This window comes from Esox lucius, chromosome 10, assembly GCF_011004845.1.
Source record: "Esox lucius isolate fEsoLuc1 chromosome 10, fEsoLuc1.pri, whole genome shotgun sequence".
Taxonomy (NCBI): domain Eukaryota; kingdom Metazoa; phylum Chordata; class Actinopteri; order Esociformes; family Esocidae; genus Esox; species Esox lucius.
The window spans coordinates 3677501-3817500 of NC_047578.1; the positions used below are offsets into that span (position 1 = coordinate 3677501).

At 43.9% G+C, this 140000-nt stretch overlaps 5 protein-coding genes across 12 annotated transcripts; 2 read left to right on the plus strand and 3 right to left on the minus strand.

Moving 5' to 3' along the window:
• Window positions 1–10513: 10513 nt before the first annotated feature.
• On the minus strand, window positions 10514–22801 carry LOC105030233 (transcription factor E2F3). Of its 4 annotated transcripts, none has more exons than XM_013131195.4 (8): window positions 22118–22799; window positions 20759–20836; window positions 19381–19489; window positions 18792–19011; window positions 17106–17261; window positions 16314–16428; window positions 16045–16222; window positions 10514–15904 (listed from the first exon to the last, which is right to left on the minus strand). In XM_013131195.4, the coding sequence occupies exons 1-8, from the start codon at window positions 22370–22372 to the stop codon at window positions 15621–15623; spliced, it is 1395 nt and encodes a 464-aa protein (XP_012986649.2). In that variant the 5' UTR covers window positions 22373–22799; the 3' UTR covers window positions 10514–15620. The 4 variants fall into 4 exon arrangements, with proteins under 4 accessions (XP_012986649.2, XP_012986650.2, XP_028978817.2 ...); XM_029122984.2 differs by having other exon boundaries at window positions 15740–15864; window positions 22118–22801; XM_013131197.3 differs by having other exon boundaries at window positions 15821–15904; window positions 16015–16222; window positions 22118–22801.
• A 253-nt stretch (window positions 22802–23054) lies between these two features.
• Window positions 23055–28780, minus strand: srfbp1 (serum response factor binding protein 1). The gene is made up of 3 exons (XM_029122905.2): window positions 28671–28780; window positions 27877–28296; window positions 23055–25222 (listed from the first exon to the last, which is right to left on the minus strand). Exons 2-3 carry the CDS (start codon window positions 28294–28296, stop codon window positions 23585–23587), a joined length of 2058 nt encoding a protein of 685 aa, XP_028978738.2. The 5' UTR covers window positions 28671–28780; the 3' UTR covers window positions 23055–23584.
• Window positions 28781–28800: 20 nt separating this feature from the next.
• maco1a (macoilin 1a) lies at window positions 28801–39130 on the plus strand. Its single transcript, XM_010903954.5, has 11 exons — window positions 28801–29037; window positions 30067–30208; window positions 30487–30613; window positions 31438–31561; window positions 31895–32073; window positions 32779–33349; window positions 34140–34298; window positions 34453–34635; window positions 34775–34895; window positions 35085–35259; window positions 35432–39130. The coding sequence occupies exons 1-11, from the start codon at window positions 28958–28960 to the stop codon at window positions 35632–35634; spliced, it is 2064 nt and encodes a 687-aa protein (XP_010902256.1). The 5' UTR covers window positions 28801–28957; the 3' UTR covers window positions 35635–39130.
• A 958-nt stretch (window positions 39131–40088) lies between these two features.
• Window positions 40089–51074, plus strand: ldlrap1a (low density lipoprotein receptor adaptor protein 1a). 2 transcript variants are annotated; one of them, XM_029122657.2, is made up of 9 exons: window positions 40089–40325; window positions 45016–45158; window positions 45727–45839; window positions 46170–46284; window positions 46955–47027; window positions 47402–47491; window positions 47957–48111; window positions 48290–48324; window positions 50028–51074. In XM_029122657.2, exons 1-9 carry the CDS (start codon window positions 40241–40243, stop codon window positions 50164–50166), a joined length of 948 nt encoding a protein of 315 aa, XP_028978490.2. In that variant the 5' UTR covers window positions 40089–40240; the 3' UTR covers window positions 50167–51074. The 2 variants fall into 2 exon arrangements, with proteins under 2 accessions (XP_028978490.2, XP_028978491.2); XM_029122658.2 differs by having other exon boundaries at window positions 47957–48060.
• A 7586-nt stretch (window positions 51075–58660) lies between these two features.
• fndc5b (fibronectin type III domain containing 5b) lies at window positions 58661–89288 on the minus strand. 4 transcript variants are annotated; one of them, XM_020050061.3, is made up of 7 exons: window positions 88615–89288; window positions 80212–80330; window positions 79083–79281; window positions 73934–74023; window positions 65596–65798; window positions 64470–65405; window positions 58661–64423 (listed from the first exon to the last, which is right to left on the minus strand). In XM_020050061.3, exons 1-5 carry the CDS (start codon window positions 88697–88699, stop codon window positions 65659–65661), a joined length of 633 nt encoding a protein of 210 aa, XP_019905620.1. In that variant the 5' UTR covers window positions 88700–89288; the 3' UTR covers window positions 58661–64423; window positions 64470–65405; window positions 65596–65658. The 4 variants fall into 4 exon arrangements, with proteins under 4 accessions (XP_019905620.1, XP_034150486.1, XP_010902267.1 ...); XM_034294595.1 differs by having other exon boundaries at window positions 58661–64239; window positions 64286–65405; XM_010903965.4 differs by having other exon boundaries at window positions 58661–65405.
• Window positions 89289–140000: the final 50712 nt, after the last annotated feature.

Genomic DNA, 140000 nt, shown 5'->3' on the forward strand with positions numbered 1-140000 from the left:
AACACACACATACAAAAGTACAGGCTAACACAATCACATGCACACACAGTCAGACACACATCAAGACAATACGACACACACACAGATTTATTTAATGAGTCAACAACCAGTTCAACAATAAGGGCTTGTTTAGCAGTGGTACAAGAAAATATAATCCACACTTGCACAAACAAACAACACACACACCAAAACCAACAGTTCACCCCTGATCCTAGTCTATAGTTGACGTTTGTCCATGTGTGTAAATGTCTATACAGTTGTTCGCAAATGTGTGCATACCCTTGGAGAATTGGCAATATATGTACTTTTGTAAAGAAAACATGAGTGAGCAGGCAAAACACGTCTTTTTATTTCTTATGGGATTCACATTCAACTGTAGGTCATAACAGAATGGCACAATCATAAAAGAAAACATGGCAACAAAGAAAAAATGAACTGAACCCTTTTCAAAAGTCTGCATAACCTTAGTTCTTAAAACTGTGTATTGCCCCTTTAGCATCAATGACAGTGTGCAGTCTGTTGTAATAGTTGTCTATGAGGCCCTGAATTTTTGCAGGTGATATGGCTGCCCATTCAACTTGGCAACTCGCCTCCAGGTCATGTTAAGTCCTTGGTTGTCTTGCATGAACTGTATGTTTGAGATCTCCCCAGAGTGACTTGATGATAAGGTCAGGAGACTGTGATGGCCACTCCAGAACCTTCACCTTTTACTGCTGTAACCACTGGAGGGTCAACTTGGCCTCGTGCTTAGGGTCATTGTCGTGCTGTAATGTCCAAGAGCGTCCCATGCTCAGCTTTTGTGCAGAAGAATGCAAGTATTTTCTGATAACATGCAGCATTCATCTTGCCATCAATTTTCACAAATGTCCCGTGCCTTTATAGCTCACACACCCCCAAAACATCAGTGAGCCACCACCATGCTTCACAGTGGGTATGGTATTCTGTTCACTATAGGCCTTGTTGACCCTCTCCAAATATAGTGCTTATGGTTGTGACCATAAGGCTCTATTTTGGTCTCGTCACTCCAAATTAGAGTGTGTCAGGCAAATATTGTAACCAGGCTTTTTTGTAGCATTGGCACAGTAAAGGCTTCCTTCTGGCAACTCGACCATGCAGCTCATTTTTGTTCAAATATCGTCGTATTGTGCTCCTTGAAACAACCACAACATATTTTTCCAGAACAGCCTATATTTCTCCTGATGTTACGTGTGGGTTTTTCTTTGTATCCCGAAAAATTATTCTGGCAGGTTTGGCTGAAATTTCTCCCGGTCTACCTGACCTTGGCTTGGTATCAAGAGATCCTCGAATGTTTCACATCTTAAATAGATGATTGAACAGTACTGACTGGCATTTGCAAGGGTTTGGATATCTTTTTATATCCTTTTCCATCTTTATAAAGTTACATTACCTTGTTGCGCAGGTCTTTTAACAGTTCTTTTTTGCGCCCCATGGCTCAGTATCTAGCCTGTTCAGTGCATCCATGTGAGAGCTACAAACTCATTGACACAGACACTAATCGCAATTTAAAAAGCCACAGGTGTGGGAAATTCACCTTTAATTGCCATTTACACCTATGTGTGTAGCCTTGTGTGTCTGTAACAAGGCCAAACATTCAAAGGTATGTAAACTTTTGATCAGTGCCAATTGGATGATTTCTGTTATCATTAGGATTTAAAAAGGAGCCAAACAACTATGTGATAATAAATATGTGGCTTCGCTATGCTAAAATAAAAGATGCATGATCAATCATATTTTCAAAATTAACTTCTGCCAGGGTATGCAAACTTACGAGCACAACTGTATATGACTGAACAAACACTGGCCACTATGGCCACTTAGGAGTTAGGCTGGTGGTTTGCTAAGACACATTGTTGTTGGGGATGGGTGGGTTCACAACAGATTGAACCAAACTGACATTTATTTGTTCCAATCCACTGAGAGATCAAACTGGTTTGTGGTTTAAATCTTATTCCAACTTGACCAGTTGGAATTCCTAACCCTAAACCCCTAACCCTAACCAGTTGCAGTTCATGCCTAACCGTAACCATCCTGGTCATGTGATCCTTGGGAGGGATCAGGCTCAGTTGAAACTGTCAACAATAGACATTTGTCTGCCAGTTTAAAATGCGCGCACACACACACACACACACCCTAGCCCCCCCACTAGCCCCCCGCCCCCCCTGAATGATCCATGAGGTAAACCGACAAGAGGGACAACATGCTAAATAATGAATTCCCTTATTTACCTATTTGCCTTAGGCCATGTCCTTGATATTGAAAACCTACTGTATATACTAGACTATTAACATAATGCCAGAGAACAATACAGGTTGTAGAAGGAGTGAGAGTGCACAGCAGCAAGCGTCGCGTAATGTCTAAATTGGGTATAGGATATTTTTACTGTTTCATGATCAAATTAAAATCCAATTATCTACAGTTGATCAATTCAACAGCGACAAGGAGGCTGCATTGTCAGAATGCTGCTTTCTTTCAATCCAACAATTGTTTTGCTGTTATGTTCAAACGATTACATGTAGCTTCTTGTATTGTAACAAATTTGTTAAATATTGAAATATAATAAGAAAATGGCTGCAACATGTTTTAAAAATTCAGGAAATGTATTCTCTAATTTAAAAAAGAATTGGGGGGGGGGGCGCCAGGACCCCTCGCCAAAGTCTGTCCCTTCTTAATGTTGAGGGCCTGTGACACACTGATGTATTTGTCCTCTGGCTTAGTTGTGCACTGGGGCCTCCCACTCCCTTTTCTATTCTGGTTAGACCCAGTTTGGGCTATTATGTGAAGGGTGCATTACATATCGTTGTGTGAGATCTTCGGTTTCTTGGCAATTTCTCACATGGAATAGCGTTAGTTTCTCAGAACAATAATATAGACTGATAAGTGTTCACAAGAAAGTTATTTGTTTCTGGTCATTTTGAGCCTGTAATTGCTGATGCTTCAGATACTCAATTAGTCTAAAGAAGGCCAGTTTTATTACATCTTTAATCAGCACAACAGTTTTCAGCTGAGTTGATTTAATTGCTAAATGCTTTTCTAATGATCACATAGCCTTTTAAAATGATATACTTGGATTAGCAAACACAACGTGCCATTGGAACACAGGACTGATGGTTGCTGATAATGGGCTTCTGTACGTCTATGTAGATATTGTTAATATTTACAACATTAACAATGTCTACACTGTTTTTCTGATCAATCTCATGTTATTTTAATGGACAAAAATTTGCTTTTGGAAAGCAAGGACATTTCTAAGTGCCCCCAAACTTGTGAACACACATAAACGAGAAATTAGACGGCACAGTGAAAAGGCTGCAGAGCCCCAGAATGAGCAAAAGATCAACGTTTATTCACACCACCAGGGAGAGGCAGAAACAGAGGCCCTGTTGTTGCGTAACACTTCTGCTCTCTGACATTCAAGCTTGGGTGATTGTTACAAACACAAACACACACTCACTCACTCCAGCCTGGATGAGAGGGAGGCACCGCAGAGCGGTCTGTGTGTCCCACCAGAGACAGAGCAGGGAGCTGACACAGCAGCAACAGCCTCCAGCCAGCCAACACGCAGATAAGGCTTACGGACATGAAAGAGAGAAGGGGGTCGAACTGAGGGAGACCAGAAGAGGAAGAAAGAGAGGGGATAGCAGGATGAAGAAGAAGATAAAGACAGAGTTCAAACTGACTTCCTACATACTGCACTATAGGGGGTATTAAGTAGTAACTCTATGTACAATGAAGTAGCACACTATAAAAGGAATCATGCAGTAAACCATATATTAGAATAAAGTAGTACACCACATAGGGAATACATTAGAACACTGTATAGGGAATAAACTAGTACACTATGAAGGGAATGAAGTAGTAAACCATGTATAGAATCAAGTAGGACACCACAAAGGGAATAAAGTACAACACTATATAGAGAATAAAATAGTACACCATATAGGTGAAAAAAGTAGTACAATGTAAAATGAATGAAGTAGTAAACCATATATAGAATACAGTAGTAAACCATATATAGAATACAGTAGTACAGCACAAAGGGAATAAAGTAGAACATTATATAGGGAATAAAGTAGTAAGCCATTTATAGAATCAAGTAGTACACCATATAGGGAATACATTAGAACACTGTATAGGGAATAAACTAGTACACTATGAAGGGTATGAAGTAGTAAACCATGTACATAATCAAGTAGTACACCACAAAGGGAATAAAGTACAACACTATATAGAGAATAAAATAGTACACCATATAGGGGAAAAAAGTAGTAGACTGTAGAATGAATGAAGTAGTAAACCATATATAGAATACAGTAGTACAGCACAAAGGGAATGAAGTAGAACATTATATAGAGAATAAAGTAGTAAGCCATATATAGAATCAAGTAGTACACCACATAGGGAATACATTAGAACACTATATAAGGAATAAACTAGTACACTATGAAGGGAATGAAGTAGTAAACCATGTATAGAATCAAGTAGTAAACTACAAAGGGAATAAAGTACAACACTATATAGAAAATAAAATAGTACACCATATAGGGAAAAAAGTAGTAGACTGTAGAATGAATGATGTAGTAAACCATATATAGATTACAGTAGTACAGCACAAAGAAAATATAATAGTACACCATATGAAATAAAGTAGTAAACTATATAGGGAATAAAGTAGTAAACAATATAGGGAATAAAGTAGTACACTATATATCAGAGACGGAAGCTCGGTCTTGTGGTCTCCACAAAGACCTGGTCTGGGTCTGCGTCTCGGTTTCCAGTGTTGCGGTCTTGGTCTGGATCTTGGTCTCCTCTGTATAACAAGACCGATTTTTCATATAGGCTAGCTAGCACCTGTAGTGCTGTATTCGCACGTTTTCTATCATACGTTTTTGAACTGCATGTGAACTGGCACCAAAGAGGTCTGCAGCCGCCTGCAACCCACGATGTCTGCAGGTAAATCATGGCTAGCTAGCTAATACGCACCTCATTATCTTAAATGGTCGTGATTTGTTCAGTTATACTGCTGACATAACTCATTATAGGCTGCTGTAATATTATATTCATATATATTATCAAGCTAAAGTCTTGGTTAGCTAGGCTAGGTAGCTACACTAGCTAATTTCGCCAATGTTAACATGGTGATGTGATGAACACAAAACTTTTCATTGAGGCCAGAAACTTTACATGAAAATACAGTTTCCAATTCTGACAAATACCCACAGTCATTGATGTCAATACTATGGGTATCCAGAACAAACCTGACAGAGCAGTTAATGTTAGCCATCTAGTTAACTACCTAGCCAGTTAGCTAACATCTAAGGTCTCGGTCTTGGTCTGGTTTTTTTTGTGTTCAAAATGGTCTTGGCCTTGTGATGGTCTTGACCCGCTGGGTCTTGGTCTGGGTCTTCAGTGTCTGGGTCTTGTTCTCCAGGGTTGTAGTCTTGACTCCATCTCTGCTATGTATAAAGTAGTACACTATATAGGGAATTAAGCAGTTCACTATATAGGGAAAAATTGTGCTGGTGTAAAGTATTAAACTACATTAAATTATTTTACTTTTCATTTTCTACTCAGTATAGTAGATTTCCTTTAGTCAACTTTTCACTGTCACTCTACACCTGTTGGTAACAAAGCGTGTGCTAAATAAAGTCTGATTTAATTAGATTTGAATAAGGTTTCATTTGGGAAGCGGGCGGGCCAACATCTGAACATTGTGTGCTAACTGTAGCACATGCATGTACACATATGCTCGCTCACTTGTGCATACACTCAAATAACACACACCAGCACTGCTCCATGCAGTGTATAAACCACCAGTCCTGTGGTGTGGTCGATTGCGACAGTACACACAGCTACGAAGTCATTCAGCTAATCCTCTCCACCCTCCAAGTACACACAGTCACACAACTCAGTCAAACTTGGGAAAAACTCAGTGGGAAAGAGGCATTTTTTTGCAGCAATTTAATCCTGACCAGACCTCTGACTTCTCCAATAAAACAAAGACGTGATGAGAGTTGGTGGAGTATGATATTGTGTAGTGTCCATGAAGTGGAGGTGTAGTGTCCATGAAAACAGATATAGATTTTTTACATTTAAATTTCCTAGACCAAAATACAAAATAAACAAGGGTTCCCCTGGTCCTTTTGAAGAGTGCAGGAGGAGAGTATTAATTGAGGGATCAACACTGTCATCAGACTAAATGTATCAGTCTATGTCAGGGCAATTGAAATCTGGTCATGGAGGGCCGAAACACTTCTGGTTTTTGGTTCTATCTGCTAGTTGATTGCCTTCACCTGGCATCTCAGGTCAGTATCAGTCTAGGTGTATCAGTCTATGTGTCGGTTATCAGTCTAGATGTATCAGTCTGTGTTTGTTATCAGGCTATTTGTCAGTTATCAGGCAAGGTGTCTGTTATCAGGCTAGCTGCCAGTTAGCAGTTATTTTGCCTTTTATCAGACTAGTTGTCAGTTATCAGTCTAGGTGTCAGTTATTAAGCAATTTGTCAGTTATAAGTCCAGATGTCAGTTATCAGGCTATTTGTCAGTTATCAGTTTAGGTGTCTGTTATCAGACTAGTTGTCAGTTATCAGGCTAGGTGTCGGTTATTGGGATAGGTGCCAGTAAGCAGACCTCTTTCTTGTTTAGTTAATGGTTGTAAATGATACTGCTTCCAAAACAATGTCTTTCATAAAGCTTTCACAGCAGCATACTGTAGCTAGGGGGCTTTGAGGTGGTTAGTGTCATACTATAACTAGGGGGCACTAAGGTGGTTAGTGTCATACTATAACTAGGGGGCTTTGAGGTGATTAGTGTCATACTATAACTAGGGACACTAAGGTGGTTAGTGTCATACTATAACTAGCAGGCTTTGAGGTGGTTAGTGTCATACTATAACTAGCAGGCTTTGAGGTGGTTAGTGTCATACTATAACTAGCAGGCTTTGAGGTGGTTAGTGTCATACTATAACTAGCAGGCTTTGAGGTGGTTAGTGTCATACTATAACTATGGGGCACTAAGGTGGTTAGTGTCATACTATAACTAGGGACACTAAGGTGGTTAGTGTCATACTATAACTAGGGGGCACTAAGGTGGTTAGTGTCATACTATAGCTAGGGGGCTTTGAGGTGGTTAGTGTCATACTATAACTAGGGGGCACTAAGGTGGTTAGTGTCATACTATAACTAGGGGGCACTAAGGTGGTTAGTGTCATACTATAACTAGGGGGCACTAAGGTGGTTAGGGTCATACTATAACTAGGGGGCACTAAGGTGGTTAGGGTCATACTATAACTAGGGGGCACTAAGGTGGTTAGGGTCATACTATAACTAGGGGGCACTAAGGTGGTTAGTGTCATACTATAACTAGGGGGCACTAAGGTGGTTAGTGTCATACTATAACTAGGGGGCACTAAGGTGGTTAGGGTCATACTATAACTAGGGGGCACTAAGGTGGTTAATGTCATACTATAACTAGGGGGCACTAAGGTGGTTAATGTCATACTATAACTAGGGGGCACTAAGGTGGTTAGTGTCATACTATAACTAGGGGTAGTTAAGGTGGTTTGGTCTATACATTTGACTCTGGTTTGGGACTATTAAAGACGTTTTCTTGAAACTAAATTACAACAAATGACTGTGAACGGGACCGGCGCCTTATGGCAACACTTTAACAAAGGCCCTGGCTTGGAGCCGCATGGGAAGGTTTAACCAGCCATGGCTGACAGTCTGAACTGGGCCTACCCGGCTCTGAAAAGACAGTCCAGTATTCTGCAGATTAAATGATTCATGTTGTGGTTGTTCAGCTCTGAGTGAGATTGATGCTTCTTGCAATCCCCAAATGATGCCAATCCTCGCCTAATCTTTCATTCTTATGCTAAGTATGACAAAACATTTGTATACACACACAGGGGATAAAACACATGTATGGACATATACACACACACACACAAGTATTTTGATTGCAAACAGCTTGCATCTCATCATCCCTTTTAATACTCTCATAAAAACCCTCCCTCTTTATTCAAACTGATGTTGTCTTAATTAAATTAGCCGCTTGTGTTATTTGCATTCTCTGCGGCAGAGTAAACCACTTCGATAGGGTCATCTGGCTAAGTAACCCTTGTTAAGACACTCATATGCAAATGAGATATGCAAATCTGGGTACAATGGAACACTACTTAATTTGGCCTTCTGACATTCCTTACAGTCACAGAGGACTCTATGCAAATTGCTGGCTGTGTTTCTATTGGCTAAAGGGTATAGGCCTATGGAATTGGGCTCTGCCTTAGTTATGTATAGGTAAATATTTGCTCGGCTGTTTCCAGGTGGAATTGACCGCATGTGGTTGGAACATGTGGTTTCAGGTGGGACAGAGTTCAGAAGAGGTCATAGAGCTGGCAACCAGACGGGGACATGAAATGGGGTCAGTTTGAATAGGGAAAAACTGAGAGGAGGAAAATATCGAAGTAAACCCCAAGAAAGAAAGACACACACACACACACAGGAAAGGAGAACGTGTGAGTGAAAGACGGGGAGTATACAGCGAAGCAGAATTCAGGGACAGGTGGGGAAGCGCGTCATGACAACAGAACAAATCCACGCAGAAGACCACACAACGTCATTGTACAGGCAAACCCGTTAAGTGAAGACAGCGGGGCGGGGAAACCACTTCTGCAAATCTGTAACGCTTAGCGTTGCCCTCTGGTTCTCCCAGAAAGTAAATGAAAAATGTTCATCACACTGAATGTTGACTGAGTATAATAATGATATTGAATGAGTGTCATAATTATATCGATATGACTGGATGGATGTTGGGAGATATAACACAATGACTAAATGACTTTCTAAGGCAGTGCCCTGTCACTTTAAGAGACAACTGAATTAATTGCCCTTTTCTCCCATAACATACAATATGTATTCAGTTCTGTATCAGGACTCTGGCCCCCAAGAAATATCGACCCAGTAAAGCCTGTTGTTCTGAGAGATAAATCTGTGATAAACGTATGTTTATTTTTCTCTCTCTCTCACACAACCCAGAGATTATTGCTGCAGAGTTGGGGAATGAGAGGGAGGGAGGGATCCCTACTGCTGTCTTCCAATAGGCCAGAGAAAGCATAGCGTCTTGTAGCGTAGCTCAACCTCACCCAATGAAATTGCTGCCGAATATTTTGGTGTTTTATGAATGAAAAGTGTACTCGCGCGAAGTGAGACTTTAGATGTATTCCAAGCCATATAAAATGCTTGCCTCTCACACAAAAACAGATATTCATCACAGTTGTTTGGGGAATAGTTTCTTGTAAATGCCCTCTCAAGTGAAATATCCTGGAAATTAAGATGAGAAAATATTGATGTAACTTGCTGTCTGGTCAACAGAAATAACATTAGAATAATTGATTAACCTTACACAGATCCTGAGATGAGAAATGCGGCATCATAACATCGTTCAATATACATCTATATGCCTGCATAGAACCCTGGCACATAAAAATGAGAAAAAAAATTATACATATATATGAAACAATAACAAAAGGTTTTTTTGTGTTTTTCTGTGAACTTAGCGTCTGTGTTTGAGCCAGGGAAAGTAGGGAACTGGGTTGAGGCGTGTGAGGTGGAATCAGTGGGACAACACTGCCACCTGTGGCCACATGGAAGTACCGCACTGAAGACAGGATTACATCATCGAGTTGGAAGTGTTGGTGGATGCGTCGGTCTGTTACCATTCAGACAAAGGGATCAGGAGGCATGGGGGGAGACAGGAGGCATGGGGGAGACAGGGGGTGGAGGGAGGAACACAAGGAGGTAGGGATGGATAGAGATGCAGGAATGGATAGACAAATGAAGGATTGACAAATCTCTGGATGACGGTGGCTGAATGACAACAATGTAAATGCAGAGATGCTGATGGTGGAGGAACAGACAGATGGAGAGACAGGGACAGACAGATGGAGAGACAGGGACAAACAAAGAGCGATGATGGAGGGAGGGTCGGATGGAGAGAAAGGTACAGACAAACAGGGTTACACACAATAACAGGCCAGGTGTAATATAACCTTTGTTCACCAATGGAATATTTTCTTCCCTTCTGTAGGTGAGCAGCACATATACTCACAATCCAGTGCTCACTGGCAGGGTCTCAGAACAGTTGCAGAGCTGATCTAGGATCAGCCTCTTAGATCCTAAATAACAAGACTGCATGGACAGATCCTGGACCAGTGTTGCTGCTCTGAGACACATTGCTCTGTGCATCTTGGACAATATGTGGTGGGCTGGGTGACATTAAGATCCTGTATTGTAGACTGAACCATCGAGGCCTGCAAAGTCAACCTGAGGAATGGCGGTCAGTAGTTAATTCAGCCCATTTAAAGAAAAAATCCTAGTTTTAACAAACTGCCTAGGCCACAGAAGGACAACTTCACACATTCACACTCGCAGGTTCCTGCTCAAACAATAAAAAATAAAAGACCACAACATTATTGGAAATGTTCATACTTTATTTGACCAGTGTAGACAGAGGAGTTTATTTTGCTGAAAGAGCAACGGGCTGGACTCAAACCAGCGCTGCTGTGGCGAATATAGTGTGCCAGAGGCATCTGCTCAGAGACCACCAGACCAACCGAAATCACCGGGAACAATATCCCGTCGGCATGACATTCTGTGTGAGCACACTGCCCCCTGGTGGATTGGTTGACATGGCCTAATAAGTAGATGCCGTAAGACCGCTTTCCGCGTGGTAAGGGGGGAATATCTCTGTTGGCACAGCCCGCGTCCTCCAAATGTCCTCCACAGCCTCCTCCTCCAACGGCTTTAAAGGACACTATGAAACGAGGTGTTCGCAATTAAGGTCTTCCCTAGGACAAGGAAGAGGATCCCCGTCTGTCATCTGACCTGTCGCGTTGGTTCTGTGTAGCTCAGCAGGCAGAAGGGTGGTGGAATTTGCGAAGACACTCTTTGTGGTAAAGGCCACGGTCAACATGTAAATGCATTCACTTGAAGTAGTGTAGAACAGGCCTGGGCCCCAAACTAATACTCCCCTGAGGAGGGAATCAAACCCACAACCTTCACACTACAAGGCATACCAAGCGACCAATACAAGACTACTATACAATGCAATACTACCGCCGCCTATCCAACCCTAAAGCATTTTAGTCATTTAGCAGATGCGGTTATCCAGAGCAATTTTATTACACACATTTCTTACCTGGGCCCCTGAGGTCCCCTAACCCAACTCCCAGGTCCCCTTCCTGCCCAAAACTCCAAAGCTAAATCCCAAAAGATCCCTAAGGCCAGTGTTTCTCAACCCTGCTCCTGGGCACCCACCTGCCCTGCATGTTTTAGATCTCTCCCTGCTCTGTCACAACTGATTCAAATTATTAGCTCATTATCAATTCCTTCATGAGCTACATCAGGTATGTTAGGGCAGGGAGAAACCTAAAACATGCAGGGCAGGGGGGTGTCCAGGAGCAGGGTTGAGAGGCACTGTGCCTAGGCCTTTGACCCGCTATTTGCAGGTATTGGCTGACTGGTATTCAAACCTGGTCCTGTACCGCTCCATTTTTTCACTGCAACCCCCTGACCAGGGGTTTGTTTAGACCTGGGACACCAGGCGGGTGCAGTTAATGAGGTAGAACAGAAGGCTGAAGTCCCTGATTATGTGGTTGCAATGTAAAAATGGAGTGGAACTGGCTTCAGGGATTTCAATACCGCTGCCTACAGTCGCATCCTTCATGAGCTAAGCGGAATCCCATAACACCATGTTCCTTTTAAGCATTTTAATTGTTTACAGAAAATAATGGCTTCCATATTATGTGAATATTTGCTTCTCTGATCTCAGACTTTGCAGACTTAAAATATGAAATTGTTAATTAGATATTAATGCAAATTGTATTCAATAGTGGAACAATAGTAGCGTCACTTAAGTCATGAGCACATCCCAAAACTAAACGGGTTTCCTGACACTCTGGCTTCTTCCTGGAAGGTGCTCAGCAGGAGACTGTGGAGGAACCTCCGTGTATGTTGGTAAGGAGAAACGGTCTGGGTCTGACATTTAGTTGGCCATTTCTTACATAGAACTACTACATGTAATCATCATGCTTACTCATTTCCAAGGGGGGTAAGCCCTTAATCTTCCCTGTGGCCAGGAAGGGCCAGACTTGAACACCATGCTGATCCTATATGCACCTCCACCAGCACGTGCATTTGGAACTGGGAAACAACGTGGCCCCAACACCAGCAGGTGTTGAGGGTTAAACCCCCCACCCCAACTTGCATTGCCAGCAGGCTGATAATTGGACCGCTCCAATACACAAATGGTAGAACTAAACACCACAGCACACCGGGTAGAGCAAAAAAATAAATATAAAGTTTAATAACTTTATTAAACACACCGTCATCAATCACTTTATTCCATACAAACAAGAAATGTCCCAAACGAACTGACGACTGAAACATCAGAGCGGGCGTTAGGTTTCCTACTGCAGAAACCGGGTCTCCACCCCCAGCTAGCGATTAAAGAATATAATTGGTGCACTACACAGCTAGATTGCCTCACAGGTGGCACCCTATTTCAAAGAGGCGTTAAGTGAGAAACCATTTGGGATGCACCCCCAGTCCAAGAAGCAACCTTGATGTACCCACCTGTATGTGGTTAAGATGGGCAAACACCAACACACCGTTCAGCTTTGCTGTGGTATCATTCTGGGGTGGCGGAAGAGCCAGATCAGTTAGACCTTTCAGACCGTAACCGACGACATACCACGGACACGTTGAGGGAACGCCAAGGTCACCGTGGAGACGAACGGGTAACGTAAAAGGCAGAAGCTGTGTGTGTCCAGGGTTTTATCCTTCGTTAACAAAAGAGTGTTTACAGTATGAATTGCATCCCTGGCGCTGCTACTCCACAGAACGGCCCAAACTGTCTCCGGGCTGATGTCCAAAACCCAAGAAAACAGTGCTTCGCTATTCATCTTCACCCACAAAATATTTAATTAACAGAAACATCCTGGATTTACTTAAATGATCAGGATTTCATGGAAGAAAAAAGGAAAACGACAATGAAATTGTCAAATGTTTTGTTTTAGAACTACTATATTGAATAACATTAAGCAAATTTAGATGAACATGAAGTGTTGAAAATAAATTCAAAGGTCAACATTTCACATAATTCCCACAACAAACCATTAAACCAGAGGACTTTAATCGGTTTGTACTTGCACCAATTCTATTAGTCAGCATGATAGCCTGAGTTCCGGTCTCATATGGGCTATTTCACTTGTTGAATAGGTGACCATATCTGGACAGTGGGCAGGAAACGGCATAAAACAATTAAAACATCTTAACTTGTCGTAAAAGACTATTTGTCAAGTCATAACGAAAGTATTGAAAGACCGTTCTAGGTCTATACAGCAAAACAGTAGAACAGCCTTGAAAAATAAACGTCACCACCATAACTTGCTTGGGGGGTTAGTTCCCCAAACACAGATCTGGGATCAACCCTAACCTGAACCATTCGTTGCGGGGAATGAACAACAGCTGATCCCAGATCTGCCTTGAGGGGTTACAACGCCCTGTACCGGAGACGGCAGGACAGCGGCTGTGTTTCTTCATCGGCTACTACAGTGAATTACAATCCCATCACTGGTGGTAACTAGCAGCACAGACCAACAAACGCCTCGTCACTCCAACACGGTGGCCCTAACGAGGAGCAGTAGTGACAGTAGGAAGCTAGCTAAAATGTTTTGGTGGGCTGACGAACGAGAGTGCGCCAATTCAAGGACAGAAGCGTGAAAAATAATTGAGACAGTGTGCAAAAAAGGTAAAACCCTCTGACCAATAGTCCAGTTAGACGCTTCACGGATTATTAATGGAAACGTACTACTGGAGGCATAAAAAAAACACATCTGCTCCATAGAGCAGAGGAATCAGATGCCCCAAAGGGCCAGCGTTAAATCCAGCACATCAGAATGGCTTCCATTTTAATTACTGTAAGCAGCAATACAGTACCTCCAACCAGGAAATGTCTGTACTGGAGACACACATTCAAAAATCACTCGACCGCCTGGAAACAGCTTGGGGTCTGTTATTGACAACACACGGGGTTCAGACGAGACACAGGACAGGAGTCAGGGTCACGAGATGTGCATGGGAAACTAAGACGCCACAGTGTTATCACAGTGCTCATCTTGAAACCGGTCAGCTCAGCCCACGTAGACAAGCAAAGCTTGAACGCTGAACGTATTTTAACATTAGTGGTTAGTTTCATAGCTTAGTAAAAAATTTTTTTTTTACATGTCTTTACCAATCACGGGGTAAAAAGAAAGGGTATTTAATTTCCATTTATAAGTTCAACAACTGATATATGGGGGTATTATCATACAAATCAAAACATTTATTTTACAAAACATTAATTAGAAACCACTTCTGAATAGAAGCAACAAAATTATATTCAAATTAAAAAAAAAAAAAAAAAGCTATCAGAGGAGCCCTGAGAAAATACTACGCTTCCAGTTCAGTAGAACGTTAGCTGTTCGCTGATACATTAGCACGACTAAAACAACCACAGGGGCCTGTCCACGTGAGTAACAGAGTCTCCATTCCGCCGAAAAGCCCCTGAGGTTTAAGTCTCACCCCTGGGCATTACTTCTAAGGCAGCAGGGCACAGGAAAAACAGGTGACCTCTGACCCAGGGAAAAACAAATGACCTCTGACCCAGGGAAAAACAGGTGACCTCTGACCCAGGGAGAAACTACATAGCCACCTGTCAAGCACAACATCCAGACGACTCCGCCCACACACAGCAACAAATTTCATACATTTAGAGATATATATCCCGCTACCTGCCCACTAGTTTCTCGTTAACCAGCAGTAACGGTTCACATTGCTCAAAAAGGCTGTAAGAGGGCCGAGGGAACTTGGGCAGCTTATTTAAAAAAAAAAAAAAAATCACGACGGTAGGATTGGGCCTGTTGGCTCACGTTAACACCTACACACCTGTTGGAACGTTCTGCCGTGACACGCAGGTCGTTCCACAGGTTGTAGCAGCCGGTCACACGTAGGGAGTGATTGACACGGCACATCGGTTAGCGGGGGCTTTCATCCGAGGTGGCTAAAAGGGAGGAATTAGGTTTACGCGACTCGCCACGGGGGCACAATGACACCCCCCCCGTACACCCGAACCATGAGGAAAACTGATCATGTACGATGTCGCTTTTCCCTAACGTGCAGGTCAAACCAAAAGACCGGTCAAGTAAGAGGGGTCCGTCCATTTGGCCACGGAACACGCTGTTCAGCCACAGACCGCCTGATTGGATCACATCCACACCAAGAGAAGGCATTTCCTCTCATTCACAGCCACACTCCGCGCCAAAATGTTACAGTTGCCGGCAGAAAGGGGTTCAACGGTCAGGTTCTTCGTGTGGTGGGGGTCCAGCCCAGGGGCTTAGGATAACAAAGCCCGGCTCCAAAATGGCTGCCGAGCTGCAGGCTACGAAGCACACACGCCCTGTCAACCAGTACACCGTGAAACTAAACATTGCAGCCGCCATTCTGTCTGGCTCCAGAAGGGCCACAGTAAAAATCCATAAAAACGGTCCGAGAGTTTCCGTTTGACTCAGTTACACAGCAGGACGTCCAGCCCGCCAAGCCGGTCAAGATCATAGGCAAACAGGTCGCTGATGCCTTCGTTCTCCGTTAGACTCAGGAGGTAGTCATCCTCTTCCAGGGTGAGCGGGAGGGAGGGGGAGAGGGCAACAAAGGGCTCCTGTTCCGCAACATCCTCGTGGGGGAGGAGGGAGGTGAGGGAGGAGGGCAGGGGGGAGACTGGGGTCACCGTCACCGCTGAGCACGCTGGGAGCCTGGACAGGGCGTTGGAGAAACCGTTACAGTCGTTACCATCTGGTGAAAGAAAGGGGGAGAGACAGGAGAGGGTAAGAGTGTGAGAGAAAGGGGGGAGAGAGTGCTTTAAAAGGAGCAGTTCACAAAAAAATAAAAAAATAAAAACCCACCAAAGAATTAGGTAGCAAGGTGAGGCTCACCTTGTGACACTTTAAGGAAGGAGGAAGAGTTTCCACTGACACATGACGAGGAAGAAATCCCGGTTCCACTCTGCGAAGGGGTGTTGTGGTCGGACAGCGAGGAGGAGGGAGCGTGGTCCTCGGAGCACAAGAAGACTTCTATCGGACCCTGGGTACTGCTCAAGTGAATCTGAAAACTCTGATAGACAAATGCAAATCAGCGGCTTTTTCAGCACCAGAACAAACCGCCACAAATTCTGTCCCCTGGGGATGTGGGGTGGAAACTTTACCTCAGCAGGGTCTGGTACCTCCAGCTTGGTTTCCACAGGGGCTTTGACCACAATGACAGTCTGGTCCCTCAGACTGGGGACCTTCTTCACGTCGTCATATGATATGTACGCAAATGTACCACAGGGTTAAGGGAAAAGAGGGCGCGTGCACACCATTTGATATCCACCACGGAATTAGTCCACCTAGACACGTGATCAAACTGCCACCTAGCAGGTGGGAAATAACGATATTGTGAACGCCGCTAAAATGAGACGCGCACTCTGAATTGAACGGCGCTACTTTTCAGAAACGGGGAGTTGTCGTCACTCCTTTGAGATGATCAGATGACGTCGTCATATTGGCTTCTTCAAGCTATTTACTGCAGTTTTCAAAACTGAAAAATGGTGTGGGACAAACGATCTAACGACGAACTTCAGATTAATACCCTCATTTTGGGGGGAATGTGTAGAACTGGGATGAATTAAAAACAAAATTATGTGGTGACTGACATTGTTGCATTGTTTCTTCATTCGCACATTAACTAACCACCAAAACTTACTGTATTGAAAAAGCACCCCCCCCCCCCCCCAAGAAAAAATAATCTGCTATTCCACACATCAACTCGCCAGAAGCACCCCAGCACATCAGCCCACGGCCTCATTCAAACAGTCAGAACGTGCCAACTTCTTGAACGGGAAACCACAGCGAGCCAGAACCAGGGGAGGAACCCCCAAAAGACACCATGTACAGAACCGACACCAGGAGAGGAACAGGCGTTCACTCCGACACACAGGATGGTTCGGTAAGGATATTTCCGTGACTGCGTGTCCAGTGTCATCTGCTGAACCGTGTGGGTGCATATGTGAATGAGTTCATCCAGTCTCTTCTCCTCCTGGGTCAACTCCAACAGTTCTTTAGAACTCTGGGACTGCACACTGGCCACACCCTCCGGCGACAGGCTGCAACCCCTACACACACACAGACACACACACACAGACACACACACAGACACAGACGTTATTTCTCGTATACCTCAGTTTGTAGCGGGTAAATAAAAATGGAGATGCAGAGGTGTTATGTGCCATGTCAAAGACAGAATATTAATACAAACATGTTAGCGCAGACACTGTGCGTCACTGCATAATATAGAGGAGGGGTGGGCAATCTTTTTTATCGGGCGGGGCCATGTTGAAAAAAACCAGAGAGTGTTGCTGGCCAGATTACTTTAACAAACATGCTCAAAAGACACACAGCATAGCTAACTGTTAAATTGCATATTATATTTTTGCATATTTCTTTTCCATGCAACACCATTTTCATAATCTAACTTAATTTACTTTAACAATCTTTTCTGTATTATTCTCTTAACTTATTATGGCAGGCAAAGGCCTAAGAAATCTCCTTTCAAGGTTATTGCTGCAACACATTTGCCTTAATATTTAACTTTCAACTTCACAGAGTAGGCTATATTACGTATTGGTATATCGTTAAGTTATTAGGGCAGCCATAAGTCTGAAATCACCTATGAAGATACAATGCAAATGTTGGTATAATTGCCATTATCTAATACTCAAGCAGTATATTTTTTTGTACTACATCCTTTTAATGAAAGCTATTCCGGCAGCCCAGACCAAAGAAATCAACTTTTAGGGCCACTCAAGGGCAAGCCTTGTTTGGGCTTTGACAAGTGAGGTGAAGTCAGGAGTCATTTCTGTTGCAGCAGTGGGCGGTACTGTTGCAGCAGTGGGCGGTACTGTTGCAGCAGTGGGCGGTACTGTTGCAGCAGTGGGCGGTACTGTTGCAGCAGTGGGCGGTACTGTTGCAGCAGTGGGCGGTACTGTTGCAGCAGTGGGCGGTACTGTTGCAGCAGTGGGCGGTACTGTTGCAGCAGTGGGCGGTACTGTTGCAGCAGTGGGCGGTACTGTTGCAGCAGTGGGAGTGCCACAGGACTTTTAATTTGAAATAAAATATGCAGCAGTAAATAAAATACCAATTTTACTTGACAAGCAGGGCTTGTCAAGTATTTTTATTTAGAATTATTATTATTAAAGTGTTGGATCTACCGCGGGCTGGATAGAATGACTCAACAGACCAGAACCGGCCAGGGGGCCTTATCTTGCCACGGTCTGATTTAGAGGGGTTACACAATTATGGACCACCGGCTTTAAAAATGGCCGCTGTCAAGAAGAAGCGGGTCTCTTAAACGGGTACTATGACAAGCAGACGCTGCCCCTAATCCCAAAAGCTCAGACAACACCCCCTTCACTGGAAATGTCACATCCACAATACTGCATTTATAACAGTTAGTTTGGTCACGCTCAGCAGTGAGTGGTGGAACCCATCTTCTCTAATGGCCCCGAGGTGGGATGGAACCAACAACCCCACAGTTAGCAGCGACGTCATCAAACAAACGGGCCGGACCGGCCCAACAGAACGCTGCACAGCCCAGTCGTGTTGCCGTGGACACCCTGCATAGAGGTACAGACACTCCTACTCACAGCCACTCGATGTTGTTCTTGGCCTTCTTCTTGATGAGATGCACACCCTCCAGGACATTGGTGATGTCATAAAGACGCCTCTTCTGGACCTTGAGGGTCTCTGCCGCCAGGTTGAGGTCCACCACCCCGTCACTGGACTGGGCCAGAAGCTGGAGAAACTTCCGGGTCAACAGGCCAAGCGACGTGTCGTAGCGGGTCTTCTCCACCGGGGACTTGGGAACTGGAGAGAAGTTCTCATTAATACCAACGAAGGGTGAGGCAAACTAGAACATCATAAGATAAGACGGGTGGGGGGGGGGGGGGGGGTTAGCGGGTGACAGCAGAGGGTGGGGGGGGGGGGGGGGGCAGGAATGAGGCAGTGGGGCTCCAAATCAACATCACAGGATTTATATGAAAAAACAACCAGAAACAAAAAAAATGCAATTTGCCCAACCTAAAACAAGTGTTTGGCAGGCAACAAACCCCACCCCACAACAATAACTATAAAATAAATAGACTAAGTAACAGAATCGAAACCAAAGCCCCAGCTACATCTATGTCAGGGTCTCTAAACTCATCGATACCCCAAGTGTGTCCCAGACGGTCTCACCTTTAGTTTCTCTGAGGGAGTGCGTGGTGGCTCTCTTGGCCCGGGGCGGCCTGACCGTGTCAATGGTGTACGGGTGGTCGCCCTCCTCAAGCTCCAACCGACGCTTGGCCTGACAGACAAACAGCATTAAAAGGAAGGAAAACCGCCGGAAGCACCTGAAACACACCACGGATCCAGCGGAGGACTTCCGGAGCCTTAATGCCAACAGATGAATGCACAAGCAGGGAAGGAACACGACGGATCGGCCAGGCTGACAGAAAGGTGCATGAAAGTCACTAATTGGAGCTCTTCCTATTCTGAAGCCCGGCAGTGTGTCGATGAAAACACTGTTCAAATGCACAACACATACACATGCAGTTTCATCAACAGGTGTGTACACACACACACACAGTTGAACAGACAGAATCTCAAGGGTTGCAAATAAACCAAGGACAATGGAATTTGTTTTTAGTTTTTATTGTCTAGCACATTGTGATGATTATAAAACAACTCCCTTGAGATTTCAGATTTTGGCTCTGCGGTAGGGAAACAAGGTAACCAAAGACAGGCCTTGAAGTAAAAAGAATAGATCCAGGTTATAAACTATAAAACAGGACAGATGTAGATTATGGTAATGACAGGCCAGATCATCAGCTGGTACATGCCAAGCAAGATGCCCAGGGACTGGCAGAAATTGTAAAAAAATTGCAAGAAACTACAAGGCTATTTGTTCTGCAAAAGTCATCAAATGTGCGCTACAGAAACACAGCCAGAACCGTCCCAGATTGGTGCAGTCGATTTGATCCAAGGGCACAGCAACCCAGGGTCCTGTGAAGCTCAGGAGCTAGACTGACTGCCCCACAATGCCAGGGGTGCAGTTTCAAAACTAAAGGGGTCCAGTACAAAACACGTATCCCACGAGGGTCCAGTACAAAACATCTCTAACCCTGACATGCATCTGAACGATTCCTTACCCTATTAAAAAGTGATGAGTGAAAACAATCTGAGCTGATCGATTTCAACAGCAGCACTAATTCCCCGCATGCAGATTCCCAGTGGGGTTGATGGAAAAATGTCAAAAGGCAGGTAAGACTCATGATTCAGTGGCCTTCAAAGAAGCCTACATGTCACGGTTTCCCAAAACGTTGATGGCACATTTCCTCGGCCCGCAAGGCTGTTAGCAAAATGTTAGCACACTCATTTCCCAGGCACAGCAAATCCGCTTACTGTAAAACAGGGTGAGTGCATATCTTTCACCAAAAGGAGACACCAGGTGACCATCAAATGTGTAGCAAGCTAGTGGGCGATGTCATCAATCAAAAACCAACACACACACCTCTCTGTGCAAACTTCCAGGCAACCCCCACCAGAGAGTGTTAAAATTTGTTGTTATATTCACCTCTGGAGGAGAAATGCTGTCAGATCTAGAGATGCTACAGGTCATTTCACCACTCCTAATGCCTGCAGGTGCCGTTTCCTTCACATGGTGGATACATTGCATGTCACAAACGTTGCATGTCACTTGTCAATGAATTGTGGTCATGTATGCATTTGTTCGGGAGTCAGGGAACTCCTTGCCTTAGAATGTCCCAAGAAATTCACTTTTGGGTAAAACGATGGACAACTGCAGATGTTAACTCAGAACACGGCACTTTAGGAAACCAGATTTGAAGGGCGCGCTTCCATCTTTCCAATTAAGACCAAATGTCACAACAAATCTGAAATGCCTAGTGCTTCCTCATGGTGACTCCATGTTGGCTAGCAACAATGTGTCCCTGCTAGCTAGCGCACAGGGTTGTAAAGCTACTGTTTATGACTGGACAGCCATTGGATGCATGGAATACAGGGAACACTGAATAACAAATGGGGCCGATAAAAACGAACACATTGACACACACAGGCGCTCTTTTGAGCCACCAGAGAGATTACAAATGGGGGGGCGACCAGCTAAGAAGATTGCACCCCCCAGTAAAGTACTGGGAATAGAATCACCCCCATCCCCCTACAAGCGTAGTTTAGGGCCTAGCTTCTCTTTTCTGAAGAACAAATCATCTATTTCGATAACCCATTTCATGCAGGTTTCCTAGGTAGCTACCAGAACAAGAGCCGTTTTCGGATGTATTTAACGATGTTGTTCTGCTGATATTTTCCATGCAGGTCAACTTTCGAAAGATTCCTGTCTGGATATTGATATCTAAAACGAGGTGAGGCCAAAATTATGCCCTTCATGTAGTTAAAAGTAGTTCGCTGATTACTTTCCCGTGTCAAACAAGACCACAACACACCAGCTTGTATTTTTGTGAACTTAGGCAGCTAATAACCAGTTAGCTAAGTAAGGCTCTTATGTAATCCTGCTTCTTTAGAAGTCCACTACGAAACTAATGAAGTTTCAAAGAGTGCATCACAAATGCATAATGTTACACATGTCACATGCATGATGTCAACGTGCACAGTAGTTATCTAACTATTAATTCCAATACTTTCTAACCGAGCAACGTTATTCAGACTTCTCGAACTAGTACGGAATACTGCTAACAACAGTAATAGTAGCTTTCGTGCTACTACTACCAGCAAGGGAAGTGATAACTACTGTACAATAACTCGCTGCTAGCTAGTTTTGTGCGGAGAGTTTAGCTAGGATAAGTGACCAGCTAGCTTCCACAATAACATTAGCCATATAGCAAGTCGACTGGCTACTTAACTACATGTGACTCTGCACTGAATTTGGTACAGCGAAAGAGAGATCTTTATCAATTACCGGAGGTCTTCCGAGCGCTGGTCGTAGTCTTGTCCTGTTTGTAGACACCCCGATGGGGGTTGTGCATAGCTGATTCCCGGTCGGGTCTGCAACACCGACATGGTTAGTCTGGTTCGGTAAGGATGGGGGGGTTAAAATCTGATAATATGTAGGGTTAGTGAACCGGGTCAGAACCGTGTGTTTTTTGTCCACGGAGGTGCACCCGACCCCTGAAATAGGGACTTTCTCCGGGACCGTAGCTCCCCCCTTCCTCATCTTCAGGCTCGAATGCCCTTTTGTCCCTCTGAAACTTCGTAGCTATTTTTCTCAAAATCCGCCTCGCTTCGACCCAAAATAATCAAGGATATTTTTAGACTAATGTGTTAGCTATCCATTCGTTGAAATTTGTTTACCGATAGGTTTCCAAAACGTGAAGATGCTACGGATTTGATTAGGTTGCGAGCTCCGTTCAAGCTGCTTGAAAAATGGCTCCAGGAAGCTGACAATGAATGAGGGGATGCAGTTTACGCGCGAAGGGCCCTCCCGCGAAACTCGGATTTCCCGGGACTTTTTCAAACAAGATTTGCATATGAAATGCTATTGGTCAGCGTCAGGGCATTCTCCACCTATACGTGATTACGACAGCTTGTGTGACCAATAGGTGAAGATTTTCGACACAAAGCTGTCTTATGTTTACTTTGCTGACTCGTTAGCCATGTGTTCCCACTGAATGTCAGATTGAAATAATGTTGACGAGAAGCAGTGGTTCCCAGATAACAATTTTCCCCAAATAGCTGAATAATAATATTAATAATATAACATAAACCTTCTTTTGGCAAGTTTCCTTCGGGCATTAATTACTTCCCAAATTAAAATGAATGGATATCACTTTGTAACATAAAAAAAAAAACATTTAATCTGGATTGAACATGTGCAATTCAGTCAGTGCATTGGTCACTCACAATGTTCAAAACGGTTTTAATGAATGTACCAACACAAAAACGTAAATGAATGTAATCCTGGAATTGTACAATAGGAGTCATCCATGGTTAATTACAGCCATGTTTAAATACATTTGTGCTAAAATTAACAAATACAGAAAATATAATTAACCAAAGGATGATAATAACACACACACAGCTGTCAATTTCTATGTCCTTTCATTAAGCAAAAACTACATGGGCATTTGATTTGTTACAGTCACATGGTCACTTCCGAACTACCCCTGGCCACATCCTCTACCTGGCCAGTTCAGCCAACCACTGTAAAAGCAGAATACTACAGATGGTTATAAGGCTGAACTGAGAAACCTCAATTTACCATGGAAATCAATCCTGATGAATCGGTTGGATCACTGGGAGGGATCGGCTAATGGAATGACAGTGAAACTGAATACTGAAACTTTCCCCATAACGGTCACATACACGATAATAGCAAATGTAGAGACAGAGCGTATGTGCGGGTCAGGCTGATTTAAATGTAGCCAGCTTAATCATCATCATCAAATTTAATCTTCTTCCCCTGGAAGGCTACTATCTGTGTCAGCTGTTCCTTCCTCTTCTTGCTGGCCTCCCATGACGGGTGCAATGCCTGCTCTGGAGCCTGATGTGAAGGAAAGGCACAGGGTTCCCTGCCTCTGCCTCTACCCGAACCCCTGCCTCCACCCCTACCCGAACCCCTGCCTCCGTCCCTACCCAAACCCCTGCCTCCGTCCCTACCCGAACCCCTGCCTCCGTCCCTACCCGAACCCCTGCCTCCGTCCCTACCCGAACCCCTGCCTCCGTCCCTACCCGAACCCCTGCCTCCGTCCCTACCCGAACCCCTGCCTCCATCTCCCCATCCTCTGGACCCAGACAGACTGGAGCAGAAAACAGATGTGAACGTGGCCTTGGAGTTCAGCCTGTCCTCCAGTTTGTCTTGTTCTGTCTGGTGTGGTTTTAAGCTGTCCAGTGGCTGTAGCAGTGGGTTTTCCCCCGTCACAGAGCTGGAACCCACCTCGTGTCCAGGTGGCGCTGCAGCCGTGTCCCTCCTCTTTTTATTCTTGAGCTTAGAGACTTTCCCGAGGAAGAAGTCGTCGTCGTCACTTTCCTCTGACTGTGAGGACTGCTTATGGAAGCGCTCCTCTGTGCTGTCATCAAAATACTCCTTTTCATCGCTGTCTTCGTCAGAAGACTCCAAGTCACTCTCTACATCCTCCTCCTCCTCATTTTCTTGTGCCTCTTCCTTGTTTCTGAAGTCTTCCCTTTGGGGTTTAGAGTCTTTCAGTGGGTTGAGATCTTGTGTCTTCTGAGGGGTTGGTGTTTCCTTAGCGAGCTGCTGTGTTAACGGTGCCGCCTTCTGTGCTGTGGGTTTTTCAGTTTCCATTTTCTTCATAGGTGCTATTTGTGGAGCCTCTATCATGAAAGGAGTTACACTGTCTGTCAAAGACTTCAGGGTCTCTGACATCTCCTTGGAGTGAGAAGATGCTAAATTCTCGGTGGGAGAGTCGGTATTCTCTTTGAGAGAGTCTGTAATCTCTTTGAGAGAGTCGGTATTCTCTTTGGGAGAGTCGGTATTCTCTTTGGGAGAGTCGGTATTCTCTTTGGGAGAGTCGGTATTCTCTGTGGGAGAGTCGGTATTCTCTGTGGGAGAGTCGGTATTCTCTGTGGGAGAGTCGGTATTTTCTGTGGGAGAGTCGGTATTCTCTGTGGGAGAGTCGGTATTCTCTGTGGGAGAGTCGGTATTCTCTGTGGGAGAGTCGGTATTCTCTGTGGGAGAGTCGGTATTAAGCATTAGACTCTGGCTCTCCGCGAGTATTCCATATTGCTCCTCATCACCCTCTCCTTTGTTTTCTTCCACCTTCTCATCACTTTCATCCACCCCTTCTTTTTCCTCACTGTCCTTTGGCAGTGCTTTCACCTTTACCTCCGTTTCAGGCTCCTTTTTCCCAGCCGTCTCATTTTCTCCTTTCAGCACTGTCATCCTGTCATCCTTAAAGGCTTTGATGGCTGCTTTAAGGGTGTCTATCTTCTTGCTAAACTGGGGATGAGTGGCGATACGGACTATGGCTCTATCAGTGATGGTGGCCTTTGGATTTTTACAGACAAACTCAAAGCTCAGGTTCTTCTGGAGGGCAGCCTTGGTAACCTGAAAACAACAGAATAATGATGATCTTGATTTAGTTCATTTGCCAGGATTTGAAACTGATGTGGGTGAACTGAATGTAGTATGCAGTTCAGTATTCCAATAACAAAATGTACATAAATAATATTTTCTATCGTAACTGAAACGACATACTCTGTCCCAGTCTGTAATTAGCATTATTAGCATCATCCAAATTAAATAATGGATACTGTTCGTACCTTCATCGCAAAGCTGCATTGCAAGTGGAAAACGACTCCAAAACACAAACTACATTAAAAAAGCTGTCGCATTAGCATAATTTTTTTTTTAACTGTACACTGACGAAACAGCCAGCGGAATTGGCTAAATTCAAATTGGCACTAGCAAACTATTTCCTATAGTCACCAAAGACAGCTTCTGTTCTTCATCTGTGATTGAGCGTGTACTTTAACCTCAACAAGCTTTGTGAATGTAGGTTGCTTCGCTTAGCCGGCGCATTTTCGTCAGTGGACTTCAGAATAATTTGTCATTATGGAAAATGCCATGGTCATAAGATATGTATATGTACAAGAGACATGGAAGGTCAAGGTGACAGAAACAGTGAGGGAAAAAAAACGATTTGATCCCCTGCTGATTTTGTACATTTGCCCACTGACAAAGAAATGATCGGTCTATAATTTTAATGGTAGGTTTATTTGAACAGTGAGAGACAGAATAACAACATAAAAATCCAGAAACACACGTCAAAAATATTATAAATTGATTTTCATTTTAATGAATGAAATACATATTTGATAAGATTTCTGGCTCCCAGGTGTCTTTTATAGAGGTAACAAGCTGAGAAGCAATCAATCAATCTCCCTCGGTCTGGGGCTCCATGCGAGATCTCACCTCGTGGAGTTGCAATGATCATGAGAACGGTGAGGAATAAGCCCAGAACTACACAGGAGGATCTTAATGATCTCAAGGCAGCTGGGACCATAGTCACCAAGAAAACAATTGGTAACACTACGCATTGAAGGACTGCCACCAAGTACTGTTGTTTTTGCAGATCAATTTATAACATTTTTGACGTGTTTTTCTGGATTTTGTTGTTGTTAGTCTGTCTCTCACTGTTCAAATTAACCTACCATTAAAATTATAGACTGATCATTTCTTTGTCAGTGGGCACGCGTTCAAAATCAGCAGGGGATCAAATTTTTTTTCCCCTCACTGTAGCCTCCAGATCCCAAGATCCTCCAGCTCCCAATCTCAATGAACGCAGCAATCCTCCCGGCTCCCAATCACAGAAATACTAAACCCATTCAAGAGTTTGTGATAGCTTTCTAATGTTCTTTGATCCTAGTATGCCTTTCCGTGTTTACAATTAACTTATCCTAGTCTGTATTATTGCTATATTTCTGGGTTTATTGGGTGTATTGTCACAAGAATTTCTTGTGCAGGATGACAGTGTTTTTCGGTGCACTCAATAAATAAACGTTGAACTTCTGGATTTCCTCTGGATCGATTTCTGCCTCATCACGTCTTGAACATGCCGTTTGCCTGCCCCCGGGGTTTTTGGTTTGAAATTAAATTCTACCCGCTTCTGCAATAGGGACAATACCTCTGCCACTCCTGAGTCGTATTGTGGGGAAATCAATGGAGCCACTTCGCCAACAAGACATACAATGTTTGTGAGAATTTTTTTTACAGAGCATCGTTACCCACGTTCACTTAAGAGGTCTAGAGGCGAATGCAATTCCATCGAGTTACCCAGTTCAACCCGTGGAGACAAGACAGATTGTAAGTAATACTTCCGATTTTATATGTTATAATACACACAGAACACATTGCCTCCGGATATTCTGGGCAAGGGTTGGGGATGAACGGGTTCACTATCACCCCCCTTTAGCTGCTGTCCAAACTTCTATGTGATCAGTTCATCATCTGTGTATTATGGTTAGAACAAGTAAGGTTCTATCGCTGAAAAATTTTCTTCCTGCTCATATTCCGAGTCAGACATAATATGTATTTTCCTTTCACTCTCAAGCAAATAAAGTTTGACTGTCCAAAGTGAATATTAAAGACAAAATAGGTAACTTGCTTTCTAGTTAGCGAATACCATCCTTTACTGTGATGTATACAATTATTCTTCTCGAAAGAACACGCATACAATTGTGAAAACTGACTGATAAACACAGGAAGTACCTGTTTATTAAAACATTATTTAGAGGAATACAAAATCACGTTCTTTGAGGTAAACAGCACCACTTGTCTTAGTTTGAAGTGTTTTAGGGTAGTTTTCCTCTTGCAATGCAGCTTTGCAATAAAGGTACAAACCGTTTCCATTCATGAATTTGGACGATGCTAATAACACTTATTACAGACTGGGACAAAGCTGAATAATGGATTGTTTGAAAGAATGACTGTGTGTTCAGGAATATCGTTTTGTTTAGTGGACTTTGAGAAAAATATGAATTTTGGACGAACTATCCCTTTACGAATTCTCACTAACTTTAAGGAACATTCTTTACTCAAATTTTTTTTTTTAAAAAGCTATAAAATACATTGTCTAAAAGAACCTCCCTCCGCTATCACTGTGTTTCAGCTCATATGCAACAACTTCAGCATGAAATGACTTCCACCAATAAGTATAACCATGCCACATTTCACGTAAAGGAAAAACGGGAATCACCCACCGGATCAGATTTTAGTCTCTTCATCACATGGATTTCCTCCAGCAGTCTGGCTCCCCTCCTACGATTCCTCTCCAGATCTTCCTCTTTACCCTTCTTCTTCTTCAGATGTGCTATCTGCTTAATCAACTTTCTGATGACCAGCGTCCTCACCCTTCTAACCTCCTTCCTCATCCTCACCACCTCATTATTGAGATTTAAAGGGACTGGCTTACTGGGATCCTCTGGTTTTTTCCTTCTCCTTGGAATCTGTGGTTTTTTCTTCTTCTTCTTCTTTAGAACCACTGGATTCGTGTGTTTCATCTGAAGCACAGGTTTTGTGTCTTCCTTGGGAATCTCCATCTGTTGGTTTGGATCATCAGGGATACTCTGTGCCTTCTGGAACACAGGCATTGTGTCTTGCTGTGTGTCAGTTGTTGACATCTGTGGATGATGCATTTAAATAATGAGCGCATTGAAAGGTATAGCCAAATACTGTACCGTACCGTACAGTTGGTTCTCTTCGAAAGTCGGTTGAATTCACAACATTCATTCAGTAGGAGGTAAAGACTTGACAGCAATAGGATAACAGATATGCCACTGGTACAATACTTATTAAGGTGGCTTATTTAGCTAAACTACACTACTTAGCTAAAGTTAGCATATTTACAAGCATGGCCGTGAAAGCAGCATGGTAGCGACATGTCAGTATTATGAAGTCAAGGAAGCATATGAATATTTATCATAGAATAAATGTTTCTCTTCTTTAAAATACACTATCGTTATCACAGCATTAATACTATTAAAATCTGTCCTACCTTCAATTTGCAAAAATAGACATTTGAGAAAAAATTCTTCCAATCTAGGGAGCAGCCATTTTTCTCCTGCGTGAACGTATGAATGACGTAGAGACGAATGTGCGTCGTGGCGTTTGATGAAAAGGGGGAGGTTCCTCGATACAGTGTTTTTATTTATTTCTTTGTTCCATGTCCAGAAAACAACAACAATGGTAGATATTTGAAGAAATGTTCATAACTGATCGTTCGCGTTACATTTTCTTAATAATTACCGGACTGATATCAGAGCCGAATCCAGAGGAGGGAGGATGAAGCGGCGCAATGCGGACTGCAGCAAGCTCCGACGGCCGTTGAAACGGAACCGAATCACCGAGGGTATATATAGCAGGTAACGATACGAACGAAGAAGGGGGCTCTGGGGACATGGTCGTACAATAATGGCGACCGACATGTATCAGCGAGGACACTCCGCTGTCATGTAGTGCGTCAATTTACTGCGGCTTTGTTCCCATCCCTTTGTCAACATGTAGCTAGCAACATGTTGACAAAGCCCAAGACATATTGTGAAGGCCTGTGTAAGCAGCAGTTGCTAACTACTGGAACGTTTTGTTGACTTGCTAGTCATTCTGACAGTTCATCGGATTTGTTCGACCCAAAATGTTAACAGCAATGACTGCATTCACACTGACCAAATAAACGATTAAAGCCAAATATTACTGGAAAACGTTATTATTATTTTTTTATTATTGCAAGGTCAATTCCTTGGTGGGTACTTATATTATAGGTAGCATAGATAGCTACACAATCGTATTACCATTGATTACACTGCATAAGAATAACAGCTGTTCAAAAATAGCGAACATGACCTGACAAGCACAGGTGTGAATGTTCTCATCAGCCTTTTCCTACCCAGGACACTGCGTCTGGTATTTACCCTAAGCCTTATAGAAGGTTTCTTTTTTATCATGGAGGGAAAAGATTAGCTAGTACCAGCCAGTAGTTTTTCGGATACATTTTAAAGTTAACTTCAATACACACACTAAAATACGCCTTTGAAAAACGTCTGGCGTGTGGTTTGAAGATAACCTCTAGTGATAACTGAAATCTGGATATAAATCTTTAATCTGTTTACAGGGATTTTCTTAGAATGACAGGTGCCACTGATCATGTAACGAGTAGTTTTGATCTAGCTCTTGTCCAGGGTGGTAGGGCTTGGTGTCACTCTGGTTAGGGAAGGAATGCAAACTAACGCCCTGGACAGAAGTGTTCATTTTGTCCATTTTGGTTTGCATTGGCACTTTCTCTCTGTTCCTGTCTTCGGGTTACAGTTGCTGTGACGTGCGCACACAGAAATGTCTGTTTAATGTCCACCCCCCACTCCTCTTTTACAACCCCCCCCCCCTTTCCACAATCACAGTACGTTCCTGTACCTGAAGTTTCTGGTGGTATGGGTGCTGGTTCTGCTTGCGGACTTTGTGTTGGAGTTCAGGTTTGAGTACCTGTGGCCCTTCTGGCTGTTCATACGCAGCGTGTACGACTCATTCAGATACCAGGGGCTGGTGAGTAGCAAACATTGCCAATGGATACTTCGTTGAGCAGGATGTACCTATTGATTGTCGTCCGAATGTTCAGCCTGGCTATCCTGAAATGCATGTAACTTGCTCTGGATATGGGCATTGCCTGAATGACTAAAATGTACATACAATGTGTAGCTCACAGAGCTGTGGGTTCAATTCCCCCGTTAAGCACATAAAGGGATGCACAACTTTATAAGGCACAGTACAGTGTGGTTATCTCTCTCTCTCTCTCTCTCTCCCCCCCCCCCATCCTCTCACAGGCATTCTCTGTGTTCTTTGTGTGTGTGGCTTTCACCTCTGACATCATCTGCCTCCTCTTCATTCCCGTCCAATGGCTGTTCTTCGCTGCCAGCACCTATGTCTGGGTTCAGTATGTCTGGCACACAGGTGAGTAGTGGGCTGACTCAGGTAAGGTGGACCGGGTAACAGGCAGTCGGTGGGCCGGTGGGTTTTTGGTTTGTTTAGTAAAGCAGTCATAGATGTATATTATCTTACACGGGAAACCTGCGTGAGTCGTGTCTGTTTTTGCTTTCACAAATGCAGTGGAATCTGAACAGGACGGGCCAGCTGACCATGGCGTTCATCTTCAAATTACAAATGTTTCTGTCGAAATGGGCGAGCTGCAATTCAAAACTTTTCATCCAAGCAGAGCACTCCATCTGCCTGTCTGCTACAGTGCAGGGAAAAGTGTGTTTGCTTGGCGAGGCTCTTGCAAATTGATATTGGAAAACAATTGTTTTTTTCACACACGTGTGTAAGTGAAGTGTTGAAGTTATTGCACGCGAACAGAAACAAAATTGGCACATCGTCTGTCACAATTATCAGCGGCAGACTGATTCCATTTTGACACGGCACTTCTGTGCCACCCCCGGCTGTTTTTCCTGCGTTCAGTAGCCCTTTTGGAGGGTCTGTGTTTTGGAAAAGCTGACTAACGAAAGCTATCGCAACGACTGACATTTAGTAAACATATAGGGTCTGTCTATGTAACCCAGTCAGATGGTCTGACTGCCTTTAGTCTATGCTGTTTTGTAAGATGGTCTCCTCTCTCTTCTATCTCGTATATATCTATTCAAATATCTTGTAACTGGGTGCCTTCTATGTGGACAGCTGTGGAATACTCCTGGCTGCTGTGTCATGCACATAATACCGTGAGATATACAGTGATCACACATTTCTCTCACACTGATTCCTCTCCCCCCTCCACCGAACAGAGAGGGGAGTTTGTCTGCCCACCGTATCACTTTGGATACTGTTTGTGTACATTGAAGCTGCCATCCGCTTCAAAGACCTGAAGAACTTCCATGTGGATCTCTGTCGGCCATTTGCTGCACATTGGTAATATTTCATCAGTTCATCTTTCTGGTTTACTCAGTTAATATGTCATCAGTTCCTCTTTCTGGTTTACTCAGTTAATATGTAATCAGTTCCTCTTTCTGGTTTACTCAGTTAATATGTCATCAGTTCATCTTTCTGGTTTAGTCGTGTATTATTTCACCTGTTTACATTTGTTATTTACACTGTTACCAGCCCCTTTACAGCTCATTAAACTCCTGGTCTACAGATAAAGTGTGACTTTCCATTTCCTTTCCCTCTCTTTGTTCAGCCGAGGCTTAAACAGTCATGACAAATCTTTCACCTGGCTGATTATCTTATTCCTTCCTTTCTCAGTATTGGCTACCCCGTGGTGACTTTGGGCTTCGGCTTTAAGAGTTACGTCAGCTACAAGATGAGACTCCGTAAGCAGAGGGAGGTTCAGAAGGAGAACGATTTCTACATGCAGCTCCTACAACAGGCCCTGCCGCCTGAACAACAGATGCTGCAGAGACAGGAGAGGGAGGCAGAGGAGGGTGAGGCGGATGCAACACACACACACACACACACTTCATTACATGTACATTCAGGAAGGATTCCTAAATATATCTCAGTCCCTGTATGGGAGGACACTTGTTCCTCCACCCAGCGAGGGTGTCCATGACCTCTGACACGGAGCCCTACATGGCTGGATGCCTTGTCCTCTGAACGTGGCCTGGACTCCCAAATGTCCGGGGTGGTCGTGGCGTAACGTGGGGCTGATGTTAAACGTCCTACCCTATGTAGCTGCCAAATGAGCTTCAGACCCTCCCCCTGTCTTCTCCCAAACATGTATACACACACACACAATGCTGGAGAGCTTCTTCAACAGGTTGTACCATGGGAGCCCTCCCACCTTCCCTAGCCTGTGGGAACAGTGTGTAACAGTAAGGGGAGGGTGGCGCGTGTGAACACACCCACACACACACACACACACACACGTTTGTTTTATTTCACTTGCGAGGACCTGTTTTGGGACCTAAATGTTTTTTTCCCCCTACAATCGTATTTACTCTGAAACCCCTAACCTCAACCATAACTATAACCCTCACCTTAACCCCAAGCCTATGAAAGACATTATAAATGCGGGGACTGGCAATTCTTGTCCTCCACAAGGCTTGATTTTCACCTGCCCTTGCGATACATGCGTGCGCGCACTATGGTAGTCTCACCTGACCCCACTAACCTCTCTCCTTTTCTAGCCGCCCTGGCTGGAGGCGGGTCACCGGAAGTGGACCTGAATCCTCCGGTCTCCCAGAACGGGTCAACTCCCGGCAAGAAGGCCCCCGTCAACGCTTCCGTGCCGTTACCGGAACTGGAGTACCGAGAGAAAGGCAGAGACGGGAACAGCAAGGAGCGGGAGGGCAAAAAACAACAACACACTATAGGAATCAACAATAACAGTATCATAAACACACTGGACTCCAAATTACTGGAGACAGAATACATGGAGAACCAGGTGGGGGCCAAGAGACTGATCAACGATCTTGGAGGGGGGGAACACACACACACGGACATCTCACACTCTCCCAAAGAGGAGACGGGGGGAGGTGCGGGCGGGAAGAACTACAAAAATGCCAGCGGCGGCGGTTTGGCCGCCAACTCCTCCCCTCGGAATCACGGCTCCTCCAATGGGAGCGTCCCGTCAGCTGGCGCGTCAAATAAGAACGAGAAGAAGCAGAAGTCTGCGGGGAAAGGGCCGGCCAATCAGAAGGATCCCCTGGAGAACTGCATCCCCAACAACCAACTGAGCAAGCCTGATGCTCTTGTGCGGTAAGACCCCCCCCCACACGCGCACACACACACGCACACACACACACACGCACACGTGTGCAAACGCACACCCAAAGTACACACAAATGCCTGGAAACATCCGTTTCCTCGACAACCATCACCATCTGAAGTGCGTAAACATAAGAGCTCCCGGTGACCAACCTGTCACACCACACTGTTTTCATTAGCTGCCACACCTGTCGATTCACCGCTGTTGTCTCGCTGGTGCTTAGGCGCTATGCTGTATAATGACACTTAACCGAGCTCGTATGTAGACCGGCACAGAGGCACGCCCGCCACAAACCGGTTTCCCAGCGTCCTCCGTGGAATGTCAGGCAGTCTATATTGTTTTGGTGGGTGGTACAAGCTCCATCGTCCGCAGAGCGCCGTCATCCGCTGAGCGCCGTCATCCGCTGAGCCGACACTCGTCCAGTTTTCTATGAGCTTAGTTGTTACGTTGAACACAATATTTTTTTTTTACAGAGCTTATCCTCTCTCTCTCTCTCTCTCTCTCTCTCTCTCTCCCCCCCCCCCCTGACTTTCTCCTTCTCTCTCTCTCGCTCTCTCTCTCTCTCCCCCCCCTGACTTTCTCCTTTTCTCTCTCTCTCTCTCTCTCTCTCTCTCTCCCCTGACTTTCTCCTTTTCTCTCTCTCTCTCTCTCCCCCCCTGACTTTCTCCTTTTCTCTCTCTCTCTCTCCCCCCCTGACTTTCTCCTTTTCTCTCTCTCTCTCTCCCCCCCTGACTTTCTCCTTTTCTCTCTCTCCCCCTGACTTTCTCCTTTTCTCTCTAGGTTGGAGCAGGATGTGAAGCGTCTGAAGGCAGACCTGCAGGCGAGTCGTCAACTAGAGTCAGAGTTACGCTCTCACCTGTCGTCCCTGACCAGCCAGGACAGGAGTCTTCGCTCAGAGCTGGGCCAGCTACGACAAGACAACGAGATGCTGCAGAACAAGTAAATGCACCCAGAGACAGACACACCCACATGGGGTTGGAAAGGATTGAGTTTAGGTTAAGTGCAATCAGTTATCTGTAGATCAGAGATTTGGATTTTTAAACATTCCCCTGAAACGCAGAATCGTCCGGCGTGTGTTTTCTGTGTTGTGTAGGCTCCACAGCGCCGTACAGGCCAAGCAGAAGGACAAACAGACCATCTCTCTGCTGGAGAAGAGGCTGAAAGCCGAGCAGGAGGCCCGGGCTCTGGCCGAGAAACAGCTGGCTGACGAGAGGAAGAGGAAGAAAATGGAGGAAGCTACAGCTGCCAGGGCGCTAGCGATAGCTGCAGCTTCCAGGTTTACACACATTCACACACATACACACACACACATTCTCTCACACACACACACACACACACATTCTCTCACACACCCCCACGCACACTGTAGTCTCATGTTTTCTATCTGAAATGTTCTCTGTCTGTCTCTGTCTCAGGGGCGAGTGCGCCGACTCTCTGCGAGGTCGGATTAGGGAGTTGGAGACCGAATGTAAGAAACTCAGCGTCGATATGAAACTCAAAGAAGAACAGATCAGAGACCTGGAAGGCAAATGTCTGGTGAGCTTCAGTTCATTATCAATTCTTCAGCACCTCACCAACACATCCTTTGGTGCTTCTTAAGGCTTTCAGAAATGCCGGATCAGGTGGGTTACAGCTGGAACATTGTGGGTCTTTCTGAGACACGTCAGCATGTTGTCTTTTGTCATGCTCACGATGAGGCACTGATGTTCTCTCCCACCCCCCCAGGAGCTGCGCAAATATAAGGAGAATGAAAAGGATACAGAGGTTCTGATGTCGGCCTTGTCAGCCATGCAGGACAAGACCCAGCACCTTGAGAACAGCCTCTCAGCCGAGACAAGGATCAAACTGGACCTTTTCTCTGCTCTGGGCGACGCCAAGAGACAGCTGGAGATCGCACAAGGTTTGACTGAGGCTTTCCCCACTTCATCTCCAGGCTGCCATTACCACGAGCTCACAGCTGTCACTCCAGATTACCACCCCGTGGTCTGTGGTTTAACCCATCACCTTTATCTTTGTCCACGTCTCTCTCCTCTCCCCCACTGTTTCTCCCACCATCTGTGCACCTCCTCCAGGCCAAGTCCTCCAGAGGGAGCAGGAGATTGTGGAGCTCAAACAGAAGATAGCGGAGGTGATGGCTGTGATGCCGAGCATCTCCTACAGCAACGACAGCAGCAGCCTGAGCCCAGTCGCTCCTCACTACTCCTCCAAGTTCATGGACAACAGTCCCTCGTCCCTGGACCCCAACGCATCCGTCTACCAGCCTCTGAAGAAGTGACATCAGTACCCGCGTTTGGACACAGTCCCCCGCCGTATTCACGCCTTTCATGGTTGAGTTCAGTTCCCGTCAGTTCAGAAAGGAAGCCGCCATTTCCAACTCCAAGTGTTTGTTCGTTTAGCTGGATTTCTTTTGAAATGGTGGCGAATTTTTGATGCGAGTAACTTAAAAATCCTTGTTGAGGAAATGTGCGGATTTGCCCACTAGTGGTGCGTTTCTACCAGAACAGAGTTTTTGAGGATGAGAAAGCAGAGTAACGACATAGAGATCATGAAAGGTACTTTTAAAAAAACAAAATCTGTTTAAATTTTCATCTATACCTATAGTTTATCAGAAACAGCTGTGTTAAATGGCTAATGTGCCAACTGTCCTGTGCTCTGAAAACAGCTCGCAGGTACATAGTGGATAGGTTACGCTGGGTTACAAAATGAGAATATTGTAGATGAGAGCGAGAATGTTTTCATTTGTCAAACGGACATGCGCATCATTAGGTTAATTTCATGTGACCCTAATATTTGGAAGGAGCATCAATTTCATTAACATGCACTATCAGCACAATGTGAAGTTCATAACTTATTTAATCTGTAGCCTAATAAACTGCCAGTCGTAGTTTGAATATGGAACAGATAATTGCAGGAGTCCCTTCTTTACTTTGATTTAATGGTTATTCTATCAATATTTGCGCATACAGGCATGTTCACGCCATTTCTCGTATAACTAATTTTACTGTCACAGAAATCCCATTAGGTCAGAGACGGAATTGTCTGAACCCACTCTCTCTTTATTTTTGTTCAACAGCATGTGTTTGCATAAAAAAACAAGGTTATTGAAAAGCATTTGAAGATTTGGAATTTTAGTATGCTTCCTGAACTTACTAAAACTGAAATGGATCTGAAACCAACCCTGATACATAATTAGACCCAGTACACATCCCCATAGAGGTTCCCTCTGTCTCACACACACGTTTGGTAATTCAGAGATATGAACTGATGTTTTTGTTTCTACAGGCCCTTAAAAGGTGACCCACCGAAGCCTCTTCCCTGCCGCTGTGTTTTGGTCACGTCTCAATTTGGTCGCTTCTTTTTCTTTCTCTTTGGGAAAGTTTGGAGAGGTTTTGGTGCGTCGTGTAAAACTACATATGAAAGGTGTGTTTTGTTGGTGTCTGTGCTTTGGGATGGAGCCATTTCAATGCGACTGCAGTGTAAGAGGATATGAATGTAATAGTGCATTTTTCATGTTTTGGTATCAAGCCATTATCAAAATTACTTAAATATGTGATTGTTTATTTTCAAAGCGACACATTTCAGTGTAGTTAAGATGATAACAATGGTAATGTACATTTCTTTGTAACAACGACCTAGGAAAGATCAATTGGTAACTCACTTTCTGAATACAGACAACTCAAATTCCCTCCTCGATGCTGACTTCAAACCAGTCCTGTTCTAAGTCCAAAACGGTCAACTAGTCAACAAGCACGTGCATCTCTCAAAATGATACAGACGATAGATTGGACCTGGTGATGGCCTAAATGTTTTACCGTCCGTTTGCTGCAAACTCACTACAAGCCACCATTACTTCAGGACCAAATTAGAACTGGTGTTCTCATTATTACTGAAACACTGCTGTCTGTGACCATGTGCCAGTGGTCAACTTCAACTCTGCCTCGCAGGTCCATTTTTAAAAGAGGGATTCCCACGCCTGTCTCGGTGCGTCCCTCCCTTCAGACGCCGTCTCGCCTGCCTTTGTGTGTCCTTGCTTTGGTGATCACAGATCTGCCAGGGGGGAGGAAACGATGTGGTGGAAGTGTAGCCAAAAAGAGACATGAAAGGGAAGCTACTCTTGTGGATTGAGACTTGCCCACTGTCCCCATCTCCCATACATGCCTGGTCTCCTTTACTTTTGGCCCCATTCTCTGAACCCTGGCCAGTGTCTGTCAGAAGAAAGGAATTTAAGGAATTTTTTTATTCCTTTAGGTTGTGAATTGCGCGCCAACATTTTACTGCCGCTTTTAACCCAATCCCTCCAAATTAGAAGAGGTGCGTGAGGCTGACCAATGGGCGATCTGGATGCAATTATAGTTTGATTTCTTCCTGTTGTCAGATCCAGGATTTGATCCAGAAACGTTAAGGTTTCTGTCCCAGCACTCCCTAATCTCTTGGGCTACCTTTCACTGTTTCTGAAAAGGGGAAGGAATCAATTAATTTGTCATCAAGTAGTGAACTAACCTGGCCTGCCAAGTGGCTATTATTAGCCTGCAAGGTGCTCAGAGGTTTACCTGCTGAGGAAGGTAAAGTGTTTAACAAAATGACAAACAATCTGGTCCTTATGTCCAACATGTTGGCCCGGTTTGGACATCTATCTGTTTACAACCAGGGTTGCAGTCAATTCTAATTACATTTCACTCAGTTTAGCTACGCTGGAATTCAGTGTATCTCATTTTCTTCAATGCTTTGTAATTGGATTCTGGTCTACTTTGGGACTTGACCGCAGATGACCTTGACCTTGTTTACAACCATGTACATTATTATGAGGAATGTTACTAGTATTTCAGTTCGAAGTGCCAAGTTCTGGTGTGTTTCTTACATCTCCATCCATTAACACACTGACGCAACTGTCTAGCTGGTGTCCCAGTGTTTGTTGGAAACACCACACATTTCTGTGACTCATGTATTTGACGTGTAGGTTTGTGTTGTTTTTTTTTTGACATCCTGTTCTAATATAGGTCAAGTTGATCATGGAAAAGCAAGTAAACAGTTATATGGTTGACTTGTTGTTGTTGTTATTTATTTGTCGCAGACAGTTGTGGACATCTTCCTCATCATCTTCAGCGGCGTCCCTTTGATATTTAGATCATCTTCTGATTCTCCTGATCTCTTTCTAGCTTGGGTGTCTGTCTGTTTCTCCTCTCTTGCCAACTCATGGAGGCATGTTTATGCAAAACAATTCGCTTGACAATGACATTGATTTTGTTAAAAGCACAAACAGACCTCAGACCCAGGCTAATCTTTCAACAGGGATGATCACATTGATGATGATGATGAAGATGGTGTGTTTTATATTGGGGAATTTTACCCTACGCCCTTTTCTCTGCTGTAGGGTGAATACCCCTAGATTCAGATCCTGGGTCAGGTTTTAGTTTTCCTCACCATTGTTTATGATTGGGGAGAAGAAGCTGGCCCTAGATAAGTTATACCTGGGGAAAATGTCACCCCAGAGCTGTTTTCTCATGCTCATGTTTCCTACCTGAAAAAAAAAGTATTGGTGTGGATCACAATGATGGACTTGTGACTTTTTATTGAAGCTGTTCTACATGTTTTAGTAGTGGGAAGTGAAGGAAGAAAGAAAAGTGTTTGGTTTTCTCTGTTTTGGTTCTTTCACCATATTTGTTATTTTCTATCTCAAAGTGATGATGATGATAATGTTGGATGTGTCCAAATTGCTCTCGCTTTGGGACCATCACCTGGAATAAAAAATGATCTTGCAGGCGACGATGCTAGCTGTGTGTACTTCCTCCTGTTTCTATTGCTGTGTACATCTGCCTTTTCATCAGGTCACTGTTAATGTGACTTAATGTGAGCGGGAAACAAATCTTTTAATCCTTTATCTGCCTGTCAGAACCTGAAGAAACCTATAGTTGTATTTGTCCATAAACCTACGCTTCCTCTGGAGCAGATGAGGAAAATAATCCCAAAGTATTATTCTGACCACAAGGTGGCGACAGTAAAATATTATTGGTTGTAACCATAGAGAAAGATGAGTCCTCTGATGGCCTAATGGTCGTTTCAGCATCAACATCGCCATTGAAGCCCTTTGCCATTTTAATTCAGTCATGTGGGTGGATACTTCTAATGCTTTTAGTCCTGCTGCATTGTCTCAGCTTTTATAGTGTTATTATTACTGGGTTGCAGTCAGGTAAAAAACCGGGTCATCGGTGACGTTGAATGTCTATCCACTCCAATGGCCATGCGCTTATGTGCGTCTTCAACCCATTTATCTGCGATGTAAAATTGTCCTCTGGCCTCAGAGTGAGACGGGGGGTGGGGAGAACAATATGCTGCCAGATTCCCTAAAACGTTAGAGGCGTGCTATGATGGAGAAATTAACACTAAATTCTCAATCCGAAGCTCTGGTGACTATTATTGAAATCAGCATGCCAGCCGCTCTCGAAAAACCGGGTATATCTGTGGCATTGTGCTGTGTGATGAGATTGCACAGGCATGGGTTACAAGCAACCCATATCTGTTACATTAGGGGAAAAAACAGTGAGGCAAGGCGGTTTAGTTCTCTCTCCAGATACCAGATTATAAACAAACTTTTTTTTAAATATATATACTCATAAACAAACTATATATACATAAAGGCCCCTTCTCGTGGGATTCCCTGTCATGACGTTTGCTTATGGGCTTGTCCGTTCGGTTGATTGAAGGGTTTAGCGCCGCCCGTCGGGTCCAATTTAAAGTCCACTGCCACTGCCAGAAAAAAAAAAGCAAACCCCCCGAAGTCAACAACTTCCTTGGAGTAGCTGTTTCTTGGACGGTCCTTGTAAGCGGTCTGGAAAGTCGCGAGATAAACCCCAACTAAGTTTGTTGTCCTACATTAGTCGGCGATGGATGCCATAAGGTCGGCTGGAAGAGCTATCATTAAAAAACCAAGTATCGCGAAACAGTCTTGGAATGCGGGAAAACATAAAAGTAAGATTTGTTTGTAGTGAAAAACTGATATGTTTTACTCCTGTTCACACTCGCTGGAGTGAACAAAACATGCTCGTAATCGATTGTCATTGCTTAGTACGCCTACTACAAACACAGCAAGTGTTCAATAATGCGGTTTGTTGTATACATGTCAAGGATAAACCGAATTTGCATGACTGCTGGCGTTTTTTTTTTAAATCCGTTAAGCATCGTTCCATGACGAAACGCCATCATGGTTTACATTTATTTTTAAATTGCATTCTTGAACATAACCAGAAAATAAGTGTAAAGGACATCCATAAAATTAAAAAAGCACAAAAGTTATTAGAACAGAGGAAGAAATTAGCAGTTAGGCTTCATTGGCGTTTTTGAAAATACATCTTAATACTGGACAGTAAACAGGTCTTCAATAAGTGTTTGTTGTAATACATTTGCATTATTTCGCTACATAAATGCGAAATTACCACGTTTTTAAAATACAAATAAAATGTTATTTGTATTTTAAAAAACGATTTAAATAGTTTTTTAATTGTTGGTTAAGTGACAATGTAACAATCACGTTAAAACGATCACAAAGCCACTGTGTGTTTCCCATGGAAAGCACAGGATTGTATTTATATAAGGTTTTTGATTTATAAGGTTTTCAGAATTGACTCAGATGAGAACCTTCATACGTGCTGTATATTAAATTAATTGCAGTTTTTATATGATCAGACCTTGAAATGAGACACCCATGACAGCATACCCGTATTTCTCACATGCAATAGGATAACCTCAGTTTGTCTTGAAATATTATGTAATTTACTTATTATTTTAACCACCAATACTGTGTACCACGAGTACCGTCAATATAAGGGTAATTTTGCCAGGGCGCATAAACTTTGCCTTAAATCATTTCCTTAAAAGTCATTTTTAGCTGTATTTTTTCTTCGTAGAATGTAGTTCGAGTGTTTGTGTTCTAAGCCGCCGTCCGTTTAAATACCCTCTCACCTAATTCAGTCTTACAATGGATCCGCATCACAGCGCACAGTGGCCGTTTTGTAGCTCATGTTCCCACTTCCCGGCATAAAAAAAAGTTGTTACTGCGTCCCAAATGGCAACCTGTTCCCTGAGTAGTGCACTGCCTCCAAAGAGGGAGCTATTTGGTGTACACATCCCCTTTTGACTGTGGCCTAATGAGTAAATCCTGTGGCAGTGGGAGAAACTAGAAAGTGACTCCAAGTTAACAAATCTGGCATTGCTCTCTGTTAGTAGCTAATGCAACCATTCAAGTTTGGTTAATGGACTTTTCTTCTTCCAAGGTTATTGAGTGTGTCTGTATCGACAGGAGACACGCATGCAAATTCCCACCTCTGACACATTTTCTACCAGGTCCCACTTTCTGCTCTGTAGGCAAGCACTGTGGTCTAGTCCTGGATGTGAACTTCTAAATTTGACAGAATTCGGGAAACTGGGCTTACGTCGCATGTCACTACTTTTCAGTAGAGCCGTTTTTGTAAGAAGGAAAACATGTTCTGGGACATTTTGTCTTTTTTGCAGAAATGCCTTCTTGAACATTAATGTGACTTCATAACAAACTAGTATGTGAAGTGTAAATGCAAATAAAATGTAAAACTAAAACCCTTGTTTAACCTGTGGAAAACACAGGATTTCCTCCCCCATCTACCTCTTCACAGGTCAGTCTCTGTAAAGCACTTTGTGACAACTGCTGTTGTAAAAAGGGCTTTATAAATACATTTGATTGATGATTGATTCTCCTTCCACTGGCTGAGATATGGAAGGGGCTGGACATGCTGACATACTGAGTTCTGATTGGTCTATCATGTCAACTACTTATAAAGTATTTAGGGCAGGGGTGTCAAACCGGTTCCACGGAGGGCCGAGTGTCTGCAGGTCTTTGGGTTTTCCTTTAAATTGGTTCCCAGGTCAGACCTGAACAACCAGGTGGGGGTAGAAATTAACCAATTAGTGAACTAATTAATCAATCAGGTACAAGGTGAGAGCGAAAACCTGCAGACACTCGGCCCTCCGTGGAACCGGTTTGACACCTGTGATTTAGGGTGTGCAGAGGAGTTCAGTGACATGGACGTACCTGGGAGGGTTGAAGACCAGACTGCTACACTGTTCTGGGAATGTCGTAGGGCTTTGACGTCACAGAGAGCAACGAGATGTCTAGGTTACGTCAAGGTTCCTTGCAGGGGACACCGTGGGCCAGAGTTGTCCACCGTGATTGGCAAGCCTTTCTCCAGGGGGAAGAGCAACTCTGCCTTGTGGAAGTTGAGCTTGTGGCAGCGGGCCGACATCAAAGCCTATGTATCTGCCAGGCACACAGGGATGTGCGCCGACACCTGGGGTGTCTGAAGTGTGGTTCTGAAGTGTGGTTCTGAGTCATCCGTCTGATAGATGAGGCCTTGTTTGGATATGACCGAGCCGAGTTACTTGGTCTGTAACGAGAGGAGGAAACGGTCTAGAACCGGGCCTTTGGGTGCAGCAGTGTTGAGAGACAAGGACTTTCTGATCGGAGCAGCCTGCCAGGTAAGATGCAGAGCCTGAGATACTCAGTCGGGTACAGGGGGATGGGACATCTGAGATGAGAACCGAGGAGAGATGAGAACCGAGGAGAGCCAGCTTCAGCAGTGCAGGGTAATGGGAGGTCCCACACGGCCCCCTCAGGTGTTATGTTGGGGCAAGTGACCATTCCTTTTAGACTGTTACCTAAAGTATTGCAGAGCTCCTGCACCTAAAAAAATGACAGTAAAGGCCTCTACTTTAGACCCAGTCAAGCAATGCCTGTAAGTCACTCACTGGGAAGATTACAGGACTGTTTTGCTTCTGATAATAACTCCCGTTAGGCAGAGTATACAGAATCAGTTGAACGTCTTCTGTAATCCAGTTTACTGTCTCAGGGAATTCTAATCTCAACCAGACCAGAGGAGATATGGCCAAAGTGACCTTGGATTTATTTTCAGTTTTTGTGTTTTCTCTCTCCTTACCTTGTCCTTTGTCATGTCTCAAAACAAATGGCCTGCCCAATCCTCTGAGGACTGGATTTGGGATATGGATGTCCTTAGAACCGAGTTGGAACCAATTCCCTGGAAAGGATAAGTGGAGTATTTAGCTAAATTAAGGCAACATTATATGCTTTCTTATTTCATAATTTGACCAATAGTGTTCTTTGTCCTTAATCCCTGAATTCCTTAATGCAGTAAAACCGTAGAATTTACAGAGTACTTAGAGTTCTGTTCATTCCACAATGTTTGTTCAGTGACTTACGCAAAATGCATTTCCAGGTTCCGTGAATTCATTAAGTTAGTCCTCATTGTATTTACTGTACTCCAATAGGTTTCAGAGAATTCACTGCTATTGTTTGTTCCGTCATTTATGTCCACCCTGGATTCTGATAGGCTGCTGGAAGGTTCTGCTGCAGGACTGCTTCCTGTTTCTATGGAAATGTTTATGTTATAGTGTGTGTGTGCATGTGTAGTATTCATGCATTTCAGTTGCTTAACAATGTAGTTATTGTTTATACCTAAGATGTACTATGAAATCGGCTGACTTCTTACCTAAGCTTAGTGCTTAAGAACAAGTCTGCCATAAATGACTTGAGTTCATGCCTCACTCATCCCTTCGTCTGTGTTGTACGACCCTGCCAAACTTTTCGATGAGACCAGGGCAGGCCATTCCTGATTCCCTTGTGATAGTATGCTTCTCTGGGTTCCGTCACCCCGGACATGCATGAAGCTGTTGACCTTGTGCGTCGCCGCCCAGACATGCCCATAGAAACGGTCCCGCTCGTATTCCTACGCCTAGGAGACTGTGTGAACTGACTGACGGTTGTCACGGTCACCACAATGACATTATATGGGTAATGAGAATATGTTGGCCCTAGTTATGGGGTCGTGCGTGCGTGCGTGCGTGCGTGCGTGTGTGCGCTGTCTAGACACAGGAGTTTCAGGTTAAGTTATATTTTCAGCTTATCTCTGTTGTCTCCTCTGTCGCCTCGCTCCCTCTTCATTCTCCTCTCTCCCTCTTAATCCTTCAGACGAACACAGAAGGTCAGGGGCAGGCTACAAACAGGACAGATAACGAATGATAGAGTGGACTCATTTATTTCTCCTTTTAATAAAACTGTAAAAGGTGTCAGACTGTACACCCCCCCCCCCCCCCCCCACCTACTTCTTCACAGGTCAGCCGTACTGAGTGGAGACATTTGCCTCGGTGTTCAGTAAAAAAAAAAGATGTAGCATGACCTGTGAACACTTCCTGTTATTTGCCTTTTACAGGTCAATGTTTAGAACATACTGAGCATACATAGGTACATGGGTCCATGCGGATTGTCTGTTCTACCTCATTAAATTCACCCAGCCGGTCAGGGATTAGATGGTTGAAATGAAAATGACAGATTGAAACTGGCTTCTTCAGGGTCCACACTTGAGTTTCAGGGGGCCTATCCAAACGCTGCCAGATCATTGTATATGTAATTATGACCATGTTCGCACTCGTTTGAATATAACATGTAGGCTTAAACCGTTCACCCTAGAGCTAATTGCCTGGGAACTGGGCGGATCTGACATGTCAACTGATCACAAATGCAAGTGTCTGAGGCGTCGATGTTGTGGTATTCCACCATTGGTCAGCCAGGATCCCCTCTCGTTTGTAACCATCCTAAAACCCCACGGCTCTCCCCTAGAGCTTGCAGAGAACTGGACAGACACAAGAGAGACTGTTGTCGATGGCATGACCTTCTACCTTCGCCGCCTAGGCATGACCCTGGTGGACCAGCCCAAAGGAGAGGATCTGTCAGCCACTGCCGTCAAGAGGATCGTTGCCACGGTGAGTGCTTGCCTGTCATGTGATACAGGAACTAGGAAGCATTGTTTTTGGGAGTAGAAAAGTCCCACTGAATGTTAGATTTTGATGGTGTTTTTGATGTTGCTCTTAATTTGCAATAATCTGCTTTCTCAGTATCTTTCTCATTAAAGAGAATATTCACTGATAAACTGCTTTTTTTTCATTCATTCACTTTTGTTACATTGTTTTGCTTGTCAACAATAATTTAAAAAATATCTGAAAGTACAGAAGAAACCGCTGTTATGATGTATGAAGGGTTTTGAGTTCAGGAAATAGTTCTGCTTTTGAGAAACTACTTAACATCACTGTTATCAACATAATTGTATTGTGGCTTGTTTTTTCTCTTAGTTGGACTCTATTTTGTAAGGATCTTGGCTGCTATGTTACTTTCACTGTGAATTTAGCACGTTAAACGATGATCATCATCGTCACGTGTGTTATCTCCAGGCTCAATCCAGGCCAAAGTCATTTGGAAGAATGCATTTCTAATTAATCCCAAATCTGTTTTTTTTTTTGTTTTTTTTGGGGTGGGGGCTCCATATTCTTCCAGGCCAAAGCCAGTGGAAAGAAGCCCCAGAAGGTGACCCTAAAGGTCTCTCCTCAGGGCATTATGTTGTATGACAGTCTGACCAATCAGCTTTTGGACAACATCTGCATATACAGGTGTGTGTTCAATGTTACACCACCATGAAAAATGTCTTCTGCTGCATGACCACTGCCCCTACAAATGTAAAAATAGATTGACTACATGCCTACACCCACACACACACCTGGTCTATGGCTCAGTTTTTATTTTGATGGAAAGGGGCGAGGTGGGGGAAGGAATGCCTTGGAAAAATCTAACTCCACGCAGAAATCTGAGCTACATAGGGCTATGCACCCACCACATTTTCTATGTTTTTCTTCAGTGACCAAGCCTTTAACTTCCTGGTTTGTCTCTATTTCTATAACTGAATTCATTTTAGCCTGTAACCTTTCACCTCAACCTCGTAGGATATCGTACTGCACGGCGGACAGGCTTCATGACAAGGTGTTCGCCTATATCACCCAGAACCCGCTCAACGGAACACTGGAGTGCCATGGCTTCCTCTGCTCCAAGAGGAAAGTGGTGAGTGTGATTTCCCACCTCTCTGACTTTGGCCTTCTCTCTTTCAGCTGTTAATTTTCTCAGGGGAAACTTTAGAAGGTAGCACCTTAAACCACCCACTCAGCACACACACACACACACACACACACACACTACTTCCTGTGTTGCTGAGAATCTGGAGGACACTGCTCTCCTGGTCCTGGTCTCTCCTTCCAACTCCTGGTCATCCTGCCGTCTCCTACACAACCCAGAACTCCCTTCTGCAGGGCTCTCTCTTCTCCCCCCCCCCCCCTGTCCCTGCTGGAGAGACGATAGATTGGATACTGCTGACGTGTGTGTCGGCGAGCGTGTTTGTGCGTTTATTTTTTTATTTTTAAACCACAGACCAAAAGAAAGTAATCCCATTCAGTCATTTGAGACTGACCCAGTCACAGATGGTACACTGTACGTTTTTCCTCTGTCTCATGATCGTAACATTGCTCTCCTGCCGCGAGGTGGTCTCCCGTGACAACAGCTTGGACTGGCGGTACATGACGGTTTTGTCAGACGGCATTATTAAGATTTTATGTGCATGTTCCCTCTCCACAACACCTAGGCAGGAATCCTAGCCCAGCGCTGCGTCAGCCTTGGGTGGCTGATGGAGGTTAATGTGTCATTTGGGTTTCTAACAGCGTGGTGTCTTTCTCCCCAGGCCAAGGCTGTGACGTTGACTGTAGCACAGGCCTTTAAAGTGGCGTTTGAGTTCTGGCAGGTGGCCAAAGGAGGTGGGTTCAACACACCCCGTTACACATGCCTTTGAGGAGGTGCAAGGAGTCCTCTGTCAGTCACATGGGCGACCTGTCGGTTCTCTCCTCCCTGATTGGCCTCCAGACTCCAAGGACGTTTGATCGGAGCGGAGAGGCTCGACACGTTTAGATTTAAGGCATCGTGAAGCCGCTGTCCTTGACGCTGATCTTGGATCAGTTCTGGATTGTATGGGTTAATGGTTAAAGCTAGTTCCCGGGAGAGTGGACGGGATCTTGAAACCGTTTCTCAGGGAAACGTCTTCCACAAAGTCTGTCCATGTTTAGCCTTTTTTTGTATGTTTGTGTGTGTTGACTTTCACTGTGTGTGCTGTGTGTGTTTCTGGATGAGGCAGAGAAGAGGGTGAAGTCAGGCTCGGCTGGAGAAGCAGACAACAGCAGCTCTCCGTCCCTGAGTTCCAACAGCCTGCCTGGATTGACACAAGGTTGGCAGACTGACACGTACCTTGATTAGTCTGTTACTTGAGTGACGTTATCAAAATAAAGTTTACCGTTGGTTTTATTACCTAAAGTAATTAAGCAATGAAAGCTCAAATGATTCCGTGCTCATCACCTGGCATTATGGACGATGTTGTTTTTAAAGGGGCACTTCAGTCCCACAGCGGATGAAGATGAGGTGAGACTTCAGTCCCACATTGTCCATCTTGCCAAAAAGTCACACATCCCCTTTTGACTGTGGCCTAATGAGTAAAAAGTGGTTTAGAACACCCCCCCCCCGATCAAACGATCAACTGCAGAGCTGAACCTCAAGTTGATTGAGAGATGTGGTTTTGTATCTGAGACAGGGGAGAGGCGATGGAGTGATCATGTGTTTTTAGCTGTTGTTCAACTGGAAATGCTCTGAACACGATTGATTGATTGATTGATGACTGACTTGTTGATCTCTATAGATGTTGCCACGGGTAACTTATTGGACCTGGGGGAACTGGCTCACATTGCTATGGTGTTGGAAAGCAACGGCAACGAGGAAACCAACAGAAACAAGGAATTCCAGGTGGATGATGACACTGCTCTTGAGAGCAATGACAACAACAACATTGTCTGGGTACATCTCACATCTTTGAACTTTCATTTTTCCTGGACACTACTTCTGGGGAACCTAAAGGACATTTGAGTTGGACCCTGACTGACAACTAGTTGTGGTTGCAATCACCTGCCTGAAAATACTTTTAGAACAAAAACTCACCATTTTGTCTTTCTTTACTTTTTCTCATCTCTTGCAGAAACTTGAGGAAGACTTGGATGAGGCTTTTTCAAGGTAAGACGCTTGTCGTCAGTGTTTCTGTGGTCAAATACACCCCCAGTACTGCTTCTTTTTTATCTAACTTTTTTGGTCTAAAAAACAAGCCCAATGATTTCCATGATTGACTGCCGCTTTTAGACAATACTACTTCACAGTTCGATCTAGTGACTGAGCCTCACAGGCTGACAGGTTAGTTAACAGCAAGAAGAGCAACAGAAAGGACAAAGTAGTTTGTGGATGAGAAAGCGTGAAGGAAGAGCAAATGGGATGAGAAGTTTGAACACAGAGCAAATGAGATGGACCAAGGGACAGTACTAAGGAAAATCTGAATTTCATATTCCTTGCCGTCTTCTTGGAACCCATTGTGAGGGAAAGACAGAGGTCCCTGTTTCTTGAGGAGTTTTTGAAAAAGAGACCAGGACTGAACAGAGGAACAGACGGTTCAGACCTTTCTGGGACCGGCACGCTTCCTTAATCCTGACTGTGTCTGTTGTATCTCTAGCAGCAGTCTGGATAGTTATGATCTGTCTCCAGGTAATGCTACCTCTTCCTCCTCGTAATATAAATGTAGCCTGACCAACCCCTAACCAAACATGAATGAGACTCCACTGACTAGAGCTGGTAAACCGGAAATCATCCTTAACGTTTTGCCGATGTCGTTCAATATGATAGATAGGCAATAAAACCTCCAAATAAGAGAAATTTGAAGTTTGAAATTAAATATTTGCTGTTATGGTTGACTGTCAATGACACAGTTAGTAGCTACAACGTTCAAAGTAAAAAGCTACGTTGTTTTTAGGTTATATGCAGTCTTTCAGAAATTGCCTGTCAGTTTATAGACATTTTGTCAGTACATCATACTTCTATAACTGTTTGTCCATATTTGCCAGCTTGACCACTTTCTAAACCATGATCAATCCTTGTTTTATAAAAAAAGAAAATGGTATCTGAACTGCTCTTTTTGTCCAGGTTGCCTTTCACCCACACTGACGTGGAAGACCTGGGTAGAGGAAAGGGGTTGGCTTGTGTTTCTTGTTCCACCTCACTAGTCTGTCTGTAGGTTTGGAGGGAAAAACGGCCATAGTCCTCTTTTTTTTTTCTCTGCTTTTGGACGACTGTGGTGTGCCGGTCAGTGTTACTGAACTTTGCCCCAGTTATATTTGGGGCCTCCAGCTTCAGTTGTACAGACATCACCAGCCAGTCTCCTGTGGCTTATGTCTGATTAGGACCAGTTAAGTCCCCTATTGTCCACTGAGAGTGGAGCAGGTCATTCGGCTATCAGAGTTCTACAGGTTGCGTAACATTCCAATTGGCTAATACTTCCCTGCACAATCCCACTTCTGGTTACATTGTCCTCTCGGCACCAAACAAGTGGCTCTTATGGCTTAGCCCCGGTGATCCTGTGTTGTTCACACGACCAGGCCTTTTCTACTGTTTCCGTCGCTGGCATTCCTGGGTGTATCGGGTGAAGCGCACTAGAGACTAACTACATGAATACACTTATTAATTCATGAAACCTAAGGTGTGAACTTGATCTTTCAGAATGCTCTGATTACCATCTTATATATGAGCTGAATAATTTTGAAATAACATAGTCTGCATGGTGGTAAAAAAAATATCAAGGTGAAATGTTGACAAAAGGTAATAATGACATCATTGTCAAATGTCTGAGTCATCTCAAGGGGTTTCTTCAAAATACCCTGTCTCCTCCTCTCTAGTCTGGCAGTGTCCCGTACAAACCCTCAGATCCTGGACATTGGGCTGACCCCCAAGGATTGGCTGTCCGAACCTGACTGGGCCAATGGTAACGCTCCCAACAGGAACACAGCCAACGGAGATGGATTCTATGGCTTCTGATCTTTGTTGACTGTGAGGCCCAATCACACAGCGCCCCCTGGGGATACTATTCTAAAGCTACAACACACTGGGTGAACCTGTCAGATCCTCCCAGAGCTCCACAAGGAAATAGGGGACAGGATTTAAGGGTTGAGGCCGTAAAGGGGTCAACTCGGGCGCCGTTCTAAACCAAGTCCTTGCCTTCATGGTTATTGTTAGTTGCCTTCGTCCTTATTCTTGGTTGACTTCCCTCTTAGTGATCAGAGATAACATGGCGCTACCAGGAACCATCATTGGCTGGATGAGAGTGCCTGATTTGGGACATGAGTGTCTGAAGTGTCCCTTCCAACCAAACCGCCACCACACGCCAAAGCAGTTATAATTCAGCCTATGATTCAACTGTACATTTTATCATCCACATGAATCTCTATCAGAAGTTGCATTGTTTATTTTATTTACTATTTTCTTTCATTTGTACAGTCCAGTATTATCTTGATGCATTTTGCGTCTGCTGAAATGTGTGTATATATATTTTTTTTTTTTTGCAAGATGTATGATTTCAGTCATATTTATGTTGAGATTTTGAGCTAAACTTTGCCTGTGTTGTGTACATTAACACCTAGCCTTAACAACGTCAAAGCAAGACAATCTGTTTTGGTACTTCTTTTTATTGGCAGGGACATATTTCTTGCTTGCCGATGTCTGCATCAGCAGGCGTGAAAGCTTTGAAACAGAGGAGCTTACCGAAGTTGTCGCAACGTAAACATTTTGTTCCTACTGTCTACTTGATTGAGATTCACGACTGAATTGCCAGCTGCAGTGGTCAGTTTCACTCTCCTGTAATTAGCTGATCCTCACCTCCAATGGACCAATGTATTATGTAATACTGTACAGTAGAGCAGCGTGTAACTTTGAATAAAGAATTTAATTGCGCATATTAAAAGAAACATGATTTTTTTTTTGGACTGCTTGCTGGGGACGTTGGTCGACTGACAGTGGACGAATAAATGGCACCCCCAGGTAGCAGCAGGGGAGTTGGATCCCCACCCAACTCCCCTGTTGTTACCTGGGGGTGCCATTTATTTGTCGGCTGGAATTTCCTTGATTCTGCACAGTCAACTTTTTGGAAACAAATCTCTAGATTGGGATGGGATGTGTCATCAGAGACGGTCGACAGTGTCAGCCCGGTTTCATCTCGCTCCTCATGCTTTTACTCCTCATTCGCCAGGTTTCCTCTCCCCATGGGATTCTTCAGAATTATCCATCCGGTGTGCTGTGTGGATATTTTTTGAAGGTCTGTTCGTGTATGAAGTCATCTAAAGTGCAGTTTATATTTTTAACCAGCAGGGGGAAGCACTGCCACTACATTCCACTAGCTACGTTTCGGTCCTGTGCCCCCCCCCCCCCCCCACACACTGACACTGTGGTGTGATATAGTGCACACCCAGAATAAAATAATTTAATAAATGCAAATGAAGCAAGAGAGAGAAAGGCACCTGACCTTCTAGCACTGAGAAACTTTTATTCATACCTTCCAGGCTGCGTGCGTGCGTGCGTGCGTGTATTAAGGGCAAGTTGTGGGTGATCAGTAACCTGCATTAATATTGAATGTAATATTGAATGAGAATGAGGAGCATGTTGGAGGGAGAATTCCTTTTTCAGCAAGTCTTTGAAACCTGACTTATCCTGACCTAACATTTCTCCTGTCTCCATTTAGCAACAAAAAAAGTGTTTAGGGTTTGTGCAATTGGGATTAGGGTAAGAATTAGGGTTATGCTTAAACTGTAATGATTAAGTTAAGTTTCGTTGAGAAGTAAAGGCCGCGAAAGTTTCCATTGTAGGATTTTTTTTGTAGTCTGCATTTAGATAAATGGTAGTATACAGTGTGGAGACCAAGTATTTGACACACTGCCGATTTTGTAGGTTTTCCCACATAGGTACTCTTCAACTGTGAGTGACAAAATCTAAAACAAAAATCCAGAAAATCACATTGTATGATTTTAAGTAATTAATTTGCGTTTTATTGCATGACATAAGTATTTGATATGAACTTAATATTTGGGACAGAAACCTTTGTTTGCAATTACAGAGATCATACGTTTCCTGTAGTTCTTAACCAGGTTTGCACACACTGCAGCAGGGATTTTGGCCCACTCCTCCATACAGACCTCCAGATCCTTCAGGTTTCGGGCTGTCTCTGGGCAATACAGACTTTCAGGTAACAAGTTCAAACAGGTGCAGTCATAGGCGCCGATACCGTGGGTGCTCCGGGGCTCGAGCACCCACGGAAAATAGCGAGCACCCACGAAAATACCGAGCACGAGCACCCACGAAAAAATATATATATATAAATGGCGTGCGCCTATGAGCACCCACGGAGGAAAACATAAATCGGCGCCTATGGGTGCAGTTAATACAGGTAATGAGTGGAGAAGAGGAGGGCTTCTTAAAGAAAAACTAACATGTCTGTGAGAGACGGAATTCTTACTGGTTGGTAGGTGATCAAATACTTATGTCATGCAATAAAATGCTAATTAATTATTTAAAAATCAATACAATGTGATTTTCTGGATTTTTGTTTTAGATTCCGTCTCTCACAGTTGAAGTGTACCTATGATCAAAACCTCTACATGCTTTGTAAGTAGGAAACACTGCCAATTTTGCAGGTTATCAAATTATTATTCTCCCCAATGTATGGTGTCTCTGTGTGTGCATGTGTGATCCAGTGCTACCAAAAAGTCTCCACAAAGACAGTCAAACCTGCCCAATTTGTCCCCACAAGGTATCTTGTCTTTTTCTCAGGCCCCGCTGAGAGAACGACTACTGCTGAAGGTTTAGGTTAAAATCATACAATTGTGGTTAGTGTAAAAAGTAGGTAACTTTTCGGCATTACTAGTTAGGTTGATGGTTAGGCAAGCTGGGTAAAGTTTAGCCATCAAGGTTTGGTTAAGATTTAGGTATGGGTTAGCACGTTGAAGAGTCCCATTTAAAACAGAGCTAAAACACAGAACTGTGCTGAAACAAAACTTGCACACACCACAGCCCACTACACAAGTTGCAACATTAGGATTGGCTCATATCTTTCAGGGGGGAGAGTTAAACGACTGTAGTCTGCTTAATAAATGAAAACTACTGAGTAATTCATGGTAAGAATAAATTAACTTTGTTGTGGTACATACGAAGGCTCAGCTCTCAGGAGCGCGATGAACATTAAATAAAATAAATCCATAACTCAATTTTCCTGTGGAGATTAATTTGAGTAGGTTTTTTCCAGTCGATGCGTGTGATATTTCATATACAGTACCTAATGCATGGCAAATGCAGTCTGTGTATAACAAATTGAAACGTCATTGATTTCACATATCTCAGTCACCGCTCTGTGGACAGCTCTGCGGCTGCATGTTGAAATAATGTCGAGGAGGAGGAGGGGGCGGGGGGGGGGGGTTGAGAGGGAGCTTAGGACTTGAAGGAGAAAGAGCAAGAGGGAGCAAATGGCAGAATGAAAGTGTAAAGGCTTAGTGAGGTTGTCTCTGATGCAACGCCTGATCTCCACTTCATGGACATGCCCAGAATACTGAATAACACTTCTTCTATATTCATGTCATTCCCTCGTTGGAGGCCCATAGATGCACATTTAGTCTATTGGCTTTGAGAATATTTTCTATTCTCACTTGTTTACATTATTCAAAAACTTGTAATCTAATTACGATGGCATGATTGTGTTTGTAGTGTGTCAGAGTGTATTACATTTGTATAGTCCATGGTTAATAAAATTCAGTGGGTCAGAGTGTGTTAGATTAGTATGGTTCAATGTGTTTTATTAGTATGGTTCTGTGTGTCAGTGTGTTTTATTAGTATTGTTCAGTGTGTCAGAGTGTGTTACATTAGTATTGTTCAGTTTGTCAGTGTGTTTTATTAGTATGGTTCAGTGTGTCAGAGTGTTAGATTAGTATGGTTCAGTGTGTCAGAGTGTGTTTTATTAGTATGGTTCAGTGTGTCAGAGTCTTACATTAGTATGGTTTAGTGGGTCAGGGTGTGTTATATTAGTATGGTTCAGTGTGTCAGAGTGTTACATTAGTATGGTTCAGTGGGTCAGAGTGTGTTAGATTAGTATGGTTCAGTGTGTCAGTGTGTTTTATTAATATGGTTCAGTGTGTCAGAGTGTTACATTAGTATAGTCCAGTGTGTCAGAGTGTGCTTTATTAGTATGGTTCAGTGGGTCAGAGTGTGTTAGATTAGTATAGTTCAGTGTGTGTTACATTAGTATGGTTAAGTGTGTCAGTGTGTGTTACGTTAGTATGGTTCAGTGTGTCAGTGTGTTTTATTAGTATGGTTCAGTGTGTCAGAGTGTTACATTAGTATGGTTCAGTGTGTCAGAGTGTTACATTAGTATAGTCCATTGTGTCAGAGTGTGTTTTATTAGTATGGTTCAGTGTGTCAGAGTGTGTTACATTAGTATGGTTCAGTGTGTCAGAGTGTTACATTAGTATGGTACAGTGTTTCAGTGTGTTACATTACTATGGGTCAGTGTGTTACACTAGTATGGTTCTGAGTGTTTGACATTAGTATGGTTCAGTGTGTCAGAGTGTATGGCATTAGTATGATTCAGTCTGTGTCAGATGGGACTGGTTAATTTATGCTTTTGGTTCCGCTGAGCGCTTGAGGGGGACATGTTTTATTGATGCAATGACTCCCTGTGATGTTCCAGGCTGATAAAGTGTGCTTTCTAAAGTGGATGACATCACACACTGACTGATAAATCCAAATTTTCTCAATTAGTGTACCGAAGTATCTCCTAAAATGTTATTGCCCGGTTGCAGATGGTTCTATAAAAAAATTATAATAATCAGGAAAAACAGCCTCACCAGGTGTGTCCTTGCCATCTTTGCAAATGTGTTGGTGTCACACAGAGTAGTGTGTTGCGATCATGTGATGACAGCATGTCACCACTTGGCACTGATGTTCTGGAGGTACATTCTAGAAGATATTGGTCTCTACAAATCAGAAGACAACACCTTTGTCACTAATGAAGGTCTGCCTGTGCCTTCAACTAGATATGATAAAAGAGTCTTTTTGGGAAGCATTAACAGGGACGGAATGCCAGTGACAGTTGCTAACTGCAATACAGAAAGGGGGTGGCTTATCTTTGCTAGCACAGCCAATATCAGTGTGACAGCTAAATCATAGTCTGTGATTATATATATATTTTTTATATTTTCTTTTTATTGAACACAAGCATAAAATAACAAATCTTCCAAAAACATTCCAGGTATGCTTTAATTTATATGAAAAAATAAAGAAAAAAAGCTGGAGAAAGGTACAGACATTCCTGAATTAAAATATTACAAAAAAAAATTACAAAAGTGATAGAATAAGTTTTTTTACCCACTCCCTCATAAAAAACATTCACCCATTACCATCATCCCTATTAAAACAGCCCATCGTGGTACTGTTCATTTCACAAATAACACTCATTTTGTGAGACAATTAAGGCAATAGCCAAACAACACGCAAGCACTCCGATTTAAAATATTGATAATATTTATTATTTTGTTTGTTTAAATTCACAGACATTTATTTAGTGTATATTATTTTCATAGAAATAGTATAACTTCATGCTAGCCCTCATGAAATTTTCATCATATGAACATCAAAATGCTTCACTACAGATTTGATGGGACCATTACTCTGAAGCCTTTGCCAAAACCAATCATTTTAGTGATTGGTCTGAAATAGCATCTGATAGCTTTTCTCATAGGCTCAACCTGGAACAATAAGCCATAATGCATTCCTCAGCTCTCCACCCTATGTACTTGAGAAGATCTGAGATGGTTTTGATTGGTTTTCGGTCATATGGTGAATCTCAAAGCCCAGTGGTTTGAGTACCTGACCAGTGACCAACAGTCCCTGTTAAAGCAGGTTGAAAAAACATGTTGTTCACATCAATGTACAGATTATTGGGCTGGTAAAAGAAATATCGGCCATGTGGAGCTATTGCCAGTTTGTTTACACCCGTCAAACCCTCTTAGATTTCCACACATGCATTGAGTGTAGAGTTCACAAGTCTGTTTGGGACTGAGCCAACAATATCCAGTAAGTCAGCCATTTCAGTTCCTAGTTGGACGCGATCCAACACTTTCTAATTAATGCATCCTTACCACCGGCATGTTGTGATAGGAAAATTAACTACATTGCCAGATGGAATGTGACAGGATAATTAGCTTACAATGTATAGATCTTGATATTTTCCCCACTGTGGAATATATTTGAATCCCCTGTAGGGTAATAATTTTTCCTTTGTCATGTGGACTTTGGCATTTATTGTGGTATTGTGTTGAAGGGAACTGCAGTCACCTTGAACATCCAGTCACTTTGAAAATGAAGACTAATAAAGATTTTATTATGAGGAGCTTGTGTTTCTGCAGTCTTCACAAAATAAAATGAAGTGTTTAGTCATTTGGCAGAACTTCTTTTCCAGAGCGACTTAAACGAGCAATTATGTTTAAGGGCTTGCTTATGGAGAACAACAGATTTTTCACCTTGCCATCTTGGGGATTTTATCTAACTTTTGTTTACTGGTTAGGTGCTCTAACCATTAAGCCATCCAAACACCCCCCCACATTTTGTATGCATTAGACAATGTGATGTAGTGCAAGAATTACCATTTAAACTTTTATGTCTGTTCAAATAAGGGTGAAAAACAAATGTGCCTGAGCATTGTGGCTAACCTTGCCTGGTCGGCCTTTGAGAAATGCTAGTAGCTAGCCATTTCAGACCAATTGTTTAAACCAAAGGATTTAGTAAGAGTGCAGGAGTACAGTCTGATGGTTTTACATAAAATATTAATTATTTTATGGGAATCCATGCTTCTTAGACACCCAAATGTCAGATTATTCCCAACAGAGTGTACTCCTTCTGAAGAGTCATATGTTAGGTGACAATCTAGGGTGCCATTTGGGAGAAGGTTATATATATATGTATATATATATATTTATATGTATATTTTATTGTAGTACAAATATATAAGTAAATATAGTCATATTTTGAGTCTTTATAGGACATTAGTTATTTTAGAGTTCTAAAATATCTTCAGACCCATGACCATTTACAGTACAGTACAGTAGGTCAATGAACAATATATGTAGAGAGCGGAAAATGTGGAAAGTATGCCTTTTTACTATCTGTCCAACACCTAAACTAAAATGACAACATTTCCCAAAGAAAGAGACTTCAACAAAAGAAATACATATTTCAACAGAAAACACATATTTTCAACGTGTTTTGGTCACAGGGCAGTCTGCAGGTGGATGGGTTAAGGCTGGCATTACTGAAGTGAGAACAGCTACAAAACAATATGCAAATCCATAAGAGAGAAAGGGCACTAAACAAGTGTATTTCACACGGATGTTATGTATCGTCAGACAGATCTGTAATTTTGAAATGCACATCTGTTTCTCCCCACTTTTGCTTTCTCTTCTGATAGTCTAAGCATTTCCTCACCCTTGTCTCTGCCCCTTTATTTCTCTCTTTTCCAGTATTCTAAATTCTGTTTCTTATGGTCTTCCTGTCTTCACTCCATCGGTCTCTTTCTTTCAGGATCATTGATAGAACCTCTATTTCTCACAGTGGACAGAGACGGAGTGAGGGAGACAGAAAGAAAGATTGAGACAAACAGAGAGGGAGGAAGATGGAGGAATGGAAACTCTGTGGACTGCCGGGGGGGGGGTCAAGACACGGAGGGAGAGAGAATGGAGGGAGGGAGAGAATGGGGGGAGGGAGAGCGAGGGAGAGAATGGGGGGAGGGAGAGCGAGGGAGAGAATGGAGGGAGGGAGAGCGAGGGAGAGAATGGAGGGAGGGAGAGCGAGGGAGAGAATGGAGGGATGGAGAGAATGGAGGGAGGGAGAGAGAATGGAGAGAATGGAGGGAGGGACGGAGAATGGAGGGAGAGCGAGGGAGAGAGAGAATGGAGGGAGGGAGAGCGAGGGAGAGAGAGAATGGAGGGAGGGAGAGAGAATGGAGGGAGGGACGGAGAATGGAGGGAGAGGGAGAGAGAGAATGGAGGGAGGGACGGAGAATGGAGGGAGGGAGAGAATGGAGGGAGGGAGAGAGAGAATGGAGGGAGGGAGAGCGAGGGAGAGAGAGAATGGAGGGAGGGAGAGCGAGGGAGAGAGAGAATGGAGGGAGGGAGAGCGAGGGAGAGAATGGAGGGAGGGAGAGAATGGAGGGAGAGAATGGAGGGAGGGAGAGCGAGGGAGAGAGAATGGAGGGAGGGAGAGTGAGAATGGAGGGAGGGAGAGCGAGGGAGAGAATGGAGGGAGGGAGAGAGAATGGAGGGAGAGCGAGGGAGAGACAGAATGGAGGGAGGGAGAGCGAGGGAGAGAGAGAATGGAGGGAGGGAGAGCGAGGGAGAGAGAGAATGGAGGGAGGGAGAGAATGGAGGGAGAGCGAGAATGGAGGGAGAGAATGGAGGGAGGGAGAGCGAGGGAGAGAGAATGGAGGAAGAGAATTGATATACAGAAGAAGAGATCATGGAGAGAGGGAGAATGGGGGGAGAGAGGTGAGAGAGAACAGAGGGAGAGACCGCATTGTCTGGTTCATCAGACCTTGTTCCTCATTCCTCTCCATAGGTCCTTTTGCGTTGTCTCCGGTGTGTTCACGCGTCTTCAGCACCGAGTGTCTGGGTCCAGCCTTCTATGGCTCAGGACACAGCACACCGTCTGAATCCCAAATGGTGCCCTATTTCCTGAATAGTGCAGACGCTTGGACCCATAGTGCCCTGGTCAAAAGTAGTATGTAGTGGATGTTTGGGGAACACGGTTCCAATTGGGACACCCCAATTGCTGAGACCAAGGTAGGGGAGTGTCTCCCTGTACAGGATGGTCGAGGGTGGTCTTAACTTTGGCCTCCGGGGCCAATGTGCATCCTGGGTTGGAATTGTTACAATGATCTCCCAGTGCAAAACAAACTCACCTCTAACTGTCCTGTCAACTTAAACAAGCAGGCCGGAAATAAAGTATTTTTTTTTAAACATGTTTTCACTTAGTCATGCCACTGGGACTTAGTGAAAATGGGATTTCATACTGACTCCCCGCCTCACACACTCCAGCTTTATTAAAGTCTTACTTTGTGGTGTAGACTGTAAAGGTTCTGGCTCTGTCATTCAGTGAAGGGTTTACTGTCAAATGGGATTTACAGGGAAGGTATGAAGGAATCCCAGAGTCTAGAATTATAACTGGGACTCTGGTAAAGATGATCAGAAAAGTCTATGAAAAATGTAATTGTTGTTTCTTACATTCATCTAACTATCAAAATATGTGAGATATGTAGTTTTTATTGAAGTAAAATTATTCCAAGAAAAAAATCCTAGAGGTGCCAATAATACGTTTTGACACAATTATTTTCTTTAAACAATTTTACCCCAAATAAAGGTTAGATTATTTATATATTTGGAGTGTTTTACCCAATAAACAGCAGTGAACTTTTATAGGGGGCCAATAGTTCTGGAGGGAACTGTACATGTTGGGGACTAGAGAAGTGGTCAGTAGACGTAGAGGGTCAGGTGAGAAGGGAGAATTGGTCAGTGGACATAGAGGGTCAGGTGAGAAGGGAGAATTGGTTAGTAGACATAGGGGGTCAGGTGAGAAGGGAGAATTGGTCAGTAGATGGAGAGGGTCAGGTGAGAAGGGAGAATTGGTTAGTAGACATAGAGGGTCAGGTGAGAAGGGAGAATTGGTTAGTAGACATAGAGGGTCAGGTGAGAAGGGAGAATTGGTCAGTAGATGGACAGGGTCAGGTGAGGAGGGAGAATTGGCCAGTAGACAGATAGGGTCAGGTGAGAAGGAAGAAGTGGTCAGTAGATGTATAGGGTCAGGTGAGAAGGGAGAATGGGTCAGGTGAGAAAGGAGGATTGGTCAGTAGATGGAGAGGGTCAGGTGAGAAGGGAGAATTGGTCAGTAGACGGAGAGGGTCAGGTGAGGAGGGAGGTTAGAAGATAAGTTGTTAGAAGATAATGTTGTTAGGCACTGCTGATAATCTTTTAGAAGGTAGGTCCCTCGGGTCTTATAGCTGCTGGCCCCCTCTTTCTTTCAGTGTTGTCCCTCTTAAGATGATGCTTTAGCAGTTATGGGCACAAGATAGCTCCCGGAAATCTTTGAATAGTAGCTAGTTATCCTCAATCAACACCTTTGTCCGCTACCTCTTCCTCAGCACTGACGTGTTCCTCCTCTTCCTTAGCTCATGCTTTAGTTATGTGTTCTCAAAAGATCAGGACTGGTTGTGATGTGATACAAAAAGCAGGTACTGTGACCAGATGCATTCTTCAAACAAAAACATTAGCCAGTTAGCAAGCAATAACTAGTCAAGGTAAATAATTTCGGCCTGTCATCAATCTGCAAATCTCTGGCACAGAAATACCAAGTATGCATTCAAACTTTATGTTATCAGAAACAAAACAGTTGATAAAAAAAAAAAATAATAGTTAAAAAATGAAACAACCAAATATATACAAATGTACAGGGGCTCTGTGATTAGGCTACTCCTGAGGTACCAACATTAATAACATCAGTTGACTAACAAAGTACAAAAATATTCATTTTGAGCAAAAGATCCTTTTAAGCAGCCAATCCCACAGATACCGTTAACTGATTAAAAAAATGTAGGAAGGAGGTATTTTATATTTGCATGGGCCCCAGAAGAGTCCTAATTCAAATCACTGGCTCGACTGTGTGTGTGTGTGTGTGTTGCTGGCCATCTCAGGCTAGACGTTTTTTGCTCCTGTATAATAGCTGAGGGTAATGTAGCAGTACATTGCTTGGAAATATTGTGACTGTCTTGCTGCAGAGGCTCATTGCCACTGTTGAAAATCATTTCCCTCCCACTCTCTTCCTTTGTCTTTCCTTCCCTCTTTCTTTTCTCTCAATGCTGTCTCTATTTCTCACTTTTCATGTCATTCTCCCTCCCCATAAGTGTGTCTTCCTTCCCCCCCATGTGTTTTTGGTAGTCATTGGTTCCTCAGACACAATAGACTGGATGATGAAGCAGGAGGAAAATAGAACAGGAGAACAATAGAACAGGAGAGCGATAGAACAGGAGAGTGATCGAGTGATAGAACAGGAGTGATACAGGGACAGAACAGGAGAGTGATTCTGACAGAGCAAGAGAGTGAGAACAGGAGAGTGATGGAGTGACACAGCCAGAGAAATGGAACAGGAGACCTGTAGTAACATGTAGCAGGACAGTGATAAAACAGCAACAAGAGTGGTAGGGGGATAAAGCATGCGAGTGATATAGCAGGGGCGTGATAATGCAGGAGAGTGATAACGATAACGAGTGGTTATGCAGGAGAGATAGTCTCTTTCACCTCATTCCTCCTGCTTCTGTGTTTGACAAAGTGGCACCAGACAAATCTCTTCAACCTCCGCTGCACTTCTTCCCAACCTCTCTGCATCCTTTTCTTCGTCCCTTTCTTCCTCCTTTACCCCTCCCTCTGCCAATCCCTTTATCCCCTTTATCTTTCCATCCATCACTCTCCTCTGTGCCAGCGAGGAGGAGTAATTATCCGTCATTAAAGTGGAGAAATACGGTCTCTGCCAGGGAGGGAGAAATGGAGAGCAGGATGATAAATGAGGGGGGAGAGAGATGGTTGTCAGGGGTTGCTGGACGAGATGGAGAGGTTGAGTCAGGAGAAAAGAGAAGGAAAAAGAGATGATTTTCAGGGCGATGGAGTATGAAATGGGAGGAGAGATTGAGGGTTGATTAGGCAGAGGGACAGAGGAGTAGTGGGGTGAGGTGCAGCCAGAGGAGGAGAAAGGCTGTTGGTTTGGGGGTTTTATTATTAGCTGAATGGATGATGGCAATGGGACGTAAATGCCATCTCTTGATCTCTCTGACATACTGAGGCTTCAACACCTTTCTGATGCACTGGGACATAAAAACCTATGACACACTGAGACATAAAAACCTATGACACACTGAGACATAAAAACCTATGACACACTGGGATATTAAAATCTATGACACACTGAGACATAAAAAAATTTGACCCCCTGGGACATAAAAACCTATGACACACTGGGACATAAAAACCAATGACACACTGGGATATTAAAACCTATGACACACTAAGACATAAAAACCTATGACACACTGGGATATTAAAATCTATGACACACTGAGACATAAAAAAAATTTGACCCCCTGGGACATAAAAACCTATGACACACTGGGACATAAAAACCAATGACACACTGGGATATTAAAACCTATGACACACTAAGACATAAAAACCTATGACACACTGGGATAATAAAATCTATGACACACTGAGACATAAAAAAATTTGACCCCCTGGGACATAAAAACCTATGACACACTGGGACATAAAAACCTATGACACACTGGGACATAAAAACCTTTAACACACTGAGACATAAAAACCTATGACTCACTGGGATATAAAAATTAATTACACACTGGGATATTAAAACCTATGACACACTGGGACAATAAAACATCTGACACACTGGGACAATAAAACCTATGACACACTGGGACAATAAAACCTATGACACACTGGGACATTAAAATATCTGACACACTGGGGCATTAAAACGTATGACACCCTGGGACAATAAAACCTATGACACACTGGGACAATAAAACCTATGACACACTGGGACAATAAAACATCTGACACACTGGGACAATAAAACCTATGACACACTGGGACAATAAAACCTATGATGACACACCGGGACATTAAAATATCTGACACACTGGGGCATTAAAACGTATGACACACTGGGACAATAAAACCTATGACACACTGGGACAATAAAACCTATGACAAACTGGGACATTAACACATCTGACACACTGGAGATTTAAAACCTCTAACATATTGAGGATTTAAAACCTCTGACACACTGGAGATTCAAAACCTCTGACACACATTATCTTTGACAGCAGAATTGTAAGACCTTTCTGACACACTGGGGCTTAAAAGCCTCTCTGAACTTTGACTGTTCACTGCTGAGCTTTTCTGTGTGTGTGTGTGTGTGTCTGTCCACTATACTCTCCCCTTTCTGCTTCACTGATTCAGGGAGGCAACACCCATAATCCTTAATGTCACTGACCTGTCGTGAGTGGCATCACAGTGTTCCCTGCGCCCATCACCTTCCTTTCTGCCATCTTCCTTTCTGCCACCTCACGTTATTAGCTAGCAAAGTCAGTCAAAATAGCTTGCAATGCCAATGTTAGCTCGCTCAGTGGACCCTGAATATTGAGTAGCTGGTTAACGTTATATTGCAAATAAAATCTATTAAGTAACATCTAAATTTATGACAAATGGTTTAGCTACTAATTATATACCTTTTTCAGATGATGATCGTGTTTTCAAGCCTTAGTAATGCACTTTACACCAAATCTACATCAGGTACCATTGAGTATGCACTGAGCAGAATGCTTGGCTGGCCGTCAGCCCAAAAACAAAAGTTTTTGTGACAAAACATGCAGACCATGAATATACTGTGTGTGATTTACCAAGGAAAAACATTTCAATAAAAAAACAAAAAATAGCTGAATACTTTCTGGTTCATGGTGCATTTGGTTATTTTAATGAGGCCTCTGTGTCTGTAATTTAATACAGTAATTTGACCTCAAATCAAAAGAAGAGGGGATGAAGAAAGCGAGAAAGGATGGGAAGTAATATCCCTTATGAAAAAGAGGTTGGTTTTTTAGGAGGGGTTCTGAAACAATGTGCTGGATAACGATCATAGCAGTAATGTTGCCCGCGATGATAATCATAATTACAAGACAACAGTTTGTTAGTTTGGTTTCTGTATACTGTACACTCATGTGCTTTGTAGAGACAGTGATCTCTTTGGAGAGAATGGGGTCGAATAGAAAGGAGCCAGACAGAAGGAGACTCTGGAATCCGGCGAGTTTTGAGGGACAGAGAGAGGAAAAGAAAGACAGTGAGAGATTGACACAGAGGAAAAACAGGGGAATAGAGATGAACAGACAGAGAGAAAGAGAGAGAGGTAGGCTTCGTCTACAAATACAACTTACCCCTTCACATAAACACGTGCTGAAACCTGTCCTATGAAAGGCTGCACGGAACCTTCACCATGCTTCTCACACCTGTCCTATGAAAGGCTGCACGGAACCTTCACCATGCTTCTCACACCTGTCCTATGAAAGGCTGCACGGAACCTTCACCATGCTTCTCACACCTGTCCTATGAAAGGCTGCACGGAACCTTCACCATGCTTCTCACACCTGTCCTATGAAAGGCTGCACGGAACCTTCACCATGCTTCTCACACCTGTCCTACCCTTTCTCAGGCCGTACGTATGTAAGCTTTTCAGCCTGCTGGTCCAGGATCAGTTAAGTCTTTCACATCACTATGGAAAAGATTATACGGTATGCTGATCCTAGACCAGCAATCTTTCCGAGGGAAGCTTAATACCTTTCACTCCCAGGTGTTCACAAGGATGTAGAAGGTTGGGCCAAGGGGTTGTTTCTGGACACGCTGCTGTGGCGTCTCCAGGTGCTCCGGGTTAAGGTCTACCCTAGGTACTGATCTTGGATCAGCTTCCCAGCCCCCAAACCAAACCTTGACCATTAGTGGGAGAGATTCCAAACTGACCCAAAACCAGCGTCTAGGGACTTCTTCACCCTACACTTATTCAGGTTTCCAAGTCTGGACGTTGGATGGCTGTGCTCCCGGAATGCCAGGACTGGCCGTGGCTGTGCCGATCGGAGGACAGACAGCGTCAGGCGTCTTTGCTCGGAGCTGGAGAGCTCATCATCATCATCATCATAGCGGTGATCGTCATGTTTTGTGGAGACAAGGACACAGCGACACGGCCTCTCGCCCGGTACCAAACCAACCAGCCTCAAGGATGCCAGGACACTCAGTTCAGATCGGAAATTATATACTGTTACTCATATAGTTGCTGATCCGGGCTCCAAATGCCGACTGGCTGCCATTTTGGCCCCCATCGTCCACAAAGTTTTCAGAAAAAGCGGGGTCCCTGATTACAAAAAGAGTTCCCCTTTTTAGTGTGACAACGAGCGGATCCCGTTGAATGGACCATCAGCCTTCGTCTGACTCTGGCTTGATTGATTAACGAGTCCTCAGTCTCATTCTGATCCGGTTATAATATGTCTCGGTATCAGCTGAATGGAGTGGTTCTGAATGGTTGGCATGTGTTTTAACGCGATGAAGTCTGAGAATGGCTTCGGGTGGTCACAGGATCTGTGTGTGAGAAATAGGAGGAAACAGTGGTCTCTGGTTACTTCTTTTTAAAGAAAAAATGTTATGCTTTATTTGACCGGAATGTGTAGGAAAATAGAGAGTTTGGCACTAATCCAAAAAAAGACAACCTGCAACACAGAGTGCCCACCACTTCTATGAGCTCTGTGTGTTAGTACAGGTGCCAACTTACCTGTCCTGAGGAATGGGATGATGTTATTGCCATACAGGTGAGTGGCGGCTGGCTGGGCTGGCTTTAGACGTTGCTACGCAGTAGCCCCCCCTGCTGGTGCTCTGGGGTACTGCACTCCGAAGAGGTCTTGGCTTTGTCCTTGTTGTTGTTGGGCTCGTTGTCTTTGATGATGTCATACTGACGACAGAACAGGAGGATCACACCTGAGTGGGAGGGAGCAGGGGGAGGGGAACAGGGGAGAGATGGGGGTGGTTTAAAACAGAGGCAGACTAATGGCTTTGAGAATGTATTTGTGGATAGTCAGTGTTTTACCCAAAGGAAAGGTGAAGGGGGGGACGATAGACGGGTGGGGGGAAAGAGGGAGATAAAAAGAGATTGGAATTTAATTGAGAAGTAGAAAAGGGATGGAGAGAAGCTGGTGGAGGTATAGAGAGTTTGGAAAGAAAAACAGAATAATTCATGATGGTAGAAGGGTGGCAGATGAACGAGGACTGAGAGAGGAATTGAAGGGCGGGCATACAGAAGAGGAAGATAAAACATGAAAGAGAGAGAGAGATACAGAGAAAATGACCGAGAGGAAGAAGAGAGCAGTAGAATGAGAAATTATTCTTGTGTTTTTATAAGAAAGAAGTAGAGCCAAGCATTCTACAGAGATTCAGAGAGAGAGAGAGAGAAGAGACCCATGAAGTGAAAAGGGATGGAAAGATCGCACACTGAGCAGTCAACTCCTGACTTCCAACCCGTTGGATCGTTATTTAGAAGGAGATAAATAGAATACAACTAATATAATAATAATAATTTGAAGTACGCCTGAGGAAAAACAAAAAAACATTTTAACATTTAAAATTGCACAAATTAGGATGTAATAATGCTTAAAAGTCTGACCCAGAGTGGGAGTAAAAGAATCATGAGATCATTACAGCTAGTCAAGTTAGAAAATTGTCCGTTAGCTCTATTTGTTTAATAGAGACGACAACAGCAACATGGCTACTGACACATAACTAGCAGCTCTTGCAAACAGCAGGGACCGAGAGGCTTATCTGCAGTTTCCAACAACAATAAAACCAAAGAAGGGAAGAATCGGTTAAACACAGGATTCAGAGGGAAAGCAGGGGGCCTTTGCTTGCCTACTGTTCATAATAGACTGACGACAGTAAACGTGTACCACAATGCCTCTGTCATGGTCTAGGGCAGTTGGGCTGCGTTCAGCTCTTTTAAGCGAGACTTCCCCAACACCAGAGATGATAGCCGAAGCAAAATGGACAAGCACTCTGACATCCCCCTTAACCGCACAATAGGTGTCCTAGCCTAGCCTGAGCTGTCCAACCTTCACCCTATGTGGCCCCAAAGCAATGCAGCTACGCAGAGGCTCTCTCCGACCAGAGGACCGGAGAACTCCCCTATATCCTGTCTGACTGCCCAAACTCCTTGCTCAGAGTACCTCCTGGACAGTTCCTAGATTGCTGAAAAACAATCAGACCTGGTCTCAGAAATCAATGGGTTCTCTCCGAACCCCAGAACGGATGGGCTGGGCCACAGGCAGAATGCACACTAGTAGTGCAACCAATTCAACTGATTGGTTGGAGACACCCCTCATTTTGACTTAATCTACCGTACGCAATATGCGGCGAGCGACTGTGCAATTAAAAATATCCGTTAGCGCCGTCCGATGACAGTCTGAGTTACATGCACACACCCACACACAGCTATCCCTGTAAGTACGAGACAAGATGCTAAAAAGACGTCTTTCTAGTTGAGCTGCAACTGACATGTTTAGCATCATGAATCACTTCAGGTGATGAATTCTTTGTCTTGAAACGCTGCTCTCTCAGTCTCACTCAGGAAGAGCACGTTAGATTGAGGGCAACGAAACATATTTGTCTCTGCCAACTAATCCGCTTGATAGAACTTTGTGAAGAAATAAGTTAAATACATGAAAAATAAAATTAAAAAATAAGTTATGTTGATTGATAAATGTACATCCTAGCTGCTGTGCTTCAATACTACTGTTGTTTGCTCCTTGGGGTTTCAGGCTGGGTGTTTTGTAAAAGCACTTGATGTAAAAAGGGCTTTATAAAAATACATTTTATTGATTGATTGATATAAGTAGTATAGATATTCTTCCTTAAGAGTTGTACACAGAACATGAGGATGTTACACCGCTCTGCACTACTGTGAGGCGTAGTGGTCAGGGCAACAGTCTCTACACACACTGAGGTCACACTGTCAGCCTTGTCTGTGCTACTGGGGATACTTTATCTTATATGCTTTTGTATCTTTTTACCAGACCGGGTGCAGTTTGTTTTCTGTTGCGATGGATGGGCTGCAACCGACAAGTCTAACATCATAAATCGCTTGAAGTGTTGGACTGTGTGTCTTGAAACGCTGCTCTCTTACTCAGGAAGAGCAGGTTAGAGTGATTTTTAAAAGTGTACTGCTCTCTCCCAAGTAATCCGCTTGATAGAACTTTGTGTAATAAATGTGCGAAAAATCGAACAATAAAAATGTATTATGTTGATTGACTAACAAGTTGTATAGATATTTCTCAACACCAATGTTCTTAGAGTTGTACACAGAAAAAGTGTCTTTTCATTCCTGTTCCTCTTCTGTCTATTTTTAAGTTCAACTGTTTTAATAGAACAAGTGAATATAGTTACCTGAAACCAAATCATTATGAACATTGAAATAACTAGTTGACAGTCATTGTTTTCATTATAGGTGGGCTACTATATTGGTTTTAGCTAGCCATCCACAGTGATTCGTTTCTAATCCAACATGTTAAATGTAAATGTTTATATGCAAATGGTCTTCCATACACTAGGTTTTCAGATTAGCACAGGAACAGAGTATTGGCCACGTTTCACAACAAAGCTAGCATCAGCCCATAAATAGCTGCTTTTCAAACCCCCTCCCTTGCTCACCAAAGTCACTTCTACCCGTGGCCTGGCCGAACTACGCATGCCTAGTTTTTCCCTTCTTGATTTTACCTGAAATCTGTTCTATTATTTAGCAATTTGAACATCCAGGCCTTAAAGCCAACAGTCTTCGGACCGAAATGTGAAAAACGTTGATGCTGCATCATCATTCTGCAAGAGACAGAGTCTACATGAGCTAACTGAGCCATGACAAAAAAACACAGATCATTTGGGACAAATACAGAACTACAAAGCCCTATTGAAACCCTTCAAATGTCCATATTGGTTTAAAACTGAAGAAGAATAAATCCTTTAATATGTTCTCCAGCTCTGAGGATGACAAGACACTTTCAGGCTCTTGGAAATGCAGTCATCTATGGGATCACAAATATACAAACAGGAACACCATCTATCTAATAGGCACACGAGGGGCAACAGTAACCAGCAGACAAACCGGTTCAACCTGTTTTCATCTCCCTTATTAAAAATACAACACTGACAGCACCATCAATAAAAAGGGTAGAGCTCTGTGGCTGTGGAAGCCTGGCACATGCAATGTCATTGGTAGGTTTACGGGGAGATTCACCTATTTCTCACAGTGTAGTAGAATATATGATCATAGACACTGACCCTTTCTCTCTCAGCTCACTTAACTGTCAAGCCACCAACACCTCTGTCAGATCACAGCCACATTACTTTGTTCCTAAAAACACACAGGAAAAAACCTGACATTGACCCAGATGGGCCCGTAACGGAGCCCAGCACAGACGAATGCCAGAAAACAGAATCCAAAGTACCACATACACTCACGATAATGAAGCCGTCAACCTGGTAGTAATTAAATGACACAACATATTTAAATTGAAAAAGAAGCACAAATGTAATTAACAAAATAAAGAGAACTAAGAAATTGTACAGAGGACAAGTGGCAAAACCTACAAAAATCTAAACCAGAGGAGCTATTGATGCAACACAGAGACACGAGGACCACCTGTTCAAAAGGTGTCTACAAGAACGCTGAAGTTGACACAAGGACAAAACAATGCCAGATTCACAAGACGTTCAATAGATAATTTGAAGAACCACCAAAGTCCACTGGAGACCCTAATTAATGAGCAGGAGCTCTACGAACAACATGTCAGGCCCTCAGAAGGAAGCATGCAGACTTAATGACATTTTAAATTAGATCCTTAAATTCACCAGTGCAACATTTTAAATGGCTCTAGTAAAAACATTAACCACAGTGCAGGTTATTTCCCTGCAGTCTGAGACCAAGGAATCGCAGCCTAGTTCTTTCAGAAGGGAAAAAATGTCAACCCAAATTACTGGCCATTTGTGTGAACATTGACCAGGTAAAGCTTTTCTGTAGTTTTATAACGTCTTTCAAAACACAAATTGGATTTAGACCAAAATATTCCACAACCAATCTTATTGACACCTTGTACTCTTTAAGATAAAACAAGTCAACCAGAATAACACAAAAATGTATGCATGCTTTATCGACTTCCAAAAAGCATTATATTGTATTTTATATTTAGGCCTGTTGTGCCAAGTTATTGAAAGTGGCGTAGGGGGTAAAATATATGGCATAATTAAATCAATACGGGCAGCTTCAGAAATTGGCTAGAAAAGAGCAGCATAATTTTACCAGGATTGGGCCCTTTGCCAGCTTTGCAATCTCAGCTGTGTGCTTTTGAATATTTATATCAACAAATTGGCAAACATTGTAGATGAATCCTCAGCCCTTGGTTTTAGCCTCTGTAATTCACATCTTTGAAATGAAAAATATTAAGTTCTTTCAATAGTTCTTTCATCTTCTGAAACAGATCTAAGAAAACTCAAGACACCAGATAATTTTTTTGTATAAAGGTGTGGAGCCCATGAAAAGAACTTCAGTGTAAAGATTAATTACTGTAAAGGCTGCACATTGACAACCAAAAAAAGATAAGGTGACAAACTTACTACAGTCAAAAGATATTTCACTTCTGTTTATCAATGTTTATGCAATGCACTGCTTTGGGTGTGGTTTTCAATGTAATGGTTAGCGACTTAAAAAATATAGCAAAATTATCCAATTCGCAAATTCAACTTACTTTTAGAGTTCCTATTTTCTTCACATGGGCTGACCAAGGATATTTGGGGAAACAGTTCTAGCTGGGGAAAGGCCCCAAAAACTGGTATTTGCACCACAAACAAAGAACAAGGCTAAGGTCAACAACTCAAATAACTGGTAGGTCAAAAAACATACAACCATTATTTAACATGACTCAATCGTGAACCAAATCCAATTTTCAATTACGTTTCAGCCAAATGCATTAACTGGCAATACGATGAGACCAAACACACAGAACCTCATCAATAATAAAAGAAATATAAAAAAATCCAATAAACCCTACATGCACGGGAGTGAACATCATATTGTAAATTGTGACCAAGACATCTCAAAAGAGGCTTTTTACTTTAAAGATCCACATGAGCATCTGGATTTGCTTATTTATACAATCCTGTATATTTTTGCCTTGTTTCTTTTAATGATCTCCCTTCCAAGAGTGCCTGTGGTAGCTTGGAAAACCATCAGCTCCTGCTTCCATATCTTCCTCATCTGCAGGAAAACATTTTGGAATTCATCCGTAAACAAACTCACTTGTTTTCAACTAGAAAGGGATCTAAATCAGGGATCCAAATTCGCGGCACTTGCATATTCACAGTTTATGTAACCGGTGCTCACCAAGCCATCAATCACCGTGCTGGAGCTGAGCATGATGGAGGCGACGGAAAAATTGCTATGTAGCCTGCTGTTATTAATCAGCTATGAGCAGATGAATGCATCTTATACAGACCTTATGAGCTGTAAGCTAGCAGCACGCCGTATAAAAGGGCGCCATAAGACACACGGTTACAGCAATGTGTTTGTTGTAATCTTTTGTCAATGCTGTTTATTATTGTTATTATTATTTTCACTATATGCATTCCTCTACAAACCTTTTTTGTACAGCTACAGAATTTATTTCCTCACTTGCTATTATTAATAACTTAACGTCTATTGGTTGTAACAGCATGCATTAGCGATACGTTTTCAAATGTCACGCCGAATTGTACAACATGGCATGAAAAGAGAGAGGGACAAGAGAGAGAAAGAGCAGGGACGGTAAGAGCTACAGTGATCTGAACAACCTGTTCTCCCAGGCCTCAGTAGCTGCTGAGCAATCTGTTCCCGTCACCACTCACCACTTCTCATCACCGCAAAACACAAAGCATGATGGGAACTTGGTCAGGGATTACTATCGCCACACAGGTCCAATTAAAAACCACACACTCTCTTGCTCCTCCGTCCCTCACTCACTCACTCACTCACTCACTTTCTTTGTCTTTGTTTCTTATTCTTCCCATTCTCTTATCTATTCCCTCCCCACACACACAATCATTTTTCATTTGAGTCATTTAATAGATGCACTCATCCAGAACAACTTACAGTTCCCTTCTCCAGCTTGACCCCACCCTTCTAGTTTCACCAACCCTCTACGGCTCTACTGGTTCAGTAATTGGTGGAGTGGAAGTAGGTCTGGGAGGTGCTTTACAGAGGAATAACAGTGACTATTGAAAATGTGTCCGACTTGACAAATCCCTTTTAACTCATTGTTAGACTCAGTCAGTGTGCAAACCGCTCACATTTAGGTAGGTCAAGTTAGAAGCCCCGAAGCCCATTCATTTGATGTTTCGCTCAGGTCCCAGAGGGCTGGATAGGTCGTAATTGGTTCAAGGAGATTTGCAAGAACTTTTGTGTTTAATTTTACGTCTGGATTGAAGAGGCATGGGGGGCAGTAACCTGCGCTATCCATTGGATCTTCATCTTTGTTCCATAACAACCACATTTTTGCTTTGTCGACAACCCTTGTGAAAGCTACCTTTTTAAATAATGTAATCAAGAGTAGATTGGATCACAGGCCAGAACAGAGGAAACTTTCAGGAAAATGCCTTTATTCGATCACAGCTTTTCAGGGTTCTACGATTGCATTTTTGTATAAGGAGCGCCTGTGTTCCCTTGAGGCACACCCAAATTAATCTAGGACCACACCCAAATTAATCTAGGACCACACCCAAATTAATCTAGGACCACACCCAAATTAATCTAGGACCACACCCAAAATAATCTAGGACCACACCCAAATTAATCTAGGACCACATCCAAATTAATCTAGGACCACACCCAAATTAATCTAGGACCACACCCAAATTAATCTAGGACCACACCCAAATTAATCTAGGACCACACCCAAATTAATCTAGGACCACACCCAAATTAATCTAGGACCACACCCAAATTATTACGGTAGTGTTTTGGTTTTCTGTAATAACGTTATCAATTAACCACAGCTGAAAACATACTAGAGATTAATGTCTAGGTTTTGGGGTCTCCAGCCTTCCTGGGTGGGAGAGATACTGTTAAAAATGCTTAATGTTGCAATCTACTCCTTTTTTTTCTTCTTTCAATCAGGCAGATTCGTCCCCTACAGCGTGTCCCTGGGTCAAAACTGTAAAACAGAGCCACACCGCGTTTTCTGTGAATATACAGTACCTGGTCAGATCAGGGTTAATACGCTACTACTCTGAAGGGGGCTCAAGTTACGCACTCAAATTATACATGGCTGAGGTTGTGTTCTGATTGTGGTTGTGTTGGGGTCGAGCAATAGTTATATGTATATGGATGTGGTTGTGTTCAGGTTGTGGCTGTGGCTGTGTTGAGGCTGTGGTTATGGTTGTGTTGTAGTTGTGTTCAGGCTGTGGTTGTGTTCAGGCTGTGATGTAGTTGTGTTCAGGCTGTGGTTGTAGTTGTGTTCAGGCTGTGGTGGTGTTCAGGTTGTGATGTTGTTGTGTTCAGGCTGTGGTTGTAGTTGTGTTCAGTCTGTGGTTGTGTTCAGGCTGTGGTGGTGTTCAGGCTGTGGTTGTAGTTGTGTTCAGTCTGTGGTTGTGTTCAGGCTGTGGTGGTGTTCAGGCTGTGGTGGTGTTCAGGTTGTGCTGTGGTTGTGTTCAGGCTGTGGTTGTGGTGTGGTTGTGTTCAGGCTGTGGTTGGTTGTGGTTGTGTTCAGGCTGTGGTTAGTTGTGGTTGTGTTCAGGCTATGGTTGTGTTGTGTTTGTGGTCAGGCTATGGTTGTGTTGTGGGTGTGTTCAGGCTGTGGTTGTGTTGTGGTTGTGTTCAGGTAGTGGTTGTAGTTGTGTTCCAGCTGTGGTTGTGTTGTGGTTGTGTTCAGGCTGTGGTTGTGTTGTGGTTGTGTTCAGGCTGTGGTTGTGTTGGGGTTGTGTTCAGGCTGTGATTGTGTTGTGGTTATGTTCAGGTAGTGGTTGTAGTTGTGTTCCAGCTGTGGTTGTGTTCAGGCTGTGGTTGTGTTCAGGCTGTGGTTGTGGTTGTGTTTTGGTCAAGTTACCTGCCCACATGACGAGCACCACTACGATGATGATGAGCTCTCCAGCTCTGAGCTGAACGGCCTTTTCCATATCCTCCTTACTCACCTGGTCTGGAGAGAGGAAACAGGGTCATACTGTGGGAACGCACGCATGCACACACACACAGTTCGAGCATTCAGTTTTGTACAAACACATAGATAGGCTTGCTAGTCAGTCAGGGCCAGACCTGGGCTAATTACCCAGCTCAGATTCCCTAGTCAGGGCCAGGCCTGGGCTAATTACCCAGCTCAGATTCCCTAGTCAGGGCCAGGCCTGGGCTAATTGCCCAGCTCAGATGCCCTAGTCAGGGCCAGGCCTAGGCTAATTAACCAGCTCAGTTTCCCCAGTCAGTACCAGGCCTGGGCTAATTAACCTCTCGTTCGGATAAGACTGCTTCACAACCTCCCTGTTTATTCAGATAGGGCCTGGTCCCATACAGAAAATCCTTTATCCCTCTGTTCTGACATTTGTCTTCCCATTATTCCATCTGCCATATCTATCCCTTCAGATATAAATATTCTATGGGGACTGAGATGGAACTGGGCCAGAGTCTCTCAAAGAATGAACGGCAGAAGAGTTCCAAGTCTTGTCATTCAGAGGCTATGTCCCAAATGGGACCCAGTTCCCCATAATAGTTCACTGCTTTTGACTAGATAGACAGGGCTTTGGTAAAAACAAGTGTTTTATATAGGGTGTCATTTGGGATGCAGAAATAGGCTTGTTAAGCACCCTTGGATGAAGGCCCTAAAGGGCACTAAGAGCAGAGATGGGAAACTGTAGATGACCCAACTGCTCTGTATTTTCTGTTGTTTATACCTGCTGGTTTATTTACTTCCCCAGGTGTTGTAGGTCTGAGTTGGCCTCTGATTAGGAGAGGATGAAAAACATAAATGTTTCATAGCTCCGGGATGGGAGGTAGATCAATACACCTGTCAACTTTGACACACACTTGTGGCTCCTGAGCGACGCACTGTGTGTTGCACTTCTAATTAAGCAAGCATCAAATTAAAAAGAACAAATCCCCCCCCTGTTGTTTTAAGAAGAAAAAAAGCAACATTAACAATTATTAATTCGATTTATCAGGCATTTTGCCTCACGGGTGTGAATTGTCTAAGTCAGACACAAACTAATGCATGTTTCGTATAATTACAGGTCCATCCATTCCATTTCGCTCGCGGAGGCACCGCTGCTACAGACTCACCGCGAGGGGCTAATTATCCCCTGCACCCTAATTATCCCATTATCACTCCCTCAAATTTGAAAAACACGTGGAAAGGGCGAACGCACAAGTGGAAGGCTGAGGGGGCGCAGGGAAAGTGGGCGCATTTTGGATTTAGAAAGACAGCAGACTGAGGGATTCTGGTCTGGGCTGGGGACACCATCGATAGAAACCTAGAGTCACAGTAATCTTCAGGAGACAGTAACTACTGACGATGGAGTTGAGAGATGGATGGATGGATGAGGGAAGAATGTATAGAGAGATATTTTCCGTGTGGTCACCAGGAGACATACGGGCGCTAACCACTGCTGGAGGGAGGGAGGGAGGGATTTGAAGAGAAAAGAAAGAGACCAGTCCATCTACTGAATGTTTGAGGGAGAATATTGTCATTGAAATCCAATGAGCTTTTTTAGGCCAAATTATTTTTTGCCCCTGCTAGCTGAAAATCTATTCAAATAATGTGGGCATGTAAAGGGTTTCAATACAGTTTACTAGACATCAACCCTACATATGATTTGATGTGACTCAAAGGCGATTTGGCCATTAATGGAATAGTTCACCTACATGACCAAACAACACATTGGTGTCCCTCAAATTGAGACAGGAATACATGCTCTGGTTTAGTTTACCTGGCATTGTTTCTAAATTGTAACATTTTATAATGTCTGCCACAAATCCCATCCAAGTCCAGGGACAAACATCAGCATTTTTCACATCCAAATCATGCAAAGGTATTTTAATTCCAAGCTCTTTAGAGATTTTAACATGACAAGCATACAACTATAATATCAGTACCACGATTATTTGGCATCGGTGAAACAAATCCCATTCGTGTAAAGGACCCAAGATTTCCCCCCGACGACAGACGACTCCACCCGAGGATTAGGATGCAATATTTATTTCAAGCAAAGGTAAGTAATTAGACTCTGGAAACTGGGTCAAAATATGTGTCTGTATATGTCGTCAACGAACAAACAACATTTAGACTGGACAACGAGGGCTGGGTGACTGAGGCTATGAGGTGGCTGATCACATCATTGGGGGCAGATGCAGTTAATAATTACGTGACAGTGAATGTGGCAACAGAGAAATAGTGTGACTAGAAGGTATTGGACGGTGAGGACTGGGAACCCGAGTGGCTGTGTGAATATTATTAGCATTTCATTAGCATTCCGTGGTTCAGCATCACCATCAATTTCAGATACTTTTGGTTAAACAGCGCTAACATTGGCTTCTGGACAAACAGCACTAACATAAGCCTCTGGACAAACAGTGCCAACGTAGGCCTCTGGACAAACAGCGCTAACGTAGGCCTCTGGACAAACAGCGCTAACGTAGGCCTCTGGACAGACAGTGATAAAATAGGCCTCTGGACAAACAGTGATAAAATAGGCCTCTGGACAAACAGCGCTAACATAGGCCTCTGGACAAACAGTGATGAAATAGGCCTCTGGACAAACAGCGCTAACATAGGCCTCTCGACAAACAGTGCTAACATAGGCTTTTGGACAAACAGTGCTAACATAGGCCTCTGGAAAAACAGCGCTAACATAGACCCCTGGACAAACAGTGCTAACATAGCCTTCTGGACAAACAGTGCTATTGTAGGCCTCTGGACCAACAGCGCTAACATAGGCCTCTGGACAAACAGTGCTAATGTAGGCCTCTGGACAAACAGTGCTAACATAGCCTTCTGGACTAAAAGTGCTAACATAGGCCTCTAGGCATGGGCTGATTTTGCTAGCATTTTGGAAAGTAAACCAATCGCATGGATTCATATCAAACCTTGTCCATAGACTTACAGGGGAGGACACCAATGTGCCGTTCTGTTATTAGTATGAAATATCACTTTGAAGACATGGCAAAGACAGACAGACAGACAGGCACAGACAGACAGACCGGCACAGACAGACACAGACAGACAGGCACAGACAGAGAGACAGACAACAAGTGTTGTTGTGCTGCCCAATGTTCATCTAAAGCAGATGGTAATGGTGCTCTGTGGATTGAAGGAGAGGGACAGTGACTAATGACGTAAATGTGTGTGTGTGTGTGTGTCTGTGTGTGTGTGTATGCGTGTGTGGGCGGTATTTTTGTGATAGTAGTGAGAGGACCTGGAACGCTGTAGGGATTTAATCATCACTCCTAATGAATCAGAGCTCACATCACAGAGATGAATGGCAGACACAATGTGACCTCAGGCCTGACACACAGGCACACACGCATACACACACATACACATGTATATCTACACGCAACAAATGTACATGCGCACACACACACAAACACACACACTCACACACACACACAGTGATAGGAGTGATGAAGAAAGATTTCCTCTGCTAACAGCTGTTTGACCTCAGAGCAGAGATGCCATCTGGCACTTGTCTTATGTGACTAATGATAACCACACACACACACACACACACACGTACACACACGTACACACACGTGCACACACACGTACACACCTGTCCTGGCCATTGCAGATGCCTGATTGTGAAAACTATGAAAATTAGAGGTGACCAAAAAGTGACCTTGTAGTTCCCTTGGTATCCACAGTTAGTTGATGATAGAACTTAAGTTGGCAAAAGGTATGTTATTGTCATAACTTGTTCTTTACAACAGTTTTTCATCATTTCCAAGTTTACATTTCTGGGTTCAGTTTGGGGGCAAGAGCTTACTGGAAGCCCCCTCTGAGTATGAAAAACAAATTAAAAATGCTAAATTACGCTTCAACACTGAGGCTCCAATACAAGATTTCTGCCTCATGACCTGCTGATGTATTTCTGTGTGTGTGTGTCTGTTGGGGAGGGGGCATCTCTTTCCTGTGTATCTGGGTCGTGTACAGAGAAGATGGTTATGTGATGCTCCAGATAACAGCGAGAGCCCTGCCAATGGGAATAACATAATTGGGAAGCTGACAGAGATGGTGGAGATGTCAGCTGTATGGAGATGAATAAGGTGATGAGGTGAGGTATTAGGTGATGAGGAGAAATATAAGGTGATATATAAGGTAATGTATAAGGTAATGTATAAGGTAATGTATAAGGTAGTGTATAAGGTAATGTATAATGTGATGAGGTGATGTGTAAGGTAATGTATAAGGTGATAAGGTGATGAGGTAATGTATAAGGTGATAAGGTGATGAGGTAATGTATAAGGTGACGAGGTGATGTATAAGGTAATGTATAAGGTGATGAGGTGATGTATAAGGTAATGTATAAGGTGATGAGGTGATGTATAAGGTGGTGAGGTGATGTATATGGTGATGTATAAGGTGATGAGGTGATGTATAAGGTGATAAGGAGATGTTTATGGTGATGAGGTGATATATAAGGTGATGAGGAGATGTTTATGGTGATGAGGTGATATATGAGGTGATGAGATCTATAAAGTGATGAGGTGATATATGAGGTAATGAGGAGATGTATAAGGTGATGAGGTGATATATGAGGTGATGAGGAGATGTATAAGGTGATGAGGTGATATATGAAGTGATGAGGTGATATATGAGGTGATGAGGTGATATATGAGGAGATGTATAAAGCTAGAACACCACTGTGACCAAACATGAGCCCTTGCTCAGTTTCTTCTACAGACTCGTCAAACGGTGTAATTCTGTGCGCCTGCGTGTATTATGCCTTTGCAGGTAATGGTTGTTCATTTCAATGTTCCAGATTGGCGCGTCCGTGTGAATTTGCTTCTAGGTCCGCCTCTGACCGTATGCTCCCTGTTCAGCTCTGACATCACAGCTGAAACTGACCACGTCGACACGGAGGCGGAGCCATAACGCATGGCCCAAAAGTACACGCATACACAGATTAGACTGTGTTCTAGCGTGGGCGACTATAAACACAGGCCTAAATGATTTTCTTTGTGTACTGTGTGAGTGCGCGCGTGCTACCTACCTGGGCCTGTGGAGGCCAGTTTCTCCGACTCTCGGCGAGTCCTGAAACTGACAGGGTCGCTGGGAGGGCCACTGCCGCCCATACTGATGCTCTGGACGTGGACGATGTACTCCGTGTCCTCCTCCAGGTCCCACAATGCACAGGAGCGTGTGGTCGTGTTCACTTCCTGGATGTACCGGAGTGTGCGCACATCCCTTTTCTGTGAGGTAAGCAACAACGGGCGACTGAAGCCCCACAGTCACCAAATTCCCCGAAGTCATCAAAACAGCGGCTTCCTCATCACGAGTGTCAAGCGACAACCAAACGACTTCTGACTGCGCTACAGCTACTGTGGCGTCCTAGCGAGCCCTGATGGGGAGCCTAACTGAATACTGGCAGAATTATGTTTTTATACATTTTTTTATTCATCCCGGGAAATTAGCGTATGTTGGCTAATCTGACAAATCGGTACATATTGTGCTGATGATTAGCCTATAATCGTTTTTAATCGACTTTTCTCTGTTACCCCAACACTAATGGTTTTGACTGCTAATGTGGCTGTACAACTCTGCCCGAGGCACCACATCAAGCAGGACTAAATGGCCGGAAGCAGCAGGCTATCTGTTTAACCGGAGCATATTATTAAATGTATCTATCCGTTTAACCGGAGCATATTATTAAATGTATCTATCCGTTTAACCGGAGCATATTATTAAATGTATCTATCCGTTTAACCGGAGCATATTATTAAATGTATGCGTCAGACAATCGGCTGCATTGAGTGCAGAGTCGTGGTCAAGTGGTAGCCCTAAGGCTCCCGACTTCAGGCACATATACTTCTCCCGCCTGCGACTAAGAGTTCAAAACCGCTTTCCACCCTTCACTTCTGTCTTACTTTCACTTAGGCTATTTGATTGGCTAATGTCCATGTAAATATTAGCGACGCCTGAATTCCGCCGTCTTTCATTAGAATAATCTCTTCAATCTGATGCACCCCAAGCCCAATTTGTCCATACGTCTTATTAACTGGACACGTTCATTTTGAAAACTCTTCCAAGCCAGCATCGTCAACCAAAGATCCCAACTCTATTGGCATTATCCACAGACACAAAGCAACAGACAGCACCAACAAACATCGACAGACACCTACCTGCTGTGTGATGGCAAATCCGATGACGGGGTCCCCCTCTAGGATGTCCCACGTGACTATGGCAGAGTTCACCTCCAACTCTCTGATTGTCACATTGAGAGGCGCCGATAGAGATGAGTCTACACACACACACACACACACACACACAATACAGGAGAGGTGAGAACATGTCTTCGTAGAAACACACACAAAATGACATGGCAGACATGCACACATGGCCCCCGAAGGGAAGGTGAGACAATGTCAAATTTACACACACACACACACACACACACACACACACAGAGCTTTAACCTGACACACGGCTTTACACACTACTTTTCCTGGCGAAGAGGACAGGTAAATATTCCTTGTCTCTTCGTTCCTCCGCATTTCGGTTCCGTTCATGAGCTGCTGGGAAAATCCTGATGAGATATTCCCTTGGTCCCCAACACACACCAGCTGGAAAGCTACCTTGGTTTTATTGTAATTAACTTGGGGTGAAGCAGGGACTGAAACTCTCCTTAAATTTAAGACCAAAAAGCAAATGTTTGCTTCTCGAATCTCTCACAATTTAGGAAACTTTGACTTCATGGCTATAATCTAGTGTAATCCCTGGTCCTTGTGTGCAAATGACCATTAATGTGATCTTAAATGTAATACAGGGCCGGTTTTCGCAAGAAACATTAAGCCTAGTCTAGGATTACAGAAAACAAGCTCAATGGAGTTTTCTACTGAACTCGATTTTTGAAGTCCTAGACTATGCTTATGCTGTGCCTGTGAAACCAGCCCATAGTGTTTTATCTGAGGTATTCTGTGTCCGTCTCTACGTTGGTCTCTCTCTCCCTCGCACTATTAATTCCATTCACTAGATCTTTTTTGACATAACAAAGTAAAGGACTTACATTTTCAAATGATACGTGCCAAACTCTACGTGTCTCTCATCATGAAGTAGCAATGTATGGGCAGCCAATCCTCTGCTCACTGTTGCTTCCCCCAATAGAATAAGTGGCTTATTTCCAGGTCTTGGATAATGGACAGAAATGTGGGGAATCACTCTACGTTTTAAATAACTGGCATTTGGTCAGACATCGGCAGTTTCAGGTTCAGCAGTGGTACGGTTGGTTTCACAGTCTTTCCTCTACCAGGAGCCAGTCTGTGTTCACTGAGCCTGTACGTAGCCAAGGTTTTTCAATTGGTTTGTTCAGGTACCATGGCCTTGGTGTACTGCTGACATTTTGCGTCAGAAAACATTAAAGGCATTTAAGGACGGATAACATTGAAGATTGCTTGTGTTTTGCTTGTGTTTGTGTTTTCCAATACATTGCAGTTTTGTTTTGGTAATGGAGCTCTTTCTGATTGGTTGGATGGTCTGGTTCTGAGGTTTCAGCGTGTTGGGACAACACGTTTGTGAACCCAGCCCCAGGACAAGTTGGTTGAAGGGACTCTAATCTTTTCTCAACTCTTGGCACTGTAGGTCTTGATAATTCTATGAATGTTGTGTCTGTGTGTGTGTGTGTGTGTGGGAGGAGGGAGGCACCTGTCCCCTCCGTTCCATTAGTACCAAGATTAATCAAGACATTATGTGGGGAACTGGTGTTTCCTCAGATAAGGATCTATAACAGTGAACAGTGCAAAAACACACAAAAAAACTAAACACACACACTTTCTTTCATACGTGCAAACACTGATTCTCTTGTCTCATACGGCCACACAATCTTTTTCATGAACACACACACACAGACACACACACACACACATCTCTAGTTAAGAGTGTGGTGAGTCACGACTGTTTGCGAGTTTCTGAGTGTGTGTGTGTGTGTGTGTGTGTGAAGATTAGATGTGGACCAAAGCTCGGGATTCGAGGATTGCATACACTCATTGCTCCATTGCTCTTAGCTCTATGATAAATCTGCCAAGGATGCCCGAACCACAGACACTTCAGGGTCACCACTGAAACATACACGCACGTACGCGCACACGCGCAGCACAAACGCGCACACACACACCTGCAGACCTGCTCTGCCTGTTTTGGAACCAAACTATCAGTATGCACAAACAGTCACACAGCCACGGACTGCTTGGCCTGCGTACTCACGTTAGTGGGCTGTTGGAGATTGTGCGGATGTTTACTTCAATTAGATTTTGATTTGATTGCTCCCACTGTTTTGTCTGCTGCCCAGCAAGCAGATAAGCAACACAGAATACATCAGTCAGTGTTTCAGTGGTCCCTCAGCACATCTAAATGAGATTACACATCATCCAACACTGGAACTAACGCAGCGTCCCGTGTCCCCAGCAATGCCCTATCCCGTACCTAGGGCACTACTGTCCACCGGGGCCCATAAGGACTCTGTTTGGAACAAGTACACTATGTAGGGAGTAGGTAGCTATTTGGGACGTAATATTAGCCCGGTTGAGATGGTCTTAAAGCCAATCAAAACAACTTGCTCGCCTTTCCCTCCACACTCTGCGATAACCCAATCATCTGACAGGGGGCTGAGGACTACACGGGGGGACTAAGAGGGACTGGGTGAAATCTGATTTAGGAAATTCAATTGATGGACAATCAACTCTGCTGGTCTGTGCTTGTGTTTTTCTCTGTTATGTGTGTGTTTATGTGTGTGTTTATGTTTTCTGTGTTATGTGTGTGTGTGTGTGTGTGTGTGTGTGTGCGTGTGTGTGTGCAAGCATGCGTCCGTTTCAACTCCTTTCAAATTCTTCTGGCAGAACATTTGTGCCGATCACTCAGTTGTCGAAGGACATTCTCCCTAATGAAAAGGTATTTTGGCCTTAATGGAAATTAAATCAGTCCCATGAAAGGAGACGCGTCCATTAATTGTAATCCACATGTCCTATTGCCACAGGACTAAATCCTACTGTGAGGTAACTGTCAGAATAAGATGTGCCCAATCCGCATTGAGCCAAGTAGTTTTTGGATTCACCATTATGGCAGCGATTTCCCTATTCCACTAAAACTGTGTTTCCAATCCTGTTGTTCCACCCACACACCCGCTTCAAATGTTACTCTACCACACACAACCGATACAAATGTTACTCTACCACCCACATACCCGATACAAATGTTACTCTACCACACACACCCGCTTCAAATGTTACTCTACCACACACACCCGATTCAAATGTTACTCTACCACACACACCCGCTTCAAATGTTACTCTTCCACACACACCCGCTACAAATGTTACTCTACCACACACACCTGATTCAAATGTTACTCTACCACACACACCCGCTTCAAATGTTACTCTACCACACACACCCAATACAAATGTTACCCTACCACCCACACACCTGATTCGAATGTTACCCTACCACACACACCCGCTACAAATGTTACTCTACCACCCACACACCCGCTTCAAATGTTACCCTACCACACACACCCGCTTCAAATGTTACTCTACCACACACCCGCTACAGATGTTACTCTACCACACACACCCACTTCAAATGTTACTCTACCACACACACCCGCTTCAAATGTTACTCTACCACACACACCCGAAACAAATGTTACTCTACCACCTACACACCCGATACAAATGTTACTCTACCACACACACCCACTTCAAATGTTACTCTACCACACACACCCGATTCAAATGTTACTCTACCACACACACCCGATACAAATGTTACCCTACCACACACACCCGCTTCAAATGTTACTCTACCACACACCCGCTACAGATGTTACTCTACCACACACACCCACTTCAAATGTTACTCTACCACACACACCCGCTTCAAATGTTACTCTACCACACACACCCGAAACAAATGTTACTCTACCACCTACACACCCGATACAAATGTTACTCTACCACACACACCCACTTCAAATGTTACTCTACCACACACACCCGATTCAAATGTTACTCTACCACACACACCCGATACAAATGTTACCCTACCACCCACACACCTGATTCAAATGTTACCCTACCACACACACCCGCTTCAAATGTTACTCTACCACACACCCGCTACAAATGTTACTCTACCACACACACCCACTTCAAATGTTACTCTACCACACACACCCGCTTCAAATGTTACTCTACCACACACACCCAAAACAAATGTTACTCTACCACCCACACACCCGATACAAATGTTACTCTACCACACACACCCACTTCAAATGTTACTCTACCACACACACCCGATACAAATGTTACCCTACCACCCACACACCTGATTCAAATGTTACCCTACCACACACACCCGCTACAAATGTTACTCTACCACCCATACACCCGCTTCAAATGTTACCCTACCACACACACCCGCTTCAAATGTTACTCTACCACACACACCCACTTCAAATGTTACTCTACCACACACACCCGCTTCAAATGTTACTCTACCACACACACCCAAAACAAATGTTACTCTACCACCCACACACCCGATACAAATGTTACTCTACCACACACACCCACTTCAAATGTTACTCTACCACACACCCCCGATACAAATGTTACCCTACCACCCACACACCTGATTCAAATGTTACTCTACCACACACACCCACTTCAAATGTTACTCTACAACACACACCCGATACAAATGTTACTCTACCCCCCACACACCCGCTTCAAATGTTACTCTACCCCCCACACACCAGATTAAAATGTTACTCTACCACACACACACACCCGCTTCAAATGTCACTCTACCACACACCCGATACAAATGTTACTCTACCACCCACACACCCGCTTCAAATGTTACTCTACCACACACAAACGATACAAATGCTACTCTACCACCCACACACCCGCATCAAATGTTACTGTACCTCACACACCAGAATCAAATGTTACTCTACCACCCACACACCCGCTTCAAATGTTACTCTACCACACACAACCGATACAAATGCTACTCTACCACCCACACACCCGCATCAAATGTTACCCTACCTCACACACCAGATTCAAATGTTACTCTACCACCCACACACCCGCTTCAAATGTTACTGTACCACACACACCCGATACAAATGTTACTCTACCACCCACACACCCGCTTCAAATGTTACTCTACCACACACACCCGATACAAATGTTACTCTACCACCCACACACCCGCATCAAATGTTACTCTACCACACACACCCGATTCAAATGTAACTCTACCACACACACCCGATTCAAATGTAACTCTACCACACACACCCGCTTCAAATGTTACTCTACCACACACATCCGATTCAAATGTTACTCTACCACACACAGCCGATTCAAATGTTACTCTACCACACACCCGATTCAAATGTAACTCTACCACACACCCCCGTTTCAAATGTTACTCTACCACACATACCCGATTCAAATGTTACTCTACCACACACACCCGATTCAAATGTAACTCTACCACACACACCCGCTTCAAATGTTACTCTACCACACACATCCGATTCAAATGTTACTCTACCACACACACCCGCTTCAAACGTTACCCTACCACCCACACACCTGATTCAAATGTTAGCTTACCACCCACACACCCAATTGATGCAATCAACCTATCATCAAGTCTTTAATTTGAATCAGGCGTGTAAGTGCTAGTGCAAAAACAAAAATGTGTACCCATTGGGGTCCCCAGGACCAGGATTGGGAAACACTGGACTAGAAGCCTTAAGTGCAACTCTGTCTAATGTTGTGCCCAGATCCAAATAAAACAAATCAATCTGAACTCCCACTCTCTATTTTACATTTATGCGCATGTGTGTATGCCTGTGTATGTGTGTTAGTTACTTTACCTTTATTATCTAGTGGACGGAACAGAGGTAACAACAACCCCCCCCCCCCCTTTCACCCGCAAAATGTCTCTGTGTAACAGTGCTGATCCAGGATCTGCTCGCCGTAATCTCATTCATTACGATCTAAAAGGCTAAACCAACAGGGCACACACCAACAGTCACGCCGATCTACGGCACACACACACACTCACACACACACACACACTCACACACTCACACACACACACTCACACGCACTCACACACAGACACACACTCACACACACACACTCACACACACACTGGACGGGAGCACAAGCCCAGGAACACAATCACAATTGGGGATGCAGGTGCCCGACCTTCCACAACACAACCGGGTCCAGCGCCCACACCCCTCAGAGGCTCCCACCGTACACAGGACCCACACCCCTCAGAGGCTCCCACCGTACACAGGACCCACACCCCTCAGAGGCTCCCACCGTACACAGGACCCACACCCCTCAGAGGCTCCCACCGTACACAGGACCCACACCCCTCAGAGGCTCCCACCGTACACAGGACCCACAGCCCTCAGAGGCTCCCACCATACACAGGACCCACACCCCTCAGAGGCTCCCACCGTACACAGGACCCACACCCCTCAGAGGCTCCCACCGTACACAGGACCCACACCCCTCAGAGGCTCCCACCGTACACAGGACCCACACCCCTCAGAGGCTCCCACCGTACACAGGACCCACACCCCTCAGAGGCTCCCACCGTACACAGGACCCACACCCCTCAGAAGCTCCCACCGTACACAGGACCCACACCCCTCAGAGGCTCCCACCGTACACAGGACCCACACCCCTCAGAGGCTCCCACCGTACACAGGACCCACAGCCCTCAGAGGCTCCCACCATACACAGGACCCACAGCCCTCAGAGGCTCCCACCATACACAGGACCCACAGCCCTCAGAGGCTCCCACCGTACACAGGACCCACAGCCCTCAGAGGCTCCCACCATACACAGGACCCACAGCCCTCAGAGGCTCCCACCATACACAGGACCCACAGCCCTCAGAGGCTCCCACCATACACAGGACCCCCACACATATTAAATGAGGCAGGTGTGGCTCGGAGGTGGTGACTCAAACCACAACACCCCTCAGGGGCCTATAAACATTCTTCTCCACCTGGAGGAGCGTCTGATATAAACTTTAATCTAGTTGCAATTGCAATCTGGTGTGAACTCAACACACACACAGACGCACACACACACGTTTCCTAAGCAGTCTTTTTCCGCAGCTGATTCAGTTCCTCCATCCCCACCAATCTGCCGGGCATGGCAGTCAAAATGAAGGAATTCCACCCTGGTGTTTCGCCTATATCACTGCTGATGACAGAAGGGCACATTTTAAGAGCGCTGAACTGCAGCATGGCAATTTATTATTGACCCTCCGGGGGCATCTCATTACACTGCGTTGGCCTCCTCACCTGAGAGCAACAGTGGACAAGGGACATGGAAATGGTTTAGTTTGCAGTTTCATATCCACCATGCAGCACATCTCGCTTGTTTCTTTGGAACTGGGTACTATATGAGCACTTTGTGACAACTGCTGATTGATTTTGTTGATTGATCGAAAAGGATCCCAGATTTGCCTGTGTGTGGGTGTGGGTGTGTGTGTGCAAGACTTGTTTTCCTCAAACTGGGCACCTTCCACAGTTCCTTGCTGAGACAGCATAACTCAGGTCTTAGAAGGAAAATGCACAGTTTTTTTTTGTTCCTGTCTCCTCTCTCTGGGGTGACAGATTACTCTAGGCTGATGTACAGCCAACAATGCCCCCCCCACCACAAAAAATAAAAGTAGGACACACACACACACACACACAAGAACTCACACACAATCAAAACCTTAGATTCCATTTAAAGTGCATTGCAACTGCAAATGTCTGTCACGACAATCAATCTTATTTGAGAATAAAGTTATTGTAAGGCTAAGTTGTCAGTGCAGTCACACTTACACCCTGATGCACTTTTCTGTCAGCCCAGGTCATGTTATTAAAGATGTCACAGGTGTAGCCTGTTTCTTCACAATTGTCTGTGACATGTTCTGACTCATCACAGAGCTACATATCTATTAGTTGCAGGCAGATGTATAGTTCGTCCACCATAGATCACCATTACTGCATCGCCTAATAATATTCAATAGGTCTATTAAAAATCTGCAATTCACCCATGCAGACCTTGATCACGGAAGTTGTATAAAAACAAAGTATTGACAGAGCAACAGTCCCATTGCAAATCTGTGTACTCGTGAATTGGAACACACCGATCCATCGAAGGCTACCTCCATCGCTCTACAACCGGTGCCCACAGGTCTTTCACACAGCCTACATTGTTATTGACGATTATAATGCTATGTCGGTTATTCTGTAGACTTGCCATCGTTCATTACATTGCACTATTGATCCAGTCTGTCATCGATTCACACAATTCAGGTTAATGTAAAATAGGCTGTTAGCGGAAGGCTGTAGACTCTGGATGTTCGTGCAATGTGCCAAGGGGCACAACAGATTGTCATGTGGCCATTGATTGATTTTCGTTTTATATGCCTATTGCTACAATATTATTTGTCATACTGGCATGACCACATGAACCAACACTTACCACCGGCTGTAACTGACGATACCGTGAGCCAACAGCCCAGTACGAGCACTGACAGTGCCGCCGCAGAGAAGCCTCGTTTCCCCATCCTTCTAACCGTAATTCTTTACATCCTGCCCGGGCAACCGAATATCCCATTTACTCGCGTTTAATGGGACCGACACCTCCGCGGGTGGTGGAGAGTTGGTAAGCATTCACCGCGCGAGGCTTCTCTCCTCCCCTGCTCTCCTTTCCTGCTTATTGGAAATCGGTGCTCGCGGTGTAAACTTGGTCGTTGGTTGCCGCAGAAACGCAACACTGGGGTGTTTCAGCACCTGGGACAGCGCCGCGCGCTTCCGTGAGTCACCGACCGCACGTGAATTGTCAGAAGGTATTTCTGTAATTCGACAATTCAGCAACACCAAATTTGTGTTAACGTGTTGAACAAACCTTAGCCATTAACAGACTCGTCTAGTTTCTTTTCGTCGGTACGTTCGGTTACACAGTGGCGCGCAGCACAAGCTGGCAGCTCGAGTGCTGCAGAATGTAACGTGTTGCCACGTTCAGACGGACAAAATCCTTATTAATCGCTTACTTTCGGTCTCTGTCTACCTCTCTCTCTCTGCCTCACCCCCCCTCTCTCTCCATGGAGGGAACCACATCCCCCAAATTATCTCTGCGGACGTAGAGTTTCCCCGCTCTTCCTAACGCCGCGTGCTAGCAATTGAGGTCAGTAAAGCACGATGTCACAAAATGCGACAGTTTGTATAAAGAGATAATTAATAATAAAAAAAACATTACATTATCATCAAATTACTTTTTAATTTTATTTGATTGCTGAAATGAGACGTGATTTGAATAATTTGGATCCCAAAACCTATCGAATGCCCGTATAGGTTTTTTCCACTCATGTTTTGCTCATTAAAATGTACGATCTTGATAAACCCAACGTGTTTTAAAATAAAATGTGTTATTTGTATTGTAGGTTAATAAGGCTAAAGCAAAGCCTGTATTTCGTCATTGGGATCAGTGAAGTGCAATTCAATTTGATATTGATTGGATGTCTTGTAAAAGATAAATGTCTCAACTTTAAATGGTGAATTTAAACTATCCCCCAAACAATAATCAATTAACAAGTCTCAGTTGGCTCGATTTCCCTTTATGAGCATGACTGGATCAGCCTACTTCTGGAATAGTGTGTGACGTAAGATTTCTTTTGAATAAGTGTTTACGTGTGTACTTTGCTTGCGCTTTTCTGGGTAGGCTATATATATGTGTTTGTGTGTGCGCCTAGTGTTCTGCATTTAGGTGTGTGTGTATGTGTGTTTATCTGTGCATATGTGAGCTGCTTTTAGCTTGGAATAATTGGGGACAGTTTAGGCCCTCCGGAATGTCAATTGGCTGGTTGATAAGGAAAGACAACAAACCGACACACCAGAGTTGAGCTCGGGGCTGAACTGAGTCGTGAATGTCTCTTTAATTTCTATTAAATATTTTACATTTAAATTATATCGGTTTTGGAAACACGAAGGGATCCAGAAATATACTGTACGCAATTAAATTGTTGTGGCTTAACTATTCTGCCATAGTCAAGTGATGTTAATTTGACATCATGTATGGTTACCGATTCCAGTATAGTCGAAACGTTTAAATGTCAGTTTGAAATTTTTCCTGTGTTCTGTAAATATTTTATGATCATGTTGTGGGTTTGGGTTGTGGGTCTATAATACCACATACAGTGGGAAGAACAAGTATTTGATACTGCCGATTTTGCAGGTTTTCCTACTTACAAAGCATGTAAAGGTCTGTCATTTTTATCATAGGTACACTTCAACTGTGCGAGACAGAATCTAAAACAAAAATCCAGAAAATCACATTGTATGATTTTAAAATAATTAATTAGCATTAAAATTGCACAAGGCTGGGATGGGCTACAGGACAATAGGCAAGCAGCTTGGTGTGAAGGCAACAACTGTTGGCGCAATTATTAGAAAATGGAAGAAGTTCAAGATGACTGTCAATCTCCCTCGGTCTAGGGCTCCATGCAAGATCTCACCTCGTGGGGCATCAATGATCATGAGGAAGGTTAGAACTACACGGCTGGACCTGGTCAATGACCTGAAGAGAGCTGGGACCACAGTCTCAAAGGTAACCATTAGTAACACACTACGCCGTCATGGATTAAAATCCTGCAGCACACGCAAGGTCCTCCTGCTCAGGCCAGCGCATGTCCAGGCCTGTCTGAAGTTTGCCAGTGACCACCTGGATGATCCAGAGGAGGAATGGGAGAAGGTCATGTGGTCTGATGAGACAAAAATAGAGCTTTTTTCGTCTAAACTCCACTCGCCGTGTTTGGAGGAAGAAGAAGGATGAGTACAACCCCAAGAACACCATCCCAACCGTGAAGCATGGAGGTGGAAACATCATTATTTGGGGATGCTTTTCTCCAAACGGGGCAGGACGACTGCACTGTATTGAGGGGAGGATGGATGGGGACATGTATCATGCAATGAATATGTCATGCAATGAAATGCAAATTAATTACTTAAATCATACAATGTTATTTTCTGGATTTTTGTTTTAGATTCCGTCATTCACAGTTGAAGAGTACCTATGTTAAAAATTACAGACTTCTACATGCTTTGTAAGTGGGAAAACCTGCAAAATCGGCAGTGTATCAAATACTTGTTCTCCCCACTGTAAATGGTTGTATATTTTTCAGGCAGAGAATGCATTATATTACACATTAAAGTATATATGTTATTACTGCTTCAGTAAAAATAAAACAAATATTTAAAATGGTAATAGCATATACTTTTGATAATAAAGTTGTGAAATTAATTATACTTTTTGTTTGGAAAATCTTGTATGTTTCCTTGCACAGTATGTCACAAATGATTCACTGGAATCTTTTACATCTCTAAGCCCCCCTAACCTCTAAACCTAATTATCCCGATTGTACGTCTTACCCCAAACCGTAAGCCAAAAGTAGCCTTTTCTTTATAGAGATGGCATAAAGACTACAAGAGGAGAACAACATTTTACTTGTTTTGCTATCCTTTGGGGAGGTTCTGGTCCCCACCAGGATATTTGCGGTCTTCAAAAACACACTGTAACAGCTCCCATTTTACCTATGTACATAGACTAACATACAAATTAAACTGTCCCCTGTGATTATAAGACTGAGTTTGGTTTGAATGCTTGGTGACTTGTGGAATGAACTACAAAATAGTAGTAGGGGCACAACACACAGTCACACCAACATAAGCACACACACACACGTTATAATGTGTGGAATCACTAACAATGAGATAAAGATTGAAGGAGAAAAAGCTGTGGATTCCACGGTCAAATCGATAAGTAATTACTGGTAATATCCATGGAGAGCACTTCATGTCTCTATCAAATGACGACAGAGACAGGACAGAGACAAAGGATGAAATTAATCAGTGACGAAGGAAAGGGGGAAATGAACGAGTGAGGAGGGAGAGAAGGAAACGAGAAAATGAACGAGTGAGGACAGAAAGACAAATAATGAACAATGGTGAGAAGACACATTTCTGGACCCAAGAATGTAGATTATTTTAAGGGGTATTCACAACAGAAAGAGGAGTGTGGGGTAATCTACTGCAGGACTGCTTCACCGCTGCAAGCAGGTTAAATCCTCCAGGATTCTTGTAAAGGAGCTTTTCCCACTGTCTCTGCCAGGGCCGGCCGTAGGCATAAGTGACATAAATTGTCGTTTAGGGCCCCCGACTGCCAGGGAGTCACAGACTGCTTGTGAGGCCTGGGCCACTAGGGGAGAGGGGGCCCCCCAAATCAAATTTTGCTTAGGGCCCCCAGAAAGCTAGGGCCGGCACTGGTCTCCGTCCCGGTTGGTTGGAGACCTCTAGGACTGATAGTCTCGCAATGCTGTTAACAACCTCAGGCTCTTTCGAACGTTCTTTTTAAAACATCCAAAATATAATTTTTCTCTTGGTTGCACCTGTTGTTACCAAATTTAATTCAAACATTTCAGAGACACACAAGGGCTGAAGTTAATGGCATGGAAAGAGACATGGAGAGTATAATACTGTCCGATGCTAATATTATACGATGGGAAAGTATTATTACTGTGTCCAGTTTAAGGATAAATTATTTATGGGTTGGGATTCTGAGTGATGAAATTAGTGTTTGGTATTATTATTTTTAAAAATTTTGGCATTATTATTATTTTCTTTTTTTCTCACCAGGGTAACACAAATACACAGACAGACACACACACACACATACATATTTGGGCCACCATCTGTTTGATGATGCGGCCCATTTCACCAGGTTGTTCACAACAGGTTACTCACCACGTTGGATTCCCTGGTCTGTCTGTGAGTTCCTATTTAATATGTCTGTGAGTTCGTTTTTAATATGTCTGTGAGTTCGTTTGTAATATGTCTGTGAATTCGTTTTTAATGTCTGTGAGTTCATTTTTTAATATGTCTGTGAGTTCGTTTGTAATATGTCTGTGAATTCGTTTTTAATGTCTGTGAGTTCATTTTTTAATATGTCTGTGAGTTCTTCTGCAGGTCTGTGAGTTTGTTTTTAATATGTCTGTGAGTTTGTTTTTAATATGTCTTTGAGTCTGTCTGTGAGTCTGATTTAGTCTGTCCACAGTTCTGCGTGAATTTGTCTGTGGTTTTATCTGTGTGTCTGTGAATCCCTGACTCTGTGGGGACTGTCTGTGAATCTGTGAGTCCGTCCGTGGGACTGTCTGTGAATCTGTAATTCTTTCTGTGAGTCTGTGTGTGAATCTGTCTGCTAGTCTCTGGGTCTGTGTTAGTCTGTCTGTGAGTCTGTCCATTATTCTGTCTATTTTAGTCTGTGACTACCTTTAAAGATGTGCGGGTGCTACTACAAGGCTTCTATGCAATGTGGTTCTTATATAAATAATGTTCAGTTATGTTGTGGACTTGGGGCCCTCTAGGCCTCTGCCCATCTCCCTACCTCCCTATGCTGTGGGCCGGTCATGAGTAAAATGTGGTGTCGTCATGGTGCTAGTAAAACATTAAAAGTCTATCAGGATGAAATGAGGTAATGCTGAGTGCATGTGCGTTCCAAATCCCACCCTATTCCTTATGCAATGCATTGCTATAGACCAAAGCATGGTCAAAAGTAGTGAAAGACAAAGGGAATAAGGTTCAGTTAGGAACACAGGCAGGTTCAGATTGCTAGGGGAAAAGCACGGGTTGGGAGTTCTAATGAGGCGCATAATCAGAGAGCGTGAGTGAGATAAAAGAACAAAGAAAAAGAGAGTAAGAACATGAGGGTTGTGCCTGCATGGTGTGGAGAAGGAGGTGTGTGTGAGAGAGGGTGAGAATAATTTGAAAGAAAATAAGAGATATAAAGTGAAAGAAGGTGGCAGAAGAATGTTAAAAAGGGAGAGAAAATGAAAGAACAGAGGAAGTTAAAGTTAGTCTCAGTTTGCCTGACGCAAAGCCACACCCACTTCCCAAGGTTCTATTCCCTGCACATTCCTCTAAGGCCACACCCACTCCTAAGGATCTCTTCCCTGCACATTCCTCTAAGGCCACACCCACTCCTAAGGATCTCTTCCCTGCACATTCCTCTAAGGCCACACCCACTCCTAAGGCCCTCTATTCTGCACTTTCCACAAAGGCTACATTGATACAGCTCCCATTTCACCTATGTCTGCAGTCTAACATACAAATCACAGACCTCACCTACCATCACATGAGTTCTGGAATGAACTGCGGAAATGTGGTAAATGAAATGCGTTTTACTCTCTGAATGAGTCTTAAGTTACAAGAGAGTAAAACTGTGATGGACGATAATATACCAGACTTTACTTTTTTAGACCACTAATTGCAAAATACCTCCCAAATGAATCTCTTGTCTTCCTCAGTGAGTACATTTGTGTTTTAAACAGTAGCAACTGTGGTATTTTATGTTTTATTGTGCTTTGAAAGAGTGTGCTGCTATTTGGGCCAGCTTTCACTTAATAAATGTACAGCAGTGGTATTCATTCCTCTCCTCAGGGACCCCTGGCGGTTCTGTATATTTGATCTATTTCTGAGCTGGCAGATCTGATTAGACTTGTCAGCAAATCATAAAGCCTTTGATTTGTGAATCAGGTGTGACTGTTAAAGGATACAATAAACCTGCCACGTCTGGGGCTCCCTAAGGAGACTTCTGATATGGATTCTCTTTAATATTACTTGGACTAACCTGTAAAATAACTGCTTAGTAAAAAAGAATATACATTGTACACTTAAAATACACACACACACACAGATATAGACACACACACACACACACACAGATATAGACACACACAAGCTACAAACACACTCCAAAATCGATTCCCCTAAACAGCAGACATCTTCCCATATTCTCTTATTCATGAAAATTCTCAGCACCCATCTCATTCTCTCTCTGCCCTTTATCTTTCCCTCTTTCCATGTGAACTAATCTAACAAAAAAAAAAGAAGGGGGCAGAGCAACCAATCCTCACAAATCTTGTACCTTGAGCTAAAGGAATTTGAAAACATTTCCAAATAGTATTACAACTAGGGTCTGAGTGCAATAGCTGGCAGTAAACCATCGGTTGCAGATTCAGATTGAGGAAAGGAAACAAGGAGAGGAAACGACGCATGTGAGTCAGGTCCTGTCAGTGGGGAAGAGGGGGGCACTCTCTAAAGTGGTCATGAATGCGGCATTGGCACCAGGCAGAAAGGTTGTCCTCCTGGCAGAACAGGGTACTGAGGAAAACTGAGAGAGACAGACAGAGCGGGTAAAACAGGATGAGAAACCTGAAGCAGGGCAGGCTTAGTAAACTATAGTACTGGCTTCTGTTCTTACTTTCCTTCACCTATGTTCCCTCGTCTCTCTCTCTCTCTCGCAGTCTTCTCTTGCTCCCTCGCCTTTGCTCTGTCTCTCTTTCTCTCCATCCTCTCCCTCCATCGTATTTCTCTTCTTTTTCTCTCTCTTTCGCTCTCGTCTCTCTCTCTCTCTCTCTCTCCTCCTCTCCCAAGGACAAGGTGCAATACAGCAGGTCAGTGCTGAGGATGCATTCCACACCGTTACATAGTGGAGAAGTGGAAGACGTGGTGGAATGAAACACGTGTGGCTAAATCTCACACACGCACACAAACACACACACTCACACACACAAACACACACACACAAACACACACAGTCTCTCACACACACAAATACACACACCCGCAAAAGCACAGCATCGGTTCTGGACTCTGGACTTAAGGGACTTTGGGGACGAAAAGAGTATGGAATATTCATGACACTGTCGTCTTTAAAAAGGATGTACAGTTCGAGGGGAGGACACATGAGCACACCCCATAATGACGAAGTATTCACACTCGTTGCCATGACAGAAATGAGATTGGATCCATCCTGTGTCCTTTGATCATCCTTGAGATGTCTTTCAGAACTTGATTGGAGTCCACCTTAAATTGATTGGACGTGATGTTGGAAGGCGCATGCTTGTACCTGTCTCTATATGGTCTCATTGTTCATTTTGCATGTCAGATCAAAAACCAAGCCTAGAACCCCAAGGAACTGTCTGTAGACCTCAGAAATGCTTTGAGGCAAAGATCCTGGAAAAGCTGGACAGAGCAAAATATAGAGAGGGTATTGAATAAAACCTAATCCAGTGTGTAGAGGACCTCTGTGTGGAAACACTAATGTACATGAGATATTTGAGTTCATGATTTACTTCAATAGATTTGCACACATTTCTAAAATGTGTTTTAACTTTGTTATTTTGGGGTAATTTATGTGGATTAATGATTAAATAAATTGATTGAATCAAATATAAATGTAGTTGATTACACAACAAATGTGTGTAGATAGAAAACTTTCCAAAGACGCTGTATGTAAGAATTGGCTGTCAGCTGGCTTGGTTAAATAACAGCTAAATGAAATGAAAATCACGCTTGCTGAAACATCTCTAGTATGCATGACAGTACTATGATAACAAAATAATATAACACAACAACAGAAGATATGCATATTACCAGATATCCTGGAATTGGTACAACATATCACTGTCAGGCTTCGTAAAGATGAATTCCTTGTGACTCTCAATGAGCCTAAACAATCGCTGAAGGTTTAGCCCCTAGCGTCTCGTTGTTTAAACCTTGATCAAAGCTTGGAATCTGAATTGTTGAACGAAATATGAATGATGCTCCTGTTGCTTGTTACAATAGACAGATGATGTAACAATGGGCAAATGAAGTCACAAAGGGCCAACGATTTCACACCATGTTACAATAAGCAGATGGTGTCACAATTGACAAACTATGTCAGACTGCGTTGGATTTCATAACAGGCAGACCGTGACAAAATACAAGATGATCTCAAAATGACGCAGGAAAAAACAGACAACACTGCTGTTCCCTGATTAAAAACCCTTTCATTTTGACCTGTGGCTTCAAGTCCAAGCTTGTACCATGTTGTGGGGGAATGTGTGTGTGTGTGTGTGTGTGTTTGCGTGTGTGTGTTCCTAGGAGTATTTTTTGTGGTGTACAGTAATTCTGACCGTACTTAACTGGGTAATCTATCACAACCAGAGGGAACGACGAGGGGAACAATAGGTTTTTGTTAGTCATGCTGTGTCAGCGTGAGACTGATGAATGAGCTGCTTTCAGGGGAAACAGTCTCACACACACACACACACACACACACACACGCACACACACACACACACGGTCATGTTCAGATGTGCTAACACACAGACACACACTCAAAGAAAGACATTGTCATCATTCCACGGCCTGCCAGGAGATGTTGAACAGATCCAAGACATACACAGATTTGATCAGATCTTTAATATCCAGCTCAGTCTCTTCTTCTTTCTTCCTTAATTCCTACCATTCCCACCCTTTGTGTGGCAGGACAAATGTGATTATATCAATGTGTGTTTGTGTGCACGTTTGAATGCGTCCATGTTGCGTCTCGCCTAAGAACATACTGGAGATATTGCCGGTATACCACGCCTCTTTTAGCCTTATTTTAAATGTGCCAGTGCTTTGTGTGTGACCATCTTCACTGGGTTTCCTGGGATTATATCTCTGACTCTAACAGTGTGTAATTCAAAAATCCACGTGTTAATCTGATTATCTCGATTATATCAGTCTGTTGTTCAGTTATACTCTTTTCATCCCTCTTTGTCTCTCCTATCTCTATTTTATGTCTATCCACTATGTCTCTTCTAAGTCTCTCCTATGTCGATCCTATGTCTACAGATGTCTATCTCTGATGAATATACTTAAAGTTACTATAGAAGTTGTGTCTTATTTTGAGCCAATTCCCTAAAACACGACAATACTCCTGAAGCAACAGGAAATGTGAATCATTATGCACATTATACAATAACGGACATTTTTGTTGGGGTTGATTATTCCTGAGGAAATGTGGAAACTTAAGAAGTTAATTCAAACAGTGAAATGCCAGTAACAAATCAAGACTCGACACACTGATGTGTGCCTGCGATCTGACCCTTTACGAAACCCAAAGCGTGTCTTCATCCATGCCTTCATGTGACACGGACACCCGCAAAGATGCAAAGAGTGACTCTCAGACACACAAAAACACACACACTAATGTCCTCTGCTGTCCAATAATGACACACTAATGTCCTCTGCTGTCCAATAATGACACACTAATGTCCTCTGCTGTCCAATGATGACACACTAATGTCCTCTGCTGTCCAAGAATGACACACTAATGCCCTCTAATTACACACAAATGTCCTCTGTTGCCCTCTAATGACACTAATGACACACTAATGACACACTAATGTCTAATGACACACTAATGTCCTCTGTCGCCCTCTAATGACACACTAATGTCCTCTGCTGCCCTCTAATGACACACTAATGACACTAATGACACACTAATGTCCTCTGCTGCCCTCTAATGACACACTAATGACACTAATGACACACTAATGTCCTCTGCTGCCCTCTAATGACACACTAATGACACACTAATGGCACCTGCTGCCCTCTAATGACACATTAAAGGAAGTTGACATATTGCTAGTAATAAATCTGAAGAGGGGCTGTGGTTGTGGACCCCAAACTAATTTCAGATTTTGTAGATTGTTTTGGCACCAGCTACGCATGCACACACCATGCACGCACGCACGCATGGACGGACGAACAGACAGACGGACACTCATTTACTGTCTTTTGGAGACTGAAACATTCAAAGCTCCTTAATTAATTTGCTGAGATTCAAACATAACAATAACTGTACAACAATTCAGATTCATGGTAATCTCTTGACATGTTAGTATTAATAATGAGAAACACATTGTAGCTCATTTTAGGAAAGGCTCCTCGTCGTCAAACTCTTAACCCTTACTTCTATGCGTTCTAACACTTCCCTCCTGCTAGTCGCATCTGATGTTCATGGATGATCCCTCAATATTGCACAGTAATTATAACCAGTCATCAAGTCTTTTCTTTTCAAGTCTCTCTGTGTTTGGTCTTCTTTCTTTGTGTCTCTCGTTCTTTCCTTTCTTTGTCTCTGTCTCTTTTTCTGTGTCTTAATTCAACTACATTTCCATTTTAGCTTTATTGGCATGGGAAACATACATCTCCCCCCCAAAACAGATTGGAAAATAAGAAATACTTAAGAAACACACAAAAAATATTCTACCTTTGCTTCTTTCCCCCTTTCTGTTATTGTTCATTCTCATTCAGTCTTTCTGTCTTGCTAGATGTTTTAGGAGGACTGAACAGAAATAAACTTGCTATAAAAGTTAACATTTTGTTTTAAATTATTTTTTTTTTAAATTAGGTAATCTTCCTAAGCAGAATGAACTGGCCAAACAATACAGAAGTAGGAACCGGCCACTCATATTCATTAATTATTCAAGACCGTTATAATTCCACACAATTCTATTGTTGCGGTACGCCCACACAATTACTACACAGAAGATATTGCTATTAAACATTATTAAAATGTTTGGGAAGGAATGCTACTTCCCTCATTGCAAGCAATTATAGATAATACTAAATACTAGATATATGCAATGACTGGGCAGTTACTTAAAGGACAGTGAGAAAGCATAGAAAGAGAGGACAAAATAAACCCATGCAATCACAAAGTAATAAAGAACATGAACAAACTCATAATTCAACTCTGCTATCAGCACTGCTCACCAAATCTGTCTCCTCACTCACAGGCCTTCTCTGTGGCCTAGATGCTTCTCAGCTGATATGGCCTGGCTTTCAGGAGGGTCCCTGCAGGCCACAGTCTCCTTCTTTATAACTGATACTAAATCTAAGTTTGGTTCTTAGCCTCTTCCATTATGGATTTATTATCTCCACGGTAACAATGGGAGAGGAGTTAACAGGAAGATGATAAACTTTGGACACAAACCTGAATTACCTAATGGATGGAGGATGTAGCTACGTGAGATTGTAGTATTTTTCTTTATTATTTTGAGGGGATTACTGGAAGAGAAAAAATGTATTGGTAACTGTTTAGCCAATAGCCTCTCTCTATATTATTTTGGTTGTCCTATATTATAGGTCCATAGGAAGGGATATGGGATAGGTCTGTGGGTGGGGTTATGGAATTGGTCTGTGGGAGGGGTTATGGGTTAGGTCTGATGGCGGGGTTATGGGATAGTTCTGTGGGAGGGGTTATGAGTTAGGTTTGATGGCGGGGTTATGGGATAGGTCTGTGGGCAAGGTTATAGGCTAAGCCTGTAGGAGGGGTTATGGGATAGGTCTGAGGGCGGGGTTATGGGTTTGGTCTGTGGGAGGGATAATGGGATAGGTCTTTGGGCAGGGTGGTGAATGTATGGCTAAACAATGAGAATATTTTAAACAAATATTGTAGTACACAAACACACACACAATAAAAAAACAGACAAACACAACATAACCTGGCAAGGAGAAGGTTTGCAACTCCTGGCTCTCGTTAACGCTCCAAAACAAGACCAGAGAGAGTCAGCATTTAGAACTCACCAGCCACTCAGAAGCAGGAAAAAACACTGGCATAACTCTAATACTCACCAGGCCCAGAACTCCCCAGAGAGCCTTGAGCTGCTGCCTAATTCAGTAGGAACCCAAACAATCTATTTCCACTGAGGTGTGCCGATGTGGGGCCCCCAGTCTAGAGGGTTTTAATGACGGCTGGTAATGGATTCTGGCTGACACCATACACCCTCACCGTTAGAAGGCCTCTGTCCCAAAATGGCACCCTTGATCCCTGTGTAGGGCACTTCCTTCGACCGGGCCGTATTCAGGTAGTGTGCTAGTAAGTAGGATGCCAGTGTGGATGTGGAACGTACAGGCGGTGTATCCTTTCTAACCATCTCTCCCATTGTTCGCGGCCTGCGGTTCTTCAGTGGCAGAGTTCCAATGGCGTTGTCATTCTAAACAATTACTCTCCCGGTGCCAATTGGGTTTTTAATTACACTGTGCAAGGAACATAAAACATGGCTGCAGCTAGAAGGTTACTGGAGTGACCTTCCAGCACAAACAAATTTGGAATGTTATGAAGACACTATGTTTCGAGAAACTATTTTCCTCGTTTCTGATAGTCTCAATTTGTGCTTACTTTATTCACACATTCTTACCATATATTCAACCAAAACATAAAATGATTTCGTTTTGTTGCGCACATAGGGAGAGAAAGTGGAGCCAGTCGCAGGAGTGTGAAGAAGACGAGAGTTTTATTAGTCAAGTTCAGAGGTGAGCTGCGCGTAAACAGGCACCGCTCAAAACACAGTCCTTAAATACACTCCAACTGATGGTGGAATGGGGAACTGGTGTGCGTGATGATGAGACAACAACAGTCTGGGATTGGATAATGGAAAAGGGGGCGTGGCAGCTAGTAGACCAGTGAAGTCGGCCGCTGGAGCCGCAACATCATGAAGTTCTGTAAAATCCAATGCCTCTCACTCACAATAACAGGCTGTAAAACCAAGCTGTGTTGACTGCCACCAACAGCTTCCGGTAGAAGTTGATCAGCCTGTCACATCATTGTGGAGGAATTTTGACCCACTCTTACACAGAACTGCTTTGACTCAGCGACGTGGGTGGGATTTGGAAACAGAGCTTAAAAGAGCTTCTGATGCAGACGTGCTTGTGCATTTTGATTTATTTTTGTTTTGCTGCCTGCTATGCTTCAGCTTTAATTCACAGATGGCAGCCTGACATTATCTTGTAAGCTGTGGTGTTTTTATATGTAAAACATTGGTGGGGCACAAACTATTTCAAAATATAGGATACATACCAGTAAAGCTAGAAAACTCCCTCTTGCTACTGATGTGTTTATTTAACACATCAACAAACAGCGTGGCTCCACAAAACACTTTTAACGACAGAGCGGCTTGCTTCTACCAGGTGTTGTAGTATACATACTGGAGAGAGAGAGAGAGAGCTTCTTGTGTAATTGCTGTCCTTCGCTCTCACACACGTAAAATTACCACTGTCACATTTACAAACCTAAATTAGGAATGCAACCAAGCTCAGAACCAATGTGCCTACAGGGCCATACGCGAACAGCAATGAGCTCAACACCACTGAAGGCCACACCAAAGCTGAAAGACAACTTTTTAGGGATACAGATCCATTCTATGACAACAACCTTAATAGATAAGCATGGACACACTGACACTTGTCACCATCTATATCAATTGATCCAACATAAAAACATGACCAATGCACAGACCAGCACCACAAACGCAGGATGATAAAATATGCTTTCACTCACCGAGGCTGAGGGCTCACTTGAAGAGAAAGGTGGCACAGCGGTTCTTCCTCTGGGCAAACTTTTCGATTACTTTGGGAATGAAGTAATGTAGCTAGTGAATCAGCTGGCTTTCGATGGACAACATGGCCCCATGGTATTGCGAGTGAAGGTTTTTACCCTCTTCAAGGTGGAAAAGTTCCTCTCTGACTCGGATGTCGTCATAGGTGTTATGATAATTTTCATCAGAGTGACGGTCTCAGCAAAAGCCTCCTCTTGGTTGTTCTCATGGATGGATCTTAACAGAGTCAGTGCTGTCTTAGCTCAGTGTGAAGCTCAGTATGGCGGTACAGAATGGTCAGCACAGACTTAGAGGCCATAGTTTCACCTCACAGTTAAGCTCAGATGTAGGGAATGACAGGACAAATTGTGGGAGGAGCGAGCTGTCAACCAGCTTGGCAGCGATCAGGTGGTCACTTGGTGGAAACCTCTGCTCCACCTGGGAGATGACTGTGTCATATGCCTCCTTCATCACCGGCGCTGTGTTGGTCACTCGTTGGCCTGGCTCATCTGTTCCATTGTGAACGGTGGCAGCCCATTCGTCAGTTTGCTGCATTGACAGTTCTACTTTTAAAGTTCCATCGTACAGCGGGTGGCCTTGTGCTGCAACACATTTTAGAGCGCCAGAGAAAAAGGTGGCAAAAGCAGTTAAATCTGCAAAAAACACCTTCAGGATGCTCATCCTTGCTGAACAAAGTTGCTGCAAGGTCAGGTTCCGCTGGTGAGCATAGCAGTGAACAAACTGGGCATGTGGGTATGTCTCTTTCATTAGCGTCTATACCCCTCGGACGTTTCCACTCATTACAGCCGCACCATCATAAGTCTGAGCGATCAGCTTTTCTCCCAGCTTCAGTGGTTCCAGCACACCTTTGATGCTATTAGAGAGGCCAAGTCCAGTTTTATCTTTGACTTCCGCAATCTCCAAAAACTCTCTGTCACTGTATTGTCGGGCAACATGTATTGCAACAAAACCACCATTTGTGACTAACAGGAGACATCAGTTGTCTCATCTACCTGTATGGCAACAAATGATGTCTCGTCCACTTGCTTGGCTATCTCCTCCCTGTACATTTCATACATACAGTCTAACAGTTTGTTTTGTACAGTACTAGATGACCCTTTGAAAATGGGCTGAGCGTGATAGTGCCTCTGAAGTCTTGAATCGCTCTCACACAGTCTTGAAAATGCATCTGAATATTTCAGGATTTAGGGAGTCCACCGACTCGCAGTCCAGTTTCACATTTTCCACACAGTTTAAGACATGTTGTGATCCGACTGAGAACGTATCTGTTTTCCTTCACCTGTTTGTTATGCTACTCAATGGAGCGCCTGTATGCACTGTCAACTTGGGCTGGGACCTTTACCCTTCCAAGTAAGCCCAATTTCACAGCATTGTCCAGATGACTCCAGCTGCTCTCATGTTTTGCAATCCTCTCAGAAAGATGCGTCAAATCTTTGTAACCCATCCTCGACCAAGTACCCTCCCCACCAAATGGCAGACATTGAAAACAGAAGAGTGCCTTCTTTTGTATGCTAATCGTTAGCCACTTTTTCTTCAAAAAACACTCCACATTAAACCTGCGGTTACTTTTACCAGCAGTTTGAGTCATCACAATATCCCATGGCTGATGGGCACCTGTTAAGGGTTTCAAACTGGTACTTGAGTATGAAAGTTATCTTGCATTTGTGAAGCTAACAAGCTAGCTAAGACAATCTACCCTCCTCGCTCTTCTTGTTGACTAATGTTGGCGCCAGACAGACAGCCAATCAGGTAAAATAAAAATAACAATTTTGTTGCAGTTTTTTCAGTTGACAACAGGTGGGGCTGTGCCTAAACACAGACATTTCCTCAAAGGGGCTGACACAATTTCTCCAGAAAGTAGAATTTACGGGATTATCCACTTGGTCATGTTTGGCCCTCACAGTGATAGTACCACCAGGTTACACACAAAAACACCCTTTAGGTTTCACTTCCTTTCTGGGTTCCAAATATTATTACCATTGAAAAATCGAAATTCCCTAACACCTAACCCTAAGAACCTAACCTTAACCGCTAAACCAAACCCAGAACCTGACACATAACTTCTAACAACCTTAACCCTCATTCCAACTTCATTTCTAACATCTACCCTACATCTAACACCAAATAAATATCCCCACGCAGTAGAATTGACTGTGTTTGACCATCCTTGAGGGAAAATTTTGTTCCTCACAAGTTTAGTAAAACAAAGACACACGCGCACACACACACGGCTACTCCGGTATCAACACTCCTTCTGGGAGGCCCGCGCTGATTATAGACAGCAGAATTCATTAGCTAGCAGAATTATCCAGGCAATGTCTGAGCGGAGGAAGGCCTGTACAATGTCTTCTCTATCATTAATGCTCAACTCCTACCGAAAATGTACAACACCAGTTTTCAAATCTAATCTAACCGGATAGTCAAAAGTATTTTAAGGACAGTAGCAGCTAGAAAGTGGCAGTAAAACAGAAAATGTAGAGGGTGAATTAAATAACTGAAATAGAAAAATATACCACAGTTTCTTTCAGATCACTTGTTATCAGAAGGAGAAATTAAAATCACAAAAGTAGTCTTTGTGGTGTCTCCAGACAGGGTCAGATAAGGTGAAATGTGAAGTGAATTTATGTACACAGATACCCAGAAACATATAATTGCTTTTGCTTTTTGTATTCCTATTTTTGTGTATTTCTCTGTGTGTGTATGTGTGTGCTACAAACATTAATGTTGTTTATGCAGGATTACATTGCCACTATACTACTCCATGTCTTATGGATGTCTCTAAGACACTGTAAGGATGTTTTATGGATGTCTCTAAGACACAGTATGGATGTGTTATGGGTGTCTCTAAGACACTGTATGGATGTGTTATGGATGTCTCTAAGACACTGTATGGATGTGTTATGGGTGTCTCTAAGACACTGTATGGATGTGTTATGGATGTCTCTAAGACACAGTATGGATGTGTTATGGGTGTCTCTAAGACACTGTATGGATGTGTTATGGATGTCTCTAAGACACTGTATGGATGTGTTATGGGTGTCTCTAAGACACTGTATGGATGTGTTATGGGTGTCTCTAAGACACTGTATGGATGTGTTATGGATGTCTCTAAGACAATGTATGGATGTGTTATGGGTGTTTCTAAGACGCTGTAAGGATGTTTTACGGATGTCTATAAGACACTGTATGGATGTGTTATGGATGTCTCTAAGACACTGTAAGGATGTTTTATGGATGTCTATAAGACACTGTATGGATGTGTTATGGATGTATTTTAGACAATGTAAGGATGTGTTATGGATGTCTCTAAGACAGTGTACAGATGTGTTATGGATGTCTCCAACACAGTGTAAGGATGTGTTATGGATGTCTCAAAGACAGTGTTAGGATGTGCTATGAATGTCTCCTAAGACAGTGTTAGGATGTGCTATGAATGTCTCCTAAGACAGTGTGAGGATTTGCTATGAATGTCTCCTAAGACAGTGTGAGGATGTGTTATGGATGTCTCCTAAGACAGTGTAAGGATGTGTTATGGATGTCTCCTAAGACAGTGTAAGGATGGGTTATGGGTATCTCTAAGACAGTAAAAGGATGTGTTATGGATGTCTCTAAGACTGTGTTTGCACCACAAATGGCACTCTATCATTAGTTACCCCAACATATCCATAATGATCAGCCCTGGCATTGATGGTATTTAGTTACAGGCAGACTGTGCTTTGATTATCTGTGTTTCATTTTTTAATGAATAAAATATTCTCCAAGCGGCTATTAATGATCCGTCTGAGCAGGCCTACTGCCTCTCGGAGGTGGATGATGTTGAACGGTGGTCGGAGGTGGATGGTGTTGAGCGGTGGTTGGAGGTGGATGATGTTGAGCGGTGGTCGGAGGTGGATGGTGTTGAGCAGTGGTCGGAGGTGGATGATGTTGAGCGGTGGTCGGAGGTGGATGATGTTGAGCGGTGGTCGGAGGTGGATGGTGTTGAGCGGTGGTTGGAGGTGGATGATGTTGAGCGGTGGTCAGAGGTGGATGATGTTGAGAGGTGGTCGGAGGTGGATGGTGTTGAGCGGTGGTCGGAGGTGGTCGGAGGTGGATGATGTTGAGCGGTGGTCGGAGGTGGATGATGTTGAGCGGTGGTCGGAGGTGGATGGTGTTGAGCGGTGGTCGGAGGTGGATGATGTTGAGCGGTGGTCGGAGGTGGATGGTGTTGAGCGCTGGTCGGAGGTGGATGATGTTGAGCGCTGGTCGGAGGTGGATGGTGTTGAGCGGTGGTCGGAGGTGGATGTTGTTGAGAGGTGGTCGGAGGTGGATGATGTTGAGCGGTGGTCGTGGTGGATGATGTTGAGCGGTGGTCGGAGGTGGATGATGTTGAGCGGTGGTCGGAGGTGGATGATGTTGAGTGGTGGTCGGAGGTGGATGGTGTTGAGCGGTGGTCGGAGGTGGATGATGTTGAGCGGTGGTCGGAGGTGGATGATGTTGAGCGGTGGTCGGAGGTGGATGATGTTGAGCGTTGGTCGGAGGTGTATGGTGTTGAGCGGTGATCGGAGGTGGATGATGTTGAGCGGTGGTCGGAGGTGGATGATGTTGAGCGGTGGTCGGATGTGGATGATGTTGAGCGGTGGTCGGAGGTGGATGCTGTAAACCCCATCACGATGTTGTATCCAGACTCAAAACGAGCAGTTCATGCCTGAACATCCACAAATGTCATTGATTTGGAGCAGTTCTGTTTTGAGGAGTGGGACAAATTTCCTTCCGATGCTGACAGGCTTATCAATAACAACAGGAAGTGTTTGTTCTCAGTTGTTGCTGCTACAGGTGGCATGAACAGTTTGGGGTGATTGCTTTGTCACATGAGGGCAGTGGGTGCTGCATAATTTTCTTTAATACATAAATTGAACAAGTATGTTTGTTCACTCATGTTGCCTATTATCTAATATTAGGTTTTGGTTGAGGAGCTGATAACATGAAGTGTCAATAATGCTCTTTCACTGCACTGTAATTACTTCAAGCGACAGAAAAAAATCATATACTTCATTGGGTGCTATGAAAAGAATCAACACACCTCTCTGACAGACAAAATGGGTTTCGGAGCCATAGAATTTATCTTTCCATACTCCTTGAACCATCAACACACTGCTGGGAGTCCCCATAATTATTTGTCTGACCTCGTCCCAAGAAGCTGAAGGAAAATATGCCCTGCTCTGACCAACTCTAAGGCTTTTCTGTGGGATCCAATCCATGCTGGCAAAGGTGGAACCAAGCTCTGGAACTTGTGTTTCTCTGTTTGGTTACTCGCCATGACCAGATCAGTGTATTTCTGCCTGAAGTAGTTCAAGGCTTCGGTCCAGTTCACTGAGCTCCTTCCCAGGACGTATCTCTTAGCAACATTGGATGTTACAGAGCAGAAATAGCAAACAGGTCAGATGAGTCATATGTTTGTTTCAGGCTCTGTTGAGTTGGTCAAGCAATAAGCACAAATGTTAACTAGATAGGCCCGTTACAACACCCATGACCACTGCTTGCTGTTTGCTGCTCTTGTGCCCAATTCAACCTCAGATATTAAACAAAAAGCTTAACAAAGCTTAACACTGTGCCACGTGGATTTATTTATTTTTTCAGGTTTTCTGTTCTTTTACCTATTCTTTAACCCTGGTAACCCATGCCATCTGAGAATCAAACACTTTATGAACGAATACTCTTACTGTCGGGATTCTGAATCCAGCGACGTGGTTGGCTGTCAAAGCAAGGGCCAGACAAAAGTTTGGGAAACTGGTTGTAGTAGCAGCTTGCATAGCCAGAACTCAATGGCTGAGTTAAACAAGGCATATAGCTTTGTATTAGGTAGTGATAACTCTGTCCACAACGCCATGGAGTCAAGTGCTGTGTAGGGCCACAACCAACGACAGGTTCACAGCGGCCCAGTAGAAAGAACCAGCTAAGACCTGACAAATCTAACGGACTATCTTCTGCTAGAAAAAGGAGGTTAAACTGAATATTTAGCACCTGCTTCTGAGCGACATCTTGCCACTAAGAAAGACAAGGAAACTATAGCGGCTTCTCACCACCACGTCTGGACTTAAGACTCGAATTGCTTCGGCCCTCTGTTCCCGCTGTCATCCATCCGATGCCCTTCCTGCTGCGGATGATGTGACCCAACGCGGACAGGGGCGTCCATATCAGCACACCTGCTGTTCATCCTGCTGGTTCGGGGCGTGGTGGGGGGCCACATCCAGCCGCGGGGGACATTCCCTTCCAGGGGCGACAACAAGGTGCTATCCTGGGGCGCAGGGTCAAAAATGTCATTACACTGCGTTCTGAACACAAGCGTGAGATGCCGGAGGCTGATGCGGTTATTGTCCTCGAGAGTGGTCAAAAGACAGTAGGATGGCCGGATCGGGGCAGCTTAAAGTAGGACCTGAAAAGTCAGAGTGTTTTGGGTCTGACACCACTGTTGGGTCTTGGTAGAGCAGGCCAGTAGGTTAGGGTGAGGTTAGGGTTAGGCTGCTCGCCCTGCATGACTGGTTGAAGGGACCACTGTCGCCAACACCCTTTTTGTGTTTCGACAGGTTTTGGAAACAAGATATTCTATAGGGCTGCTGGAATTCACCCCAATTACAGAGGTGCTTGGATAGTTTCTAATCACAACAGGGCTCTGTTGAGGTATTGATTCTTAGATTCAGGTAATAGCCATGAGACTGCTAGAATGAAGGGTTCTCAAATAGTTTTTTACAACGACACGTCTACACGGTTTGAGGAAATCCCTGTCTTCCCCATAACTTCCTGCCGCCTAACCGAATGGTTAACAATGGGACATTTGACCAGATCACATGGGCAACTCTTGACCAGTGGGTTTTCACTGCCTGTGAATCATTTGTCGTGAATAACAGGCCGATGCTCTGCGATCCAATTTGTATAGATTCATCGGGTAACTTCAAAGCCTGCAGAGATTTGACATTTAGGTCAGGGCTGCCCAACCCTGTTCCTGGAGATCTATGGTCCTTGTAGGTTTTTCCAGCCATATCAGATTAACCTTTTAGAAATTACAGCACATTTTGGCTTCTAGTTTTGTTTGTTTGTGTAGTTGTTTTCTTGCTTACTCTTGTGTGTGCTCAATCCCATGACTGTGAGTATCAGTTAGTTGTTTTGTGTATTTGTATGTGAGCTTGTTTGTCCAGCAGTCTCTGGGTGTAATGCTGAACCTGGTAGTAATTACTTTTTTTGACCACCAGGTGGCAATGTCATTCCACAGTTTTCCTGATCCTGATCCGGATTTGGATTCCTCTGTGATTCTGATGCGACAATGGTATCCTCTCTTCATGCCAGACACACCCTACACTGTGACACACAGATACACGAACATAAAACGTACTGCCAACATCCCTTATGTGGAGAATTTTGACAGGTTTTAGAAACATATTTTACAAGGATGTTGGGATTCCCAGTCTTAACAGAAATCTAAACAGTCATCTTCAACAGATATGTATCTCAAGTCATCTTCAACAGATATGTATCCCCAATCATCTTCAACAGATATGTATCCCCAATCATCTTCAACAGATATGTATCCCCAGTCATCTTCAACAGATATGTATCCCCAGTCATCTTCAACAGATATGTATCCCCAGTCATCTTCAACAGATATGTATCCCCAGTCATCTTCAACAGATATGTATCCCCAGTCATCTTCAACAGATATCCAACCCCAGTCATCTTCAACAGATATCCAACCCCAGTCATTTTCAACAGATATCTAACCCCAGTCATCTTCAACAGATATGTATCCCCAGTCATCTTCAACAGATATCTAACCCCAGTCGTCTTCAACAGATATCAAAACCTGAGTCGTCTTCAACAGAAATCTAACCTCAGTCATCTTCAACATATATCTAAACCCCAGTCATCTTCAACATATATCTAACCCCAGTCATCTTCAACAGATATCTAACCCCAGTCATCTTCAACATATATCTAACCCCAGTCATCTTCAACAGATATCTAACCCCAGTCATCTTCAACATATATCTAACCCCAGTCATCTTCAACAGATATCTAAACCCCAGTCATCTTCAACATATATCTAAACCCCAGTCATCTTTAACAGATATCTAACCCCAGTCATCTTCAACAGATATCTAACCCCAGTCATCTTCAACATATATCTAACCCCAGTCATCTTCAACATATATCTAACCCCAGTCATCTTCAACAGATATCTAAACCCCAGTCATCTTCAACATATATCTAAACCCCAGTCATCTTCAACAGATATCTAACCCCAGTCATCTTCAACATATATCTAACCCCAGTCATCTTCAACATATATCTAACCCCAGTCATCTTCAACAGATATCTAACCCCAGTCATCTTCAACAGATATCTAACCCCAGTCATCTTCAACATATATCTAACCCCAGTCATCTTCAACATATATCTAACCCCAGTCATCTTCAACAGATATCTAACCCCAGTCATCTTCAACATATATCTAAACCCCAGTCATCTTCATCAGATATCTAACCCCAGTCATCTTCAACATATATCTAAACCCCAGTCATCTTCATCAGATATCTAACCCCAGTCATCTTCACAGTTAAAGACTGTATTAGCACAATGAGTAAAAGCACTAGGAGCAAAATGACTAGCCGTTAAGTAGGGCGTGATGGTAGCTTTTCAGTCAGTGGCGTCTCTAGCTTGTAGTTGTTTTTGGTTGTTGTTCTTTCCCCAGGGGTTTTGTAGGCCACTCTGGGTGAGTAGTGCCAATGTAGTGATACGACGTCTGGCTTGAAGAGGGAAGGAAGCAATGCCCGATCTAACACAAGCCTTCCGGTCTCAGACAACATTCTCAATGATGCAGACATCCTCCACCCACCCAGCACTGCTCAGGCACTCGATGAGGACGTTCCCGGGTGTGAACCGGAACGCTACAGGCGCTGCACATTTTTAAGGAATCTTTGGATTAAGCATTTACTGAGAATGGTTATCTTTGCACGCGTTGAATGGAAGCAGCCATTTACCGTAACCTGCCGTCAGAATCCAGGCATTGGTCGGAGTGTAGTGCAGGGAGCAGCGACGATAAGAGCTAACAGAAGAGGACAATTGTTTTATTTGCATTTATTTGTTTATTGAACGTATTTCCACTACAGATGATGGAGGTGGGATGGGTTTCACACACACACACACACACACACACTCACACACTCACACACACACGTTAAACCGCCACCTCTCCGCGTGTGGGAGACTGAGAAAATATTACCATGGTAACACACGTCACATGGCTTAGTCCCCCTTCGCAGGTCTCCCACCCCCCAAATAATGTCTGCCCCCCACCCCCCTTCCCCCTTCCCCTCTCCCCCCATTCAACTTCCTCTCTCCCCCCTTCCCCCTTCCCTATCCCCTCACCCCCCATCTCCCTTCCTCTCTCTCCCCCATATCAACTCCTCTCTCTCTCCATCCGTCTCTACCTCTTTTCCAGTGTCTCAACCCCTCTCTTTCTCTCCATCTTTACCCCTCTCTCTCCCCCTCTCACTCCCTCCATCTCTCCCCCTCTCTCTCCTCCTCTCCCTCCCTCTGTCACTACTTCTCTCATCCACCAGTTCTCTCTCCCTCTCTCGTTCTCCTGCCCTCTCTGTCTCTTCTACCTCTTTCCAGAGGTCTGTCTGTCTCTCTATAACTCTGTCTCCCACAATACCTTGCTCTTTCCCCCTCTTTTGCTCTCCCCCTCCTCTCCCAGTGCCCCCTCCTCTGTCTGTCCCCCTCTTTCTCTCACTATCTCTCTGTCTGAGAGGGAGGGTGGACGTGGTTGTGTAGGGGGATGGGCTCTTGTAGCAGACTGAACCGAACGTGATGTGAATTACCCATCTCTCACAAATTCAGCCCCAATGTCTAACCTGCTGGGTTGCATTTCTGGATCGTTGTCTTTTCAGTGAACTCACTACCCCCCCCCACTGGAGCCTCAATTAAATCAAAACTGCATCGAAAATATTTTGGAGAAGATGTTTTTCCAGTTTGCACACAGACTAGCATAAAGACCTTCAGCTATTTCCACGGGTTTCTCTTTTCGCAGGCCTGCTCTTACATTTTGGAAATGTACAATGGGGGCCGGGTCTTGTGAATGGAGATACGGCGTACACGTTTCTGTGGTGGGTTTTGTTGAGTCCCAGACTAACTCTGACTGGTCCTTCCTGTTGTCTCAAGCTTATTGGGGTGTGTGAGCCAGAGTTGGTTATGGATCAATAGGTTTCATTTGGGATCTTGATTCTGGGTGTAATGCACCTATGACTTAACCAAACTGTTTAGCCTTATAGCTTCCCACTTTTAATCTTTATATTGTATTTTTTATTATTATGATGTATTCATTTGCTTTTATGTTTTCATTTGAGTATTTGTTTTTATGTTATTGTATTCATATATTTTTCTTTGTAAAGCACATTGAATTGCTTCGATATATGAATTGCGCTATATAAATAAACTTGCTTGCGTTCTTGCTCAAAGGTTTACACTCACTCTGCTTGTCTCCCGATCTTCTCTGCTTGTCTCCCGATCTTCTCTGCTTGTCTCCCGCTCTACTCTGCTTGTCTCCCGATCTTTTCTGCTTGTCTCCTGCTCTACTCTGCTTGTCTCCCGATCTTCTCTGCTTGTCTCCCGATCTTCCCTGCTTGTCTCCCGATCTTCCCTGCTTGTCTCCTGATCTTCTCTGCTTGTCTCCTGTTCTACTCTGCTTGTCTCCTGATGTTCTCTGCTTGTCTCCTGATCTTCTCTGCTTGTCTCCTGTTCTACTCTGCTTGTCTCCTGATCTTCTTTGCTTGTCTCCCGCTCTACTATGCTTGTCTACTGATCTTCTCTCGAAAAAGAGGGACTGTTCTTCTTCTACCTCCTCCTTCTACCTCTCTCACTTTCCTTAATTCATCTTCTTCCCTCTCATCTGTTATATTCTCCTCCCCAGTCCTGTAACCTCCCTTATTTCTCTACTTCTGCCATGTTTTCTTCCTCCTCTGTCCTCTCTCCTCTCCCTTGTTCCTCCCCTCTCCTCTCCCTTGTTCCTCCCCTCTCCTCTCCCTTGTTCCTCCTCTCTCCTCTCCCTTGTTCCTCCTCTCTCCTCTCCCTTGTTCCTCCCCTCTCCTCTCCCTTGTTCCTCCCCTCTCCTCTGCAATTTTCTCCTTCCCTGTCCACTCACCTCTCTTCTACCCTCCCTCCTGTATCTTCTCTTCCTCCGCTTTCCTCCTTCCTTTCCCTTGTTCCTCAATAGTTCAAAATACCTCCCATAAGTAAAAATACCTCCAATTTCCCATGAGTCTCCATTTTGACCTGAGAGAGAGGAGATGTCTCTGGGGCTCAGGAAGTCTAACCAAACGAAAGGGGAATTAGCTACGTGTGAAATCTCTCTTTAATAAAGTCTATCATGTACAAAACACACTTATCTTCATTATTAATTTAATTACTACATACAACACACACACACACAAAAACATACCGACACATATTCTAATCAGCTGAGCTCGATGGAATCGATTTGCTCATTAGGGATGCGTAGCAGAAACACAGCTGGATGGCCAGCTGATTGGAAGATCGATTAGTTTTGTCTGCATGAACGAACCCTGTCATCAGTCATCATCTCTCCCCAGACAACACTCAGTGGGCGGGGCATCACTTTCAAAGAAGCCCATGTGGAAGGGATCCCATACAGGCCATCCACCAGCCAATCAGAGAGGAGGGGACATCTGTTCAGTTCCTGATCCGTTTGGTGTGATCCTTTAGGGCACAGGTGTCAAACCGGTTCCACAAAGGGCCGAGTGTCTGCAGGTTTTTGGTTTTTCCTATAAATTGGTTCGTAGTTCATACCTACACAACCAGGTGAGGGTAGAAACTAACCAATCAGTGACCTAATTAACCAATCAAGTACAAGGAGAGAGCAAAAACTGCAGACACTCGGCCCTCCGTGGAACCGGTTTGACACCTCTGCTTTAGGGGAAAGGTGACCATTGAGTCTGTCAGAAAACATGATCTGCCAGGTGAAAGGTGACCACGTAGTTTGTTGACTATTTACTGTCATGGTAGACACACATTTATAGATTCAAAACATACACCAAGCCCTTGTTTGTTTCTCTGTATGTGTTTGTCCCCCCCCCCAGTCCAATGGTCTTCATTGGTGGGTGGTAAAAGCACGGTTCTGATGTTGTAAGAACATCAGGAGACAGCGAGGCGTTTAGCAGGACGTAAAGAGAAGAGTTGACCTGTTACAAAACAGTCTCTGCATTCATTTATAATGTCTTCTGGAAGTGGAGTAAGCCACATGCTTACCAGCGGCCCAGTCGCCCCCCATCCCTGAACCAGAGGCCCAGTGCCCCCCCCCATTCCTGAACCTGGGACTTCCCTCAAGCCCAAACATAAACCTGTTGACAGCCTCATTGCTAATCCAGTGGAGATCAGGAGTCTGAAGGGAGAAGCTTGGGGAAGCGTGACAGAGTCAAACGTGACAAACCAAATTCACACCAATCTGGGTCATTGGGAGTGTGTGTGTGTATGTGTCTCTGTGTGTCTGTGTGTCTGTGTGTGTTTGTGTGCCATCTGTCTTGACAAGATTACTTGAGTTGGAAAAGAAATCAGACTGGGCCAGATCAGATATGAATATAGGGCAAGAGAGAGTGGGAGGAGGTGGGAGGAGAGGGGAGAAGGTGGCAGGGGGAAGGGAGAGGGGGAGGAGAGGGGAGGGGAGAAGAGGGTGAGGACAGGGGAAGAGAGAGGGGAGAAGAGGGTGAGGACAGGGGAAGAGAGAGGGGAGAAGAGGGTGAGGACAGGGGAAGAGAGGTGGGAGAAGAGGGTGAGGACAGGGGAAGAGAGGTGGGAGAAGAGGGTGAGGACAGGGCAAGAGAGAGGGGAGAAGAGGGTGAGGACAGGGGAAGAGAGGGGGGAGAAGAGGGTGAGGACAGGGGAAGAGAGGGGGGAGAAGAGGGTGAGGACAGGGGAAGAGAGGGGACGAGGCGGGACAAGAGGGAGGACCTGGGGTAGAGGCGAGGGAGAAGGTGAGGAGAAACTGGGAGGGTATGGTAGTTCATAAATTCTCTTAGGAATATAATGTTTTCATAATGTTTCAGAGTTCGTGTTTCCGTACAGAGACATGCCAAAACAAAACACCATTGTCCAGGAGCACCTCCCTAGCCTGGGTTCCTTCCACTCTGCTTCACTCGCCTCCAATTGGGAACTATTGCTTTTGAGCTATCTTCGTTTAGTTCTAAAAAGCTTTGTTAATATACTGTTTAGCCAGGCAAATTAAATGAACTGTCATTAGCTAGCCTACTTCCTGTTACCTAGCTATTGTGGAAAAACATTGTACATTTAAAAGCCATGGAAGCAGGTGAAAATGCAGTTCCTGCTATCACAAAAGTAAAGAAATTTGAATTATTTATTTTTATTTATTATATCTTTTACCAAACTTGACAACTGTCCAAATTTCTGCCCGTAGATTTTGGAACTTTGATCTTCAGTAAATTAATAAAAATGTTTTACAAACTTATTATTATTATTTACCCTTTAAGTGAGAACACCAAAGACACTCCAGCGGCGCACTGTTTCTTCGCCTGGCAGCAGTCGGAGACCGTAAAAAAAAACAAACGTATATGATTACGGTAAGACCCATAGTGTAATTTGTCTTGTGTACTCATGGATATGACACATGAAGGGCCCCCCATCAGCTGGTCCTGTACAGAGAAACGTTCTCCCCTGCTCGTCAATGCAGAAGACTTACTGCTGCCACATCCATGGATGGAGGCAAGCCATCCAATTCTCTGGCATAAATGAACGAAAGAGGCCTCCTACATTCATCATAACATTACACTAAAGGACACTTTCTTACCTGAATGCATAAATGCTGTCACACATGCAGAGTTGAGGCAGGACCCATGTACAGGGAGAACAGAGGACGTTTAGTAAAAACAAGTACGACTGAAGTACGAAACTGAAACAAAAACAGGAAACCGTTACATCGATGCGGAAACCAATCAAAGGCTGACAAGTCACACTAGGAGGAGGAGCTTAAAAAGGGACAGTGTTCAGGAACACAGTTGAGGGCAATAAACAACAAACAGGTGTCTAACTTTTTTAATGTTTCCTGTTTTTCTTTTTTCTTTTTTTCATAAGTCAACTACTTTAAATAGGATATTTTCACATTTTAAAGTGATGACACGTAGATTCCTTGAGGTATTATGTTTTAAATAATTCAAAAGGAACTACAGTATCAACACTGATTAAACCCAGATCACATTTCTGCAAGTCAATTTCTCCCATGAGTCTGCTGCATTATCAAATTAACAGTTTCCTTGTGTCAAGTTTTGTCTCCAATCAATTTTATTTGATTATCTCTCTCTGTGTGTGTGTCTCTATATCAGCCATTTGAATCCATTTAGTAGCACATCATATGGCTTTGAATTGAGGCTTGAAGTTGAGATGTACTTGTAATTCTTCACAGAATGAAGATAAGATGAACGTTAAGCTACAGGAGTTGAGCGACCCTTATGAGGTTAAAGGGATGCAGTTAGAAAGACGTTAAGCAACATTGGTAGCAAGAAACTTCCAGTAGCTTTCCAGAGATAAAAAATACTGGTTGCTCTACCTATCACTGACCCTTTCACTAAATAAGGCAGAGTTTTGATTTCATTTCAATACTATGTTTTTGTTCTGCATTATTTCGGAGACTGTGTAATCGTGATCAAAATGTGAACTCCTTAATTGGAAGCACTGTGGGGAAAAAATGACGCAACATCGTGGTTATTTTTGGTTCCATGGCAGAACCATGGCAGTGCCATCTCACATCTCACTTCAAAGGTATGCCCATGGAAAATATTCACGGTTTAGACGATTCCATGGCTCTTGATGGTGCAGAAGTAATACTTGCAGATGACTGTAAGAGAGTCCTATGTCTTAGGGAGTGACATCAGTTATGTTGATGGACCGTGACAAAATCTCTGTTAAATGGACAGAACGTTTAAAAATATATTTCCATAACAAAACTGGAGACGCTCTCTACCGAAACTTTGCTAATGTAGATGTGAAGTCCTCAAGTCAACAGCCATCTTTGTCTTGCCGAAGCTGATGGATAGGTTATTGTCTGGACACCTTGGCACCATAATGCCACCTCGTCATTGTTGGTTTTCGATGTCTACAGCCATGTTGCCCTCAGTGAACTTACATCCTGCAGAGACAGGTGTAATCTGCTAGTAAGGAGGGCAAAAGAGGAATTGGCGGGAAGGAGATCGTCAGGACACCCTGTATTGATAATGAATAGAACAGGGTTTAATAGGGATTTTTTTCTCAGTTTTTCCAAGACTTTCCTTTAGTGTGAATTGTCATTAAAAAACAATACATATTTGGTATGTTGTCTGTCAGTAGTGCTTTTTTTATTGAAGTGTTTAGGATTTTCGATGTCCCTTCTTCACCTGTGTATTTTGAGAAGTGTCTCATTGTTCCCAGTGTATTTTGAGAAGTGTCTCATTGTTCCCAGTGTATTTTGAGAAGTGTCTCATTGTTCCCAGTGTATTTTGAGAAGTGTCTCATTGTTCCCAGTGTATTTTGACATATTGTGCTCAAATCATTTAGTATAACTTGGAACTATGAGCCAGTTGGACGTGCAGTCCGACTGCTGCTGTAGAAGTTAATGTATGCTAGCTAGACAGCTAGCTGCTATGAGCTTTTCTAAATAGTGCTGGCTTTATCTTTAAAAAAAATGCATTCCCAGAGCTGGCTCAGTTTCCTCATGTGAATACTCATGTCGACCTATTAGTCCATGTATTTCATTGTTATTCATGTGTGGATTTATGTTCACACCTGAGCAGTTGTAGCTTCAACCCAGACGCAAGCTAGCTGGGATCATAATTAATACTACAAATAAAATAAACACACCCCTGGAACCAACTCTTATTTGAATTCAGTCAAGGCTGCTGATTGAAAACAAGGTCAAATCGGTGGGTTCAGTTGGCCTTTAGACTTTATTATGCAGGTCGGTTGACAGAATCATCTAGACGAAGGAAAGGTCGATTATATTGCCATGGCAACTGGACTCTTTCTTTCCCTCCCTCATTCCTCACTGCTCTCATTTGATTGGCAGTTTGAGTGATGAGGCATCCCTCCAAATGCCAGCATGTTAACACTCACACACACACACACACACATACACACACTTACCACAGGGCTTAGGTGAATTATCTCTCGATAGATGTACAATAAAACCCTTTTTCTTTTCTCAGTTTCTGTTATTTTAAAACCATTATTAGTGTGTTTATTTATTTATAAATATGTTTTATGTATCTTAGTCAATATTAATGTATTTATGAGTATATCAATTTGTTATAAACTGTATGTAGTCGATATATAGAATCAAGCTCCCTTTACTCTTAGCATAATGTTGAACATGCACATTTTGCTCTGGACTTTCCAAATAACCTCCCTCGTTCTTTTCATCCCTCGTTCTTTTAGCCCTCCACTTCCTCTTCGTTTATTTGTCCCCGTCATACGCCTCATGAATCCCTCTCTGCCTTTTTCTCAGGTAATCTTCCCTCCGTCCGTGTCTTCGTCTCCTTCTCCCTCCCCTTGTCAGGCTCACGCAGGTGAGGTTTCACTCCCAAACTGTTGCCTTGGCAACCTCAGCGAATGTTCCATAGTGGCCATGGTAACTGTTGAGGCATATTCGATGTTGTGTAGAAAAATATGTTGTGTAGAAAAAAAGTAATAAACGTCAATAAATATTTAATGTCGGAAATGGGTTTCTTTCATGCCCCCCCCCGGGAGACACCGTTTGAGGGTCCCAGCCAGTCAGACATCAATGATGGCGACGATTCCACAACTGCTGAAGGATTTTCTTCCCATTGTCAGCTTGGGGATTTGATCCAGTATTCACGTTACATTTAGCAGACGCTCTTGCTCTTGGAGTGACTTAAATGAACATTGTCGGCTCTGGGGTTCAAACCAGCAACCTCACGGTTACCAGCCCAACGCACATAATCACAAGGCCACAGGTACTGCTGCTTTGCATGTTTTCAATGTAATTAGGGTTACCTGTCTTGTCAAGGAGAGCGCAACAGATTTCTCATTGGTGCGATATTCTAAATACATGTGCGCACCCACAGAAGAGTGTATGAATTCTGTGTGTCAATTTGTGTGTGTGTGTGTGTGTGTGTAAAATACACAGTTTGATAAATCTCCCTGTCTCTATTTTGAACAGGCCATAAAGTATTATGTTAGGAGTAAACATTACAGTTGGGTTTAGGGTTAAAATTAGCATTGGGTTTACGTTAATGCTAAGCCTGGTGTTAAAAATGTAGGATTAATTTGGATTTAGAAGAAGTATAGTTAGACACGGCTGTGTGTGTGTTTGGGTGGGGGGGGGGGCGTGTTGGTCTCCTCTCGTGTGTGTAGCACTGGAATGGTAATTGTCTTGAGACGGTGGGGGTCTGCAGCCACCGTGATTGGCTGTTATGTCACCTTCTGGGGGGTCTGGACACAGTTGGTTGAGCTGCATGGGCAACATTCAGCTGGTGACGCCCACTGGAAGAGAGAGTCCGCGCGTACACCCTCCCCTACACACATCCTCCCCTACGCACATCCTCCCCTACGCACACCCTCCCCTACGTACATCCTCCCCTACGCACACCCTCCCCTACGTACATCCTCCCCTACGTACACCCTCCCCTACGTACACCCTCCCCTACGCACACCCTCCCCTACGTACACCCTCCCCTACGCACACCCTCCCCTACGTACACCCTCCCCTACGTACACCCTCCCCTACGTACATCCTCCCCTACGCACACCCTCCCCTACGTACACCCTCCCCTACGCACACCCTCCCCTACGTACACCCTCCCCTTCACACACCCTCCCCTACGTACACCCTCCCCTACGCACACCCTCCCCTACGTACACCCTCCCCTACGTACACCCTCCCCTACGCACACCCTCCCCTATGCACACCCTCCCCTACGTACACCCTCCCCTACGTACACCCTCCCCTACGTACATCCTCCCCTACGCACACCCTCCCCTACGCACACCCTCCCCTACGCACACCCTCCCCTACACACACCCTCCCCTACGTACACCCTCCCCTACGCACACCCTCCCCTACGTACACCCTCCCCTTCACACACCCTCCCCTACGTACACCCTCCCCTACGTACACCCTCCCCTACGTACACCCTCCCCTACGCACACCCTCCCCTACGCACACCCTCCCCTACGTACACCCTCCCCTACGTACACCCTCCCCTACGTACATCCTCCCCTACGCACACCCTCCCCTACACACACCCTCCCCTACGTACACCCTCCCCTACGTACACCCTCCCCTACGTACACCCTCCCCTACGTACATCCTCCCCTACGTACATCCTCCCCTACACACACCCTACATTCCAGGCTTTGGGTGGGAGAAGAGTGAATTCTGTGTTTGTAAATTCATACGCCAAAGCGGGGTCCTGTGGTGGTCGCAAGTATGGCACACGCAAACACACACACGCACACACAAACGTGCACACACAAACGTGCACGCACAGACATGGACAGCACTCCTGCTACGAGTGACGAAGAGTCTCCACGACAGGCATATCAATAATATAAAACTCCAAACTCACACATGCACACACACATGCACACATGCACACACACGTGCACACGCCCATAGAAACGGTGGCAGGAAGAGACCCAGGGCTCTGGAGGACGTCTTGTTGCAGTAAACGTAGAGGAGTAGAAAAAGGGTCAAACTGAAGGTCCACTCAGGGCAGCAGGACATCACATCACATTTGGCCTCCCATTAGGGGCTTCTTCCACTCCTTCCTTTTCAGGCTCCTGTCAAGCTGTTCCCCCTGAGAGGCTTCTTAGGAGACGTCACCCACCCCTGATGAGATGAAGCTGTGAAGGGGCGGGGCTGACCCCCCCCCTGTCTGCCTCTGGAAGGTTCCAGAACCTGCCAGCTTTCTCCTTTGGGTGCTTGTTCGAACCCCAATGCGTAAACGCACACACAGACACACAGAGACACACGCTCAGCCTGCCACCTCATCGTGGGCCCTACATGTCTCCTACTCTCTAACAACCAAAGATGGAGAGAGTTTCATTCTTTTTTTTTAAGACAAACTGTAAAGGGCAGGCTGCACTAAATGTCACTCTACATCAGGAGGAGAAGGACACAGGGCCAGGGAATAGGGACTGGAAAGGGAGCCAAACGAAAGAGGGAAGAGGACAGAGATTCTTCTTCCTCTGGGGGGTTGTGTGTCTTTCGCCTCATCGAACAGGCAGAAAATGGTGGACTTTGACATCTCACAACACAAATGTTATTATTCTGTTGTACATGGAAGGATACACAAAAATATTTCCAGTAATTAATACATACAGTATATTGTGGGATTTGTCCCTCTTGGGAATCAAACCCAAGCCAAAATAGCAATACACTTAAAGTTGATTAATTTGACATTACACATAAGTACACTGAGTAGTATTAAAATAGTATTCAGAGATTGTTTAAATATTAAGAAGTATACTTAAGTTTGTTAAAATCATTCCACCTGTTTCACACTTTACAATACTTATAAGAAATGATTGAAAATATCATTTTTGTACAGCTATATTTACTTAACTAATTTATTTCAAAAATACTATATATTTAACATAAATTCCAAGTATATTTTCAGTGTACTGAAATGCTATTTTAGCACACTTTAGTATTATTATTAAAATAATACCTTAATAGTATTTTAATACTATTTAGTGTAATACATTTAGAGTTACAGTATAATACACTTTAAGCATCATGCATCCTGCATTTTCCTGGCACTACAAGTGCCTTGCCCTGCCGAAAATAAACAGTAATGTCTGTAATGAACGCTTCATTCACTACCATATTCTCTTTGACATCAGGATTGTCACATCCTCTATGTGTCTACAGCCATTCAGATCCTGGAGAGTGTGTGGCTTGGGATGACGATGATTCTCTGTGAGTCAGAAACACATGGGACTCCCTATTAATTCTGTGTGCGTGTGTGTGTGTGTGTGTGCATGTGTGTGTTGAGGAGAGGATGATGAGAGCTAGACAGGTAGACTCTGAGAGAAGGAACGATAGCTTTCTTTTTTATCTCTGTGTAGAGAGAAATGAAAGCACTGAGGCAAAAAGAACAATCCACTCTGCTTGAGAGACGTCTCTTCCACCTCCTCTACCTGGATTATCTCTACATGTCTCGCTCTGTGTCTTAGTGAAATAGGAGTACGATAATGTAAAACGATAATGAGCAAAGGCGGGGATAAAGCAAAAGTGGGGGGGAGCAAGAGAGGAAGAGAATGAGAAAGGGGGAGAGAGCGAGCGAGATAGAAATAGAGAGAGTACGAGAAGAGAATCGGGTCTAGTTCTCTGCTCCAGAGAGCGATGAAGCCTGGTTGCCATAGCAGCAACGAATCTCTGGTCTCCGTGGGAACAAGGCTGAATCCTGTTGCAGCTGGACTTTGCCCCCGGGCGAGAGGGGGGACCAGAGGAAAAAGAAGAGGAAAAAAACTGTAACAGAATGGCAAGTTTAGCCCCGGGTACTAAACCTGACCTGGAAAAGAATGGCCACTCTCCCTCTCTCTCTCCCTCTCTCTCCCTCAGTCTCTCTCTCCCCCTCTCTCTCTCCCCCACTCTCTCTCCCCCACTCTCACTCTCTCTCTGTCTCCCTCCCCATTTCTCTTTCCCTTCTCTAATTATTCATCTCTCCATCGCTCCTTGTCTCTCTCTCTCTCTCTTAATTTCTCTTGCTCTCTCTTTCAAAATCAAATTCAGATTGCTTTATTGGCATGAAATGCAATTTGTAGATATCGCTACTGTTGTGTATTCGTGCATCATTTCAGTAAATACAGTGCAATGCGATGGGCATGCTGAAGTGCAGTTAATTTCCATAGTAACAATAAGATTACAAGCATCATGTACGCTCGTAATGCATTACTGTTCCATTATGTAATATTCACTGAATAAATACTAGCAAACAAAAACAGCTGAATCAAAGCCAATATTTACGAGGATGGTAGCTATTATTCAAATGTTACCCCGTGAAAATGTTTCTGTGACTCATGGTGGAGCTCTCCGGCCATGACCGTCACAGAAACATTCAGTGTAAATTTGTTGTATTCATTGTGTTTTCCTCACCCAGAATCATTTCCGGCTCAGTGGCACCAGTGAAGGCACAGAAGTGGACTCTGGGCCTAAATTTGGTTAGGACCCCCCCCCCCCCCCCCTCTGCCCCTGTCTGCCTCTTTTTGTGTGTTGATGGACACTGGTCTTCAGGCTGGTTTGAAGAGATGTCACCGCGTGGAAAGGAGCAGTAAGCTGTGTACTGTACATTTCAGTGTGTGTCTGGGGTGCTGAAGGGTCTCGACCTGTCATGTCTGGCCAGAACTGTCTGGACACAGCACACACACACACACACACACAAACAAACACACACACACACACAAACACACACACACATAGGCACACACACACAAACACACACACAAACACACACACACAAACACACACACAAACACACACACACACAAACACACAAACAAACACACACACACACACGCACACACACAACCACACACACATGCCTAGAAAGATCTCTCTCACACACACAGACAACAAATAGACACAGAATGCTCCCTCTCCATCCTTTCCTCCCTCTCTCTCTTTCTCTCTCTCTATCCCTCTGTGTCTCTCTCTCTCCCTCTCTCTCCCTCTCTCTCCCTGTCTCTCTATCCATGCCTCCCTACACTTCTCTCTCTCTCTCTCTCCCTCTCTCTCCGGTCATGCGTTCCGTCTGTGTCTGACACAGTCCAGCATGGTTGATTAGTCACACAAACATTTCCCTGTGAGCGGACATTGTGCATTCTGTGTGTGTGTATTTGTGTGTGTGTGTGTTCACTCTGCATTCTGTGTGTGTTCATTGTGGGTATGAGGGATCAGTGTGTATGTGTGTGTGTTTGTGTGTGTGTTTTAGGGGGGGATCAGTGTGTGTAAGTGTGTATGTGTGTGTGTGTGTGTGTATGGGGGATCAGTGTGTGTGTGTGTGTTTGTGTGTATGTATGGGTGATCAGTTTGTGTAAGTGTGTGTGTGTATGGGTGATCAGTTTGTGTAAGTGTGTGTGTGTATGGGGTCCAGTGTGTGTATGTGAGTGTGTGTAAGTGTGTGTTTGTGTAAGTGTGTGTGTGTGTATGGGGGATCAGTGTGTGTATGTGTGTGTGTGTATGGGGTCCAGTGTGTCTATGTGAGTGTGTGTGTATGTATGGGTGATCAGTGTGTGTAAGTGTGTGTTTGGAGTTGTTAATATTTCTTACATGACTTCCAAAGGTATGTAATGTGTTCTGCGTTCTATGTGTGTGTGTTCCTGGTTTAGCATAGTGTGCACTCATGTGTGTGAGTGTGTGTGAGTGTGTGTGTGTGTGTGTGTGTGTGTGTGAGTGTGTCTGAGTGTGTGTGTGTGTGTGAGTGTTAGTGAGTGTGTGTGCTCTGTCAGTGTGTATCAGCGTGTCACCGTTCAGTGCTCTGAATGTCAAACTCTGTGTGACACGAGTGGGATCTCTGTCTCTCTGTTTCTATTTCTCCAACAGAGGGAGGGAGAGAGATAATGAGGCAGGTCAGGTTTAACCCTAACAGTAATCCTGAAACAAAACCTATGCATAACTACCTACTGTAGTTCGTTACATTTTGCCCCCTAGGGCATTCGAGCAGCACACCCGCAGTGGATGATTCTTACTCCACTCATCCACTCTCCTTCTCTAGCTGATGGATGTATATCATGAATCATAAATATTGTCACTCACACACACACACACACACACACCCACCCTATCGCCCCTGAGCAACCTCCATTTCCAGCGGAGTGTATCTGGATTTTTCATCATCCTCGTCATCATCATTCTCATCCCGTCCCATCCCATGGTAGATGAATCTTCCACAGATAAGACATGGAACCGCTCTCTGTCCCCTACATGGTTCACTACTCGCCTGATATGCCCCTGGTCAAAGTAGTGCACCAAATTGTAGACTAGGGTGTAATTTTTGGGCTCCGGGAGAACAGGACATGTGAGTCCACATCATCTGACTCCGCCTGGAACATCTGTCTGTCTACCTGTTTGTCCACCCATCCACCAATCTATCTATTCATTCATACATCCGCAAAGTAATCCATCAGGCATTCTATCCATCTACCCGTTGATCAATTAATCCATTCACCTACCTTTCCATCCGTCCATGATTCATCCATCTACATCATCTACCATCCATCCCTCCGTCCACGAATCAATCCGTCCGTCAGCCCATTATCTCTAGTTACAACAGTAAGCTTTCTAAAAGATGATCACGCAATATGCTAGGTAGGTATTCGCTAGCTAGGTGGCGAATACGGCAGCGCCAGTACGTCGGCCGGCCCGCCGACACGTTCTTGGGTCTGTTTACTCGGCCTGGTGGAAAGAGATGTGGGAATGATTCGGTGTGCCCAAACACCAGCGCCCGGTGGTAGCGCTGACGTGTTCCGACCGGCCTGAGGTGATGCCCCGACGAGGCAGTTGGGTGTCATTAGCAGTGGCGTAATTTAAAGGCCGGTGACAACAGGCGGTAATGTTCCACCGACACATAACCTGGATTCTGTAGAGGAAGAGGTTTTTTTTTCCAGTGTGCACAAAACAAGAGGGTTTCGGCATTGTTGCGACCACCTTGGCGTAAACATCTAGGGTGGTCTAAGACCCTTGACACAAATCGTGCAAATTATTACACTGAAAAGGATTCACAGACAACCACATCTACCGTCAAACACAAAATGTTTATTTCAAACACACAATAAATAAAAAAAATGAAAAAAAAGGGGGCCGAGCTGGAAACAAGGAAAGAAATGATAGATCTAGAAAAAAAACTAAAATGCTTTTGCTTGCCTCAAGGACAGTTCTAACTAGTGTATTTAGATTTAGATTAGTTCCCTACAGGTAGTGCATGCCCCTGGGCAACTTGTCTGAGAATTGGTTAGAGGACTAAAAAGTGACAAGACAACAGTACGAAAACCACCACAGCAATAAAGATTCCCAGGAAACTCCAAAGTAAGATGTGGTAAAGAAATGAGAGAATGAATGAATGAATGAACTGACTGTCTGTCTGCATATCCAATAATCTGAGAATGTAAAAAAAGTCTGGGGTGAACAACAACCGATTGGTGATGTGATTCAAGGGAACTGTGACGTGATTGGACATTGGAAACATGAGCAGGCGGGGCAATCAGGAGGAGTGTCCACTGATTGGTCCACCTCAGCATTGGGACAAATGAACTGATGACAGACAGGGGACACACCAACCAGCAACAATCATTGATTGTCGGTTGAGGGCTTATGAATCTGGCTCAGAGGATCACATCTGGGATTTTGGGTAGAATTTACCAAGGTTCTATGGAACATTTTATCCTCATCCACCCCTCACTCTCCCTTCATTTCTCTATCTGTCTTTCCTGAGTCAGACAAAAGTAAAAGCTAGTGAATGTTGATTGAATGACAGCGGTTGGTGAATGAATGACACATGGCAGACCATAATTGCCCCTAAAGAAAAGACAATATCACTGAGACATTCGTCGGTTCCTGATATTCTGTGGGTTTAAAGAGTTTCCTGACATGCTTTATTTGACGTGAAAAATAGAGGAGAGAGTTTTTTTGTTGAAGTGGACTGGATTCAAACCAAGGCTGCAGCCATGTGTGTACCAAACCAGAGACCAGTGGTCAGAGCCTACGGCGCAATAATTTGCTTTGAGTTCGACAACGAATGGAGTTACAGAGAGTAATTAGAGCCCTGCTGAATTATGATCATATCAGTGTGGCTTTAGTTCTTGATTTGGGGTTATGAGGACTGGTTTAAATCAACACTCCCCACTTGGTCTGTCCCCACTGACACATACACACACACACACACACAGAAATAGTCTCTCTCTCTCTCTTTCTTTTTACCCCCCGTCAATCTATTGTGGTCCAGACATAATGGCCGTATTGACTGGGTCTGGCTATTCAGGGATATTAGCTAGAATAAATGGACAAATGAACAAAGAGCACACTCACTGACACACACACACACACTCACACACTGACACAGCCACACACAAACACACTCACTGACACCCACACACACACACACACTCACTGACACACACACACACTCACACACTGACACAGCCACACACAAACACACTCACTGACACACACACACACACACACACACACACACTCACACACTGACACAGCCACCCATAAACACACTCACTGACACCCACACACACACACACACACACTCACACACTGACACAGCCACACACAAACACACTCACTGACACCCACACACACACACACTCTCACTGACACACACACACACACACACTCACTGACACACACACACACACATTCTCAGTGACACACACACACACACTGACACACACACACACACGGGGACACACACACACACACACATTCTCAGTGACACACACACACACACACTGACACACACACACACGGGGACACGGACACACATACACACACACACACTCACTGACACACACATATACACACACCCACACACTGACACAAGCTCACTGACACACACACACTCACTAACACACACCAGCATGGACACATACAAACACACACACACATTCACTGACATCCATTTGCACAAACACTTACAAACACCCACACACTCACTGACACCCACACGCACAAACACATACAAACACACAGTCACACACGCACTCAATTAGACTAATTATACATATACAATGAGCCAGAACAAACCCTCCCCACACACATATATACACACACACACAAACCACATTAGTCAAACAATGCAGAATTATACAAGAAGACTTAAAGAAGCGTACACACACAAACAGCATTTCTGCTCTAACTTGTACCAGGAGGTCTCAGGACATATGTCATCTTTGTCTCTCATTCACATTCCCACTCTGTCCCCACCTCTTTCTCTCTCTTGTCCATTGTCTCCCTCCCTCCCTCCCTACCTTTCATTCTTTTGTCTTTTTTTCTGCTGCCTGGTCTCTTAAAGTTATTCTGTCCCAAGACCAGATGAAATTAGAGAAAGAGGGAGAGGGAAAGAAGAACTGCCATGCGTTTTCCTTCCACTTTTCTTATTTTAACTTTTTCTGACAAAGACCAACAGCCTACATCCACCCCAAACTCTCTCTCTCCCACATTCTCTTGCCCTCTTTGTCGCTTCCCTTCTCTTGCTTTCTCTTTTACTCACAGTGCGGTTCAGGAGCGTAGGCAGAAACGAATGTGTGGCTCGGCCAAAGGAAATGAGAGTGGGCCAAATTTCTCAGCAAAAGAAAGAAAAACAATACTAAAACACCCTGAAATATTTTGGTGAGAATGTGTGCAATCACATTATATACAGCGTTTCTCAACTGCACATTTTCAGGACAATATCGACAATTTTCAAAACAAAACAAAAGTTCATAAGACAAAGCAGTCAATGAACTTTTTCACTTTCAGCCCAGTCCTTAGAGATCATTGTTCTTCTTCCTCATCCACCTCCTCTCATTCTTCCTCTACCTCTCTCTCTCTCTGATGATGTCATCCATTGTTGCAAAACCCAGGTGAGCTTACCTGTTGACATTTGTAATCAGGCCAACATCCTGACTGCATGTTCACTCATTGGCTTGTTGGTGTTTGCACCTCAGTAAATGTTTTTTAAGAGTCTCAGAATAAGGATGACTAAAGTTTTGTTATTGAAGGGCAGTGTATTCAACTTGAGAGCTTGGTGACAATTGTGATTTACAAGGAGAGTTGCGGGCAGAGTTTTGCAAAAAAAGGTGTTAATGGAAGAGATTATTGTGAAAACAGGCGAGTAGAGGTTATGGGTTGTGGTTAATCGTCCTCCTTCGGAAATTTACCAAAATGGTTTAGTGTATGTTCATTGAACCAGTTTTTAGTATGTAAGCGACTGTGAATTACCCCCTTGAATGGGAACCTCTGCATGCATACAAAACATATTTGTACAGTTGTTCAATCAGCAATCAGTCCTTCTTTATGCATTGAAGATGCTACATGTGAGTTTTTATTTTCAAGAACCTACTGTAGCAAGGGGAGGTTAGGGGGCTTCAGATGCATGCTGGTAGAGAAAGTCAAAGTGGAATTCAAAAAAACATTATTAAAATGACAGGGAAATTTGTGTTACAATTATTTACAATGCTGTGCATCATGCCCTTTTATTGACCATGTTGTGAATCATGCCCTTTTCATTAATGAGGAGAAGGTCCACACTAATGTCAGTAGATCAATAGTTTAACTCTGAATGTGTGAAATTTATTTTGGATAATGTATAATGTTATTTTCATTATCTGTACAACAGTGTTTCAGATGACCTGAATGTTGACAATTAAAAAAAAAAGTTAAATCAGGTTGCTCAAGCAATTGAGAGAAACTGTAAATGTTTGATTGGTGGTCATGTAATCAACTTGGCAGTGCAAAAACTGTGCTTTGGCGTCCCTCTGATGTGGTCTGACAACGTCCAATCCTTGTTCACACCAGACTCTGTCTGTCTTAGTCTCCCTCTACTCCTTCCCTTTCTGTCCTCCACCTCTTTTTCTCTCTTCGACCCCTCTTCCACATCCATCCCTCCTGCCCTCTCTGTCTCTCTCCCTGTCTCTCTCTCTCTCTCTCTTTCCCTGTCTCTCTCTCTCTCTCTCTTTCCCTGTCTCTCTTCCTGTCTCACTCCCTGTCTCTCTCCCTGTCTCTCTCCCGGTCTCTCTCCCTGTCTCTCTCCCGGTCTCTCTCCTTGTCCCTTCTTCGTCTCTCTCTCTGCCCTAATCTCCCTCAGTGGGCAGCCTGTTTCAATCAAGTCCAGACAGATTCACCCTTTTTATGGCCAACGGTGTGTATAACACACACATACACACATTCACAGCAAGACACACACACACATACACACACAAATGCACATCCAAAGAGACCCACACCAAGACACACACATATACACACAGGCTGGCCAGTGTTCTCTGAGTGACACCCGGATTACTTTGTCATTTTTTCCATGGTCAGTCAGTCCCAAAGGACACAGATGACATGGTCACTGTCTGGTCTCACAGTCTGGTCTCACAGCTGATCTCACAGTCTGGTCTCACTGCCTGGTCCACTTTCTGCTCTAATGTCTGGTCACACTAATTGGTCTCATTGTCTGGTATCACTGACTGGCCAACTAACTGGTCTCACAGTCTGTTCTCACTGTCTGTTCTCACTGTCTGTTCTCACTGTCTGTTCTCACTGTCTGGTTCACTGTCTGGTTCGTTGTCTGGTCTCACAGTCTGTTCTCACTGTCTGTTCTCACTGTCTTGTTCACTGTCTTGTTCACTGTCTGTTCTCACTGTCTGTTCTCACTGTCTGGTTCGTTGTCCGGTCTCACGGTCTGTTCTCACTGTCTGTTCTCACTGTCTGTTCTCACTGTCTGTTCTCACTGTCTTGTTCACTGTCTGTTCTCACTGTCTTGTTCACTGCCTTGTTCACTGTCTGGTTCACTGTCTGTTCTCACTGTCTGTTCTCACTGTCTGGTTCACTGTCTGGTTCGTTGTCCGGTCTCACGGTCTGTTCTCACTGTCTGTTCTCACTGTCTGTTCTCACTCAGTCAGTCAGTCCCAAAGGACACAGATGACATGGTCACTGTCTGGTCTCACAGTCTGGTCTCACAGCTGATCTCACAGTCTGGTCTCACTGCCTGGTCCACTTTCTGCTCTAATGTCTGGTCACACTAATTGGTCTCATTGTCTGGTATCACTGACTGGCCAACTAACTGGTCTCACAGTCTGTTCTCACTGTCTGTTCTCACTGTCTGTTCTCACTGTCTGTTCTCACTGTCTGGTTCACTGTCTGGTTCGTTGTCTGGTCTCACAGTCTGTTCTCACTGTCTGTTCTCACTGTCTTGTTCACTGTCTTGTTCACTGTCTGTTCTCACTGTCTGTTCTCACTGTCTGGTTCGTTGTCCGGTCTCACGGTCTGTTCTCACTGTCTGTTCTCACTGTCTGTTCTCACTGTCTGTTCTCACTGTCTTGTTCACTGTCTGTTCTCACTGTCTTGTTCACTGCCTTGTTCACTGTCTGGTTCACTGTCTGTTCTCACTGTCTGTTCTCACTGTCTGGTTCACTGTCTGGTTCGTTGTCCGGTCTCACGGTCTGTTCTCACTGTCTGTTCTCACTGTCTGTTCTCACTGTCTGTTCTCACTGTCTTGTTCACTGTCTGTTCTCACTGTCTGGTTCACTGTCTTGTTCACTGTCTGGTTCACTGTCTGTTCTCACAGTCTGTTCTCACTGTCTGGTTCACTGTCTGGTTCATTGTCTGTTCTCACTGTCTGTTCTCACTGTCTGTTTCACTGTCTTGTTCACTGTCTGTTCTCACTGTCTGTTCTCACTGTCTGGTTCACTGTCTGGTTCGTTGTCTGGTCTCACAGTCTGTTCTCACTGTCTGTTCTCACTGTCTTGTTCACTGTCTGTTCTCACTGTCTGTTCTCACTGTCTGGTTCACTGTCTGGTTCGTTGTCCGGTCTCACGGTCTGTTCTCACTGTCTGTTCTCACTGTCTGTTCTCACTGTCTGTTCTCACTGTCTTGTTCACTGTCTGTTCTCACTGTCTGGTTCACTGTCTGGTTCATTGTCTGTTCTCACTGTCTGTTCTCACTGTCTGGTTCACTGTCTTGTTCACTGTCTGTTCTCACTGTCTGTTCTCACTGTCTGGTTCACTGTCTGGTTCGTTGTCTGGTCTCACAGTCTGTTCTCACTGTCTGTTCTCACTGTCTTGTTCACTGTCTGTTCTCACTGTCTGTTCTCACTGTCTGGTTCACTGTCTGGTTCGTTGTCCGGTCTCACGGTCTGTTCTCACTGTCTGTTCTCACTGTCTGTTCTCACTGTCTGTTCTCACTGTCTTGTTCACTGTCTGTTCTCACTGTCTTGTTCACTGCCTTGTTCACTGTCTGGTTCACTGTCTGTTCTCACTGTCTGTTCTCACTGTCTGGTTCACTGTCTGGTTCGTTGTCCGGTCTCACGTCTGTTCTCACTGTCTGTTCTCACTGTCTGTTCTCACTGTCTGTTCTCACTGTCTTGTTCACTGTCTGTTCTCACTGTCTGGTTCACTGTCTTGTTCACTGTCTGGTTCACTGTCTGTTCTCACAGTCTGTTCTCACTGTCTGGTTCACTGTCTGGTTCATTGTCTGTTCTCACTGTCTGTTCTCACTGTCTGGTTCACTGTCTTGTTCACTGTCTGTTCTCACTGTCTGTTCTCACTGTCTGGTTCACTGTCTGGTTCGTTGTCTGGTCTCACAGTCTGTTCTCACTGTCTGTTCTCACTGTCTTGTTCACTGTCTGTTCTCACTGTCTGTTCTCACTGTCTGGTTCACTGTCTGGTTCGTTGTCCGGTCTCACGGTCTGTTCTCACTGTCTGTTCTCACTGTCTGTTCTCACTGTCTGTTCTCACTGTCTTGTTCACTGTCTGTTCTCACTGTCTGGTTCACTGTCTGGTTCATTGTCTGTTCTCACTGTCTGTTCTCACTGTCTGGTTCACTGTCTTGTTCACTGTCTGTTCTCACTGTCTGTTCTCACTGTCTGATTCACTGTCTGGTTCGTTGTCTGGTCTCACAGTCTGTTCTCACTGTCTGTTCTCACTGTCTTGTTCACTGTCTTGTTCACTGTCTGTTCTCACAGTCTGTTCTCACTGTCTGTTCTCACTGTCTTGTTCACTGTCTTGTTCACTGTCTTTTCTCACTGTCTGTTCTCACTGTCTTGTTCACTGTCTGTTCTCACTGTCTGGTTCACTGTCTTGTTCACTGTCTGGTTCACTGTCTGTTCTCACAGTCTGTTCTCACTGTCTGGTTCACTGTCTGGTTCATTGTCTGTTCTCACTGTCTGTTCTCACTGTCTGGTTCACTGTCTGGTTCATTGTCTGTTCTCACTGTCTGTTCTCACTGTCTGGTTCACTGTCTGGTTCGTTGTCTGGTCTCACAGTCTGTTCTCACTGTCTGTTCTCACTGTCTTGTTCACTGTCTGTTCTCACTGTCTGTTCTCACTGTCTGGTTCACTGTCTGGTTCGTTGTCCGGTCTCACGGTCTGTTCTCACTGTCTGTTCTCACTGTCTGTTCTCACTGTCTTGTTCACTGTCTGTTCTCACTGTCTGGTTCACTGTCTGGTTCATTGTCTGTTCTCACTGTCTGTTCTCACTGTCTGGTTCACTGTCTTGTTCACTGTCTGTTCTCACTGTCTGTTCTCACTGTCTGGTTCACTGTCTGGTTCGTTGTCTGGTCTCACAGTCTGTTCTCACTGTCTGTTCTCACTGTCTTGTTCACTGTCTGTTCTCACTGTCTGTTCTCACTGTCTGGTTCACTGTCTGGTTCGTTGTCCGGTCTCACGGTCTGTTCTCACTGTCTGTTCTCACTGTCTGTTCTCACTGTCTGTTCTCACTGTCTTGTTCACTGTCTGTTCTCACTGTCTGGTTCACTGTCTTGTTCACTGTCTGGTTCACTGTCTGTTCTCACAGTCTGTTCTCACTGTCTGGTTCACTGTCTGGTTCATTGTCTGTTCTCACTGTCTGTTCTCACTGTCTGGTTCACTGTCTTGTTCACTGTCTGTTCTCACTGTCTGTTCTCACTGTCTGATTCACTGTCTGGTTCGTTGTCTGGTCTCACAGTCTGTTCTCACTGTCTGTTCTCACTGTCTTGTTCACTGTCTTGTTCACTGTCTGTTCTCACAGTCTGTTCTCACTGTCTGTTCTCACTGTCTTGTTCACTGTCTTGTTCACTGTCTTTTCTCACTGTCTGTTCTCACTGTCTTGTTCACTGTCTGTTCTCACTGTCTGGTTCACTGTCTTGTTCACTGTCTGGTTCACTGTCTGTTCTCACAGTCTGTTCTCACTGTCTGGTTCACTGTCTGGTTCATTGTCTGTTCTCACTGTCTGTTCTCACTGTCTGGTTCACTGTCTGGTTCATTGTCTGTTCTCACTGTCTGTTCTCACTGTTTGGTTCAATGTCTTGTCTCACTGACAGGCCAAATAGCTGGTTTTACTGTTGGTTCTCACTGTCTATTTTCACTGTCTGTTCTCACTGTTTGTTTTCACTGTCTGTTCTCACTGTCTGGTTCACTTTCTGGTCTCACTGTCTGGTCTCACTGTCTGTTCTCACTGTCTGGTTCATTGTCTGGTCTCACTGTAGAGGCTACAGGGGATTTGGTGGGGTTTGTCTGTACATAATCAAGTCGACAAATTGATTTCCAACCAAAATGCATTGCTTGTTTTTGTTTTTTGTATGGGTACCTTTTCTCATTCTCTCTCTTTCTACATCCCTTTTTCTCTGTCTCTCCATCCCTCCCTCTCTCTTTTTACCTTCTTCGCTCTCTTTCTTTCAACCTTCCTCTCTCTTTTTCCCTCTCTCCCTCTTTCTCTCTCCCTCTTTCTCTCTCCCTCTTTCTCTCTCCCTCTCACCCAGACAGTGAACCAGACAAAATATACACAAATTTAAAACAAAATAATGTGCACACATTATAAATAACAATGGAAAACACATTTCCCACGGCAACCAGGTTAGAAACGTGATTGCATATTGAGGTTTATTGCCTAACAGATATGGGAGTTTATCAAGGTTTGAATTGGATTTCCAATTCTTTGTGGGTCTATATGATCAGTCTCTAATATGGTCATACCTTTGGCAGGAGGTCAGGAAGTGTAGCTCAGTTTCTACCTCATTTTGTAGGCAGTGTACACATAGACTTCTTTTAAGACCTTCTTTTGAGAATTTGTTTTAAGTTAAAAAAAAATACATTATAGTGTGTCAATTAGTTTGCTTTCGGTTTTCTGAAATGTCCTTGTGTCTAAAAGTGTCGTTCACCTGTGGCTCTGTGTGGTCTGGTTGGGTTTCGACCCCAAAACCATGTGGCAGAGAAGGCTCTTCTAGAGGTTAATCTCTCTGTGGTCAAGAGCTTTGTTATGGAAGATGTGAGAATGACATTAGGACTTTAATGTTGATCATTAGTGAGTATGGTCTCATGCTGCACTCAGTTGTTTGTTGATCCCATTTTTTTAAATGATCTGTTAGGTAGGGGAACCCAGACCTCACAACCATTGGGGACAGTGGATTCCATGACATCATTGTGGATTTTAAGCCAAATCCTGAATCGCCTCTCTCATTGTCGTCATCTGCCTCTTCCTGCCTCTTCCTGCCTCCTCTTCCCTCTTCCTGCCTCTTCCTGCCTCTTCCTGCCTCTTCCTGCCTCCTCTTCCCTCTTCCTGCCTCTTCCTGCCTCTCTCTTTCTCCCCCTCTCCTTCTATCTGTCTGTCAGTTTCCCCCTCTTCTTGTCTCTCTTACTCCTCCCATGCTTACTGTGATCAGTTGTGTTCAGCCAGTAGAGATCAATTAAAAGATAGTCACACTAGGTCACATCTAACTGTGTAGCAGACAGGGGAATGCTCTCTAACAGGGCTGGGCTCATAAAGCACTGGACAAATGTGTTAAGGGTAAATAGACACAACACAGTACAGTAAATAATATAATATTTACACAGGTACATTTAAAGACACAACAACAGTAACATATTAAATATTGTTTGCTGGACATTTTACACATCTGGAGATATCAACACACATGAAATACATATTTCGTGTAAAGAAGAGGGAGCTCCGAGAGTGGAAGCCATTTTTATCATTTGTTCGTTATGTAATAAGCTTTCTGTGATGTTAGCAGGGATGAAGTGGTAATAGCTCCGTCAGCACCACAGTTGCCATGGGACATTGGTTTCCATGGGCTTCGGTTCTCCTGAATGACCCAGTTTGTCATCATCCTTCTCTTAAGCCGCCGCTGGAAAGGCAGAGAGACTAAAATCCCGAGTGGCTACCTAGCCCTAGTGGGTCGATACACTACAGAGGAAATAGAAAAATGCATCCCTAAAGCACTGTCCTTGGAGCTTTGTACAGCCATGGCGAAAGACCAGCCCTGTGAAGACCGACACAACTGTGCACAAGGCAAACCGAGACAGTGATTTAAACCGGGACGAGATGGTGGTCTCTGTTCTCATGTACTTAGAACGACAGCCTGTCACTAGTGTTAATAACACTTTGTGGGTTTTATTCACACACTGCTCCATTGAACTCCATTGAATTATTTTCTAGTTTTGTCTCCCGGCGGTTACATTGCGATATGAACTTAGCGGAACTCATGTGTCAATTGTTTATGACATCATACCAAGAAAAGATGCTGTAAAGAGGTCACAGGAATGCAGTTGAATACTTAAGGCCACACACCCTTGGGGGAAATATTAGGATTTTACCATTGGCAAGAAGTGAAGTGAATATTCCTTATTAAAACCAGCCCACGAAATAATTATGTAAGTCTGATTAATATTTGGTTGTTTTTGCTGCTTAACATCTATAAATGTCCCCTTTCAGACTGAGAGATGTGATTGCTAATGCTTTCATAAATACATCGGTGTTTGTAGCTAAAGTAATTTCTCACAGTGATGAGGTGGATTGTTGACAAGGGCATCAGCACATATCAGGGTTGACATCCAGACAAGTATCACTCATACCTTTACCTCAACAAAGGCTGAAATACGCATACCAATTACAAGCCACGTAACATTTCTGTTGTGCCTTTGGAGCAACCTTGGAGTTCTATTAAACCTCTTCACTGCAGAAGAAGAGGAAGTTACCAACCACTGGTTCATGACATTAAGTAACTAGTATTTTCTATTCCTCAATGTACTTTGCCAACATCTACTTTTACATTGATGACTGGAAACGTTTCTATCCAACTCCCTGAGTGGCCTTTGTAAAACACCAACCAGAAACATTCCCCCCTGTCCTAGTCTGTGGTAATTCCCACAAACCACAGAATAAGTGACACTGACCACACTTTTTATTCTGGCTTCCCCTTTCCCCATAGAGAAACTAGCAAGGCCGCCATGCTGTTTAGTTTCACAGTTCATCATCCTGCCAATCAAAATGTTGACTTCCAGTGGAGTCTGCATGAATCTAATGTTTGTCACAGCTCACATTTTAATGAGGTAACAAACATCTCTCTCTACCTTTACTACACCAGGTGCTATAGTTGTGGTGCTATTTTAGAAACCACTATTACTAATCATACAACTACTACTAATATTAATACTACTACTATTATTAATAATACTACTAATAATAATACTGCTACTGTTACTAATAATACTAATACCACTACTACTACTACTACTACTAATAATAATAATAATGCTACTACAAATAATAATGATGCTACTACTACTACAACTACTAATATTAGTACCACTAATACCACTAATACTACTAATAATAATGCTACTACAGCTACTACTACTACTACTACTACTACTACTACTACTGATATTAGTACAACTAATACCACTAATAATAATAATAATAATAATAATAATACTGCTACTAATATTACTACTACTACTACTACTACTACTACTACTACTACTACTACTACTACTACTACTACTACTACTACTATAATAATAATAATAATGCTACTAATACTTTGGCTGTAATGAGATCTCTCACTCTCCGATCAACATTTGCAGGTCATATGTATGCTATCTTGTGTGGCATTACTAACTACTCGTGCTACAATTACAACTCTTAATACTACGACTAACTACTGCCTACAGCTAAACTACTAGTATTAATACTACTGCTACTTTCTCTATAACTACTACTAATTACATAAAACATTTTAGAAACAAAGACAAGCTTCTCAGGGTAAAATAAGAATGTATGGAAGGAGTGAGATGAAGACTAAGGGAGACAGAGGTAGAGATTAACAAAAAAAAAGACAAAAAAAGGATGGTTATCTTTCAGCGCGGGAAGCAAATTGTGTCTGACATGCCTATTTCACAGGGAGCAATACAGACAAATGGGTCCAGGAAAGTAGACGCTACAAACCCCCATAGGCTCCACCATCCCTCACACACACACACACAGCACAGGTTGATCAGCGAGTGGAGCCTGAATGGGGGCTGACATGCTTCTATTCTCCCTGTGCACGGCCCTGCTGCCCCTGGGCATTCTGGGTAGGACGGTTGCGACCTGGAGGTGCTTCGTCAACCGTTAGCATGGCGATACTCATCCACAGAGCTTCAGTGAGGTCTTCAGTCCCTGCTGCTCCTGTCGGAGTTGTAAGGTTGGTGTAACCTACAAAGCAATGGGCTGAAGAACATGCTGGAGTCTTTATTTTAAGACGTTTACCAGCATGAGCAATGGATGATCGCTTTTATCGAATGCAACACTGAAACATTTTCGGGGTAATATTTAATATTTATAAGGACAAATGTCGAAATGCACAAAAACAAGCGCGGATGTTCTTCCTTTCTAACCCCCCCACGTGTGTATAACACTGGGCTACTGGGTCCTGGGCGTCTCAACAGGACAGGCTCATACGCTTTATATCCGGCAACCAGGGATATTTCAACAAGTTTTAATTGGTTTCAGGCTACAACAGACTTCATCCAGAAAGCACCTACAACCACAACAGAGCCCGTTAGCAAAACACGTACCACGCAGTATGATACAGCAAATACAGCTGGGGTCAGATTCCTTAAAAACAATCACCCATTGTGAAATGCCCAGCTGATAAGCCTGCCGAACCAGAGTGCTACTACAGTGGACCTCTGATCCGGGCGTGCCCTGCCGGCCCGCTTGGCTTTGCTCGCCAATATGGTTCCTTTGCTGGTGGACTTTTCGTCAGCTCATCCCTGAGGGTTTTCAGTGGGATTTAGGTCAGGGAACTGTGGTGGCAATTGCAAAAGCTGAATCCTATTGTGAGGGGAACCATTTCAAATTGAGGTTAATATTGACCGTCGCCCTGCTGGAAGATGTGACAGAAACCCAGTTTTGGGCTCCTGGTGAAGGCAGACACGTTTCACACAGCTGCCTGGTCCCACCGTCTACACCACTACACGGACATCAGTCCAGTCTTGGTGTGTAGGCGTGCGTTTGGAGCCGGGTCACGTTTGACCGAGCCAATCAGCACACTTCCATGAGTTGTGGGTGTGGACTAGGGGGATAACAGATGCTTACACAAATAGATTTTTCTGGAAAGTTCAGCAATGTTAAACCTAAAGCTATTTGTCTTTTGTAAATAAATCATATATATATATATATATATATATATATATATATATATATATATATTTATATATACATATATATATATATATATACACAGCTATGGAAAAAATTAAGAGCCTCACACAGCCTACTGATCCCGCGAGTTTACGTTTAAAAGCAAAACGGACATCAGTCTGGTCGGGCTGGGATTCAGATCATGTGGGTTTCCAATAGGCGGCCAATTGGATGTGATCAGATCGACTTTCAACCAATCAAACCTCATACGGAACCAGGCGTCAAAAACGTCATAATTATTACGTGTCTGCAGGCAGACGATTACGCCAGGCGGCATTTTGAAAGCACACGCGTGTAAATGGGATATCTACATGTCTGAAAAAAACGATTCCTGGGCGTCTATGTCACAAACATTTGCGCCTCATTGGCGCCTAGGCCAGTAGGAAAACGAAACCGAGACCACTGCACCTTT

Excerpts from the sequence above, each read along its gene's own strand:
- maco1a (XM_010903954.5), top strand. The coding sequence starts at position 28,958 with ATGAAGCGGCGCAATGCGGACTGCAGCAAGCTCCGACGGCCGTTGAAA. Across the intron at positions 31,562-31,894 it reads CGGCCATTTGCTGCACATTG|TATTGGCTACCCCGTGGTGA; the intron begins GTAATATTTCAT and ends TTCCTTTCTCAG. Across the intron at positions 34,896-35,084 it reads ACCTGGAAGGCAAATGTCTG|GAGCTGCGCAAATATAAGGA; the intron begins GTGAGCTTCAGT and ends CCACCCCCCCAG.
- srfbp1 (XM_029122905.2), bottom strand. The coding sequence starts at position 28,296 with ATGTCAACAACTGACACACAGCAAGACACAATGCCTGTGTTCCAGAAG. Across the intron at positions 25,223-27,876 it reads AGAGACTAAAATCTGATCCG|GTTACCAAGGCTGCCCTCCA; the intron begins GTGGGTGATTCC and ends TGTTGTTTTCAG.
- fndc5b (XM_020050061.3), bottom strand. The coding sequence starts at position 88,699 with ATGGGGAAACGAGGCTTCTCTGCGGCGGCACTGTCAGTGCTCGTACTG. Across the intron at positions 80,331-88,614 it reads ATCGTCAGTTACAGCCGGTG|ACTCATCTCTATCGGCGCCT; the intron begins GTAAGTGTTGGT and ends GTGTGTGTGTAG. Across the intron at positions 74,024-79,082 it reads ACTGGCCTCCACAGGCCCAG|ACCAGGTGAGTAAGGAGGAT; the intron begins GTAGGTAGCACG and ends TCCTCTCTCCAG.
- LOC105030233 (XM_013131195.4), bottom strand. The coding sequence starts at position 22,372 with ATGAGGAAGGGGGGAGCTACGGTCCCGGAGAAAGTCCCTATTTCAGGG. Across the intron at positions 20,837-22,117 it reads CAGCGCTCGGAAGACCTCCG|GAAACGGCACCTGCAGGCAT; the intron begins GTAATTGATAAA and ends CACCATGTGAAG. Across the intron at positions 16,223-16,313 it reads AGGTACCAGACCCTGCTGAG|AGTTTTCAGATTCACTTGAG; the intron begins GTAAAGTTTCCA and ends TTTGTCTATCAG.
- ldlrap1a (XM_029122657.2), top strand. The coding sequence starts at position 40,241 with ATGGATGCCATAAGGTCGGCTGGAAGAGCTATCATTAAAAAACCAAGT. Across the intron at positions 45,159-45,726 it reads TCAAGAGGATCGTTGCCACG|GCCAAAGCCAGTGGAAAGAA; the intron begins GTGAGTGCTTGC and ends ATATTCTTCCAG. Across the intron at positions 47,028-47,401 it reads CTGGCAGGTGGCCAAAGGAG|AGAAGAGGGTGAAGTCAGGC; the intron begins GTGGGTTCAACA and ends TGGATGAGGCAG.